The following is a 136,162-nucleotide window of genomic DNA, read 5'->3' on the forward strand; positions in this document are numbered from 1 at the left end:
AGGAGGAGGGGGAGGAGGAGAAATTATTGGTAAATCTTTATCCTCAACACCCCAGTTTCCCAGAATGATTGCTTATTTGGATGTGAGTGACTATATATATAATCTTTTCAATACTAATAGCTGTTCTAACAATTGGTCAGGATTAGTCATTGGATGGTAGAGGACAAGCTGCTTACTAAAAAAAAATGGTGTTAACTTGTCACAAGTAGCTTGGTTTTCACCCAGATTCCAAGCTATGATGTGAATTGCTAATAGGGAAACCTTAGGCTCCCTGCTCCTGTCTACTGAAGTGTGTGTGTGGGGGGGGTATTTCATTCAAAGGGAAATGGGAAAAGGCAATCTTTGTACCTAATAAGATCTTGAGAAGATTGTCTCCTGAATTTCGTTTTCAAAAGATTTGAAGATAACCAACCCCCTCATAATATTTGCTGGGGAACTGTAACTGATATGGGTCAAAATAGAATGCTAAGAAAGGATGTTGTTGTTATTCAGTTGCTATGGTAAGTTGTGTCTGACTCTTTGTGACCCCATGGATGACAACATGCCAGACCCCCGTCTTCCATTGTCTCCTGGTAAGAAAGCATAGAATTACCCGAAACTGCAAAACGTTGAGGAAAAAACATTTTCCAGTGACTACTGCACACATTATGGCTGAGCAGCAATTTGTAATCCAAAGAGTTCTTCATATATGTTGAGGCATGAACAAAATCTCTCTCTTGCAACTTCTTAGAACAATCTCATTTTCCCCCAAGGAACACTGAAGCTTGGTTTAAGGTAGCTTCCAATGCTGTTTCTGATAGTGAAGAAACTGACTTTGTAAAAAGTATGGATCACCCAAAGTATTGGACAATCTGATATTGAACGTCTGTGATTTCACTTGTCCAACCTTCTTCAGAGAGAACCCTTCATATGTGGTCAAGAATATTCCCATCACTAATACATATGAAACTTATCAATTTGGGGAAAGCTGTTATAAAAGATGGGGAGCGGGTCTGCCCTGCAAAACAAAATGTTCCACAGATGAAGCTTTCTGGTCATATGACTCTCATCCAAAACCTGCCAAATCATAGATATCTGAAAATATTAAATTCTGTCAGTACCTCAAATCAATGTCTATGATTTATTTATTTATTTTATTTATTTATTTTATCACATTTATATACCGCCCTATCTCCCAGGGGACTCAGGGCGGTTCACAGGCAAGTAAAAAGCACATATAAATACAGAATAAAATAACAGTTAAAAAACTTATTCTACATGGCCGAATTATTAAAAGCAATATAAATAATAAAACCCATTTAAAACCAGTATAAATTTAAAATCTAATCCAGTCCTGCGCAGATGAATAAATGTGTTTTAAGCTCGCGACGGAAGGTTCGGAGGTCCGGAAGTTGACGAAGTCCTGGGGGGAGTTCGTTCCAGAGGGTGGGAGCCCCCACAGAGAAGGCCCTTCCCCTGGGTGTCGCCAGACGGCACTGCCTAGCCGACGGCACCCTGAGGAGTCCCTCTCTATGAGAGTGCACAGGTCGGTGGGAGGTATTCGGTAGCAGTAGGCGGTCCCGTAAGTAACCCGGCCCTATGCCATGGAGCGCTTTAAAGATGGTTACCAAAACCTTGAAGCGCACCCGGAAGGCCACAGGTAGCCAGTGCAGTCTGCGCAGGATATGTGTCACACGGGAGCCACGAGGGGCTCCCTCTATCACCCGCGCAGCCGCATTCTGAACTAACACAATGCTGATCTATGCTATGCTATTAAATAGAAATTAATGACTGTGAAACGGATCTCCCCCGCTTTTCTTATGGCTAAGAGCTGAGTCCTTCAACACTGGGAAGATAAATTTATGGCCCCAATTACTCCGTGAACCTGCTGTTACTTACCATTAATGACAATGTGATGTAGATTTATAAATGGATGATTACAATGAAATATGGTTATCCTCTGCTGAAACTGTTGCAAAAAACTATATTCTCATATACCTGATGTCTGTCTGTCTGTCTCTCTGTCTCTCTGTCTCTCTCTCATCAATCTATCAATATTATCTATCTATCTATCTATCTATCTATCTATCTATCTATCTATCTATCTATCTATCTATCTATCTATCTATCTATCTATCTATCTCCCCTCTCTCTCCTCCCCCCATGTTTACTACTTGAACAAAACCACCACAAACAAACAACAAACAAACAAACAAGGCTTTAATCTTAGGTTGTGAAGCTGAAAAACCATTTCATAAGAGGACAGAGATAAACCACATTGCTACTATAACTGTGTGGATCAGTCCATGTAATGTTAAGTAATGAAAGATGATCTAAGAGTATTTTTCTTTCAGTTCCCATCAATTTGGCAATTTGAATTTCCTCAACCTCGTCTGGCAGTTCAGTTTGGAAACCCAATTAAACCAAATCAATGTTCTGAATCTAATTGATAATTGGAATCACATTAGGGCAGACTGGTATATTATTAAGGATTAGTCTTCATTCTATTCATGTGTTTTGCTGATCTTTAGCTTGGGAAATGTTTGAAAAACAGAAGGTTTTCAATTGGGTCAAAAGACTGTCTGGACTTCAGGCTCTGCTTAGGTTTCTCAGATCTAAGTTATTGACGTGGGTACCATCATCATCAGCTCAAAGCACAAATCATACAGTTCCTTCCTTTCTTACCTGCAGGAATTTTATCCTCTCATGCTGAGCTGGATGTCTGCAGTGTGACATTTATTTCAGGAAAAAAGTAGGGACCCTTTGCCAATTCTGATACTAACAATGGCATCAAAGATGATTTGACATTCAGGATAGCATTCTCTGTCACTCTAGTGCTTGAAGGCAAAGAGATTAATATGGAAAATAGGACAACAAGTAATTCATTAGATAGAATATTCTCCTTTTAGGGCTTTTTCAGTTTCTCAGGACGGTAACTGAGTCGGGTTCATTTTGGGGATCTCTACATTTACTGTTCAATATGCAGGGGTGATCTTCACTTATAAGGAGGTAACACATCTCTGTCTATAGATGCAAATGGCCTTTTACTCAGTGGTGAAATCCAATTTTTTTTACTGCTGGATCTGTGGCCGTGGCTTGGTGGGCGTGGCTTGGTGGGCATGGCAGGGGAAGGATATTGCAAAACCTCCATTCCCACCCCATTCCAGGGGAAGGATATTGCAAAATCTCCATTCCCACCCCACTCCTGGGGAAAGGATATTGCAAAATCTCCATTCCCATCCCACTCCTGGGGAAGGATATTGCAAAATCTCCATTCCCACCCCACTCTGGGGCCAGCCAGAGGTGGTATTTGCTGGTTCTCTGAACTTCTCTGAACTACTCAAAATTTCCCCTACCGGTTCTCCAAACTGCTCAAAATTTCCACTACAGGTTCTTAATCTATGACGATTAAGACGATTTTGGAAAGAGACTTAAGGCTTAAGTCCGTACTTGGAATACTGCATCTATCACCACCATATAAAAAGATATTGAGACACTTGAAAAAGTGCAGAGAAAAGCAACACAGATGATTTGAGGACTGGAGAATAAAACATATGATGAATGGTTATAGCAATTGGGTATGTCTAATCTAATGAAGAGAAGGACTAGGGGTGACATGATTTTCAATATTTGAGGGGCTGCCCCAAAGAAGAGAGGGTCAACCTATTTTCCAAAGCACATGAAGGTAGGATAAGAAACAATGGATGGAAACTAACCAAGGAGAGATCCAACCTAGAAATATGGAGATATTTCTTGACAGTGAGAACAATTAACCAGTGGAACAGCTTGCATTCAGCAATTGTGGATGCTTCATCACTAGAGGCTTTTAGGAAGAGATTAGACAGCTATTTGCCCAGAATGGTATAGAGTCTCCTGTTTGAGCAGGGGTAGGGCTAGAAAACCTCCAAGCTGCCTGCCAACTGTGTTATGATGTTACTGTTTCTTAAAGATGCTGATATGATGTTGAATAATATATAGAAAACGACTTACTGAGCCTGGAGTGTAACAAAAAGGATACTTTTGCATGGTTGGAAGAAAACAGCCATTCCAGGAGGTGTGCCAAGTGAGAGAGAAGATAGAAAGCTCAGATAAAAATCATGGAAAATTGCCTCCTCCTGCATTACAGATTCTGTTATGCAAAAGGGCTTGAAAACTTTCTGTCTTTGAAGATGAGCAAAAACAAAAATCGGATCCTTGAAATATACAGGAATAGAGCATTCTTTGTTGAAATGAGAAATTGGGAGCAGCTAGTCCGCTGATTAAAATCATATGATTTGATAAACATGTATCAAGTCTTGAATGTATTTTTGCCAGGTTCTGTTGCTTCTGCTGTTGGGGATAAAAATGGCTTTAGGAACTGGGGAGATGAGAAATTGTAGTAGAGTAAGGCTGCCCCTGTGTGGCCACATATAATATTATATATCCCAAAGGTGCTTTTTCAAGAGGCAACTGGACTTTTTTTGTTTTTTCATGAAAACATTTTGCTTCTCACCCAAGAAGCTTCTTGTATGAGAAGCAATACGTCTTCAAGAAAAAACAAAGGAAGTTTAGTTGCCTCTTGAAAAAGCACCTTTGGGACAACCATGACCTGGAGGACTGAGAATCTCCGTAGACAAATATTTAGATTGGGATCATGGAAAAGAAAGTTCAGCATGCTGATTTAGTGGATTTGCTCTAAAATCCATTAAATGTAAGAATATATCCCCCCAAAAAAACTCAAACTCAAGTTTTATTCTTTAGTTTGCTCATTTACACGCATGTAAATCCATAGTGCTAAAACAACCAAGTACAGGTAGTCCCCAATTTACGAATGTAATTGAGTAAGAAATTGCAATCCTAACTCATTGGTCAAGGCATCACATGACCAAACCTGATGATAGATAGATGATAGATAGATGATAGATAGATAGATAGATAGATAGAAAGATAGATACAGTAGATATATAGATGATATAGATACAGATATATATTTATTTGCAGCAGCTCTTAAGTGTATACCATAGTCAATAAATAAATCCATTTTTCCAATGGGTGTTTTCTGCTAGAAACCAGAAGTAAATGCCAGAAATGGGGGTGGGGGAGGCATTGCAAACTGTGGTAACATGATTGTATCATTCACACAGGGATTGCTCCAGATCAGTGCCAACGACTACAGCACAAGTAGCGTTCAGCTCTGGTGGAGAAACCATTAATATGAATACAAAGAAGCAAGAATAGGTGGTCTTCTAGTCCAATCCTCTATACTATTTTAGACAAATGGCTGTCTACGCTCTTCTTAAAAGCCTCCAGTGATGGAGCACTCATAACTTGTAAAGGCAAGCCTTTCCATCAGTTAATTGTTCTCACTGTCACGAAATTTCTCCTTAGTTCTAGGTTGCTTGGTTAACCAATTCTTGCAACCATTCTTCATATGTCTTCAGCCCCCTAATCATTTTGGTAGCTCTTCTCTGCACTCTCTCTAGAGTCTCAACATCTTTTTTATAATGTGGTGACCAAAACTGGATGCAATATTCCAAATGTTGTCTTACCAAGACTTTATAGAGCAATACTAACACTTCATATGATCCCTCTGTTAATGCAGCCTAGGACTGCATTGACTTTTTTGGCAACTGCAGCACATTGCTGGCTCATATTTTCCTACTAGGAGAATACAAATCAATTCAGATTAGCCCTTGCATCCAGTCAGGAAAGAACTAAATCTGTCAGCTCTGAGCCTTGCAAATAAGATAAGAGATTTGGTTTTTCATGCCCACCAATGAATGAGAAACTGAATGCAAATATTTATATGGGCATCCTGACTTCGTTGGATTGATGCTGATTCTGAAGTGACAGAGGACTCACCCACTCAGAGGTTAGAAGAGATCATTGGTCAATTGGCTATGGAAAATCTCTAAGAAAATTTGGTCCTAGGCCAAACAAACAAACAAAATTCTGGGAATGAGATGTTTATAGCAGAATGGTGGAAAACCACCTTCATTCCTTGTTTAACTTTAAATATACTATATTAGTGGAATGTAGAGCTGAGACGCCCACTAGTTGAATGTGCTAGAATCAGAAATCCCAGGCTATAGCACTTAGATAGGCAGGAAAACAAAGTAGCAAAAGTTAACAAAGATACCTTACAGATATTGTGAATATGATGCTACCCCTCTCTTAGGAAAAGATACATTCCTAAATTTATTTGACCAACAATGTTTTATAAATTAGATATCAAATCAGCTTAGCCCAGATGTTCTTAAATATCTGTCAAACATTAACTATGAACAATTGAGGAAGTAGTAGGAGACTCTTTGAAGCAGACTGTACGGATTCCTGCCACCTGGAGATAATTCAGATTAACCTGGGAAGCAAATAGAAATATGCTAGTTTTTAGGATTGCAATGCTTTGGATTCAGTTCCAAAAGAGTGCTTTGTAGTATATGGGCATGGAAAAATCAGTCTGGTTGCCAGCTCATGAGTGATCAGAAGCTGAGTGATCAGAAGAGAAGATGCAGCTACTTTAAAAGATACGGACAGAAATTAATTTTGCACTTCTGTACATTCTACGGCACCTTTTTACAAATTCTTTCCATGATAGTGCACACTCTAATAAGTCCCTTGTATGAATACTGTGCCATGCTAAATAGTGCAAGGTTTTGATACCATTTGCCTGCTTTAACCTGTAATGGACTTTTTGTAGGAGATGACCAGGCTGAGCCCAAGGGAGGGGTCAAGCACATCATCAGTCATGAGTCCCTTCGCACCCACAAGAGACCTAAATCCAGCCCATCTTAAATTCCATTGACTCCACCAATTCACTTTGACCATTAGTATTTCAGATTCTTGTAGAGAGTGTTAGCTTACAATAAACCTATATTCATTTGAACAACCTGGGCTTCCTGCACTTGACACTTTAGTTTTAGTTAGAGACTTTTTGTATCAGAAAATTAAAAGTCATTACTGTGTAATAAGATCCCAGGAGAATCAACTCAAGGGAAGTTTTTGACACTGTATTTCAAAACATTCCAAGTATGTTGGTAGCTTATTCAAAACAGAGAATACCAGGAAGTGTATTTAATACTTTTAAATACTCCCAGTGAAGTTATAAAAGGGGAGCCCTGAAGGAGGCAAATACCAACAAAAATTGTAAGAAAAATTGGAATCCTATCATAGCATCCTTTGTTCAGATGCCCCGCTAGTTAAAATCTAAGCCAAAATGCCACCATCAATTACATAGGAAGGGATCAGCACTGAATTCAGTTTCAAAATTTTATTGTGCGTCTGTATTAAAACAAACAGTACTTCCTTAGCAAGTAAGCTCAATCTTCCCTTTTTTCCATCTGCAGTATGGGCATAAATAATACAAAGAGAAGTACATTTGTTATACAATCTACATAAAGAATGCTTGAATAATATATGTGCTTTGTGTTTATAAAAAGTGCAACATAAATGCCTATTTTTATAACTCACCTAGAGGATGCTAATAACAGAATATATTATTCTAGATATTTAATAAGTTTATTAAAATATACTATGTGCGTTTAAATACATTCATTCTATGTAGAGACTTGCTCTGACAGGAGTGAAAAGTGCAAAGTATAGATATTATTTCTGTGCATTGACATGAATCCACCATAATGTTGGAGCAATAAGAGGACACCTTTCATTTAATGCAGACTTTGAATGGAGCAGGGGAATTCTCTCATTAGATGTGCTTGGGTCCTGTCACTTGCCACTTTATGCTTCCTTGTGCTTCACTGATATGTGGTGACAGACTGCCATGAACTGTGGGGAGGGAGAATGAAGGGGGTGGAATGCTTGGGGAAAGTAAGTGCTGTATCTCCTTAAGATGCTGCCTCAAGGTCACCCAGCTGGGAGAAAGAGGGAGCTGCATACTAAACTATGCTTTAATTGACTGTTATGAAAATACCTAACCTGAACCTGATTGGTTATATGGGGGTGGGCAATGAGAGACAGCTAAGGGAGGGGAAAGTTGAATTTAGGGATTTTGGCGTGGGATTCTCAGTTCTGGCTTTGCATTATTGCAATACACTCGACCTCTACTAAACTATACTTTCCTCAACAAATGGAGCCAATGATTATTTCTATTTAGAGGCTTAAGTTGTGGCAGGACTGACAGGTCCTTTCTCTCTACCCCCATCCTTTTCAGAATCTCCCTGAAAATATATCCCAGATGTTGAAAAACCCCTGGAATGTGAAGAGACAAGGCTTCTTTGGGACACCCCCCCCCAAAAACAGCCCTGATTTCTCCCTCTCGTCCCATCAGCAGGAATGTTTGGGGTGATTCTCTGCTTGAGGGCGATTCCCACTGTAGGTCCAATGAACTATTGTCCTACATATAAAAGTAATCTTTGACTTATGATGATTTGTTTAACGGCCATTCAAAGTTACAACAGTGTTGAAAACGTGATTTATGACCAGTCCTTTATGACCATCGCAGTGCCCCCATAATTACGTGCTTGTGATTTAGGCAACTTGGCAACTGTTGTGCATTTAGGATGGCTGTAGCATCCTGGGATCATGTGATCACCATTTGCAACCTTCCCAGCTGGCAAATGTCAACAAGGAAGCTAGCAGGGAAGGTTGCAAATTGCAATCACACAATGTTTTGCTTAGCAACTGTGGCAAAAAGGTTGTGAGATTGAGTGTGGTGCTTCACTTAATGAGTGCACCATTTAACAACGAATTTGATGCTCCCAACTAGTGTCGTAAGTTGAGGACTACCTGTTCATAAAAAAAAATGGCAACTGTTAGAGAACAGATTTCCTTTTATGTGACTATTATTATTTGGCTCAAGTACAATTAAGCCTTCCATCATGGGATGTGTCATCTCACACGTCAAATACCACATCACTTATTCAGTGGCTGCATCAATTCTGAAGATGCAGAAAGAAGAATGGGCTCTTCCTAGTTCTGGCAAGATTTGGGACAAAGCTGATATTTCATCCCAAAAGTAACTCAGCTGACCCAAACAACGATCTACTTCCACTGAGAAAATTGATGTGAAGTTATTCAGGAGTTGAATTTGGAACCTACCCTGGTTAGCTCTGTGACATCATCCTATTTTTCTAACCCAAAGCCTGAAAAGTTATAACATTAGCACCGATTACAATTTGTAAAGTAAATGCCATCTGAAGAGAGGGAAGAAGAAAAAGGAGCTCATCACATCGTGACAATCCGGTCCCACCTGTCTCTCTTTACAAAGAGAATCTCTCTCTTTGTATTGTCCATTTGCAACCCAGCGATTACAGACCAAAGAAGGGATTCTAACAGCAACATTCACATGTGTGCAAAAGGCCTTTCTCTTGGGGTCTATCAGTCTCTGCAACTCATAGCTCCACCAGGTCATTGCTGGAAAGTATCTTGATAGTGATTTGACCTGGTACTTTTGCTTCTTGCTGGCCTCTGCCATGGAGTTGGTACTTCTGAAGGTCCCGAGGGTTATCGGGTGACCCAGACAGCCGGACTTCTCCCAGGAATCGGTCAAAGAAAGCATTGTGCCAGACCTAAAGTGAAGAGAAGACAAAGAAAAATCTACCATTGCCTTAAAAGGGTATTGTCCACTGCAAAAGTCCTCATCCAGAAGAGTTCAAACTTTGCCCAAATTCGCTGGGGTTGAAAAACTGTTTTCTTAACAGTGTAATTGGATTTATTTAACTGTAATGGAATCATGATAATCATTTGCATCTTGTAGATGGGATTAATGTAGGGATGGGAGATAAGATTTGAAAGCCAGAACAAGACCCTGCAAAAAATGGCGCACCAATTCTGGATCATACCAAGGCAATTGCATGGATATGTCCAGGAACTTACTAGGGGCTGCAGTTGACTTGGTGGAGTCTTGCTGACCACTGTTTTACTACTATTAATAATTTTGGAATCTAGCATTTTAAGGCAGTTCTCTATTTACAACCATTCACTCAGTGACCATTCAAAATTACAACAGCACTGAAAAAAGTGACTTATGATTGTTTCTCACACTTATGACTGCTGCAGCATTGCCATAGCTGTGAGATCAAAATTTTGATGCTTGGCAACTGGTATGTATTTAGGACAGTTGCAATGTCCCAGATGTGATCACCATTTGTAACCTTCCCAGCTGGCTTTGGATAAGCAAAGTCCATAAGGGAAGTTAAATTTGCTTAATGACTGCACAATTCACTTAACAGCTGCAGTGATTTGCCTAACAACGGTGGCAAAAAAGGTCATAAAAGGAGGCACAATTCATTTAACTGCCTTGCTTAACAACCAAAATGTTGGACTCAATTGTGGTTGTAAATCGAGGACTACCTGCATTACCCTAAGGAGTGAAACTTAAATGAATCACTGTAGTTGTTAAGTTAGTATCATGGTTGTACAGCGAATCTGGTTTCCCCATTGACTTTGCTTGTCAAAAGGTCACAAAAGCAGATCACTTGACTCCAGGACACTGCAACGGTCATAAATATGAGTCAGTTGCCAAGTTTCTGAATTTTGATCACGTGACCATGGAGATGTTGCAGCAATCAAACTTTGCGAAAGTTTGTTGTGTGAAAAACAACCCAAAGTCACTTTTGGGTTGGTCACTAAATGAACTGTTCTAAGTTGAGGACTACCTGTATTCTTTCTGGATGTCAGCAGATTGGAGAGATTTTCTGGTGGGAATGCAACATATAGGCAAAGGATTTAGAAGCCTTCCTGCATTTTTCAGGATTAAAAAGTAAAAAAAAAAAATTCTGAACGACCATCTCGCAACTGCATGCAGTGACTATTCCAACTCAAAGGGCATCCAGGGTGTCAGTACTCATAGAAAAAAAAAAACACATCTCTGTGGAGAAACCTGGCAACATTCTACTCTCTCTTCCTCTTGTCAGCACTGAGGCTGCTGCCAGATAGCTCCTGGCAGATTTCCCTGTATAAAAATACAACTCAGTTGCCTTTCGCTTTGTAAAAATCCAGCAGTGTTTAAATTTTAAATACCAGTGAGGGATGCTAGGAAGCGTTGAATTAACAGAATAACAGAGTTGGAAGGGACCTTGAAGGTCCTCTAGTCCAACTCCCTGCTCAAGCAAGAGACCTTACACCATTCCTGACAAATGACCATCCAATCTCTTCTTAAAAACCTCCAGTGTTGGAGCATCCACAACCTCTGAAGGCAAGTTGTTCTGCTGGTTAATTGTTCTAACTATCAGGAAATTTCTCCTCAGTTCTACAGCATAGGTTGCTTTTCTCTTTGTTCAGTTTCCATCCATTTCTTTTTGCCCTGCCTTCAGGTGCTCTGGAGAATAAGTTGACCCCTCTTCCTTTGGGGCAGCCCCTCAAATATTGGAACGCTACTATCATGTCACCTTTTTTTCATTAAACTAGACATACCCAGTTCCTGAAATTTGGCTTGTTGGACAGATTGGGTTGAGAAAAACTGACTGATTCTATTTTTTACATTACAATACAAACGAAACTGATCAAATTAAACATTAGTATTACATTCAATCAACTTGTGAAATTCCCATAACAATACACATCTATAGTAGGTTACAGTTTATCATTATTCAATTATTCCACCTATTTCTCATTATTACTTTCATTTTATCAAATAAAAATGTAATACATTAATATTCCTTTTATTTCTATCTCTTACTATAGCTTTTAATCATATAACCCTGTATTAAAAAGCTTTTTCTTTCTTTCCTGTCTAATTTCTAATCTAAAATTTTTACCGAGGTCCCTGCTTCCGTTTGAGACATATTTTCCAACTCTTTTAATATGTTTTCCCTCGGTTTAATTCATGAATCATTATTATTTTTGTTATAATCTCCTCCTTGTCTTTTTCCTTCTTTATTTCTTCTTCTGGCTCGACCCTTTCATGGGTTTCTCGATCCGTAATCATCATCTCTTGTATAGTGTTTTCCATTTTTTTTCATAATATCCTTAAATCCTTTGTCCATAATATCTTCTATATTTTGATAAAGTAATTCCATCTCCTAGACAATTCCACTCATTTCTCCTTCTTCAGTATCTTATTTTATTTTTTAAGAGGGTTGATTTTTATCCAACAGTCCAAGAATTATTTATTTAGTCTTTAAACTACCCTTCAAGGAGTACACTAGTCCCAATTCTTTATATCTCATTAGTTAACACTCACTTCCATTCAAATAGTCCCCAGAGGTTATCAAAAAACTTTATATATCCTCTTTGCAAATTCAATACTCTAATATAGTGTTCAATGTCTTTTTACTTAAATCACTTCCTTGTAGTTTTTGTCAGCAGGTGGTACTCTCCATTTAAATTTCAGTTTACTGGTTTACTAGTCCATTCTTGTTTGGGTTGTATGGCAAATATCAAAGCAGAGTAAGTTTTATATAGATAGATAGATAGATAGATAGATAGATAGATAGATAGATAGATAGATAGATAGATAGATAAGATAGATAGATAAATCCAATGTTTAAAAGTATCTTCCCAGTAACACTTCTTCCCAGTTTAAGAGTCTGTTTATTTCATAATCTGTTGTTTATTCTCCTACAGCTTTCATTTCCGGTTAGGTACTTTTTTTTTTTTTCCAAAATGTCCCAAAATGCTTAGGCACCGCTTTAATTTTGGGCAAAATTAAATTCTGCTCAATTTTGGGCAAATAGTTCTGGTTATTTCTTGGGGTTAAATTTAAGATGAAAGAAAAATCCTCTCCCCCAGTTCCACCATAGCTCACCTTCTTCTCTCCAGCACCAGTCTTAGCTTTTATTCTTCAGTTGTTCCAGCTTTGAAGCGGCCATCTATAGGCTGCTGCTTCTTCTTTCCGTGGCTGAGTGGGAAGAAAAACCCTAGGCTGGACAGGAGAGCTGTGACTCTCCCTGACTTCACCAGGTACTCCTTTTTGCTTCACTGCCCCTTCAGGGTGGCTTAGGCTCCCTCCGGAACCCACAAACATGAAGAATTCAGCACAGGGAACATGGAGACCCATTCCTCTGTGTCTGTATCACCACGATGTCAACCGGAAGCCAAACACCCAGATTTAAATGCAGGACAAGGGCTGGATTTAAATCTGGGTTCCCCCTCCTGCCCAATCCTGATCCAAGTTCTTGTTCTCACCACCATATTGGTATAAAATGGTGTTAAAATCTCATGGTAAGATGGATGGCAAACAAATTTAATAAATAAATGAAATAAACATATATTATTAAGCACAAAAGTAGTGCAAATATAGATCACATTGATTCTCTTACCTGGACAATAATGGGGCTATCAACCTTCCTTTTGTAGAAAACAGCCTGGGTGTTGAAAACAGCAGTCCCAGTGCCTTTCTGAGAGTGAGACCGAATCTTGCTGTTCTCACACTTAATAATTATATACGGGTTGGTTTCTGAAAAGGTACATTATCATAAAAAAGTATTTATAAAACTATTACAGGTAGTCCTCAACTTATGACCACAATTGAGCCCAAAATTTATGGTGCTGAGTAAAACATTTGTTAAGTGAGTTTTGCCCCATTTTATGACTTTTCTTGTCGTGTTTGTTAAGTGAATCACTGCAGCAGTTAAATGGCTTGTCAGAAGGTCACAAAAGGGGATCACATGACCCCGGGACCTTGCAATCATTATTAATGTGAGTCAGTAGTCAAGCATCTGAATGTAAATCAGGTGACCCTGGGGATGCTGCAACGGTCATAAGTGGGGGAAATGGTCCCGTCGCTTTTTTCAATGTTATTGTAACTTTGAACTGTCATTAAATGACAGTTCTACACTCCATCTTCCTACTTTTTTTTCTGGACAAAAGATTTGCCTGCAACTAACCTCTCCCTTACTTTATACATGAAAGAGGCAATGTGGCAAGGAAATACAGACTTGCTGTCACACAAAAAGGACCCTATTTTCACAATCAAATCATAGGAGACTCTCCAATTGATTTCCTGGGCATATTAATTGACCCATTGTCATTAGTTTGCACCAGAAGATTAACATGAGATGGGCTGGATTTGTTAAAGCTAAAGCTTAAAGCTAAAGACATAGCACCCACAGGTAAATATACAAAAGTGTTGCTTCAGCACGTGCAAATATTGGAGGGACTGCAAAACATATGGATTCAGTTTGAAGAAAAGGCTCGGTTGGGGCTTTTTCCAACACAAAATAGACTTTGTGTATTATCAATGGCTCGCTTGTCCTAAACCCTTCTTATGATTAAAACACTTTGATTAATCGTGTTGAGAGACTCAGCCCATGGTAATTGACTTATGTGATTAATATATGGAGAGTTGCTGACAACAATAACTAATTGCCTACTTAAATAGTAACAGGAACTTGTGTTAATCATAATCTGGAAGAGGATGCCGAAGAAATTATTATGAAAGCTGAAAACAACAACAAAATAACAGAATAATAGAATTTGAAGGGATTTTGTAGATCTTCTAGTCCAACCCCCTGCTTAAGAAGCTGACCCCATACCATTCTAGAGAAATGGCTCTGCAAAACCTTCAGTGATGGAGCACTCACAATTTCTGGAGGTAACCCATTCCATGGATTGATTGTTCTCACTGCCAGAAAATTTCTCTTTAGAGTGGATCACTCTTTAATATGTTTCCATCCGTTGCTTCTTATCCTGACTTTAGGTGCCAAGTTAAAACTTGTGCTTTTTATTATGGAGATGGGTGTGGTCCAAAAAAAAGGGACTATTTTCATTCAGTAAATTAGTTTTGTAAATCTATACAATCAACACAAAATTGCTGTGCACCATAAATATTGAGATAAGCCTTAACAGATACAGCATAGAAGGACCTATAGGGGCTAACAGCAACTCTCCCCTGATATTCATTAGGTATATTCAGATTCTGCATTTCACCATGTCAAGCTAGCATTGTCAAATGTTGGATATTATGGGAATTGTAGTCCAATATCCCCATTTGGACTTTTGGTTCCTTGCATGAAAATCCTCATACACCACTCTATGAAAGGGACCATTGTAACACTTACTTTTATTTATATATCAGCCACTTTTCCTATTTTTATGTGTTTTTATGACTTTCCTACCTAAATGTATGGTCTCAAAAAAGCACAGATATGAACATATACTCAAAATGCCCATATTAATTCATGTCTATTTTTATATTGTCAATAAATGTGAATTCCCCTCTTGATCTCAAGGAACAAATCTTGTAATGGATTTTGGAGCATGACACCTTGAAGTGAAAGGCTGAAATTACCAATAAAGTCCATCGGAACATTTTCCTTCATGGGTTCCTTCTGATATTTCTCTTACAGCAATCTAGATTTATTCCCCTAACTATACATTATGGTAATTTTCAGCCAGCTATTTCTAAGACAGCCTGTCAATCATTATAAAGAACTGTTGTCTTGGCAACATATAGCAGACTCTGCATTTAGCCATTCACTTAATATGATTCTTAATAGAAGCAAAAGGAGTATTTTTCTATCCAAGAAAATGTTGGTTTCATCCAGGTAACCAGAGGTTCAACATATGTCCCAAGAAGACCAAATTGGCCATCAAACATACTCTTTCAATCCATCAATCAATCATAATAGAACTGGAAGGGATCTCTGAGGTCTTCTAGTCCAACCCCCTGCTCAGTCAGGAAACCATATTCAGAAAAGTGGCTGTCCAATCTCTTCTTAAAGACCTCCAGGGATGGCGCACCCACAACTTCTGAAGGCAAGCCCTTCCACTGATTAATTGTTCACATTGTCAGGAAATTCCTCCTTATTTCTAGGTTGCTTCTCTCTTTGATTAGTTTCCATCCATTGTTTCTTCTCTTGCCTTCTGGTGCTTTGAAGAATAGGTTGACTCCCTTCTCTGACATGACTGCTGTCATGTTCCTCCTAGTCCTTTGTTTCTGTAGACTAGCCATACCTAATTCCTGCAACTGTTCTTCATATGTTTTAAGAATGGTTTCAGGAATTGGATATTGCTAGTCTAGAAAAAAGACTAACTTTGGAATGCAGAAAAAAACTGGTTTTCTCGGTGGGCTGGACTGGCAAAAAATGGGAGTATGTAAAGGAAAGCATTTCTCAATATCGGAAATATTGTCCCAATTAGCAGACAGGCTGTGAAAAGCACATATTTTTCAAGGACTGAGTGATGAAATTGGCACACATTCTCATCTGTAATGAACATGATCCAATTTCCTTTATCTAACAGATTAGAATCAAGTTGTGTTTGGCAGTCTCTGTTTCCTCAACAGTGAGTCATGAAGCAACATTGTTCCTTGGATATTTTGAGACAGAAATAATGTTAGGAATGTGTAGAGTGGAATGAAAGCAATTTGTTTTATTCTCTGTGCAAGTAGCTGAGTATATGTCACCTGGGAGGACATTCTTCCTTTGGGATTTAATTCAAGTATAAGGAACTCAAGACAACGAAACTGCTGAAGAAAGAATTTGGGGTATATAGCTTGAACTCGATCCCAAGTTTTGTTGGAAACTGAGGAAAAAATCCTTTGATATGGTTCAGATTGTATTTTTTTGTTGTTATGGGTTTTCACCTAGGAAGGAAGAAATAGCAAACAACTTCTGAGAAATCTGGTCAAGAAAACTGCTAGGACATGTCCAAGCAATGACCAGGAGTCAACATTGACTTGAAGGCAGAAGACCAAAACAAGTAATGCCCTTGTCTGCATTAAATACTTTCTGAAATATATCATAATATGTTGAATTCAACATGTCTAAATGTATAAAAACAATTTCAGTAGATGTAACTCAATGGCTGAAACTTCCATTAAGTCTCTGGAGTAAACTGAATATTATTATGATATTTAAATATAAATGAATAAGAATGATTTTATGGCTGGCTAAACTGTTGGCTGAACAGAGGTTACTTCAACTTGACAGACTTTCAATTATATTGTTGAGCTTTTATTCTATATTTTGTGGAATCAGACCTTTTATTAATACTACCCTCTTTAGGGCTATTTGGAGAGCTAATATGCAACATACACCTGAAATCTTTGCTAGTTTTAGGGCCCTGGTATATTAAACAAGTTTATAAGCTTCTAAATGTATTTGGTTATTAGCAGGCAAGTGGTTATGTTTTAATCCCAAATCACAAGATAATTTAGCATTATGGAATAACTTGGATTTGAAAATAGTGGTGAAGATATTTTTATTTATTTATTTATTTATTTATTTATTTATTTATTTATTTATTTATTTATTTATTTATTTATTTATTTATTTATTTATACCGCCCTTCTCCCGAAGGACTCAGGGCGGTGTACAGCCTACATTAAAACAATTAATATACACACTAAAATAACAATTAAAAAACTTATTCAATAAAGGCCGAAATTAAAACCGTCCAATTGACCATATAAAATACCCAATAAAATATTAAAATTTAAAAATTTAAAATTTAAAAATCAGGCCAGTCCGGCTTGGATAAATAAATAAGTTTTCAGTTCCCGGCGAAAGGTCCGAAGGTCGGGCAATTGGCGTAAATCGGGGGGAAGTTCGTTCCAGAGAGTAGGTGCTCCCACAGAGAAGGCCCTTCCCCTGGGGGCCTCCAGCCGACACTGCTTGGCAGACGGCACCCTGAGAAGACCCTCTCTGTGAGAGCGCACGGGTCGGTGGGAGGCATGTGGTAACAGCAGGCGGTCCCGTAAGTACCCGGGCCCTAAGCCATTTTATTGAAGTGACGGGAGCCCATAGTATAAATTGTAGGAGAACAGTGGGCAGAACAGTGGGCAGAACTGGGGAGATTAAGTCCATCATCAGCTTTGAGTCATTAAAGGGCCATAAATGGTCTAAGTCCAACCCTTCTTGAACTCCACTGACCCTTATTAATTGAGTACTGAACTTTAGTTGACAAGATTAATGTCAGGTGCAAAGAATCAGAACCAGGCTGTTCTCCTACAATCATTGCTCAAGCCTATATGCAAGAATCTAGTCAACCAAAGTTCAATATTAAAATCACCCCAGATAATGGCCAGCAGAATTCAAGAGGACTTAGACCATTTGTGGAAACCTAATGACTCTAGGTTAAATGATTTGTTTAAGTCTGCCTCCCAGCTCTGCGTGCATTTCTCCTACATCAATACTTTGAATTGGTTGGTTTCCAATTGTTGTTTAAAAGAGAGGTTGTGTTCTGCATATGAGTTATCCATAACACTTACTTGGCAAGAGATACAGCTGAAACATGTATTGACTAAACGGTATGGCCCAGATGCTTCAGCACTTAGAATGTTTACTTTTGACGAATCAATGTATCTGTTTGGTAAGAAATGTAAAGTATACTGTTTCTGATTTTAAAATGAAGCTGATTAATCAAAAAGGGTTATTTCACCTTTATAGAATAGAATAGAATAGAATAGAATAGAATAGAATAGAATAGAATAGAATAGAATAGAATAGAATAGAATAGAATAGAATTTTATTGGCCAAGTGTGATTGGACACACAAGGAATTTGTTTTGGTGCATATGCTCTCAGTGTACATAAAAGAAAAAGAAAAAAGAATACATCAAAAGTACAATATTTACAACACAAATGATGGTCATAGGTTGCAATTATTTGAAGAGTATTTAAAAAGGGCTGGATTTTGGATGTTTTGTGGAGTATTGGATATTGGAACACAACTGAAAGCTTTTTAGCATATACGATTTGGTCTTGTCCAACTATGGTCATGTTTTGGTTTCAAAATATTACATATAATATGTCAATACAATCTGGGAAAGAAACAGTTAAGAATGTTAATGCAGTGCTGAATTATAGAGAGTTCCCCATTGTATGAGAGGCTCTGGATTGATTAGGCCTGGCAAGGAAGACAAATTGCATAACTGGAAATAAAACTGTTCTCTTGATTTTGAGGCATTGATCTAGGTTATGAATTTGTTATCTATTCTTGAAAAAGTCATTGAGTTCTAAAATTGAGAAAATAAAACAACCAGTTTCTGAATGGTCTAAAAATAAAACCTGCCAGGGGAAAAAATATAAAGAACAGGTCTATAAGAACATGTTTAGAAGTGTTGATTCAAACAATTTGATTATAATATTTCCCCTTAATTCAGTAGTGATCCTGCATGGAGCTATGTCTTAAACCAGCTAAGTCGCTTCTTTGAGATATCCACCGCCAGACCACAGATTGTCCAATTAGTTGCCAGGTTTAATTTAATAGGCTGCAATTTTGTTGAATGCCATAGGACAGTAAAAATAAATCATCATCTTGCTGTTGTCAGGGTCCCAAATAAGCAAAATAAGCAAACCACAAAACGGTTTAGAAACTGAGCTGCTTTTCTGCTTAACCTGCTATTTTTAAAGGTTCTCTGCAGAATGCTTTTAGCATCTGACATCCCCTGAGGAAGCTAGGAAGAGAAGTGAGGTGCTTTCTCAGCTTTTCAGGGCACCACCAACAGATCAATAAAACAAATGTTTGTGGCTGCCAAATGCCAAGGGGTGGGCTGTGTTATTGTGAAGCTCTATGGAACACACTGATAACTTAAACATCTGTTTTCTAGATTTGGAGCATCCATGGAGAAGGGGGCCAAGAGTCAAGCTGAGAGTGACAATCAAGGTCCTGCCTCTTTTTTCTATAGTTTTTAAGCTCTGAGCAATTGAGAAGAAGGCAACTTCACTGGCTTATCTACTAAAAAGCATATTTTATTACTGTCATCATTGTCAGCCATTCTGTCGTGTCTGACCTTGGGCACTCTCCATCCCCCTCTGTTTCACACCATCTCCTTCAGATCTGCCATGGTCATTCCAGTGTCATCCTTTCCAGCAAGGGTCCCCAACTCCTGGGCCACAGTCTGGCACCAGTCCTGGCATGTCAGAAACCAGGCCATACAAATGAATGAAGCCCATCCACACAGGTGTGGGATGTAGGCAACCTGTGTAAGCACGCCTCCTCCGGTCCGCAGAAAAACATTTCTCCATGGAGCTGATCACTAGTGCCCAAAATGTTGGGGGCAGCTGCTTTATAGTGTCCAGCCAATGGGGACTAGGGCAGCCCCTTCTCCTTTTTCCATTGATCACTCCCAGCATGATTGACTTTTCGAGTGAGTCAGCTTGCATGACATGACTAAAGGAGGACAGCCTCTGTTTGGTGAACTTGACTTCAAGTGATATTTTTGGTGAGGTTTGGTTTAGGACTTCTTTGTTTATTATTTTTGGAATCCATGGGATGCATAATAGTCACCTCCAGTCACTTTTGTGACTAACCACACATTTATGTTGTAAATAGAAACTCCTTTATCATTTTTATGGAAGCATCCATGACATGGTGTCATAACATAACATAACATAACATAACATAACATAACATAACATAACATAACATCAGAGTTGGAAGGGACCTTGGAGGCCTTCTAGTCCAACCCCCTGCCCAGGCAGGAAACCCTACACCATCTCAGTCAGATGGTTATCCAACATTTTCTTAAAAATTTCCAGTGTTGGAGCATTCACAACTTCTGAAGGCAAGTCGTTCCACTTATTAATTGTTCTAACTGTCAGGAAATTTCTCCTTAGTTCTAAGTTGCTTCTTTCTTTGATCAGTTTCCACCCATTGCTTCTTGTTCTACCCTCAGGTGCTTTGGAGAACAGCCCGACTCCCTCTTCTTTGTGGCAGCCCCTGAGATATTGGAACACAGCTATCATGTCTCCCCTAGTCCTTCTTTTCGTTAAACTAGACATGCCCAGTTCCTGCAACCGTTCTTCATATGTTTTATCCTCCAGTCCCCTAATCGTCTTTGTTGCTCTTCTCTGCACTCTTTCTAGAGTCTCAACATCTTTTTTACATCGTGGCGACCAAAACTGGATGCAATATTCCAAGTGTGGCCTTACCAAGGCATTATAAAGTGGTACTAGCACTTCACTACTTTTAAGTATGATAGTTAGATGTTGCCCTCAGGACTACTCAATTAACATTTAGGATTTGCTGAATAAGGTGAAATAAGATGGGGCCTGTGAATAACAGGCCCCATCTGAGATACTCAGACAACTGGTGCTGGGAAACGTCCCATGAGTGTAACATAGAAGAGGGCTCAGATCTTTCTGTTCTTTGTAGAATTTACTATCTAGGAATAAAATAGCCCAGAGTCCCAGAACTGCAACCAATTATTAGAAATCTTGACTGTGAGGTTCCCCAAGACTCTGCCAAATGTTCATTTTTGATGCAACAGATTGGGAAGATGATTAAATATGTGGGGAGTTATGATTAACTGTGTTCAGTTGCTTGAGCTACAATTTAGTTACATTTATATTTCAGTGAAATGACACTAGATTCCTTTAGCTCTGCTAACTCCTCTGTCTTCATCTGTGAAGAGGATTGCTGTCCACCTGATTCAGGCACATGAAAGGTGCACACAGTTCATAAGGCCTTTTTTGTGGTGGAATATAGTTTGGATTCCCAGGAAGGAAGGTCTGCCTCTCAGAGGGCAAAGAGACAATGAAGCTTGCAATGTCTGGTAGGCAGGAAGAGAGCAAAGGCAGCCCCTTCCCAGCAATTAACAGAATATATCTGTAGTTATATTCAAATAGTTGCTTTAGTCTGACAAGATTCTACCTACAGGTAAACAACAATACAGAAACTACTCAAAACTAACTGTCATTCTTGGTTCTTGGGGCCTGACATCTTTCAACATCCCATACCTTTTGCCTTTTGTTATCACTCTTATACTCTTTCAGTTCCTTCCTTTATCTTTCCCCTTGTGATCACTCAAACTCTAACAGTGCATTCAGGTACAGACAGAAAGCAAGAATCTTGTTGCTCAACTAAGAATAAAAGAGATCCCAGGGGAAGATCTAATCCCTCCAGAGGCCATTAAAAACAGCCTAAACTTGTGGGCCCCAACTCTGGTCTTGCTCTTCACCTTCACAGACACCTATTGCCAAGCCCCCAAGGATTGGGGGCTTGCAGTCATTATCCCCATATATAAAAAAGGAGAAAAGGATGATTCTGCCAACTATAGACCTCCTCAACACAATCAGCAAAACACATACAACAGAAATTTCAGGTCTGGCTGAAACAAGAAAACATACTTGCAAAGGGAACAAGCTGGTTTTAGGGCAGGCTGGTCTATCATTAGTTAATGCATTCAGAAAGTCACCCAGTCTTCACTTGGATCCGGTTTTCTTTTTCTCCTTTTAAAAGGATCCAGAGCAAGATAATGGAGAAAAAAATCCATTTGCCATTTGCTAACCCAAGATCTAATTCTGGTTGAGAGGCAAACAATTTAATTTCATTTATAGGTTTTTCCTGCTGTTAAGGAAAGTAGTAGAAAAGCATCTGAAAGCAGTATTTAGACAGCAGAGGGCACTGGTTGACTTTCAAGTAAATTGGCTTTTGCATTGCCCATGTGTTAGTAGGCCATTCTGATATTGATTAAGGCTGGAGGAAGGTAGAAATCAATTACTATTTTATCAGCAAAAGCACATATTTAGCAAAACCAGCGGTGGATGCTTGATATGTACAACAGCGTGGACAAATGCTCAATACATCCTGTTCTGGTCATCACAATACAAAAAGATGTTGAGACTCTAGAAAGAATGCAGAGAAGGCCAACCAAGATGATTAGGGGGGTCTGGAGACTAAACCATATGATGAATGATTGAGGGAGCTAGGTATGTCTGGTCTAACAAAGAGAAAGACTAAGGGTAATATAATAGAAATATTCCAGTACTTGAGGGGCTGTCATAGAGAAGAGGAGGTTGACCTATTCTTCAAAGCCCCTGAGGGCAGGACAAGACGTAATGGGGTGGAAGATTATTAAAGAGAGAGCCAAACTGGACCTAAGGCAGAATTTCCTGACAATGAGGACAATTAATCAGTGGAACAGGTTGCCTCCAGAAGTTATGGGTTCATGAAGTTTTCCAGAAGACTCATTTGTCCAGAATGGCACAGGATTTCCTACCAATGGCAGGGGGATGGACTAGAAAACTTCACGATCCTTTCCAATCTTATTTTTCTATGCTCTATTTTGAACCATTGAAATAGCCACATGATTCTTCTGCGTTACATCGAAAATTGTAAATGTGAATCCAAGCATGGACATTTCTAAATGGTTAGTCTTTTGACAATTTTGCACTGGTTGGATCTAAGCAATAACTCCTTCAGTGAACCACAGATGGGCACTAGTAGCAAACAAATGATTTTTTAAATTTTGGCTTCACTCGACTTTTCATTGCTTGGATAACATTTTGGCAGGACTTACCCCCATGATTGTTTTGACTCTGGAGTCCTTCCACCCTGTAGACTTTAACGAGGGACATCCTCTTAGGGACACCTAGAAGGATATCCAGGCAAGACAGTCTGGGCTTGTTCAGTTTCAGCTCCCTGAAATATCAAAGTGAAATAGGTATGTAGGTTGGAGAGAAAGATTAGTAGATATAATACATTCCATCAGAACGTTATAGCCTAGTAGTTCATACAATATGTACAAGCCAAGGATTAGCCAGGATTGTTAGCATAATTAATATATACTGGGCTAAAAATAAAATCTGCTAAATGATACACATTAATGGTGGTTTTATTTTAGTTCATTGTTTTGAGTGACTACAGATATTAGGGGGTCTTTGGTGCTCATTGAACTTGCGGTAGAATTCATGATGTTACCTAGTTAGGTGATGAAACATCTGCAAGAAAACAACCAAGATCAGAGAGCACTAAGGACCCCTCATTTCCACCCTGAGCTACAAATATTTGCCTTTATCAGTCACTCCAGATATTGTCTATAAGTCATTAGACAGTTATTTATGATGATAAAAATTACAACCAAAATAACATATGGATGATTAATTTCAATGCATTTCGAACAATAGTTGTCATTCCATGGTATCATCTAGTGATACCTAATTGCCACTGATGCAGTGAGGAGCAGTGCCCTTATGTGAATGAAAACTCAATGAGGAACTGAATGAATAGTGTTTTCATTACACAGACACAAAACATAATCACCACCAAATGGTCTGGAGTGTTCCTCTTGTTCACCATAATTCCATGAATATCTTGCTTCCTTCTTGCCTTGGGTCAGTCTTCCTTTATCAAATGTTTGGAAGTTTCAGCGAAGGCTAGCAAAAGTGGGGAAGAGAAAACAAAAAGCCCTATTGCCAGAAGTACTACCTGAGTGCTGATGGAACATCTGTGAAGAGCCTCAGAATAAATTCCCCTTCAGTGTTTGGAGAAAAAGTGGTTGGGATCAAAAGGTATCGGCCTTGCTTGAGAAGCACTTTTAAATACACAGTGCGATTGTTCAGGTAGGTAAAGTTAGTTATCCTCTCTTGTATATTCAATTGGTGCAAGCGATATTCTCGGTTATCCTCCACCTAAGGTTGGAAAACAAATGTAGTATGGCATGTTCTTATTCACAGAGGGCTTGGCTTGTTAAAGGCTATTTTCATATGCTGGATTCCAACAATTAAGCTCGACTGCATTAAACAACTGCTGTTCAAGAAATAACAGAAGCATAATTTCGAGTTGGAAGGCACTTTAGATATTTTTTAGTCCAACTTCCTGCTCAAGCAGGAGACCCTATACCCATGATGGCGGACCTATGGCGCACGTGCTGGAAGTGGCACATAGAGCATCTCTCCGGGCATGCAAGCAATCGCCTGTTGCTCTTCTCAGTTCCAGAGCACTGGCCAGCTAGTCGTCGGAAACTGGAAGAGCAGCCATCCGGTGTGCCTGCACATGCCAGGAAGATGATCTTCTGGTTTCCAACACACGTATGTGCACCGCCCACCTGGTCTTCCAGTTTCTGGTGCATATGCCCATGCGAAGACCAGCTGGCCGGTGTGCATGCATGCGCCAGAAACCGGAAGATCATCTTCCTGGTGTGCACATGTGCACCAGGCAGCTGCTGTTCTGGTTCCTGGCACGCGCACGTGCGTGTACTCATTTCAGCACTCAATGCCGAAAAGGTTCACTAACACTGCCCTATACCATTTCAGACAAACATTTTTCCAATCTCTTAAAAATTACCAGTGTTGGAGCCCCCACAATTTCTGGAGGCAAGCCCTTCCACTAGTTAATTATTCTCACTGTCAGAAACGTTATCCTTAGTTCCAGGTTGCTTCTCTCCTTGATTAGTTTCCACCCATTGCTTCTTGTCCTGCCTTCGGGTGCTTTGGAGAATAGGTTGACCCCCTCTTCTTTGTGGTAAAAAGGTAAAGGTTCCCCTCGCACATACATGGTAGTCGTTCCTGACTCTAGGGGGCGGTGATCATCTCCGTTTCAAAGCTGAAGAGCCAGCACTGTCCAACGACATCTCCGTGGTCATGTGGCTGGCATGACTCAACGCCAAAGGCACAAGGAACGCAGTTACTTTCCCATCAAAGGTGGTCCCTATTTTTTCTACTTGCATTTTTACGTGCTTTCGAAACTGCTAGGTTGGCAGAAGCTGGGACAAGTAACGGGAGCTCACCCCGTTACACGGCAGCACCAGGGATTAGAACCACTGAGCTGCCGACCTTTCGATCAACAAGCTCAACGTCCTAGCCCCTGAGCCACCACGTCCCTTCTTCTTTGTGGTAGCCCCTCAAATATTGGAACATTGCTATCATGTCATCCATAGTCCTTCTTTTCACTAGACTAGACATAGCTAATTCCGGCAACTGTTTTTGATATGTTTTAGCTTTGATCCCCCTAATCATTTATGTTGCTCTTCTTTGCTCTCTTTCTAAAGTCTCAACAGCTTTTTTATATTGTAGTAACCAAAACTGGATGCAAATATATGTGAAAAAAACCTTATAGGTCACCCTTGCTTACCTATGGTAATTGGAACTGGCAACTCTGTCACATATGAGCAGAAAATCATATGATTTATAATGACAGTTCTGGTTGCTTTGTTAAGCAAATCCTGTATGGTCATAAAACATGAAATCCCATGACCACAACTTATAACTTCCTGCCAATTTCCCATTGACTTTGCCTGCTGGAAGCCAGCAATGGAGGTTACAACTGGTAATCATATGCAATAACCATTATAATTGCGCACTGGTTGCCAAGAGCACCAAGTCACAAACATGTGACTATAGAGACACTGCAACAGCTGCAATTTCAAGGACCACTTGTAAATCCCATTTGTTCAATACTGTTGTAACTTCAGTTACTGAACAGGTGCTAGTTAAGTGAGGTCTATCTGTACATGAAGAACAAAAATACAAGATAGATGATACATCAATTCTTCAGAGCAATTGTCTCGAGTACCGGTGGATGGAGACCTACCTTGAAAATTTCAAAGCCAATAACAAGATTATCTCCTGCCCCTTCTTTCCGGTGAATCCGTTGGTCCTTCTGCTGTAGAGAGATCAAGACCTTGTCTTCCACCTTCTTTACAACAAAAATATACTGAAAAAAACAAATACAGACAAAACTGCTATGAAAGTGTAGCTTATGAAAACAGACAATCGAAGAGTTGGGAAGCAGCTGTTACTAAGGCCTTGTGTAGGCTGATAGACAGATCTTTCCAGTGCTATACATGTGTCTGCATATAGTAACCTCAAACAGCAGTTAATTCAACTTTCCCCAACAGGCCAGATGTTTTGAAGATCAATGCCATTAATATCCCAACTTGAAGAATCTTTGGATGTTGAAATAGACACTTGGAAAATACTAAACCTCCTGGAGATTAATTCTTATCAGCCTTATTGATGGAACCTCTGAAGATATCTGATTGGCCAATGTTGTAAGCTGAAATGCCAAACATGTAACTAGCCTAGCTCCAAGCTTGTTATGTAAAAAAATGTAGTGACATAGGGCAATGAATAGGAGGTGGATCAAAGTTCAACCTGTAGAATGAAACTCAAGGATTAGTTTTCTGTACCACTTTTATTCTTTTTAAACCTTAAGGAGCTGAAGTGATTATGTTTATTTTGGGATAGTTGAGGGATAAAAACGGTGTATGCCTACTTTCAAATAGACAATTGGATGTGAAATCTGATATTTCGGAACTTTGATACCAAAACGTCTGATGAAATTTAGTCACCAGAGGGTATAATTTCTCAAAATGTCATAATGCAGATTATCACAGAAAATAAAATACTGAAATAGTTTTAGAAGTGTATACAGTATCTGGAGAGAGAATTGGTTTAAATGTTGCCTTCTGAGGTTTTGGCTGCTCCATCCCTGGAGGTTTTCAAGAGTAGATTGGGCAACCATTTGTCCAAGATAGTATAAGGACTTCTGCCTTGAGCAAGTGATTAGAAGACCAACAGAGATAGAAGACCAACAGAGAAAAGATTAAAAAAAGAGAGAGAAAAAAGAGAAAAGGAGGACTAAGTGTGATATGATAGCAGTATTCCAGTATTTGAGGGGCTGCCACAAAGAAGAGGGGGGTCAATATATTTTCCAAAGCACCAGAAGGCAGGAAAAGAAACAATGGATGGAAACTAATCAAGGAAAGAAGCAACCTGCAATTAAGGAGAAAATTCCTAACTGTGAGAACAATTAACTAGTGGAACAGCTTGCCTTCAGAAGTTGTAGGTGCTTCATCACTGGATGTTTTTAAGAAGAAACTGGACAGCCTCTTATCTGAAATGGGATAGGCTATCCTGCTTGAGTAGGGGGTTGGAGTAGAAGACCTCCAAGGTCCCTTCCATCTTGGTTCTATTCTATTCTACCTCCATGGTCTCTTCCAGTTCTAGAATTCTATGATTCTACAATCCTTTGAATATGTGTTTAGTCCAATATTTTTTGCAGAATTTTTAAACTATGCAATGCATAAAAGTAGTGTGCTGATATAAAAACCCGTGGAACATAACATGGACCAGTATTAAACTCTCTCATGTGCAGAAGAATGTAGATAATGCCAAACTGAGGATGAGCAAGAAAGTGATTTCAGGAGATAAATGCTTATATCCTTCTCATGATTTCAAAAGTGAACTTCTAGCTTATGCATATGCAAACAATTCCCTCCATCAATCCCACCTCCCAAAAAATTTCCAAGATTTATTGCTAAATTTGAATGCACATTAGTCATGGAGCCACCTCTAACACTAAGACATCGATGTTTGAAATGGTAAAGGTTCTCCTGCTTGATGTAAATACAAGCAAAAAGAAACCCAAAGATGGTTTTATCCTGTCTTGTCCTGTGTCAGGTCAGGCCCTAGACAGGTAGTCCTCAACTTCCGAGCAAAATTGAGCCGAAATTTTCTGTTGTTAACTGAGACTGTTAAGTGAGTTTTGGCCCATTTTACAACCTTTCTAGCCACACTTGTTAAGTGAATCATTGAAGTTGATAAGTTATTAACTTGGTTGTGAAGTGAATCTGTTTCCCCATTGCCTTTGCTTGTCAGAAGGTCAAAAAAGGGGATCACATGATCTTGGAACAAAGCAATGGTCATAAATACAGGGCAGTTGCCAAGCATTTGAATTTTGTTTACATGGTTAAGGGGATGCTACAAATGTCATAACTGTGAAAAACAGTCATAAGTCACATTTTTCAGCACTGTTGTAACTTTGAACAGTCACTAAATGAACTGTTGTAAGTTGAGGTCTACCTGTGACCATTTTTAATATGCAGTTCTGGAACATCATTAAAAAGTCAACTGTAACCTTTGGGACTGAGTGGTTGGGGCACCTGTGCATTGCTACTCTAGAAGAAATCTTTTCAACTGAAGTCGATATACAGGTAATCTGTCAAGGAAGAAACTTTGCAGCTACGTGCCTCTTCGTTTCAACTTGCATTAGGGGTGTTGCTTTAGAATGGGTTAGATGGAGAAACAAAAACTGCATGATTCTGCTGAAGACTGTGAGAGCCTGAAACCTTTTCAAGGACATCGTAGCAAGTGTAGAGTTGAAGCAGATGGTTCAACTCTAGATGATTACCATATTTTTTGGAGTATAAGACACACCAGAGTATAAGAGGCACCTTAGTTTTTGGGGAAGAAAATAGGGGGGGGGAAATTTCTGCCTACCAGGTATTCATCTGGCTAGCGACCTTAGCCTGGTCAGCTTCAACACATTAGTTCGCTGGTTTTGAGCGGATGCTTCACTCACACACTCCTCGTTGAGGCTAAAAAACAGCTTCAAAAGCACAGCTGATCGTTGAAAGGCGCTCCAGTGATTAAAGGAGGTGAAGCATGGAAGGGGTAAGAGAAGGCAGGAGCTGTTCCGGTGAGCCATTTTGGGCATCGTGCGTCCCATTTTCAGTCTCCAAACGTGTCACATTTTTGGGTGGTGATCAGCGGTGATGTGTTTTGGTGATCCCCGCAGCCTAGAAAGGCTCTCAAACAGAAGCATTTGGAGGCTGAAAATGCAATGTGTGGTATCCAAAATTGCTAAGCCATTGTCTGTGACAATCTCTGCAGCAAGGAAGATGACATGCGGAGGCCGAAGGGTGGCACCCGGTGGGTGGGGTGGGCTACATTTGGCATATAAGACACATCCAAATTTTCAGTCTCTTTTTGGGGGGGGGGGCGGGGGGCGGAAAGTGCTTCTTATATTCCGAAAAAATATGGTAAATCCACCCTCTTCCCCCTCCCCCCCCAATTTTGCTTGGGGGTGGGGGGAGGAAACCAGCCAGAAAGATTGCAAGTGGAGATCATATGATCCTGGGATGCTGCAACTGTCATTAATGGATGCCGGTTATCAATTGTTTGAATTTTTATTCATGGCCGTGGGGATCCTGCAACAGTGGTTACGTGCAGGGACTGGCTGCCAATCACTTTTTTCAGTGTCATTGTAACTTTAAACTATCTCTAAACATATAAGCTACCTGTAATTCTTTCAGCTGGAGAGATGCTGAAGATCAAAATGCAAGATAAAGGAGGTCACAGAACGTAGAATAGAGTGGAAGGGAACTCGGAACTCCTGCCAAATGGTTGTCCAGTCTCATTTTTGAAAGCCTCCAGTGATGAAGCCCCCAAAACTTCTAGAGGCAAGCTGTTCAACTGGTTAATTACTCTCACTGTTAGGAAATTTTTCCTTAGTTCTACAGGTAAGCTGCTTCTCTCCTTGGTTAGTTTCCAAAAATTGTTTCTTCTATTGCCTTTTGGTGCTTTAGAAAATAGTTTGACTCCTTTGTCTTTGTAGGAGCCCCTCAAATACTGGAACAATAAATATTTTTAGGTTTAGGTTTATGCCCACAGAAGACCCAAATTATGTATGCATCAAATGTAAATTATATGAAAACCTGAGGGTTTTGGAGAAAGGTGGCTTCGTTGTTTAAACTCCCTCCAGAGCGATTTAACATGGCATTTGGATTCTTTGTCCACTGTCCACGGATCATTTTCTTTTCCCAGGTCTTATGGATACTGAAGAAAGAGGTATTCACAATCCGACAAATGTCCACATCAGTGAAGTTTTTGCACCAGTCTTCAAATGTCATCCTGATTCGTAGTGCATTAAAAAAGAAAAAAACTTAAGCACATTATTTAATTAATGGTGGGTGGGTGAGCAGAGATGTGAGTTTCTTTTTCATATAAAAATAACACCTCCCCCACAATGGAGATCTAAGTCTGCTTCTTAGATCTGATATCAGCTGAGGCTGGGAAAACAAACCTAAAATTGTTTTTCACCCTTTTCCCATCAATCTTTTCAATTCTTTTTCTGAAGGGTTTGGAGGAATAAAGAGTAAATTCTTTGGAATCCCTGCAGATGGACATATGAATTATTAAAGAGCAACCAAAGATCCACCACCAGATTTGCTGAATGTTACTTCCCACAACAGTTAGTGGTCATAGTTTAATAGTCACTAGTGCTATTATACCATAATATTTGGTTTTATTTTAGGTAGCAAGTTTTAACCTTTACACCTTTCTAAATGAAATATTGGTCATTGACTAAAGTTAAAGAATAGACCAACTTGGGTTTATACATCTGACTGGATTAAAGTTTTGCAGGTAGTCCTCGATTTACGAACACAATTGAGTCAAAATTACTATTGTTAAGTGAGACATTTGTTAAGTGAGTTTTGTCCCATTCTACGACTTTTCTTATCACAGTTGTTAAGTGAATCAGACAAGTTAGTAACCTAGTTGTTAAATGAATCTGGCTTCCCCACTGACTTTGCTTGTCAGAAGGTTGCAAAAGAGGATCACATGATCTTGGGACACAGCAGGGGTCATAAATATGAACCAGTTACCAAGCATCTGAATTTTGATCACATGTTCATGGGGATGCTGCAAAGGTTGTAACTATGAAAAACAGTCATAAGTCACTTTTTTCAGTGCTGTTGTAACTTTGAATGGTCACTAAATGAACTTTGAAAGTCAAGGACTACCTATAGTTGTATGTTAGATTGATCGACCACTACAGGGCAAACTAAACACCAAAGGGTCATCTGTTTGCTACTCAAAAGCTAAGATTCTCTGCCAGGAGTGGTCTTTTTATTTTTTCCTACATAACTGAATACTAAAACCCTACATGGCTCAAAGTCTAGCTATCTTTGAGGCTGCCTATTCTCCACCAAATCTCTCCATCTGGTAAGATCTGGGAGAGATCTTGATGAAGATGCTATCTCCAAAGGAGTCCCATAGCAGATTCTTCTCAAGAATGGTGTCCCACTTTTATGAAACAGCTTCCGCTTATATATTGAATTAGCTCCTCCTAGATGTGTTTCTGTAACAAAATTAAAAGATGGATTTGGGAAGAGAACATTCAAGGGATGTTATGAGTGAGAACCTATTCAAGTTAGTTAGTATCATTATAAGGCATGCTATTGAGTGTTTTTGAATTTTCTGTTTCTTTATTATTTCCTATGTTCACTGCTCTGTGCAATTAGAAGTTGAATGGCATAGAAGAGAGAACGAACAAACAAACAAACGAATGAATGAATGAATGAATGAATGATGGGAATTTGTACCAGGAAAAAATAGTTTTTTGTGCAGAGAAGACACCACCACTAAGGATTATTGGAAGCAAAACTAAATATGACATGGACATTGATTAACTGAGCTCACCAAAATTCTCCATTATTTTCAAGGGTGAGACCTAATCTTGTGCGCTCTGTTTTGGTCACTTTCTTCCATTCCTCAGATCTAAAAAAAGAAAGGGGAAAAATGTTAACCGCCTATTTTATCCATTTTTTAAAATACAAGAGCATCTAGTGTTCAGCTACACTAGTGGTGTGTTGTGGACAACCCAGCCTACAACCCAGCCTACTTTGACTCCTTCTCAAAGGTCTTTGAGAAAGATAACCTTCTAACTGGTATTCTTTTGTTTCCTTTAGCCAGAAATGCTATTCCAAAACTTTGGGGGAATTTCCTCAACTTTTTTCCCCTCCTTTGAAAGCAACTTTTTAAAAATTTCATTCTCATGGTGATGGACTTAAGTTTTCTCTTAGTAATGTTTTTGAGCTTTTTCTTCCCTGAGGTTCTGCACAGGGGGCACCAGCTTGGTGTTTCCTTGGCACATCTTCCCATCATTCTAAGCCAGTTGCTTATTTGTCATTACCCACAAAGGCCCTCACATGAAGAATCAGGATCACGTATAAGTTGCAGTTCAGAAAATTGCTCATGCCTATACACAAGAATCTAGTCAATAGTCAATAACCATCAGCACTAAACTGACACTAGATAAGAGTTAAGAGAATTCAAGGGAGGTTGGATTTGTAGTATTTGTAATGATTCTAGGCTGAATCCTCTCTTGACACAACCCCCAGGTTGTCTATTCTTCTCCTATATCTTGTAATTTAATGGCAGGGCATAAAGTCAAAGAAATTCTAGATCACAGGAGAGAGGATTGTCCAATGAGACACTGTCCAGTGATTACCCATTCATCTCAACAACCTTATTGATAAAAAGGAAGAACATCACCTTGGAATTTTTTTTCCAAACTGGTTTGCTTTGAAATACTTTTGAAAGCAAATTCTTCCCATAGTATGTTTATATCTTAGCCACCTGGACATTTCTGTTACTAGGGAAGAGAGCAGTTTCCTCACCAGTTCACATAATTCACCAGTTCAAATTTACTAAAAGGATGAGAGGCTTTTAGATGGTGTGGGAGGATTGCTGCCTTAACTAGCTGAAGGATAAATTGGGCTCTAAAAGTGAAAGTAATGCATTTGCTGAAATTTCTGTAACTTGAGCACAGTATCCCCAATAAACTTTCTAAAAACTTGCTTTCATTTCAGTGGGCTATCAAAAGCCTGACCCTGAAGGAGAGCTGACAGGAAAAAATAAATTTAAAAACTTGGATAAACTTGGATAAGTTGAAAAAAATATATCTGCAGTTTGAACCGGCACAAATCCTTCCACCTTCTCATAAGATGTAATTTTCAGCCTTTCTTTGTACCTGATGTTCAAAGGTAGCTGAGATGAGTTTAAATTAAATTCTATCAAATTCTCCATTGCTTAACACTAACTCAAGTACTTGTCTTCAGACCTGAGTATGTCATTTTAAGAAAATTCAGAAAAACTGAACATCAGAATTTTTGTTAAAATGCCATACCCAGGTCTGGACACAACTATTTCAGTTGGTATTAAGTGGAGAATTTAGACTTCCGGGTGGTGTCACGTTGGTGCAGTGTAGAAAAACGGGACTCCACTCTTTTTGCCCGATTTTTCGCGTCTGGTAATGGTAAAGTTGGACCTTGAAGAGGACAGCGATAGAACGGGGACAACTCAGAGGCGATGGGGAGAAAGGTGATTCCCCGCCGTGGAGGGTGGAAACCCTAAAATCTGGCATGAAAGAGACCAGCTGTTTTTTGGCTAGGTCTGGAGACGTGATGGCCAGAGCAAATGGCGAGGAAGTGAAATAGTGGAAAACGGCAAAAAGTATTAGTGGTAAGATTCCAAATAAAAAGAAATTCCGAACTACTTCTCTAAGTGGATGGGATCTGCATATGAGCAATAGAGTGAGTCTCCAAAGTGTGAAAAGTAAAATCTATAGAAAAACGAGAGATCAATTAATTTATAAAGGAAAGGAAATCATCAAACAATTACCAAGAAGAATCAGAGACAAATGTAGGATTTATCAATTTCTCTCCCTACAACTGATAAAACAAAAAATTATGTTCCGTTGGTTAGTTCCTGAAGCTATGTTAATATCCTGGCAGGACAAGAAAGTAAGAGTGGACACAGTCAACAAAGCCCAGGAATTTTACGAACAGTGTTTAGGAGAAGAATCAGATAGTAGAGAGGAACTGGAATCAATGAGTCAAGAAGAACGCTAGACAGAGGAAAATGAAACAGATCAAGAACTGAGTGAGCCGACAGAACAAGGAAAACAAGAAAGAGAAGAAGTAAAGACAAGATACCAAAAGGAGATAAAACCAAGAAGAGAAACAAGAGCAATCAACAAGTAAGACGATGGAGAGAGGTAAATCTATTCTCAGTTAATATAAATGGACTGAATTCACCTATACAAAGAAGACAGACAATTACTAAATTGCAAAAATTAAACATGGATATCATATGCCTACAAGAGGTGCATAAACAAAAAGAAAAAAGTTATATTCTGGAAGTCCCCAAATTAGGGAAATTATTTACAACATTAGCTGAATCTAAAAAACGGGGAATTGCAGTATATATAAAGGAATGACTAAGGGCCGTGATAGGTCAGGCTGGTAAGAAGCCTGTTATTAGAACACAGCAGCCTGCAATTACTGCAGGTTCAAACCCGGCCCAAGGTTGACTCAGCCTTCCATCCTTTATAAGGTAGGTAAAATGAGGACCCAGATTGTTGGGGGGGCAATAAGTTGACTTTGTAAATATACAAATAGAATGAGACTATTGCCTTATACACTGTAAGCCGCCCTGAGTCTTCGGAGAAGGGCGGGATATAAATGTAAATAAATAAAAAAATGACTAAAGCCCTAACAACTATTTGCAGACAAAGAGGGAAGGACATTATTGATAGAAATCTACATAAAACAAAAAAGAGTAGTAATTGTGAATATATATGCACCAAATATAAGGCAGAAAGAGTATTATAGCAAACTTCATGAACAATTAGTAAAATTAGAACCAGACAATATTTGTATACTAGGAGATTTTAATGGAGTGGCAGACCCAAAGAAAGATTATAAAACTGGAATGAAAAAAAATTATGATAAAAAAACACTACCAGCCATATTTTTTGACATGGTCTATGAACTAAATTTAAAAGATATATGGAGAGAAATGAATCTGCAAAAAAATCAGTATACCTTTTTCTCCAACCCTCACCAATCCTGGTCCAGGATAGATATGGCGTGGATGGACCCAGAAACAGCAAAAGGAATATCAGAAATAGAAATTATAATGAATACTTGGGCAGACCACAACCCAATGACAATTAAATGGAAAGGAGAAGTTAGGAAGAAAGGAAGATGGACCATGAACGAGAGGGTGGTAAAGAAAAAAATTATATCCAATATGTTAAAAAAGAACTAGAATTCTTCCTAAAAGAATTCTTTCCTAAAAGAAAACTGGAATAAACAAATGACCACTCAAAACGTATGGGACACACTGAAAGCCTATGTGAGGGTTATATCTATTGCGTATATAGCATGAAAAAATAGAAACAAAAAGAAACAATACATAGAACTCCAGGGGAAACTGGAAAAATTAGAATTAAAATTACAAAAAAGAACCTCTAAACCAGGAAATCAAAGAAGAGAAAGAAATAACTAAACACAAATTAAACTTAATCACGCAGGAAGAAGTAGCTCAAAAAATCAGAGTAGCTAGATAAAATTATTTCAAAAATGCCAATAAACTGGGAAGATGGCTAGCTTATAAATTGAAAAAAGAAATGGAAAAGAAATTAATACCAAATTTATAAGATGAAGAAGGAATAGTACATTTCCAGAATGAGAAAATAAAATCCATAGCAATAAACTATTTTCAATCTTTGTAAAGGCAAGAAAAAATAGAAAAAAAAGATATTAAGAGATATTTGCAAGAGAGGAGCCATCCAACTATACCAGATTTCACTAAAGAAGCATTAAATGGGAGGATAATAACCTTCAAATTGAAAAGCGCAATACAAAAACAAATTAATAATAGAACTCCAGGCCTGAATAGAATCCCAGCTGAATTTTATAAGGAATTTCAAGAATCATTAGAAAATATATTATTGGAAATATATAATAAAGTATTAGAGAATGTGAAGATACCAAAATCCTGGATGGAGGCCTTAATAACACTCATCCCCAAAAGTAATACTGAAAAAAAAAGGCCAATCTCGCTGTTAAATGCTGAGTACAAGATATTTATGGCTATAATACCAGAAAGAATTAAAATTATATTAAATGAAATTATTCAATTAGATCAAAATGTTTTTTTGCCCAACAGAGACATAAAAAACAATATAAGAACCATTATAAATGCACTCAAATATTATGAGGCTCACCTGGAGAAGCAGGCAGCTTTGATTTTTTTGGATGCACAGAAAGCTTTCGATAACTTAATTTGGAACTTTATGATTAATCAATTAATAGAAATGAATTTTGGAAAAAACTTTATTGAAATGCTAAGAGCGATCTATTCTACCCAGAGAGCAAAAATAATCATAAATGGTGAACCCACAGAAAGTTTTAATATAGAGAAAAGAGTACGACAGGGATGCCCTCTATCTCCTCTGTTATTCATCCTTTCAACAGAAATATTAATGTCACAAATTAGAGATAATTCGGAAATAAAGGGATTAAAAATTAAATCACAGGAATATAAAATGCAAGCATTTGCTGATGATTTGGTATTTATTATTGAGGAACCCTTAGAATCCAAACAATTATTATTCAAAGATATAAACCAATTTGGTAAAGTGGTGGGGCTTAAAATAAACAAAGATAATGTCAGCCTCTGATTGCTACCTTTATTGTTTTATTGTTAGCTAATTGTTTTATTGCTATCTTTAGTGCTAGGCATTGAGAAGGGGAAATGTGTCTTTAATTAAGGGCTAGCTGCTTCGGCTGCCATGAGATGGAGGGAGGGGGTTAATACAAAAATGAAACTTAACTTGCTGCAGATAAATAGACTGAATTCAAAGCCTAAGAAGCAGACTGATAACACTCACAGCCAACAGTCCGTGCATACCAGAGAAATAAAATCATCTGAAGATGACCCTCACATGACACCTGAGGGAGAGGTGGATTGGACACAACAACCTGACTTTGGGGGGAGGAGGGATTTATGTGGGAACTTGTACATGTAAGACATACCTATTATTCAGAACTTGCTTTACTTTCATTGCAATCAGTTCATTCTCAGTAAAAGATACCTTTCCCTACAAAAAATGGAGTTGGGGTTTTTCTTTGAGTTTTGAAAGGAGGCACACTTGATAGATAAAACTAAAATGTTGACCACAAATTTAACAAATAAACAGAACGAAGTATTAGAGGAGAAACTGGGGATCTCAAGAGTTAAAAAAATCAAATATCTAGGAATACAATTATTGGCAAAGTGTATTATGATAAAAAAAGACAATTATGATACACTCTTACAACAAATTCAAAAGGATTTGGAAAACTGGTCTAAATTATAAATATTGTTAACTGGCAGAGTTTCAACTATAAAGATGAATATATTACCCAAATTATTATATCTATTCCAAACTGTACCGATTAAATTAGAGAAAAGCTAAAAGCTAAAAACTAAACAAAATTACACTGAAATTTATTTGGTCAGGGAAGAAACCGTGCATGAAATGTAAACTATTGCAAGATAGTAGCAAGAGAGGCAGTTTTGGTCTCCCAAACTGGGAGCTCTACTGTCAAGCTGCATCTCTTACATGGCTCAAAGACTGGATCCAGCTACGAAACAAACGTATACTATTGATAGAAGGCCATGAACTTCAGAGAGGTTGGCATAGCTTCCTCTGGGGCGGGAAAAATAAATATCACACATATTTCCAAAGACATATATTAAGAAATGCTCTTCTACAAGTCTGGGAGAAAATCAAAAAGAAGTATTATACAAAAGTCCCAATTTGGTTATCCACTATGGAAGCAATATTGCATCCAAACACCACAGATCTGAGCAAAATGATATGATATGCAGAACTACTTGATGATAAAGGAGAATTAAAATCAGTTCAAGACCTAAAAAAGCAAAGATTTTGGAATGGTGGAATGGTGGCCCTATTTACAAATAAAAAGTAGACTTTAAAAAGATCAGGAACAATATGGCATTTATAGGGAACAATTGGACATAGATAAAGTTTTATTAGGACCTGAAAAAAATGATTACAAAAATTTACAACCTCCTATTAAGATATGAAATGGAAGAAGAGACAGTAAAAGAAACGATGATCAGTTGGGCAAAAAACTTTGGCCACAATGTAGGATTAGAAAAGTGGGATAAATTATGGGATAGAAATTATAAATTCACAATGGTGGTAGCCTATAAAATGTTCTATAGGTAGCATTTGGTACCACCGAGATTGGCCAAGATGTTTTTCAAATTTATCATCCAAATGTTGGAGATGTGGCCATAAAACATACTACCACATGTGGTAATTGCGTCCCAAAATTTTAAAAAAATGGTATAAAATTAAGACTTGGCTAGAGGAAATCACACTACAAAAAATAGAATTCAGACTGGAACATTTGTACTAGGAATAACTGACCCCAAAATAGAGAAATCTTCACAATACCTAATACTATATATCTTAACAGCATCAAGGATTACTATTGCACACGGATGGAAACAAAACAATGTACCAGTAGAGAAATAGTGATTCAAATTTTTTTACAATGTGCAGAAATGAATAAAATGACAAAGAAAATCAAAGAAAGAGGCGATTCGGAGTATTATAGAGTGTGGAACAAATTATATGAATGGCTAGAAAAAAAGAGATCAAAATAAGAATTGGGGAATTTAAGTTAATAGTGTTAAAATAATGAATTGCAAATTACAAAGTATCATAAATCCTATAGTAATGCACGTGTAAATAAATACAATCTAAAAATATGTAAATATATGCATTTAGTTGAAAAATTGAACAAAAATAGAGAATATGCATGTCAATACAGAAAGCTGTAAAATGACATATAATGTATTGTTATGTTTGTCATGTTTTTTAATGTGATTTTGTCTTTGTTGTACTTTTTTTCCTGTTTTTTAAAAGTTAAAAATTTAATAAAAACTATTTTTTTTTAAAAAAAGTGGAGAATTTGACAGGACAATTAATTTAATTTAAATTACTTTTGTTGAGAGTTTCTGAAATTGCATGTACAACTGGTTTAGTTTGGAGTCTACCTACTTTCCAAAAAATTTTCATAAACTCTTTTAGCAAACAAACCATCTCTCGTCCTCTACATTACCTTATTTTTGTTTCCTAAATGGAGAATGTTCACATATATATATATATATATATTATTTATTTACATTTATATCCCGCCCTTCTCCGAAGACTCAGGGCGGCTTACAGTGTGTAAGGCAATAGTCTCATTCTATTTGTATATTTACAAAGTCAACTTATTGCCTCCCCAACAATCTGGGTCCTCATTTTACCTACCTTATAAAGGATGGAAGGCTGAGTCAACCTTGGACCTGGTGGGACTAGAACCTGCAGTAATTGCAGGCAGCTGTGTTTTAATAACAGGCTTCTTACAGCCTGAACCACACCGCGGCCCAGAATTGAGTTTCATTCTGCTTTTTCCAAGCTCCTTCTTAACTCATTAAGGACATTTAGACTTTTTCCCATTTTCTACCATATGTAATGTCTACCTAAGTTTGTGTCTTATATAAATATCTAAGTATTCTTTCATCCCTTCATCATAGTCATTAAGGAAAATAGACTTGTATTTCCCCCCCCTCTTTTTTGATATCTTAAACTGACAGGTTTTTCATTTTGTTTACACATCTAAATATTTGCATTCATGTTGGCAAGTAACTTTACAAGGACCTTGTAATTCATTCAAAGCTAGAAACTAATAGCAGAATAACAGAGTTGGAAGGGACCTTGAGGTTTCTAATCCAACCCTCTTCTCAAGCAGGAAACCTTATACCATTCTGGACAAATGGCTAACTAATCTCTTCCTAAAAACTTGGAGCATCCACAACTTCTGAAGGCAAGTCATTCCAGTGTTTAATTGTTCTAACTTCCAGGAAATTTCTCCTCAGTTCTAGGTTGGTTCTCTCCTTGATTAGTTTCCATCCATTGTTTCTTGTCTTCCCTTCAGGTGTTTTGGGTGATAGGTTGACACACACACACCCCCACTCTTCTTTGTGGCAACCCCTGAAATATTGGAACACTGCTATCATGTCACCTTCTAGTGCTTCTTTTCACTAGACCAGACAGCCCCAATTCCTGCAAACCGTTCTTCATATGTTTTAGCCTCTGGCTCCCTTCTCATCTTTGTTGCACTTCTCTGTATTCTTTCTATAAAGTCTCAATATCTTTTTTATATCATGGCGACTAAAACTGGATGCAGTATTCCAAGTGTGGTCTTACCAAGGCATTAGAAAGTGGTATTAACACTTCACATGATCTAATGTTTCTTCTCATTCTTAAAGTATGGATTACTTACTCATCACTCCATGCTCCATTCCATTCCTTGTTTCCCCAAGGATTCCTTAATCGGATCATGAAGAGTTTCTCAGACTTTCTACTGCACAGGCTCTTCTGTCCAACAGACATTTTCAGGATAGACGTCACTGAATAGGCATGACCTTTGATTAAACCCATGTCCGTCTCTACTTCAAAATCACTGAAGGATGAAGGCTAGGTATAAGATAAACACAAATTAATGCAAACTTTCATTATGGTTATTGGTTTCTCCCATCAATAGCAGCCACTTCTAAATGTTGCTCCATCTGACTGTATATTATTATTTACTATTGGGCTAAATGGGATATTATTGTTCTTACCTACCTCTTAAGATATGATAAGAACCTCCAGAACTTGCTAATGACATATGTCAGTCAAACTTGAGAAGCTCTGTTCAGGCGTACACTCAAGATGTGTTTCAGCAGTAGAAACACAAACACTCCCAGATGTACCAACTCCACTGTGTTCTTTTGTGTATGTCTTGAATGCATGTTGATGCATGATTAGAATGAAAACTTAAAGGTGTAGCATTGCTATTTTGGTATATTGTATCACATTTGGTATATTGTATCACAGCTGTCTTATGGGAGTTCTTTCTGTTATCTTAATATTTTATTTGGGAATTAAAGTAGATGTCTCCTTCAGGTATGAAGGAGTTCATTGAACTATGCCTCATGAATATTCTGCAGCAGAGATAATGAATAACCTCCCTACTGAAACAAGCAGGAAACACTTAATCAGATCCCCTGGTAAACTTGTCATATGAAATAAATAGGCTAATCCACAGAATATCCTGTTCCAGAGAGAGACTAGGAGATTCTTCTAGAGATATAGAAGGCTGAAGCTGACAACATGGATTTCTTTTAGAGTAAAATGACATGATCCACTAATAGGAAGGGTTCTTACTAAAGACATTTACTCAGAGTAGGATATGCCTGAAAAAAATTACCAAAGAAACATTTCTTGTAGAACCATACAAAATTGCAGAGTAAATTGCATGTCAAAAGAAACAACAATTTTCTTATGATGAGGAAAGGGGATGGTCACATGGATAAATGAATATGAACAATGTTAAATTGAGTAATTAAAATTAAATCAAATTTTCAGAGTTAATTCATCTACGGTTCTGCTGTCTACTATGCTTGCCATCCGTGGCAGAGTTCTATTTGAGAATTAATTAGTGCAGAGTAAGAACCATGTTATTCCACCCTATCCTATTTCCACTCATGAAGTTAAGGAGGTCATGGAAAAATGTTGTGTTCTTATGACATGTTTAGAGCTTGTATTTTTTGACTCACAGAAAAAACTTTTGAGTGAAGATCCAGTGCCCATTGATTTCAGTCAGATGTCTAACTTAAGTGTACCAGTCTTAGGCATTAAACATTTGTACCTGACTTAACATTTGCTCTCAGGTGCTACATAGCGTGGCTGAATTGCAGACAACAATCAATGTTTCAGGACTGGGGTAAGAATTGGTTGATAGGGCTTCTTGAGGAATTTGGTTGGCTGTTTAGGATCTTTAGTCTGATGCAACTAAAAGGCTTTTGTGCTGGTTTTTTGTTTTGCTATAATATTGCTCTTCAAGATTTTACAAAATCACCATTAAATCCTTATTTACAAACAACCAGTGAGGGTACATAGACTGGTGTGTGTGTGTGTGTGTGTGTGTGTGTGTGTGTGTGTGTGTGTGTGTAGTTGATTATGAACATGGGAGGTAAACAAATGAATGGATGACAAAGCACACTTGGACATGTCTCATTTTAATTATCTCTAAAATCCAATCCAGGAATTACTCATATTTTGTCCCATTCCAAAGGGGTGGACATTTCTACAAAGGTCAACAGCATTTCAGGAGACATGATGGCTGCACTGATGGTTTCCAAATGTCTTTTCATCATAGATCCTTCCCACAAGGATTTGTCTCCAGAAAAAATATGTCTACAACACATCCCCTGCAGAAGATCTGGAAACACTCTGTGATGCATTCTCCATTGATTGCAGTATCATTCTAGCTTCTCGGTTGTCCCAAATTTATATTCCCATAAAATCTTTTGTTGAGAAGATAGTGGAAAAGGACAGATTGGCTACACAGAATCTCTCTTGAATTCCTTTTTCAGGGAATTTTGTGGCACTGGAAAAGGCAATTTGGATTGAGGTGAGTTGGGGGAAATTAAGTCATTTATGACTAGCAATTTTGAGTTGATTCAATTTGTGCACAGACAAATTAGATAAATTATTTGCCTGAAGAAACTCCCTAGTGATTTTTCAAGGATGGGCTTCCTTTTAATTTTGACTGTAATACTGTTTTGAAAAAGCTCAACGGGAGAAGTCATCACTGGAGAATGACTATATAAGGAAAGATGGGACACTTGTGCAAAGCCCAAGGGGCGTGCATAAGAGCACAAAAGTGCCTACCGTTCCTGTCCCATTGTTCCCTTCATTATATCAAATTAACATAGCTGTTGCATACTTTTACATATATATATATATATATATATATATATATATATATATATATATATATATATATATATATATTGCTTCTGGGAGCAATGTGTGATCGCAGCTGTTTCTTCCTTTTAACTGCTAGTGGGGGTTTGAACTGATTGGGTGGGAGCTTGGCTGTGCTCTGATTGGCTGGGGGTTTTTTTGTGCTCTGATTGGCTGGGGGTGTGTCCTGTTTGGGTGCGGGCTTGGTTGTGCTCAATTGATGAATTGTTTCTTTTAAGACGATGTTTGTATATAGGTCTTTGGTTGTTGGTTTCTCCGTGTAAAATTGGAAGTGTCTTGGCTGACGAAGTCTCATTCGTCATCTTCAGGCTTCAGCCGTGCTTCTGGGAGCAGCAGAAGCAGAAGCAGCTGAAGCCTGAAGATGACGAATGAGACTTCGTCGAAACGTCGCCAAGACACTTCCAATTTTACACGGGAGAAAACCCGAACAACCAAAGACATATATATATATATATATTGCTTCTGGGAGCAATGTGTGATCGCAGCTGTTTCTTCCTTTTAACTGCTAGTGGGGGTTTGAACTGATTGGGTGGGAGCTTGGCTGTGCTCTGATTGGCTGGGGGTTTTTTTGTGCTCTGATTGGCTGGGGGTGTGTCCTGTTTGGGTGCGGGCTTGGTTGTGCTCAATTGATGAATTGTTTCTTTTTAAGACGATGTTTGTGTATACTGTTGTGACAAAAATAAATAAATAAATAAATAAATAAATAAATAAATAAAGACCTCAGACACTTTTTCCCTAAAAGGTGCAAGATCTTCACGCTCTATCCATGAGATTTTCACAGACATTCTCTTCTCCTTGTAGATAATTGTCCAAGCCAAAATATCTCATCCAATTGAATAACAATTGGTAATATGGAGATTCTCAGTCATCCAGGTCATGATTGTCCCAAAGGTGCTTTTTCAAGAGTCAACTGGACTTTCTGGTTTTTCTTTGAAGATGTTTTGCTCATCATCCAAGAAGCTTCTTCAGCTCTGACTGGATGATGGGGAATGGAAGGATTTATACCCTTTGCAGACAGCTGGTCATTTGCATTCTTTTAGAGAGTCGTTAAGGCCACCTCTTGAAAAAGCACCTTTAGGACAATTGGTAATAAAATGATGGAGGAGCATTTCTCTGCCTAGCCCTAAAGAAAAGAGGTAGGGACATTTCTACTGAAGAGCAGAAATAGCAAAACCGTCACACTTAAGTCCTCTCCCACATCAGTCAGTGTCTTTCTTTATTGTAAAGGCAATAGCCTTGAGGAAACTGAATTATGCTTAGATTTGGGTCTTTAAATTATTAGGCCATTTTTAAGCAGATGGGCTGATACCCTCTCTCCTTCCAGCCCCACTTTCCTTCTCTCTCTCTCTGGGACCTCCAAAAGCATGGAAAGTTGCTTCATTCCTAAGGCAATTTTAACAGGAGGGATGGGGAGTTAATTTTGCTAGATGGATGATTTGATACTGGAAAAGAGGGTGAATTGGGACTAGTTTAGACATAAAGAGAGCTACTGTAGGAACATATGCATAAAGTGGTGTCCATAGGGGGAATATGGAAATGATGAAAGCAGCATGTCTATGGCGATTCTCAATCATCAGATCATGGTTGTTCTAATCTTCTTCAGTTCTCCAGACTGAAGAAGGTTCTTGGATGAGAAGTGAAACATTTTTCAACAAAAAAACCCAAGGAAGTCCAGTTGCCTTTTGGCAAAGCACCTTTGGGATGATGAAAGCAACAATGCATTGATACGCTATAAGCTTTGTTGTTCCTTTGTAATTGCACTGTGATAGTTTAATGCTTTCAACATTTGGATAGACATCTCAGACCCGAAGATGCTCCTGGATGCATGTAATGTGGCATTGGAGGCCAACAGCTTGGTGGATTTCTGGATGCTATCATAGAGATCTATTTGATAACGGCTTATTATTTGTTTACTTCACTTGGGAGTTATAGCCTTCTGGCAAATTTTTTTTAATTTTATTTTATCACAACAGTATATATAAGCATAAGCATGAAACAACTATACAACATATAAGCGTATATATAATGAAAGGAAACAATAGGACAGGAACGGTAGGCACTTTTGTGCTCTTATGCATGCCCCTTATAGTCCTCTTAGGAATGGGGTGAGGTCAATGGTAGACAGTTTTTGGTTAAAGCTTTTGGGAGTTTGAGAAGAGGCCACAGAGTCAGGTAATTCATTAATTAATTCAGAGATTAATTGGCAGAATGAACCAGGCTGTCCTCAATCATCTTGCTTCTTTTCTTGAGTTTGTGGAGAGAATGAGGAAGATCACCATGATGGAGATATGCAGGCCAAAAGGACTTGTTTAAGTCCAGAGAAATAGATAATATTCAGAAGTGGCTCAGGTAGACACCTTCCTGGTTCCCTTGAGTATAAGAAGGGGGGAGAAGTTACAGCACAAGCGGACTTGCAAGTTTTTGTATTAGAGCCAATCTCAATAAAGGGAGTTTTAGCTTTCTTTGGGAGTTGATTGCCTAGTCTGGTCTGCCTTATGGGAATGACAGTTTGATAAAGAGTCAAACAGGGCCGGTTTAGCTCAGGCTGGTAAGGCCTGTTATTAAGAACACAAAGCCTGCAATTACTGCAGGTTCGAGCCCGGCCCAAGGTTGACTCAGCCTTCCATCCTTTATAAGGTAGGTAAAATGAGGACCCAGATTGTTGGGGGGGCAATAAGTTGACTTTGTAAAAATATACAAATAGAATGAGACTATTGCCTTATACACTGTAAGCTGCCCTGAGTCTTCGGAGAAGGGCGGGGTATAAATGTAAACAAACAACAAAAAAAAAAAACACAGACCAAAGGACACATCACAGCTTGCTCTCGGTGCACTTACCATGATGTAGCAGCTGATCAATCCTCCCCTTTTATGAACTTTCAGTAATTCTCTGAAGAGTTTCACCTGCTCGATGATACTGTAGTCATAATTACCATCAATCAGGTTGATGGATTCTGCTACAGCTCCTGTGAAATCGACAATCGCCTCGGCTGTGCTGCCCCCATCCAAGGCTTCGTAACAACCTGCCATCCTAGAGAAGACATGACACAGAGTTTCAGACACACAATGAGATTTTGCTATGTATTTCCCCATAACTACACCTGACCTTCTTGAACCCTCAGGGGTTCCTGCACAACAGAGGAGACAATAAAGTGGGTGGAGCTTCAAATGAATTTTGGAAGTCTTCAGGACTAACTTCGCTGCCACCTTCTCTAACTTTGCAATGTTCTTCCAAAAGTAAATCTCTAGATCTACACAGTTATGGAAGATCTTGTAGTAATGAACTGCCATGAAAATATAACCCAATAATAGAATAGCTATTTGTTTGGTTTGCCAGCAGTATTGACCCTCTTTTAATCCAATTCTTTTCTGCCACTTCTAAAACCCTATGTTCTTTATACTGGAATGGATCTGAAATAGGGAAGGAGTAGTATGAACCCACTTCAAGGTCTTTGTAGAAGAGAACAACGGCTGATAAAACTGCACTTATACCTCGTTAATCACCACATACTTTGCATAAGCTTTCTCCAGAAGCGCACTCCAGAATTCATTGGGCTCTTTAGAAGAGCAGTAGATCAGCTTATTGTCTATGGTTGGCAACCGATCATCTATGACCACATCAATCCATTCTCCAAAACACCAGAAACGGAAGTGAAATATTCCAGCATATTTCTCTGGTCTCTTTTGGTCCCAGTCCTGTTCCTTAATATTTGGGATTACCTACAGTATGCAAAGAAACTGAAAATATACTGCAAACATAGGAGAGAAAACATTCATTGGTGAGCCAGATCAATTTGCTTATGGCTGGAATAAAATCTATACATGTAAATGGAATTTGTTTATTTATTTATTTATTTATTTTATTTTGTCACAACAATATATGTAGGAATCATACAAAAGATTATGTTGTATATAAACATATATGAGTAAATATAAGGAGGTATAAGCATATATATAGAAAGAAGAAAAGAAAAACAATAGGACAGGAACGGTAGGCACGTTTGTGCACTTATGCACGCCCCTTATGGTCCTCTTAGGAATGGGGTGAGGTCAATAGTAGAAAGTTTTTGGATAAAACTTTTAGGATTGTGGGAAGAGACAACAGAATCAGGTAAAGTATTCCAAGCACTGATGATTCCGTTACAGAAGTCATATTTTCTGCAATCTAGATTAAAGCGGTTGACATTAAGTTTAAATCTATTAGTTGCTCTAGTATTATTGCAATTAAAGCTGAAGTAGTCTTTAACAGGAAGGACATTACAATAGATGATTCTGTGAGTTAAACTTAGGTCTTGTCGAAGGCGACGGAGTTTCAAGTTTTCTAAGCCTAGGATTTCGAGTCTGGTAGGATAGGGTATTCTATTGTCTTCAGAGGAATGGAGAACTCTTCTTGTAAAATATTTCTGGACACGTTCAATTGTATTGATGTCAGAGATGTGGTGAGGGTTCCAAACAGGCGAGCTGTATTCTAGAATTGGTCTAGCAAATGTTTTATATGCTCTGGTTAGTAGTGTGGTGTTTTTGGAAAAGAAGCTACGCAAAATTAGGTTTACAACTCTTAGAGCTTTTTTTGCTATGTAGTTGCAGTGGGCTTTGGCACTTAGATCATTTGACATGAAAACTCCAAGGTCTTTAACGGGATGGGGGTCGTCTGTAAGGTAATGTCCATCTAGTATGTACTTAGTGTTTGGGTTCTTTTTTCCTATATGTAAGACTGAGCATTTGCTGGTTGAAATTTGGAGCTGCCAATTTTTAGACCAAGCGGTTAGATGATCAAGGTCGTTTTGAATGATAGAAGTATTGTCTGTGATGTTAAATAGTTTGACATCATCAGCAAAGAGAACACAATTACTTGAGATATGGTCACAAAGATCATTAATGTATAGTATAAAGAGTGTTGGTCCAAGAACGCAGCCTTGAGGAATTTGCAATTTGCAACTGACAATTGCAATTCTTAATGAAAGAAGAAAAAAATCCCTTTCAAATAAACCTACATTAAAATTATCCATTAAAGGTACAGATAGGTAATTTCTCCATATTCCTCCCTGGAATAACTACAAAATGAACCAGGTTTTTAATATAATATAATAATAACAGAGTTGGAAGGGACCTTGGAGGTCTTCTAGTCCAACCCCCTGCTGAGGCAGGAAGCCTTTTTCTGGAAAAGAAAATCATAGAAGTTGGAGTCTCCTGAATCAATTGATAAAATTTACAGGGAAGGAATTTCCTCATCACAAACTGTTTTAAACTTACTCCACCCCTAACTTATACAGCTGCACGTCCCACAGCAGGCTGGCTGGGGAATTCTATATGTCCACACATTTCAAAGTCACCAAGGTTGAGATATACAACTCTAGACCAAAACATAAACTTCTCTTTTCTTAAACCAACAACATGTATCGTTATGGTGTGAGGAGGATGCAACTTGTTTTGATGTGAAGGTTCTGGGGTGTGTTTGAGGCCACCATTCCAAGGTATGGCTTTGGAATACCATGTTTAAATTTTAACCAAAGAATGCAACATTTATGGCTCTGGAGGACTACCTTCTGCCACAGCTTCTTCCGAAGAGCTAGGCAAGAACAAGCAGCCACAAACCAACAGTTTCCTAGGCTTCCTTGATGTAAATCGTGGGAACTGATTCCGTGTATGGTCAGATGAGGATCTTCACAGAACTCCTGTGAGAATAAAGCATACAAACAAAATTGTCTCATTGGTATCTCCTAGATTAATAACTAGTAGGCTCCTTAATTTGGCTGAGACAGAAGCTTACAAGTTATGGACTTCTTTTTTGGTGAAGTTTTAAAAGAAAGAAATCCAATACCCAAAGTGATTCAGAATAAATGTCAGGTGCAGGAAAGCAGGAGCCAGGGTGGTTCAAATGAATACGGGTTTAATGCAGCCTAACACTCTTTACAAACAATCTAAGATTCAAAGCAAATTGGTGACAGATAAGAGTCAACGGAAGGTCAAGGTGTGCTTAGATCTGTTGTGGGTGCAAAGGGATTCAAGACTGATGACTTGCTTGACCCCTCCCTTGGGTTCAGCCTGATCCTCTCCTACAATAATGGAGTTAATGAACAGTCCATTATTTTACCACAACAGAATAAAGCAAAGATCCAACAAGCAGGCACTCCCAGAAGTGAGTTTGGAGTAGGGAGGTGCAGCTGATTAGAGCATGACTTTCATGGATGTCACACATATGACGTCTGATTCATGTGACCAGAGGAAATAATTCCAGTTGTAGTAAACATGCATTGAACAGTCTGCTCTGCAAAGTGAATGTACCAACACTGTAGACATACCAGAGACCACAAATTCAAATTCTCACTTAGACTGGAGGCATGCTCAGTGATCCGAAGATTCAATTTGTAGTTAACCAGCATGTAGCAATGGGAATCTAAATCGTGATTCCAATTCATTTTTTAAAAAATGGTAAAGTCAAAAACGTGATCAAAGTTGAAAATTTTGTTGAAAACTATTTTCTCCAGTATCTTTTTAGAAACATTGTTTTGAGGATTTTTGATGAATGAAAGAAAGATGGTAGTGTTCATTCTGCCGATGAGACCAAATCATCAGAATAGAAGACACATAAGTCCTCAATTTATGATCACAATTGTGCTCAGAAATTATGTTGCTAAGTGAGACATTTGTTAAGTGAGTTTTGCCCTATTTTATGATCTTACTTGCCACAACTGTTAAGTGAATCATGCAGTTGTTAACATAGTAACACGGTTGTTAACTGAATCTGGCTTCCCCATTGAATCTGCTTGTTGCGAGATCACAAAAGGTGATCACAGGACCCCGGGACACTGCAACCAACATAAATATAAATAAGTTGCCAACTGTCCAAATTTTACAGTTCATGTTGATCACGTGACATGTGCGTGCTACAATGCGCCTAAGTATGAAAAACAGTCACTTTTTTGAATGCCATTGTAACACTGAGAGGTCATTAAATGAACTGTTGTAAGTTGAGAACTACCTTTAGAGAATGCAGAAAATGCAGGGCCGGGATGGCTCAGGCAATAGAGAAGCCTGTTATTAGAACACAAAAGCCTGCAATTATTGCAGGTTCGAGCCCGGCCCAAGGTTGACTCAGCCTTCCATCCTTTATAAGGTAGGTAAAATGAGGACCCAGATTGTTGGGGGGGCAATAAGTTGACTTTGTAAATATACAAATAGAATGAGACTATTGCCTTATACATTGTAAGCCGCCCTGAGTCTTCGGAGAAGGGCGGGATATAAATGTAAATAAATTTAAAAAAAAAAAAGGAGAGCTGGAAGGGACCTTGGAAGTCTTTGAGCCAAACTTCCTGCTCGAGCAGAGACCCTATAGCATTCAGTATCAAAATAACATCAAAATCCTTGTCTGTGAACAAACAATTCATAGTCTACTTCTTTTCCACAATTCTTAGTATGTAAAAAACATCTTGTTTCCCCCAATTGTATCCTCTAGAAAAGCTCTATTTTTCAACTTTCCTTCTTTTTGAGATGGTTTTTCTTACCCGATGCCTGACATAATCAGGACACAAGTTCCAAAATATGTTTTTGCTTGTTTGGCAGTTGATACTGGAAACTCGCCCATTCATGAATCAAACATGCTCAACTTCTGACCAGCTCAGAGAAGTTATATATCTTGCTCACTGCCTCTTGCCAGAAGAACAGAGCTGAGCCATCATTTAGATGGGAAATCTTGCTGGATCCGCTCACCACTTTGAGCCAGACAGTCCCAGAGGTCATCATCATGGACAGCTCTGCATGTGGATGTGGTTTACGGCTCAATGAAGGACAGGGCCAAAGCAAATAAAAACAGGACCAAAATTACATTGCCTTTCTCTCCCTTTTGCAGTTATGTAAGATTTAATATATATTGTGAAAAGAGGATACTTGAAGCATTACAGTAAGAATTTGACTGATGTTCAAAATACTTGTAAACTTAATTTCCTGGCAGTTGTTGTATAAATAAAAGTATGACCTGGTTTCCTTTCTACTGGATTTTTAAGGAACACTAGTCTCTATTTAGATCTGAACTTTTTACCTGTAAATGTTCCAAAAATATTGGAAGGGGTAGAATTAAGGGCTTAGAATATGGCAGGATTATCAGCCTTGGACCCCCAAGATTACACTGTCAAAATTCAGTAGCATAATTATCCGTGTTTTAAACAATTACAGGTTAAATAGCTGGGTTAAGTATATTTGAGGTGAAGATCCAAAACAGTCTACACTTTCTTATCAGTTTGATCACCAGGAGCATTAGAAGGAGAAATAACAAGCAAAGAGCTCCATCTTTACCTTTCTTTGGTTCAGCTCATATTTTGATTGTGCCATCAATGCAATGTCATACATCAACATATAAAAGATATAACAGAGCAGAAGAGCAAAGTAATCAAAAGAAAAGAAAAGAAAAACAAGGAGAAGGACAAAAGAGGCTTTGCAATCAGTCTATCTTTAAGTTCCTGAATGACATAAACGTGGGAACCTTCCTTCCTTCCTTCCTTCCTTCCTTCCTTCCTTCCTCCCTCCCTCCCTCCCTCCCTCCCTCCCTCCCTCCATTCCACTTTTTATTTCTTCCCTCCCTCCCTCTCTTCCTTCCTTCTGTTCCTTCCTTCCTTCTATCCAGCTATCTTTCCCCATTAACTTGGCTTTCCTTCCTTCCTTCTTTCACTCTCTCCTGCTTTGTCTTACCTTCTTTCCTACTTTCCTACTTCCCTCTTTCATTATTCCTTCCTTCCCCTCCCTCTTTCTATTTCTTTCCTCCTTCCCTTCCTCTTTTTCCTCCTTCCCTTCTTTCTTTCTTCCTCTCTTCCTTCCCTCTCTCCTGCTTTGTCTTTCCTCCCTTTCTTCCTCCCTCCCTTCCCTTGCCAGAAACTGGCTGGGAAAGTCACAAATGGTGATTATATGACCTAGAGATGCTGCAACCATCATAAATACATGCTGATTACCAAGCATCCAAATGACGATCATGTGACTATGGAAATGCTGTGACCATCATAAGTGTGAGGAACAGCTATAAGTCACTTTTTTCACTGCCATTGTAAGGTCAAATGGTCATTAAATCAATGGTCATAAATTGATGACTATCTGTATAAACCAAAGCTGTGATTAAGTATTATTTGTTAAATCAAATCAATTGATATGTGACTTGAGCCAACATATGTTATTAGGACATCTTTCAAGAAAATATGACTTTTCAATTCTTAGTTCTAGAATCGGAAGCCACATAAGATAGTAGAAACAGGAAAAAATTGAATTAGATTCACTAAGAACATAAGAAGAATGTCAGGTTCTAACTGGATCAATCCCTATGGCTGGAAGTAGAGTTTGGAGTGTGGAAAAAAACTTTGCTTATTTGGTTTTAAAGGGCAGACCCACAAAAGTCTGTAATATTTAAAAGCTTCCAGCTGTCTTGGCATGTTTCCAATTTATTCTTCCAGGCTGTTTTTTCAAGGCAACAGAAACCATGTCAAATTTTTACAGGGCCAAATTTTAGGAGCTTTAGGAGCTTTGTGGTTGCAAAAGCAGCCTCAAGAATCAAGTCAATGCTAGATTCTTTGGGAACATAAGGTTGTAAATAGTTTGAATCACAGCATTGTTCTCTTCTTCCTCTTCTTAAAATTAAATCCTTTAATTGACTGTTCTCAGAAAAGCAAACAGCATAATTTGGCATCGAAAGATTATTCTCTGTTCACTGGTTCTACATAAAAGACTGATTAACACAAATACTCTCTCCCCTTCCCAGTTTTTCAGCTCATATATATCAACTTTACTGAAGAACATTTTAATAATTTGCTAAGGTGCATTCATTATTTATTTAAGGGAGATTGCAATGATCAAGCACAGAAAAATAAACATTAAACACATGTCCATAAACTAGGATGCATCTCTTCTGCAGCAGCATGTATTTGCATCTTTTTATGAGAATACCGTGCAATTTTTTTAGTCCCTCTACTTTATGTAGGAAGACGGAGGGAGGGAGAGATAGAATATACACAAATGCACAGTATGTGGAAAGGTAGTCCTTGACTTACAACCACAATTGAGCCCAAAATTTCTTTTAAGTGAGTTTTGCCCCATTTTACAATCTTTCTTGCCACAGTTGTTAAATGAATCACTGTAGTTAAGTTAGTAACAGGTTTGTTAAATGAATCTGGCTTCTCCACTGATTTTGCTTGTCAGAGGGTTGAAAAACATGATCACATGGCCCTGGGACACTGCGACCGTCATAAGAGTCAGTTGCTAAGCTTCAGAGTTTTGATCATATGACCATGGGGATGTTGCAATGGGTGCAAGTGTGAAAAAACGGTTGTAAGTCACTTTTTTGAACGCCATTGTAACTTTGAACAGTCACTAAACAAACTGTTGTAAGTTGAGGACTACCTGTATACAGGTAATCCTCATTTAGCAATTTCCTAATTTAATGACTTTTTGCAGTTATGACAGGATTGATAAACTAACTTTAACAGAGGCTCAGACTGTGGCTCAGACTGCTAATGCAGTCTGTTATTAACAGCAGCTGCCTACAATTACTGCAGGTTCAAGCCCCACCAGGCCCAAGGTTGACTCAGCCTTCCATCCTTTATAAGGTAGGTAAAATGAGGACCCAGATTGTTGGGGGCAATAAGCTGACTTTGTATATAAATATACAAATAGAATGAAGACTATTGCTAACATAGTGTAAGCCGCCCTAAGTCTTCGGAGAAGGGCGGGATATAAATGCAAAAAAAAAAAAAACCACCTTTACAACCAATGCATTTATGGCCTTCTCAGATCTATTAAAAACTGAAGTAAGATCAATACAGTTGTGCTTTCATTTAATGATTACTTCACTTACTAAGTTGCCAGTTTCAATTGTGGTCACTAAATAGGAATACCTGTAGAATAAATTTGTGATTGATTGCAATCAAAATTATCAATGTGCTAAATTTTGGAGTAGAGTTTTCTTTAAAAGTAAACGCTTAACTATTTGTAATGGTTGATGGTATAAATATTATGTTGTTTTTAAAGTTATACACAGGATGGTTGGAACTTGTGCATGGAGATTTTTCAAACTTCCCTTCCCCAATCACAATCAGAGTTAACAGTCGCAAAAATGACAAATAAGACTTGGGTGAAAATAACTCATGAGCCTAGATGTGAGTTTGATCTAAAAAGTTATGAATTCTTTCATGTTGGCTAGTTTGGTGTGTTGAAACTGGCTTCTGGACTCATATCACAGGGTTTGCCATCTGTCATCTTGGAGACCACACTGTGTTCCTCACTAATAGTTCGGCATGGAAGTCTTCCTAATTTGCTTGCAGAAAATAAATTTACAAAGGAGAAGATATAGAAATGAGACTCACAGTATTTTTGCAAGACTTTCTCAGATGCTCTTGGATCTAAGCCCTTGTTAAAAAAAAAAAATAGAAAAGGAGGATTTTGAAAATCTGTTTGGTTTTATGTTGGTATTTATTTCACGTTTATGACTCTAGCAGGACTTGAGGCAAGCTCTGTTGTAGTGGGGTTTTTTTTTTTGGAGTTTATTGTAAGCTTTCAAAGTAAACACCATTGCCTGGTTTTTTTCTTACTCTCTTCCTTAGACCATCTCACACCTCCTTTACTAATCCACATGGAAAGTACCCAAGAGCAAAAAAGCAGCGAATGGTGAAATTAGAACACTTGCTTTGATTTATCCATGACTTCTGTATCCTAGGAGGGCTGGCAGTCATGAGGCTGTCTAGTTGGATCAGAGGGCAATGCTTTCTCATCACAAGAACCAGTGTTTGAATACAGGAAGTAGAGTGGAATGGAATGGAAGGGAAGGGAAGGGAAGGGAAGGGAAGGGAAGGGAAGAGAAGAGAAGAGAAGAGAAGAGAAGAGAAGGGAAGGGAAGGGAAGGGAAGGGAAGGGAAGAGAAGAGAATAGTAGGGAAGGGAAGGGAAGGGAAGGGAAGGGAAGAGAAGAGAAGAGAAGAGAAGAGAAGAGAAGAGAAGAGTATTTATTTATTTATTTATTTATTTATTTATCACATTTGTATACTGCCCTATCTCCCTAGGGACTCAGGGCGGTTCACAGGCAAGTAAAAAAGTACATATAAATACAGAATAAAATAACAGTTAAAAAACTTATTCTACATGGCCGAATTTTTAAAAGAACAATATAAATAATAAAACCCATTAAAACCAATATAAATTTAAAATCTAATCCAGTCCTGCGCAGATGAATAGATGTGTTTTAAGCTCGCGACGGAAGGTTCGGAGGTCCGGAAGTTGACGAAGTCCTGGGGGGAGTTCATTCCAGAGGGTGGGAGCCCCCACAGAGAAGGCCCTTCCCCTGGGTGTCGCCAGACGGCACTGCCTAGCTGACGGCACCCTGAGGAGTCCCTCTCTGTGAGAGCGCACGGGTCGGTGAGAGGTATTCGGTAGCAGCAGGCGGTCCCGTAAATAGCCCAGCCCTATGCCATGGAGCGCTTTAAAGATCGTCACCAAGACCTTGAAGCGCACCCGGAGTAGGGAAGGGAAGGGAAGGGAAGGGAAGGGAAGGGAAGGGAAGGGAAGAGAAGAGAAGAGAAGAGTAGGGAAGGGAAGGGAAGGGAAGGGAAGGGAAGAGAAGAGAAGAGAAGAGCAGGGAAGGGAAGGGAAGGGAAGGGAAGGGAAGAGAAGAGAAGAGAAGAGAAGAGCAGGGAAGGGAAGGGAAGGGAAGAGAAGAGAAGGGAAGAGAAGAGAAGAGTAGGGAAGGGAAGGGAAGGGAAGGAAGGAAGGAAGAAGAGAAGGGAAGGAAGGAAGGAAGGAAGGGAAGGGAAGAGAAGAGAAGAGAAGAGCAGGGAAGGGAAGGGAAGGGAAGAGAAGAGAAGAACAGGGAAGGGAAGGGAAGGGAAGAGAAGAGAAGGGAAGAGAAGAGTAGGGAAGGGAAGGGAAGGGACTTTGTAGGTCAACCCCTAGCTCAAGCAGGTGACATTATATCATTTCTGATAGATGGCTGTCCAGTCTCTTCTTGAAGGCTTCCAGTGATGAAACACTCATAACTTCTGAAGGCAAGCTGTTCCATTGGTTGGTTGTTCTCACTGTCAGAAAAATTCTCCTAATTTCTAGGTGAATGTCTCCTTTTCATTCATTATTCCTTTTCTGGCCTTCCGGTGCTTCGGAAAATATGTTGACCCCCTCCTCGACTTACCACAATGAAGCCCAATATTTCCATTGCTAAGCGAAACAGTTGTTAAGTGATTTTTGTCTCATTTTTCTACCTTCCTTGCCACAGGTGTTAAGGGAATCACTCCAAGTTGTCAAGTTAGCAACATGGTTCTGAAGTGAATCTGGCTTCCTATTGACTTTGCTTGTCAGAAGATGATCACAAAAGATGATCACATGACCCCAGGATGTTGCAACAGTCATAAATATGAGCCGGTTGCCAAGCGTCTGAATTTTAATCATGGGATCATCAGGATGCTGCAATGCTTGTAAATATGAAAAATGGTCAAAAATCCCTTTTTCAAAGTTGTAACTTCAAACGGTCACTAAATGAATTGTTCTAAATCGAGGACTACCTATAATATGGTGGGTGCCACATTCAAAGTTTTAAAAAGCAGATCTTTTAAAAAAAAATGCATGAATGGACCTGGAACCTGCTGAGCTGACTGACGAATCACTGGACCTGACTTCCAGCCTCTGGACCCAGCGTCCCTCACGGTTGCAGTCCCTTCCAACGGCAGTCCTGAGCTCTGGTCCAATGCCCTCACCTGCAGGACATCCTGGGTGTAACGAGGCACAGCATCCAACCACAGCTTTGGACTAGTGAAACGCAATCAGGTCTGTGGCACCGGACCTGGCTGAGACCGCGTTTGCTGACCCCGCCAACCTCCAGCTGCCTCAGGAGCCACATCCCAGGAAGGAACAGACCAGAGAGGAACATCCCGGAAGCTGGCCTCTCCAAACCGCTCCCATAGTACCTCCACGGTGTAGCTTCCTGGAGCCATCAAATAACTCCACTCTCCCTTGTCATCATCCATCAGCTTTCTCTCCCACCACTCAAGACTAGTGGACACCATGGACTCCTGGGGTAGGTGGCCTACAGGAGGTTCTCCCAGCCACAGCCAAGCTGTGCCACCACTCTCCTGAGCAGCTGGGCTCCTTTATCACTTCTGGACCCCAACCAGCCTTCGATAGGCTGCACTGTGGCTTGTATGTCACATGCCCTCGGCTGCACTGCGGGCTGACCACCGTCCCCCCTGCATCTGGCACAAGCTCCATCAGCACCAATTCCCTAGTGGCTCCCACGTCCATCACAGGCTCCAGCCCCTCTGCCATCCCCTATCACATATGTTTCCTTTGGGAGACCAGCCAGTCCACAATTGGTGTGAAGATATGGGGAGCGCTGACTTCCTCTCACTTGTCCAAATCCCCAGGCCTTGTGAACACAGAAACAAACATGCTCTGGAACCATTAGATATAGGTTTATTCAAGCCTGAGGCCTGGCACAAATGAGTACGTAGCAGTCCGTTGCAAAGTCAGCACTGGAAGCTACCGCCTCCCAGTGCTCTATATAGGTGGAGCCACGCCCCTCAGTCCCACCCACACAAACAGCATCCGCTGTCGGCATCCAGTTCTGCATTAGCTGTCCACCATCCGGTTCTTAGGCCACCGGCCTCCTTCCAGCCTCCAACCGCTTCTGCCCCACACGCCGTTGCCTCTGGCACTAGCCAGTTGGTTCCTGGAAGGCCACAGTCAGCTGTGCAAGCAAAAATGCCACCATTGCCTCCCTCAATACTGTGTCTGTTGTAGCAGGAGCCGATGCTGTCCCAGCTGGGCGCCTCATCACTGCCTGGGCTACCCCCCACCCCAGCATACCGCTGCACCGCACAGCTGTTCCTGCCACCACGGCTATTCCTGCTTTCCTCCTTCCTTCCAGGTATGGCAAGCCGGTCAGGGCTTGACAGTCATCACGTGACTTATCACAACTTTTTCCCCTTTGCTAAAATGGGGGTGGGCATGTCCAGCGCATAATGCATCTGGCCCATGGGTCGTGAGTTTGACACCCCTGTATCTAGTCCAACTCACCGCTCAAGGCAGGAGACTTTATAATATCCAAGACAAATGGCTGTCCAAACTTTTCTTGAAAACCTGGAGCAATGGAGCACCCACAACTCCAAAAGCTGTTCTATTGGTCAGTTATTCTCACTGTCAAGAAATTTCTCTTTGGTTTCAGATTGGATCTCCCTTTAACAAGATTCTAATCATTTTTATTTGGCACTTTAATTCAGTGTTTTGAATTCAAAATAGGGCTTTAATTTTAATTTGCATTTAACATTTTTCAGTGTAACAATACCATCCAAAGAAAATTCTGTCCACTACACCAACAGAAATATAGTTTAATTAGGAACAGAAGCAGACTGCAGGGCTCAGATCTGACAAACAGGCACTGCTGAAGGACTTGAACTAAGAAAGGGTAAAGAGGTAAAATATATAAGATACAGTCTGGAATTTCTGCAATGGGAACAGGCTAAATATGAAGTGTTGCAACATCTTTCTGGATGTTTCAGAAAGATGTTCTTTATCACTGAACTGATAACGTGGATTAAGTATCCTCTGATAAATAGAAATGTTTACACTCCATCCTTCAGTGCAGGAAAATTCCTGGTACATTTCATACACACACACAAATAGACAAATTAGGTTGGATAAAAATTGTGCCTGTGCATCTGGATGTTTTAATTGGCCACTCTGTTCTGTGTGAGGTTGTTGAGTGACCAAAGTCAGTATTATTTGCACTGACTAATAAAGGTGTAAAAAAGAGTTTTTCCTAGTCCTACCCGGCCATGCTAGATCCCAAATTATGAGAGTTTTCATTCATGAAGGAGTAAGCTATGGACTTTCCTTTCTGGGTAGGAATTCAGATCCAGTTATAAGGAAAATAATGTTGTTAGTTTTAGGAGAATGACCTTATGGTTACAAACCCAGTCACAGATTTTTCCTGTAACATCTAAGGATTTATAACATCTTGAAAGGTTTAAATGTCCTAATAGACTACCACTTAAGTGTGAGCCATCAATGTGCTTCAGCTGCCAAAAACTTAATGCAATCCTAAATTGCATCAACACAGCGATAATTTCAAGATCACATGAATTTACACTGTGCTGGTGAGACCACACTTGGAATTCTGTGTCCAGTTCTGGTCACCTTGAACCGTAGAAAGAATGCGGAGAAGAGCAACAAATGTGATAAAGGGACTGAAGGCTAAACCAGACGATGAACAATTGAGTGAGCTAGGTATGTCTGGTCTAATGAAGAAAAGGACTGAGGGATGATATGACAGCATCCTGCCAGTAGTTGAGGGGCCATGTCAGAGTATATTCATGAACTGGAATAGGACATGGCAACTGAGTCAGCCAATGAGGTGGTCAATGGGTTAGACTTCGTGCGTATTCCCCAAGGACCCGCAGAAATCACCCTCCCCTTGCCAGCCCAATGGGTGGATGGGTACCATATAAGGCATATGGAGTGCCATAAAAAAAGCACTAACAAAAGCAGCTGAGTCATACAAAGCCCAAGCAGACAAAAAAACGAGCCCCTCACAAACTGTTCCAGGTGGGAGGGAAAGTGTATCTCTCAACCAAATACCTTCAGTTGAAAGTACTCTGCAGGAAATTGGGCCCTAAGTTTCTTGGTCCGATTCCCATAGTAAGGCTGATAAATCCAGTCATGGTGGAGTTGAAACTGCCTCACTTTTTGGGACGCATCCACCCAGTGTTCCATAGCAGTTTGCTAAAGCCAGTACAGGACTCCCACATCAGGACCTCGCCACAGCCACCTGAACTCATTGGCAATGATCAATATGAAATTGATCAAGTACTAGATTCCCGAGTCCATAGGGGCAGAATACCAAGGATGTATTCAATGATGCTGAAGGAGATGGACAAGTTGTAGAAGTACACAGACAAAAACTTGGCCAGGGGATTCATACAGCCAGCACGGTAGAGAAGCATGGCTCCTGTACTCTTCAAAGAGAAGAAGGACGGCAGCTTGCATTTATGCATGGATTTCAACAGCATTAATGGGGTTCACATGGAAAGCATGTACCCCACTGCTGCTGCTGAAGGACATATTGGCCTATTTAGTGAGGTCGCAAACCCCAGGAAACAGGCTGCGGGATTGGTTCCAGGCCATCATTGACCTAGGTGCATGAGTTCTGTCATGAGTGTGTGTGGGGGGGGACCAGGCCTCTGGGGTTTGTGGACAAATCAGCTGGATCATTAAGCAGCCGAGGCCTGGCCCCTGCTTCACAGGTGAAAGCAGGAATCCCTGGGAAATATAACTGAGTGGGCATTCTGAGTTTCAAAGAATTGGCATTAGTGAGAGAACAATATCTTGTGGGTCTCACAGGAATCATTCATTGGGCTTGTTTTATTTGTCAATCTGACAAAGCCAGGAAATGTCCAGGGTGCTGTGTCAGGTGGGATCTCCAGACTGAGGAGGTGCTGAGGAGGGTGAGGTAGTGGCGGCAAAATATCTGTTGGTGGTCTCTGATAGCAGGGACAATGCGCCAGAAGTTCTGATGGTAAATGGGCCCATCCATCCCTTCATCATTCCCATAACTGTGACAGGTATGGGGCCTTGATAGATACAGGGTGCACACCGAGCTTAATCAGCTGGGCTGTGGCCATCGAGCTCGGGTTACAGGTAAGGGAGTTGCCCAAACCCATGAAGTGCAAGCAGGTTGACAGTTCCATATTGGGGGGGCTCCTGCCACCCACATCCCTCCCTCCAGTAATGCATTCTCATAGTAGAAAGATGACTGAAAAATTCCACCCTGTATTTCAAACTGTATTTCAAATTACCACCCCATTAGAGAAATGCCTGGCTGCAGATGGTAGAGGATTGCAACGGACTGCTACGTACTCATTTGTGCCAGGCCTCAGGCTTGAATAAACCTATGTCCAATGGTTCCAGAGCATGTTTGTTTCCTGCTGGGGAATTGGACAAGTGAGAGGGGGATATCATTCACCATCAGCAACAGGATTCGCAGAAGAGCAAGGGGAGCAACAACATGGCGCTGATCAGTTTTTTTATCAGCACCAACCGAATTGTCTCAGGACCAACTGGAATTAGAGGACAGACTCAAAGAGTGAGACAGACTGCATTGGTGTCATCATGAAGGGAACCTTCTCCTTATAGTTATTGGAATGTTGGAGGATTTTAGAGATGGAAGTGCTTTCCTAGAAATCCGTGTTGCCCAATATCGCATAAAATTGGTCAGATGTTGTGTTCAGAATCTTTTTGCAGATATGATGCACATTTGTGTTTTTAGCAATTTCACCCAACCATTTCTTTTTCTTAAAAACAAAGATCTGCATTTCTAAAAAGTTAACGTTTGAGGGATGATAAGTAGATAACTGACTGGGCATTCTGAGTTTCAAAGAATTGGCATTAGTGAGAGAACAATATCTTGTGGGTCTCACAGGAATCATGCATTGGGCTTGTTTTATTCAACATTTTTATTAATGAACTTGATGATGGAACTGATGGCTGATAATCAAATGTATGAGGGTCACAAAACGGAGATGTCAAAACAACACAATGAGATGATAGTCTAATCTAGACATGTTGATATATAGTGCTGAGATGAAGCAGATGTTAAGTTTCACATTTAGGGGAAAATATTGAATACACATAGAAGACGAGAAACAGTTTGGTATAGTGGTTAAGACCAAACTAGAAATTAAGAGAGACTGTGACTTCTAGTCCAGTTTTAGGCACAAAGTCAGCTGGATGACTTTGGGCCAGTCCCTTTCTCTCAGCCCTAGGAAGGAGACAATGGCAAACCATTTTCAAAAATGTTGGCAAAAAAACTACAGAGGCAGTCACCAGGAGTCAACACTGACTTAAAGGCACAAAAAACAACCTCCAAAACAAACAAGCAAAAAAAAAAAAAAAAGCAAACCACAACCACATAAAAGATGATGGATTCACAAACACTACATCAGGGAAGAAATTGGGTGAGAGCATTGACAATACGTTGAACATGAGTCAGCAGTGTGAGACAAGTGCTAGAAGTCTAATGCATCCTTTGCATTGCATTGCTTCAAAGACACATGAAATCATTATTTCTCTCTCCTCAGCACTAGTAAGGCAATACCCAGAATATTTTTTTTATGATTCTGGGCGCTCTATTTCCAGAAACATATGAACAGATTGGAGAGTGTTAAGAGAACAGAATAGAACATAGAATCAAAAGGCTGGAAGGGATTTTGGAGGTCTTCTAGTCCAAACCCTTGCATGAGCAGGAGTTCTTACACCATTCCGGTCAAGAGTTTGTCTAGTCTATTCTTGAAAACCTCCAGTGATGGAACACTGATTAATTGTTCTCACTGTCAGGAAGTTTCTCCTTACTTCTAAGTTGGATTTTTCTTTATCAAACTTCCACTCATTACTTGTTGTCCTGCCTTCAGATACTTTGGAGAATAAGTCCCCTGTTCTCTGTTATTGGGGCTGAATAGGGACTTGTGAACATGAAGGAACTGAAGGGTGTTTTAAGCTGAAGGAGAGAAGGGGAGACATGATAGCATGTTTATGTAAATTAAAAAAAACCTGCACCTACATAGATTTCATTTAAATAGAAAAAATAACTTGCTGATGGTAACACCTTCACAACAGTAAACCAATCTATCTCCAATTGTTGCAGGTTCTTGATTTCTGAGGGTTTTTAAGGAGAGGCTGGACAGCCACCTTTCAGGGATGGGACAATCTGCTTTACTGCACCTTTCAGAAGCCTAGTCTAGATCATCAATTCAGAGTGCTCCTGGGGCTGGGGGAGGGCAAAAAGAAAGGTTTAATGCGCAGGTTCAGTGGCAAGCATAAGCAATGGCAACACCGAACAACGATGAGTTCTGACGCACTTTCTTTTATACTTCAAAAGTACAGGAAACAGGAAAAACAGGAAAAAATATTTTTCTGTATATGGTTACACATACACTTATCAAGTCATGATTGGTTATAATATTGACAACCCCCTCATCTCAGCTCCTTATCCCAGCTGCCCTCCCTTGTTGCTATGCTCTAAAAAGCTAAATAACTTGCTCCCTATTTCTAACTAGGGCACAGGTTTCTTGCGAAGTTATCTAAGTTTCCATCTAAGTAAGTTTCCTGCAGTGCTGTCTGCGGTTAGGCCATGTGTGACTTTTGCTTCATGATGGTTCCTTTCACAAATACGCACATTTGTCTGTCTAATATGAGTCCTGTATTAATAGGAATAGTGCTTATCTGGCTTTTGTACCTTTTTCAGCTTATTCCCATCTTATTCCATCTTACACAGAGGGTTGGGAGGTCTGCAGAGTGCTCCTGTTTTTTGCAAAAAAACAGGTGAAAATGAGCCCATTTTTTGAAAAAATATGACAAGCAGGGTGGGGCTCCAGGATGCCAAAAATGGCTGTATTCGGTGTATAAGATGCACCAACATTTCCACTCTCTTTTAGGGGGGCGGAGTATGTCTTATATTCCGAAAAATATGATGTAGTGTAGTGAAATACCACTCATGCATCATCACAAAATCTCCAGAAACATAAAGCCTACAAACTTGAAATTTGCCATGTATGTTCCTCTTGGCTTCTAGGTGCTCACTAAGAAAGGATTTTTCAAAATGACCATCAGAACCATTAGTATTTCCTATACTATGATCAACACACTCTGATGCAAAGGAGTTCTACTCCCCCTCCCCACCTGAAAAGAAATCTATTCCAAATGCAAAATACACACAGAGGAGTTCCAGTTCCAGTTTTACTTTCACAGCAGCAAGCAGGACATAGGATAGGGGAGGCTTCTGTGGGGCAAGGCTGAGGGAGAGAAGGGGAGAAGAGAGGCCAATCGTAAGTACTCATTCATTTTCAAGCTGTAAGTGTCGATTTATCAAGCCTGATCACATAGTTTCATAGCGGAGCATGGGTATTCAGCTAGTGTGTGTGTGTGTGTGTGTGTGTGTGTGTGTGTCTGTGTGTGTCTGTGTCTGTGTGTGTCTGTGTGTACTGTATATATATAAAATGTTTGTATAGTGTATAATATAATATTATACAGTATAATCAAGCTATATAATCAGGGAAAAATTTCTTGACAGTGAGAACAAAGCCAGTGGAATGACTTGCCTTCAGAAACTGTGAGTGCTCCACCCCTGGAGGTTTTCAAGAAGAGACTGGGCAGCCATTTGTCCAGAATGGATAGGGTCTCCTACTTGAGCAGAGGGTTGGAGTAGAAGATCTCCAATGTTCCTTCCAACTCTGTTATTCTATTAAGTGACTGTATGGGAGGGATGGACATCCTCTGGCTTATTGGATACTGGAGCGTTGTCTGGTCTAAGAATTCTAGCTAGCATGACCCACGGTAAGAGTTGATGGGGACCAAAAAAATCCTGGAAGGTTGCAGATGCCTTCCTTTGGCTATACAGAGTCTTGTTTAGGCTTGGAGAACTTTCGTGAGTCGTTTATTTTTTTTCATAAAAGAAAGAAAAAGGTCATTTGAAATTGAGACAGATGAATTTTGCACACAGTGGAATGAAGTTTATTGCTCAATAGCAAGCTGACCTTGATGGTGGTCTGCTAAAGGAAGCCAACACATTAATTTTTTAAAAAAACATCTTCTTCTTTAGGGAGATAAGAACTGTATGAGTTATGAACATCCTCCAGACATTAAGACTCTTGGAAGAGGCTGACTGTCAAAAATAGTTGGGAATTAACATGTTTTCCTTTGGTGATTTGGGTAACTCTCTTCATAGGTCATAAAACTGGCTGGCTAAACCTTGCTTAGCGGGGTCCAAGAGGAACAAATGCAGACAAAATATCCCCAGGATAAACCGAAGTCAGCAAACATTCCTCAGAGAATTACAGCTTTCAATTTGTAATCAAACCAGATCTTTACATATGACTGAACTTAGAAAATGTAGCCCAACAATAACCAAGGGTGTAGTTGTTTCTAAAGAAGTTGAGGGATCATTTGGAAATCTGTAACATACTTGTAGAGTATTTTGCCATTTTCCAGAGATAATCACTGCATGTATTTTTTTGCATCATCCTTAATAATGAGGAGGAGAAGGTTGGGGCAAGAACCCTCCACCCATTCCATATTAATCTATTGTGTAAGTCAAAATTATGTAACTTTTTCCAAACCCAATGAAACCAAAATTTAGTGGATGGGCCTGAAACAAAAAAAAAAGTGATTTTATTTACATTTATTTGGCATTTATTTAATTACAGGTAGTCCTTGGGTTATGATCACTGTTGAGCCCAAAATTTCTGTTGCTGAGCAAGACAGTTCAATGAGTTTTGCCCCATTTTACAACCTTTCTTCTTACAGTTACTAAGTGAATCACTGCAGTTGTTAAATTAGTAACACAGTTAAGTGAACCTGACTTCCCCATTGACTTTGTTTGTCAAAAGATTGCAAAAGGGAATCACATGACCCAGAGACACTGTAGAGACACTGTCATAAACACATGCCAAGTGGCCAATTTTTGATCATATGACCATGAGGATGTTGCAAAGGTCATAAATGTGAAAAATGGTCATAAGACATTTTTTACAGTGCTGTTGTAACTCTAAATGGTCACTAAATGAATGGTTATAAGGACTATGTATATAAGCAGTGTCATGAATGAGTTGTCAGAATTAGTAATTGGAAACTAGAGGTTTGGATTGGAATGTAGTAAAAACTACCAAGACTCCCAAGTTGAGAAAGTTTTGGAAAATGAGCAGCTTAAGATCTTATGGGGTTTTAAGATCCAAACAGGCAGGCATCTTGTTGACAACATGCCTGATATAACAATTATTGGAAAGAGAGAAAGTCTGGTTCACTGGCGTTGCTCTTTTGCTTGATGCAAGGATTGAGGAAAAATAATTGGAAAAAATACAGAATGTCAGGACTTGCAGATCTAAGTTGTTAACCACTTTTGAAAAAAGAAATTTGTATACAATTGTGATTGGAGCCCTCAGAGTAATACCAAAAGGACTACTATACCATCCATCCATCCATCCATCCATCCATCTATCTATCTATCTACCTACCTACCTACCTACTTACCTACCTTTGTATTATTGATATAAATTGTATTGAATTTATCAGACCTGAACACTCTAATTTTACAAGTACAGAAGTGGTTTGCTATACATGTAATGTATTTGAAATTTAGGAGGGAAATTTGGGTGGGAAAATACACGTTGCTGATTGGCTGGTGCCTCAGCCAAATACTATATAAAGAGAGGTGTTGCCTGTTGTCTTTGGCTGGGTATCACAATAAACTAAAGAGCTGTTCTCACTTGCATCGTCTCCTGCCTCTTCATTGCCCAAACTTAACATTGGCGACGAGGATGGGATTTTGAAGGCAGTGAGACTAAGGAAAGAACTGAAGGAGCAACTTAGTTTCAAACCCAGCCGGTTATCAGGGACGGATACATAGCAATGTCTAGCTATACGCCGCCAGCACCATTCGACCCAGCTAAAGAAAAATGGGGGTCATACGTGGCTCGCTTCGAGTGTTTCCTCGAAGCCAACGAACTGCAAGGAGTGTCGGATAATTGAAAGCGTGCGTACTTCCTGAGCCACTGCGGACCAGAAGTCTTCGATACCGCCGAATCGCTGTCGGAACCAACACCGGTTCAGTCGGTACCGTGGCCAGTGCTCCAGACAATGCTACGAGCACACTATGCGCCGGTGCCGTCGAAATTCGTGCAATGTTTCGAACTGAGGCAAAGAGTTCAGCAAGAGGGTGAAACGATCAGCGTATACATGGCCGCATTAAGGAAAGCCACAACCCACTGTGAGTACAGGGACTTGGAGGACACTCTATTAGAACAATTCATTTGTGGGGTCAGGGACATCCGACTACAGAGGCGGCTGCTTTCGAAAAGCAACCTAACCCTATCGATAGCCCTAGATGAGGCCAGGGCGCACGAGATGTCCACCAAAGTGGCGGAAACCTTACAGAAGCCGAACACGCCTAATTCCTCAGTGAAAGCGATGCCAATTCACAGCGAGGAAATCCAGGCAGAGTGGGCAGAGGATGAAGAGAAAGAGGTTTTCCACACTGGGGGGCTGGAAAGAGGTGACCGTGATGAGTGTGTGAGTTGCGGAGGCCAACACCAACGACAGAATTGCAGGTTCAAAGAAGCAATTTGTCGGCGGTGTGAAAAGAAAGGACACATAGCTCAGGAGTGCCGAGCCTCCCAACCTTGCCGCCAAAAATTCAAACCGGCCAATCAGCAGGGCACCGGTCTCGTGAGGCGACCAGGGATTGGCCAATTCAAAAAAGGCGCGAAGTCGAATCACACCACTGTGCAAGTGGGTCACGCATCGACATGACTGGAAAAGAAAATATTCACCAAGACCTACATCGAAGGAGTGCAGTGTAAAATGGAGGTGGATACCGGCTCATCAATCACGATTATGTCCTGGGACACAATCGCAAGGGACCTGCCAGAAGTCGCGAAACGCAAGCTGCAACCCCAAAAGCTGAGAGTGCAAGACTACCAGGAAAACCGAATCCCTGTTCGAGGAGTCACGTCGGTCAGAGTGAGATACAGACAATTCAAGAAAACCCTGCCGATCACCATCGTCGATGGAAACCTGCCCAGTTTGCTGGGTCTCGACTGGTTCCGAGCTTTGGGAATGGGTATCACCGGGGTGCACAGTGTCGGCGACAACCTGAAGGACGAATTGTTGAGGGAATTCGAGGATGTTTTTCAAGACAGCCTGGGCAAGTATGTGGGGACCCCCATTTCATTCAATTTAGACCCCCAGATAGCTCTGATTAGGCTAAAAGCAAGAAGGGTTCCGTTCGCGCTCAAACCCAAAATAGATAGGGAATTAGACAAACTAGTAAACCAGGGAATCCTAGTCCCAGTTGACCATGCAAAATGGGAGACGCCAATAGTGACCCCAGTTAATCTGTCCGTATTTGTGCTGACTATAAGGCAACGCTGAACAAAGCATTGCAAAAGAGTGCTTACCCTGTCCCCATCGTACAATATTTGTTGCACTCATTAGGGACAGGTTTTTGCCAAACTCGACCTGGCACAGGCCTACCAACAGTTACCAGTTGATAACGAAATGGCCAAAGCACAGACAATTGTCACACACAGGGGCGCTTTTAAATGCACTCGACTTCAGTTCGGAGTGAGTGTAGCCCCTGGGTTATTCCAAAACCTCATGGAACGGCTCCTACAGGGTCTACCTAGAGTAGTCCCCTATTTTGACGATGTGTTAATATCAGCTGCAAATTTGGGAGAGTTAAGGGTCAAATTGCAGAAAGTTTTGGAAATTTTCAGGACTGCGGGACTTAAGGTTAAACTTAACAAATGCCATATCGGAGTTGAATCAGTAGAATTTTTGGGTTATCGGATAGATAAGGAAGGCATCCATCCCACGGAGAGCAAGGTGCGAGCCATTAGGAAGGCTCCACCCCCAAAAAACAAAACAGAATTGCAAGCATTTTGGGGGCTTGTTAACTTCTATGCTGTATTTTTAAAAAATAAGGCAATGGTAGCAGAACCACTACATAAGCTGCTAGCAAAAAATGCTGTATGGACTTGGGGCAGGGCTGAGGCTATTTATTTATTTATTTATTTATTTATTTATTTATTTATTCATTTATTTATACCGCCCTATCTCCCTAGGGACTCAGGGCGGTGTACAGCCATCTAAAAACAACATAAATATACACAGTAAAACATTAATCTAAAAAACTTATTAAATAGGCCAAATATTTAAAATAGACATAAATAATAAAACCCCAAGTTAAAACCAAATCTAAAATTTAAACAATTAAAATTTAAGAATCTAGTCCAGTCCTGCGCAAATAAATAGATAAATAAATGCTAAGGCATTTGAAGGTGTTAAAAGACTTTTGTCCAGCGACAGTCTTTTAATTCAGTATAATGGGACATTGCCATTAGTATTGGTTTGTGATGCATCACCCTATGGGGTAGGAGCTGTCCTCAGCCACAAGTTACCAAATGGTTCAGAAGCCCCCAACACATATTTTTCCCGCACGATGTCGGCAACAGAAAGGAATTATAGCCAACTAGACCGGGAAGCGCTTGCCATAGTCTCTGGGATAAAGAAATTCCACGAGTATCTGTTTGGGCGGCGATTTGAAATTGTCACAGACCACAGACCATTACTGGGACTCTTGGCGGGGGACTGTCCAACACCGGTTGCATTATCGCCCAGCCTGACCCGTTGGACTATTTTCGTGGCAGCGTACTCATACCAACTGTCTCACCAACCGGGCAAGGATTTGGGACATGCAGACGCTTTAAGTAGATGCCCATTGCCAGAGACTATTGAAGACCCAACCCCAGGGACACCTGTCTTGTTAACTGACTCTCTGGACTCTGGCCCGGTCACGTCCACAGAAGTGACTAGGGCTTCCTACAAAGATATTATTGTCCGGACTGTAATCGGCTGGGTGCAGAGGGGATGGCCAACGGCATCAGGAGAACTATTTAAAGTTTACCAAAAAGCGTTCAGAACTGTTGGTACAAGGGGGGTGTCTGTTATGGGGGGACAGAGTGGTTATTCCAGAGAAATTACGAGTGCATGTCTTGGAACTATTGCATGTGAGGATGAAAAGCCTAGCAAGAAGTTATGTGTGTGGCCACAAATGGACAAAGACATTAGTGACCGGGTGGGGAAATGCCAAGCTTGCCAGGAATCAAGGCCACTACCCCCAACAGCCCCCATAAGGGAATGGGAAAAACCCCAAGGTCCTTGGTCTAGGATCCACATAGATTTTGCCGGGCCGTTTCATGGGCAAACCTTTTTGATTGTGGTAGATGCCTACTCGAAGTGGTTGGAAATTATACTCATGAAAACCGCAACAGCTGAGGCCGTAATCACAGTATTGCGGCGACTGTTTGTGACACATGGGCTGCCCGACACCATAGTGTCTGATAACGACCCACAATTCACGCCCACCCAGTTTGAGGGGTACTTGGCCAGAGAGGGCATCTGACATGCCCTCTCGGCGCCTTTCCACCCGGCGACGAATGGACTTGCAGAACGTTTCGTGCGCAGTGCCAAGGAAGCGTTATCCAGAATTAGCCCAGGAGATTGGCAAGCCAAAATCGATACCTTCCTGGCAGTCCAACATAGAACACCCTGTGTGGCCACCGGCCGCAGCCCATCGGAGTTATTAATGGGGAGAAGACTCCGGTGCCCCTTAGATCAGTTAAACCCAACATACTCCCCTGATGGGTACCAGAATACGGGGGATAAAACTAGAACAATGACCACGGGCGACCTGGTATGGGCACACAACTACAGTGAGGGTCCAGCTTGGCTAAAGGGAACCATTGTGGGAGTGACAGGCCCAAAATCATATTTAGTGGACATGGGGGATGGCCGAGTGTGGAAACGCCACATAGATCAATTACGAAAAAGAATACAAAACAATCCAGAGACCAAACAGCCAGACCCTGACTACCAAATATTTGAACCAACAGCTAGCTCAATCCCGAGGCGATCGGAGGACTTAGCTGAATCAGAGGAAGTCCAGCAACGCCAACCGGCTCCTCCAGAGGACAGCAGGGACGACTCTGCCAATAATCCAGGGCCGGAGGGCCCAGAGGAGGAGCTGGGAGGAACAAACAGTCCCTCCGACCAGCTCGACTCTCTCCCAGGGAATGATTTGCGCAGGTCAGAAAGAGTTAGGATACGCCCTGTCTATCTGCGTGACTACGTGGAGAAATAACATGCAAATTTTATGTAAATAATGGGCTAAATGCCTTCTGGGAGGGGAGGAGTGTAATGTATTTGAAATTTAGGAGGGAAATTTGGGCGGGAAAATACACGTTGCTGATTGGCTGGTGCCTCAGCCAAATACTATATAAAGAGAGGTGTTGCCTGTTGTCTTTGGCTGGGTATCACAATAAACTAAAGAGCTGTTGTCACTTGCATCGTCTCCTGCCTCTTCATTGCCCAAACTTAACAATACACCTCCATGCTGGAGGTGCCTGCCAGAGAATAGAATAGAATAGAATAGAATAGAATAGAATAGAATAGAATAGAATAGAATAGAATAGAATAGAATAGAATAGAATTTATTGGCCAAGTGTGATTGGACACACAAGGAATTTGTCTTGGTGCATATGCTCTCAGTGAACATAAAAGAAAAGAAAAAGAAAAAAAATACCTTCATCAAAGATACAAAACACAAATGATGGTCATAGGTTGCAATTTAACTCTTAATGATAGCAACAAAAAGTTACAGTCATAAGTGGAAAGAGATTGGTGATGAAAACGATGAGAAGATTAATAGTAGTGCAGATTTAGTAAATAGTTTGACATTGTTGAGGGAATTATTTGTCTAGCAGAGTGATGGTCTTCGGGAAAAAACTGTTCTTGTGTCTAGTTGTTCTGGTGTACAAAGCTCTATAGCTTCGTTTTGAGGGTAGGAGTTGAAACAGTTTATGTCCAGGATGTGAAAGATCTGTAAATATTTTCACAGCCCTCTTCTTGATTTGTGCAGTATACAGGTCTTCAGTGGAAGGCAGTTTGGTAGCAATTATTTTTTCTGCAGTTCTAATTATCGTCTGAAGTCTGTGTCTTTCTTGTTGGGTTGCAGAACCAAACCAGACAGTTATAGAGGTCCAAATGACAGACTCAATAATTCCTCTGTAGAATTGGATCAGTAGCTCCTTGGGCAGCTTGAGCTTTCTGAGTTGGCGCAGAAAGAACAGTCTTTGTTGTCCTTTTTTGATGATGTTTTTGATGTTAGCTGTCCATTTTAGATTTTGTGATATGATAGAACCTAGAAATTTGAAGTGATGACAGACTCCTCCTCCCCCTGCTTCTGCTTATCATATTGTTCTATTATTCTCATTATGTTCTTTTGTCACTGTTTATCAATCTATTATTTTATTTCGGTTCTGTTTACTCTATTTTGCTTCCTTTTTGTTATTATAAGCCATCTAGAGTAGCCCCACAGCAAGACAGGCAGCAAATAACAAATAAATAACCTTTTTTTCCTTCCCTGTTGACATAATTTCATTACTAGTTGGGTATTGTAGCAGAATCTTGAAAGTCAATCAACACCATTCTCCAGCTCAACTTACACCTAGCATAATTATTAAGGAGGAGTATCTTTCTCATGCTCCCCACCCTTCCAAGCTCTTTCGCAATAGTCCCCTTTTTGTAGACAGTCCACCATACTTGTCTCTCTGTTGGTCTGTCTGTTTATCCATCTTTATGGCCACCCATCTATCCAAGAAACTCGGGGTCACAAATGATCGAGTCATAGTAAAATAAAAAAACTGCTAATCACATGCATCTACTCCCTGCAAAAATCTAACTTACGCCATGGATCTTATGGTGCCCCAATCCTGCTTAGCTCCCCAATCCAGGGAAAGATGGCCATTTCCAGAGTCACAGTGCATTTGAATGTGTTTTAATGTTTTAATATGGGGTCATAGGACAGTTTTAATAAGATGACATGGAGCAAAGCAAAACCAGTGCAGTCCCAAGGGCAAAACTGGTGAAGGCAGAACACTAGATCCTGTAGAGGTAGGACAAGGGCTGTCTGCTAATTCTGCAATTAAATTGGTATAGCTTTTGTTTGGCTTTGCTGCCTTTATTGTGACTCCATCTCTGCGTGTCTCCCTGTATAATGTCAATCTGATTGCATTACAACGGCATATTTATGGCCCACTGCTGCCATTGGGAGATGCAGTTTCCATGGCAACCGATCCTTAACCTTCTGCCTTTGTATGCCACATGCACCTCTGAATGATGTCAGTGGGTTTTTTTATCTTCCTTTATAGTCTCCCCAGCTGAGAAGACATTTAACACTTTCCATTCAACCAGAAGAACTCCATAGATGTGTTTTAGGATAAGGAGAAAACATTGATAATAACCAATTTCTAGAGAAAAGCTGATTTGAGCTCAGCTGACAAGACCTCTGCACTGGTTCTGATCTTTCATTGTGTTCTACACCTTGGATTGATTCTTCTCCAGCCTGATTCCTCCCAAATGTGGGATCTCAACTCAAGTTATCTCCCACTGCCCCTGAATAATCTCTACTCCCTCTGGGAGAAGTTTATTCACCCACCCAAAGTGGCTTGTAAGCTTTTTCTATAGTGATGGCAGCTGGGAATGAGGCTCCTTGAGGATATCTGAAAATACATGATCTCTAAGATGGTTAGAAGAGAAGCTTGGATAGGAAAATCCCTGGTGATGTGTATGTCAAAAAATCAAGATGACATTGTGATAGAAGGCCTGCCCTTTTTTGACAGACAAAGAGATGGAATCTGAAGTTTTCAATTTGGTTTTATGTATCAATTATATTGGACAGGGAGATAGTTTTGAAAGCTTCTTTTGATTATTAAGAAAAAACAGACATCCAGTACTGTAACCAAGAAGTAATTTTCTTCTGGGAATTTAGACCTATTAAACACTTCCATTGTTTCTTTTTTGCGGGAGGAGGGAGCTTGATTTGACCAACATCTTTTTAACATACATCTTTTTAATGCATTTCCATGCATTTCTATATTATCTTAAAAAATATGTTGAGGTTTATGGTATTTTGCAAATCAGTCATGAAATAACCACAGTAATCTTTATGATGTTTATCAGTTTGCAGGATTTAGCCTAAATTCTGTAAGGAAATTCACTAAAATATACCTTTCCTCTATAGGCATGTTTCTGCCCTTCCCAAAGAAAGCAGCTGAATGAAAAGATTAAATTAGGACAAATATTCAGGTCACATCTGGATTTTGTCCTGGTATAGGGTATTTCAGTATTTTGCAATCCGTCTAATAAGGAACACATGTAAAACCTTTGAAAGAAAGAATTACATTGAGTAGAAGGTGCTAATGAACATCATTTACAACAGATGAAACTATTCATTGTTCCTGTGGGGATGATGGGTCTTACAGGGCAGGGCTGGGATGACTTGGAGCTGTGAGACACCCCCTTGCCTTATATTTTCTCAGTAATTATCCACAATGGTGCTACAATATGGTAACCATGGAGACCTTCAGGCACCTCAGATAATGAGTCCTCTCCTGATAGGGCAGGGTGAATCTATCCATCTTGTTTTTTATGTTACTCATTTTTTTAAAAATCCAAGTTTTTTTCTGTCCTCTTTAGGATAAAAATAGGCAATTATTTTATTCTCCCATTTATGCCATGCCACAGTCAGTATGTACAATTCTTCCTAATATAAAGAGGACAAAATCGGTCATGTTAGAAGATCCTATTGGAGAAAAATGGCAGCCCTTGATTAATTCCGCAAATCTGGTAAATAGGCAGAAAATCAGAATAACAGGTTAACTTAGTACTATAATTGTTCCAGCCTGCCAGCTTGAAAAAAATCCAATAGAATCAAATCAAACCAAAAGTAACTGAACCAAAATAAAACCAAATCAAGCAGAATTAATTAAGGTATCTTAACTAACTGGAATCTCCACAATGTATAAGTGAGCAGTTAAAAATGTTTCCATGGATATCAGATCAATTCACTACTGAGTATAAGGTGTTTCAGAAATGATAAATTAGCAGTATAACAATCACTGTAAATTACTGTGGAAGAAGGAATACATCAACCTTATCCCACTATTCTGCCTAATACATATATACGTATACATATACACATGCACACATATATACTGCAAGATTCTGTAATGTAACCTTGTAATAAGAAATATCTATCTCAGAATCTTCCAATTGCAATATTCTATTAATGTAATCTTGTAATATGGAATCTGTATGATGTGCATGAAGCAACCATTAGAATGAAATAAGCAGCAACTCACGTGAAATTGCTTTAAAATTGGGAAGAGTGCACCAACATCATATACTGCCACCTTATTCATTTAACTTACACATAAAATATATCATGAGAAAATCTGGAATAGAAGAAATTGGACTTAAAATTGCTAAAAGAAATAGCAACATAGCAGATAGGCTGCACTCATGGCTGGAAGAGAGGAAAACTTGAAATTTCAGTTTGCTTCCCATTATTAAAAAAAAAAATATCCATCAGATCATGTCAACAGTTAATACCAACCCAACGGCAAGAGGACTTGTAGTAGTTACAGATGTTATCCCCCTAGGCTCAAAAATACACAGAGATGGCGACTGCAGCCACATAAAGAGAAATTTGTTTGTTGGAAAAATTGGATGTGAGGAAAGCAAATGACTTTAAGAATGAAGGATTTTAAGCATCTTTCAATCAGGGAAGTATATGCGTGTGAATATTTAGCACTGGGGTTCATTAAATAAGATGCTATGCATAAGGTAGCATCTTTTACAAAATTGATCAATTTCAAAACCTCCCTTTGTATATTTGCATTCCTCTGGATGCAGGGAAGACTGGTGATCTCCTGACTGCTTTTACTTATTAAATTCCCCTTATCCAGGATTGCTGCTTGGCTCAGCTTCAACTTCATCTGGTAAATGTGTTTTGGCTGGTTCTTTTGGGCCCTATTTCAAGAGTTACTTTCTTTTCTGTTTAAGCAAAGATTCATCTAAAGAATGAATGACATTTGGCAGTGATGTAGAAGTGGTTTCTGATGCATACCAATTCAATTAGTATGTTAAATGTACACATAATGAGCATATAAACCTTATAAATAGGCAGCAATAAATTTTTAAACTTTATAAGGTACAAAACGAGGAGACTCAATAAAAGTGCCTGGAGCCGCAATCAAAAACATTGAAATGTCCAAAATTGCAGGTTCTTCAAAAAAGCAGGAGTTTTTATTTTACCCAAAACACGTACCAAAAGATATGCAGGAACAGAACAAGTAGCTGCAAGTGATTGAATAACAGAATATCACAGAATAACAGAATTGGAAGGGACCTTGGAGTTCTTCTAGTCCAACCTCCTGCTCAAGCAGGAGAGCCTATACAATTCTGGATACATGGCTGTCCAATCTCTTTTTAAAAGCCTCCAGTGATGCCCACAACTTTTGAAGGCAAGACATTCCACTAGTTATTTGTCTCACTATTAGGAAATTTCTCTTTAGTTCTAATTGCTTCTCTCCTTGGTTAGTTTCCATCCATTGCTTCTTGTCTTACCTTCTGGTGCTTTTGAGAACAACCCTTCTTTGTGGTAGCCCCTCAAATATTGGAACACTGCTATCAGGTCACCCCTAGTCTCTAGACAAGCCATATCCAGTTCCTGCAATTGTTCTTCATATGTTTTAGCTTCCAGTCCCCTAATCATCTTTGTTGCTCTTCTCTGCACTCTTTTCAGAGTTTCAACATCTTTTTTATATTGTGGCCATCAAAACTGGATGCAATATTCCAAGTGTGGTTTTACAAAGGTATTATAAATGTGGTATTAACACTTCACGAGATATTGATTCTATCCCTCTGTAATGCAGCCTAGGACTGCATTGGCATTTTTTTGGTGGCTGCAGCTCACAGCTGGCTCATATTTAAGGGAATAGCCCAGAGAGTAATGCTCCTAGTCTTGTACTCTATTTCTGGACATTATTTCATAAATTCTTCTTGTTTTCCCCAAATTGGAGGAAGTTAAACCCACAGGACAATAAATGTTTTGAGGGTTTAAGAGTCAAAATATGGGAAAAAAATCTTCTCCCTTTGTTCTGATTCCAGAGACTGCCTGGTCTACAAACAAAATCAATTATACCATATTGTTCACTGGCAGTTAACCCAAAGCATTACAATCTGAGTTGAATCAACAGTTAAATTAAGTGCAGATGAGTAAATAAGGCAGAGACTATAAGTAACTCTCCTTGATAGATTGGTCTCCAGCTATTCAGCAAAGAAAGGCAGCTTTCTGAAAACCAAAACAGACAGTCATATTCTACCTAAACAAGGTAATCCAACTTATAGTAGGCTAGAAATGAAACTGGGGAAAACTGGGAAATCCAAGTACAGCTAGTCCTCAACTTACAACAGTTTGTTTAGTGGGCATTCAAAGTTACAACGGCACTAAAAAAAGTGACTTAGGGCCATTTCCACACTTTCTCTGTTGCAGCATCCCCATGGTCATTTGATCAAAATTCAGATACTTGGCACCTGACTCATATTTATGACCGTTGCAATGTCCCTGCATCATGTGATCATATTTTGCGACCTTCTGATAAGGGGAATCCAAATTCACTTAACAACCAAGTAACTAACTTAACAAATGCAATGATTCACTTAACAACTGTGGCAAGAAAGGTCAGAAAATGGGGCAAAATTCATTTAACAACTGTCTGGTTTAGCAATGGAAATTTTGGGTTCAGTTGTGGATGTACCTGTAAATGATTAGAAAACGTGAGTTTTCCTTTGTTTTTAATAGACAAAGGTAACAGGCTTCCGAGGATGCTATAAAGTGAAAATATGTGAACCTGTTCTGTATGACGAAATTTGGAATTGATGGCTCTAATGAAAAGTTACAGAGACACTTAGAATCAGATCATACTTCATGTAACAATCACACTGCTTAGTGACAGAATTGCTAATCCCAATTGTCAACAGTCAGTGAGGACAATCTTTATATGTATTTTCCCAACACTTCACTTTAATATATTCATACATGTTTTTCAGGGGTGAAATGCTCCCAGTTCAGACAGGATCGTGCGATCTGATAGCAATCGTGGCTGGTGGTTCGGCAATCCGGTAGTGATAGCAGGACCAAGCTCCGCCCACCCATCCGGGTGTCATTACTTCCTGGTTTTAACCAGGAAGGAATGTGTTTTTTACCTTCTGCGCATGCACATAAGATTTTGCACGTGCACAGGTCTGCGCGTGTTTCTGTGACGCATGTACTTCCGAACCAGTAAAGGAAGGTAAGTAGATTTCACCCCCGATGTTTTTTTTAAAAAAGCAAAATGTTGCAGATTTTAAAAACCATAGTTTTAAGTCAAGCCAAACATTCATTTTTTTCCTGTAGGTCTAGGAGGTGCAAACTGGACAACTACATAGAACTGATTTTTTTATCCCTCCCTAGTTAGCTGAGGGTGAAGAATACATTATCAAGGTGAGAAGCATTTTTAAAACATGGGCTGATCAGAAATGTAAAAGAATTATGCCTGCCGATAACAGATATAGCTGTTTGATTCCCAGTGAATTCTTGGGAGGATGAATGCTAGCAAAGATCAAAGTCCAGTCGGTATTTGTCTTTCCCATTGCAAATATTTTGGCTTGGCTTTTTTTTTTAAATGAATTCTTGGCTCTTTCTTTCTTTTAACCCCCAACTGGTTCCATTTATTTCGAATTCTCTGTAGATACTGCTTCTGTTTTTTCAGCACTTCTTGGGCTGAGCATGCAAGCACAAATCATGTGATCATTCCAGTAAGCATTTCAAAAAGAACCAGTGTTAAGAGTTGCTGTAAGCAAACCAGGCAGTTTTGCTATTAAAGAAAAATCTCAAAGTTGCACGCACATTTTCCTGAATAAGGCCAATCCCACTTCCTTGGCTCTAGAAGAGCAACACATTTCTTTTTTTAAAAAAATAAGAAAATTGCCAAAAAACCTGCTCTGGAAAGATTGCATAAAATGAGTTGGCTGTACAGGTAGTCCTCAAGTTAGGACCGCAATCGAGCACCAAATTTATGTTGCTAAGTAAAACATTTGTTAAGTTAGTTTGCCCCATTTTACAACTTTTCTTGCCACAGTTGCTAAAGGAATCATTGCATTTGTTAAGTTAGTAACATGGTTAAGTGAATCTGGATTCCACATAGACTTTGCTTGTCGCAAAAGCTGATCACATGACCCCAGGACACTGCAATCGGTATAAATATGAACCACTTGCCAAGCATCTGAATTCTGATCATGTGATCATGGCAATGCTGCAGAGGTTGTAAGTGTGAAAAACAATCATAAGACACTTTTTTTTTTTTGTTTACATTTATACCCCGCCCTTCTCCGAAGACTCAGGGCGGCTTACAGTGTATAAGGCAATAGTCTCATTCTATTTTGTATATTTTTACAAAGTCAACTTATTGCCCCCCCAACAATCTGGGTCCTCATTTTACCTACCTTATAAAGGATGGAAGGCTGAGTCAACCTTGGGCCGGGCTCGAACCTGCAGTAATTGCAGGCTTTGTGTTCTTAATAACAGGCTTTTACCAGCCTGCGCTATTCACCGGCCCTTTTTAGTGCTATTGTCACTTTGAATTATTACTAAATGAACTACTGTAAGTCGAGGACTACCTATATACCAAACTGTATATCCCATAGAAATGACTTGTATTTTGATGTTTTATTTCCCCCCCAAATATCAGTAGTGATGTCAAAAGACAAACCTTCAAAAATGACATTCAGGTAGACTAAAGCATAATCAGATGTGGAGTTTCTAAACAGCGGTCTAAGAGACAATCCGGGGAAGAAAAATAATTGGTGGAGATGGATAACACATGCCATCTAAAAAAAAATCTGTTCTTACTGCATTTCTGTTTTTGATCTGAACCAGACATTAGCTCTTGCATTCAGCTTTATGTCTTTATGGTTAGAGTGCAGTACTGCAGGCTACTTCTGCTGATCCCTGGCTGCCAGCAGTTTGGCAGATTGAATCTCACCAGGCTCAAGGTTGACTCAGCCTTCCATCCTTCCGAGGTTGGTAAAATGAGGACCCAGATTGTGGGGGCAATATGCTTGCTCTGTAAACCATTTAGAGAGGGCTGTAAAGCACTATGAAGTGGTATGTAAATCTAAGTGCTATTGCCACTGCCGTTAATTGGAAAAGCAAAGCACGCAGAAGGTAATTTTCCATCTGAATTGCTAAAATCTCAGTATGTGTTTCTGCTTTTGGTCTGGAGAAAGCAGAGAGGAATAAGCGAGCATAACCTCTCATCTTTGTACCTGTGAACTATTAAAATACTACAGTGGGATTGGAATCCTGAAATGGGATCAAGGAGACCCATCTGATCATCGAACTCATTGAGTGAACAGTGGAGATATGCATAAATAGTAAGGTAGCTCAGAGATTGTCATGATCACTCATTAGGTGCTTTACTGAGAGAAGATAAGTCCTTGGTTCCAGCTAAATCAGATTGTAGCATGGGATTTAAGTCACAATTAGTATCCACTAATCTAGGAAAGCAAAGGACTCACTGGCTCAGCCCAGCCCACATAACCAACACCAGCATATTTAAATTTCAGCGAGGTGACAAAATATTTGTACCAAAGCTACAGCTACAGTTAAAGACTCTTTCGAATCCATCTTGGCTCCCGGACCACTGTTTTTGCTTGTCTTTAGCCCATGGAACCTCAGTACTTGTTATTAATTGGTTTGAGGAGCCATGACGAGTACTAAAAATGAAAAGTATCAAACAAACCACGTGACTAACGTGTGACCCCCTTGTTTCGGCCAGAAACCAGAGTTACAAAGCAGCTGACACTAACAAGTTTTAGCTTGCGCATCGAGCACCAAACAAATGATGAATACTGAGACAAAATTTTCATGTCCAAATGTGTTAGTCGAATTAGTCAGTCAAATTAATCAAGTTTTAAAGCAATTGAGTACTGAGGTACCACTGTAAGAAACTTGGACTTGTTTGGGTTTTGAATTCTGGATACTGGATACTTTTCTGCAACTGTCCGGACAACTGTAAGTAATCCTTTTTGGAATTTTAATTTGGACTGGTACAGCTACGGTTAGCACCTCCTAAATTTGTCCTACCACAGAATAAACCATTCACCTGGTTCAGACTTGATAGGAAGGGTTTAAAGATGGTGAGGTATGAAAAGGACAGCACAAAGCTTGGGCACATAGCAGAGTTAAGCGAGAACAAGGTTCTTTAAAAAAATAGATTTAGAAATAATGGGGCAACTAGACTGATATTTCACATACCTTTGGGCGTTTCCACTCCACATTTGCTACTGGTGGATTCAGATAGAAGAGAGAAACATTAGAAGCAGGAAAATCAGGGTCTTCAAAGAGCTTCTCCTCTTCAAGGCACTTTCGCTTGAGGTCTTCATACTTCTGATTTTTAAAGGGCTTGGCTGAGGTAGAACCCATGGACTCTGGAGAAAATGGATATTGTTTTGTAGAAATGGCTTGTCATAAAATCACTTTGACTCAACTAGCGGCACATATACTGGGGCAAAGAACAATCATTTCACAATCAAACTCAGATGATGGATGGTATCAGACAACTATTAGTTTGGTACAGATGATGGCCACACACTAAGGAAGAGCTGTGCATCTAATGCTATTTCCTCCTCTCTCCTACAATATCCATCCATCCCTCCCTCCCTCTCATGTCTGTCTGTCTGTCTGTCTATCTCTCTCATTTATTTCATATTTCTTAATTGCCCGTCTCCCCCCGCCCATCTCCTTTAAAGCTTCAACCTCTCTGGTAGATAATAGGTGGTTGTTGTTTTTTTGATAAAAGAAAGTATTTGGACAATCAACCTTGACTCCCAATTCCAAAATGGATTAGCAGGAGAGGCCAAAACTATCTTGCTATCTAAGGCAAGATCATGGCAACAGGTCCCATCACTTCCTGGGAAATACAAAGGGAAGAAATGGAAGCAGTGACAGATTTTATTTTCTTGAGCTCCAAGATCACTGAGGATGGCAACTGTAACCATGAAATGATCCTTGGGAGGAAAGCTATGGCAAACCTAGACAAAAAAACAGAGACATCACCTTGTCAACAAAGATCCGTATAGTCACAGCTCTGGTTTTCCCAGTAATAATGTATGGCTGTGAAAGTTGGACCATAAGGGAGGCTGAGCACCAAAGAATTGATGCTTTCAAATTATGGTGCTGGAGAAGACTCTTAAGAGTCCCTTGGACTGCAAGGAGATCAAATAAGTCGATCGTAAAAGAAATCAACCCAGATTGTTTTTTTGAAGGACAGATCCTGAAGCTGAAGCTCAAATACTTTGGCCATCTAAGGAAAAGAGAGAACTCCTTGAAGAAGAAAATGATGCTGGGAAAGACTGACAGCAAAAGGGGAAGGGGACGGCAGAAGATGGGATGGTTTAGATAGTGTCACTGATGCAATGAACATGAATTTGGGCAAACTCTGGGAGACGATGGACGAGGGGGGAATGGCATGGGGTTGCAAAGAATTGGACATGACTTAGCAACTGAACAAAAGGCAAAGGATAAAATGACACACACACACCCATGATACATACAAAAACTAGAAATTAACACCAGTTTATTTCCACAATAATGAAAGAAAAGCACTTTCTATTTCATCACAAAACAGCAGACTAACCTACGTAGTAATTAGTTTGCTGGAGTGGAATGGAATGGAACAGAAGCTGGAAGGGACCTGGGAGGGCTTCTAGTCCAACCCCCTGCTCAAGCAGGAGACCCTATCCCATTCCAGACAAATGGCTGTCCAGTCTCTTCTTAAAAACCTCCAGTGATGGAGCACCCACAACTTCTGATGGCAAGCTGTTCCACTGGTTAATTGTTCTCACTGTTAGGAAGTTTCTCCTTAATTCCAGATTGCTTTTCTCCCTGATTAGTTTCCAACCATTGTTTCTTGTCTTGCTCTCTGGTGCTTTGGAGAATAATTTGACCCCTGCTTCTTTGTTTTAGTCCCTCAAATATTGGCTCACTCTCAGTTTTGTTCTCCATCACTTTATTCATAGCCGCTCCCAATACTGACCAACGAGTTTTCATTTGAAATCTTGTATATAGCAATAGGTGACTGCCGATATGATTGGATTGCTGCTATGCAACACACACAGCTTTATGAAACTGCAACCACAGGATATGATTTCCATAGTGTGCAACTCCTTATGAAGCTGAGTACAACAAAGTGTGATTTATACAAAACTCCTTTGCAGAAAAGATTTTCACGGAAAGTCTGTTTAAAAGAAGAATATTAGAAAAATCCACCAGCCAGCTCGCTAGAAATACAAAATGTGTATAACAATAGTTACAATAGAGAAGTTGGATTAAAAATGGATTTTGATTTATGCTGTGCATAAATTAGTATTACACCAGGGGAACATTTGAGCTGGCCATTTGTCAGGGCCTCTCAGATGTTGATCAGTTGCAGAGTGGGTTGGTCGTAAGGGTATAAATAGCTGAAATGAGTTTGGACATACTGGCTCAATCAAATTTTGCAATGCCAGAAAGGCTAGTTTCAGACAAAGGGTGCTAAGGTTTCTCCACAAAAATTGTTTAGGAAAGGAATTGCTATCACTGAAAATTGCATGTAAATAGTGAGAATTTAAAAAGAATTCTATCAATGGAATATGGATTTTAAAAATAAGCCATGAACAATGAAAGCAAGACTATCTTTCGTTGTTCGATAGGCTTTGGGATAATTTATGTTAAAAGATATGTAAATTAGGAGCAGATGCATATTAATGCACCTGGAGACTTTGCAAACATAAGTGGATACAAAATCCTGCATGATTTAAGCCCATAGGGAAAGTGTCATGTAGAATTCAAAGGTTATTTTTCTGTTATTAATCAGATAAAATTGTTAGTGATTCGCACATCTCCAGATGGGGAGAGAATAAAATCAGGCACAAACCAAATCAATATTTTAAAAAATGGAACATGAAATTGTTCTCTTGAGTATTTTGGAGCTTATTATCTGGCAATAAAACTCATTGGCATATTATTAAAAATCCTTCCTTGGCCAAACTACCAATCTATTTTATACATACAGTACTAGAGACTATTTAAAAGGTTCCAGGGGAATTTCTCTTCAGTCTACCAAGATAGAATTTTAAGGGTAGGTACAATAATACTACAGCCAGTTTGGTGGAGTGGTTAAGGCACCAGGTTAGAAACCAGGAGACTGTGAGTTCTAGTTCTGCATTAGGTACAAAGCCAGCAGGTAATCTTAGGCCAGTCACTTTCTCTCAACCCTAGGAGGGAGGCAATGGCAAACCACTTTTTAAAAACCTTGCCAAGAAAATTGCAGGGATTTGTCTTGGCAGTCTCCAAGAATCAGACACAGCTAAATGGAAGTAAAAATATATATTCTAACTTAATTCATTTGACACAAAGTTTTCACTAGTCGAATTTTCTGAAGCTTTAAGAAAATATAAAGGGACCTGGAAGCTAAAACCTATGAAGACTGGTTTCAGGAATTGGATATGTCTAGTTTAATGAAAAAAGGACGAGGGGTGACATGTGTTTCAGTGTTTCAGTATCTAAGGGACTGTCACAAAGAAGAAAGGGTCAACCTGTTTGCCAAAGCACCTGAAGGCAAGACAAGGAGCAATGGATGGAAACTAATCAAAGATATATCCAATCTAGAACTAAGGAGAAATTTCCCATCAGTGAGAACAATTAACCAATGGAATAACTTCCCTGCAGCAGTTGTGGGTGCTTCATTACTGGAGACTTTTAAGAAGAGACCGGATAGCTACTTCTCTGGAATGGTATGGGTTGAGCAGGGGATTGGACTAGACCTCCAAGATCCCTTCCAACTCTGTTATTCTGTTATATAAGTGTCTAACAGCTTGACTCCCTCTATATTTGGAAGAGTTACAGAATGAATTTTGCAATAATTGTTGAGAAGTTATTTCCCTTTCTTACTTTCTAAAACCCCATCTGTTTTATCCTGAAAATGTCTCTTCTCCTCTTAAAAGTATGTATCTTCACCACCACCATCCTGAAAGTTAGGAAGGTCCTGATTCTATAGGACTTCTCTAATTTTTCTACCTTTAAATGAATAGCAATGGAAGGAGCAGATCCATAAAATATTTCAGATTGAGAAGATGAGCAGATACAGGAAGAGCTATGGAGTGATGGAAGGAGGTATTAGGCATTTGCATTTTTGGGGGGAATCGAAAACTAAACTCCAAAAGAAAGAAATTTTAGAAAAAGTCTCAAGCATCCCAAAAATAACATACAGTAAAAAGGAAGTACCGTATATACTCGAGTATAAGCCGAGTTTTTCAGCACGTTTTTTGTGCTGAAAAACGTCCCCTCGGCTTATACTCGAGTATATGACTTATCTCAGTTTTTTTTAAAGCCCCTCGGCTTATACTCGAGTATATACGGCTTATACTCGAGTTTTGTTTTTTTTTCTTTTTTTCACATTTTACCGGACGGCGCGAGGAAGCCCTGCCGGTGCAGTGAGAGGGCGGGGCGGGGGAGCCGCCAGCCTTCTCAGCTGAGGGAGGGAGGGTTTCCCCAACCGGTAGGTGCCTCATTTCCCACCCTCGGCTTATACTCGAGTCCCCAGTTTACCCCCGTTTTTGGGGTAAAATTGGGGACCTCGGCTTATACTCGGATCGGCTTATATTCGAGTATATACGGTAACCTTCATAGGGGAAGGAAATGTTTGACAAATGGCATAGTAGAGTCTTAACATAGAATACTTTTGGTCTATATGGTGGCCAACAAGTCCAAATCTAGTTTGAAGATCAAGAATTATAGTGGGTAGAGACTGTTTCATTTGGAAAGAAATTTACATTTCTGAGATTAAAGAATGTGTTCAAGATATTGTGTGCATTCTTAATCAATTTGTGAAATGTCTTTTGTGAAAATAAGATGGACTCTTAATAGCATTTTTTCTTTCCTTTGTTTCCTTCTCCTCCCCTTATTTAGCTTATTTTAACCGTGTGTCTGTCTTGAAGAGTTTAACACAGGATGCAGTAAGATTTTACACTTAGGCAAGAAAAACCAAACGCACAGGTACAGGTTAGGTGAAACCTGGCTCAATATCAGTAACTGTGAAAGGGATCCTAGTAGACAATGACTTAAATATGAGCCAGCAGTGTGCGGCAGCCACCAAAAAAGCCAATGCAATCCTAGGCTGCATTAATAGAGGGATAGAATCAAGATCACGTGAAGTAGTACCACTTTATAAAGTCTTAGTAAGATTGCACCTGGAATACTACATCCAGTTTTAGTCACCACAATACAATAAGATGTTGAGACTTTAGAAAGAGAACCAAGAATAACAACAAAGATGATGTTTTTAGCCTGGAGGCTAAAAGATATGAAGAACGGTTGGTTTCTGGAACCGTTCCTGTCCTATTGTTCCCTTCATTATATCAAATTAATATAGTTGATGCATATTTTTTTTACATATATATATATATATATATATTTTCAAGATATGTTGTTTTATCTATGACAATTGTTTGTGTATACTGTTGTGACAAAAAGAAATAAAAAAAAAGAAGGACTAGGGGTGACATGAAAGCAGTTAAGTTACGTTTACTTTATTGTCATTGCATCTTGTATAATAAAATTAAATGTCACCTTCAGTGTACATTATAACTATAAAATAAATCAGAAACACACATTCTTCATATTCTATACAATTGAATTAAAACCCAACATTGCATTATCTACTGCACTATACAGTAGAATTCAGTATAGTTATTGCCCAGTCTGATTAAAGTCCCCTGCTATAATATGCACAGCATCAGGATACTTATTCTGCTGATTACTAACAGTGTCATACAAGAATCCCAAAGCTATGGTTGTATTGGCATCAGGTGGGAGTAATCAAAACCACTCTGAACTCTCATGGAAGACATTTAAGAGTCATATACTCCAGACCCATGGAGCAGTGGCTATCTAGAGTCTTTATATTGATACACCAGCTTTTGTTCACATAAAGGCTTAAACCTTTGCTCTTGCCAGATTTTCTACTCCTGTCCTGCCGGTGAGCTATGTTCCAATATTTGAGGGGCTGCAACTAATCAAAGGAGAGAATCAACCTAGAATTAAGGAGAAATTTCCTGCCAGTGAGAACAATTAATCAGTTGGAATGAGTTGCCTCCAGAAGTTGTGGGTGCTCCACCACTGGAGGTTTTTAGATCATTTTTTGATTTCCATCCTAAAGAAGCACTGAATCGGAAGAAGTGGATTTCTACAGCTGCAGAACTGATTCTACCATAAGAATCTTCTTTCGAGTTGACCATGATGTGACAATCACCCTTTTTATGAACACAACAATCACATTCACTACTAGATTGTCATGTTGCACTAATCCATGCTTTCATTAACTGCACTTCTATCAACAAATCATCATTAGCCGGAACTGTACAACATTCTAACCCTAACCCTAATTGTAACTTGTTCCACTCCTCATCCTTCAAGAACCTAAATTGTCCCATTAACATTCATTTGTCTCTAATTTAAGACTCAGTGATGAATTTGTGCTGAATTCATTTCTTTGCGCCCAGCAAACTCTACTTCTAGGGGCAATGGGTCGCCTAACCCTGCCATAAACTACAATTTGCAAATCATAGAAGCTGTTTTTCAAGAATATGCTGATTTAAACCAAAAGAATATTATGACTTAGAGCGATGCATGGACCTAGATATTTCCTAACTGCAGAGATCAACTTCCATTTATTAATTCTTATTTATAGATCACTTTTCATTATAAAAGGGGGAGCAAGCAGATAATTTACAATATGAAACCAATACATCTGAAAACAAAACAGTATCTGGAGACTGTAGTATACAATTGCACAAAGCAAGCTACTGTTTATTGCAGTTTCTGGTGCACGAAATTCCTCTCAATAATTATGAGATTTACTTATGAGAAAACACAGATGAAACTGCAAATCTGTCCTCCCATACTTTCTGTCTTTCAAAGATTGTTGTTGTTTCATTTGAAGAGGTATGAAGAAAATATGAAATTGTCCTTTGAAACTTTTAGGGTGCAAATCTCCTTATGTAAGTAAGGTAGGTTTTTTTTAGAGTAGCAAACAAAGGTTATATCTCTGCTTGTAGCTTGAACACAGATGACATTCTGCAAACACTTCCCAGCTTCACTGCATTGTTTTCTCTATCCTTAGAGGCAAACAGAGTTTTGTGTAAACAGTTCCCTAGTAAAATCAACAATCTTTTCACAGCCAGTCTCTTAATTCTACAAAAATGTGGTTTTGCTCAAAAGCTGAATTTCAAGTTCAGCTCCACTTCTGAACTTTTAAAAAATCCAAATAACCATTTGGGGTAGCAAACTTAGTTTTTTTTTTTAAAGTTATAATTGCAACCAACTCTTGTTCATCTAGATTTTTGTCCTTCAGTGCTGGTAGCTCCTACGGTATGTTAGAAGATACAATTTAATAAATGTTGCATTTTCAAGGAAGAAATGCTACAAAGTTAACGGGATGCAAATCAATACTATTAACTCACCTGAATTAAAATGACTTTAAGCCATCGAGTTCCTGTTCCGCCAGGCAAATATGCACAGATTCCTGGAGCAAACAAACTTAACCTGAAATCTTTTTGGACTGTACCAAAGATGTCTTCATCACAGGGGGAGATCAAAATAACTTCTGTCCACTTCTGTTTCTTTCTCTCTCTCTCCCTCTTGAACTTCAGTCTGCAAAATGTAATTATGAGTCATGTGGGGAATATTTTTAAAAAAAGTAGCTAGAAAGGAATTCAATTGGTTCATTCCTAGGGTACATCTGTTTAAAAAATTATCACCAGCATACTGTTGTCAAAAACAAGTACAAATAAATAAATTAAATAAACAGACTGGAAAGGAGAGCATCTTGAGATATCTTGTAATCATGTGTTGATGAGAGCTGAAGGAGTCAGAAGAATTTTGTTTTTATGAAGAAATATGAGTGAAAATGGGACTGGCTGTTCTTTTCTGCTTCTTTTTATTTAATAGCTGCTTTTATGGCTACATCACCCAATGTTTATTTATTTATTTATTTATTTACATTTTTATACCGCCCTTCTCCTGAAGGACTCAGGGCGGTGTACAGCCAAAGTTAAAACAATTTAAATATACAAAATTAAAATATCAATTTAAAATACATATTCAATAATGGCCAAATTAAAACCGTCAATTGACCCAACCTAAAATACCCCATATAAAATTACAAAAAATTAAAATTTGGAAATTTAAAAATCAAGCCAGTCCCGCTTGGATAAATAAATAAGTTTTAAATTCCCGGCGAAAGGTCCGAAGGTCAGATAATTGGCGCAAACCGGGGGGAAGTTCGTTCCACAGGGTAGGTGCTCCAACAGAGAAGGCCCTTCCCCTGGGGGCCACCAGCCGGCATTGCTTGGCGGACGGCACCCTGAGAAGACCTTCTCTGTGAGAGCGTACGGGTCGGTGGGAGGCATAAGGTAACAGCAGGCGGTCCCGTAAGTACCCGGGCCCTAAGCCATGGAGCGCTTTAAAGGTGGTAACCAAAACCTTGAAGCGCACCCGAAAGACCACAGGTAGCCAGTGCAGACTGCGCAGGAGTGGTGTTACCCGGGAGCAACGTGGAGCTCCCTCAATCACTCGCGCAGCTGCATTCTGGACTAACTGGAGTCTCCGAGTGCACCTCAAGGGGTAGCCCCATGTAGAGAGCATTGCAATAATCCAGACGAGAAGTGACGAGAGCATGAGTGACCGTGCATAAGGCATCCCGGTCCAGAAAGGGGCGCAACTGGCGAACCAGGCGAACCTGGTAAAAGGCTTTCCTGGTGACGGCCGCCAGATGGTCTTCAAATGACAGCCGTCCATCCAGGAGAACGCCCAAGTTGCGTACCCTCTCTGTTGGGGCCAGTGACTCGCCCCCAACAGACAGCCGCGGTTGCAGCTGACTATACCGGGGTGCCGGCATCCACAGCCACTCCGTCTTGGATGGATTGAGTCTGAGTCTGTTTCTCCCCATCCAGACCCGTACGGCCTCCAGGCAATGGGACAACACTTCGACAGCTTCGTTGGGGTGGCCCGGGGTGGAAAAGTACAGCTGAGTGTCATCAGCGTACAGCTGATAACTCACCCCAAAGCCACTGATGACCTCGCACAACGGCTTCATATAGATGTTGAACAGGAGAGGCGAGAGAATTGACCCCTGAGGCACCCCACAAGTAAGGCGCCTCGCGGTCGATCTCTGCCCTCCTGTCAACACCGTCTGCGACCGGTCAGAGAGATAGGAGGAGAACCACCGATAAATGGTGCCTCCCACTCCCAAACTCTCCAACCGGCGCAGCAGGATACCATGGTCGATGGTATCAAAAGCCGATGAAAGATCTAACAGGACCAGGGCAGAGGAACAACCCCTATCCCTGGCCCTCCAGAGGTCATCCACCAACGCGACCAAAGCTGTCTCCGTGCTATACCCGGACCGGAAGCCGGACTGGAACGGGTCTAGATAGACAGCTTCATCCAGGTACTGGGGAAGCTGCCATGCCACCACACTCTCTACAACCTTCGCCACAAAGCGAAGGTTGGAGACTGGACGGTAATTACCCAAAATAGCTGGGTCCAGGGAAGGCTTCTTAAGGAGGGGTCTCACCACCGCCTCTTTCAAGGCGGCGGGAAAGACCCCCTCCAACAAAGAAGCATTTATAATTCCCCGGAGCCAGCCTCGTGTCACCTCCTGAGTGGCCAGCACCAGCCAAGAGGGACACGGGTCCAGTAAACATGTAGTGGAATGTAACCTCCACAGCAGCCTGTCCATGTCCTCGGGAGCCACAGAACCAAACTCATCCCAAACAACATCAACAAGATGTGTCTCAGTCATCTCATCCGGATCATCACAATCTTGGTCCAAACTATCCCGAAGCTGAGCAATTTTATCGTATAGATAACCACTAAACTCCTCAGCATGTCCCTGCAAGGGGTCATCCCGTCCCCCCTGGTGTAGAAGGGAACGGGTCACCCGAAACAGGGCAGCCGGCGGTTATCTGCCGACGCAATGAGGGTGGAAACGTAGGAACGTTTCGCAACCCTCAGTGCCACTAGGTAGGCTTTCGAAAAAGACCTAACTAGTGTCCGATTGGCTTCGGAACGGCTGGACCTCCAGATACTCTCCGGCGTTTCATCTCTCTCAGCTCCTCAGAGAACCAAGGAGCCAATTGAGATCTACGCCGGGTCAGAGGCCGCAAAGGCACGACACAGTCCAAAGCCCCAGCCGCGGCTTGTTCCCAGGCCGCAAGTAGTTCTTCAGTCGTGCCGTGGGCCAGATCCTCAGGAAACGGCCCAAGCTCCATCAGGAACCTCTCGGGAACCTTTCTTCATCTGGCAAGACACAACCAGTGATAGATCAGAGGTGACACTATTCAGAGAAGGCTTGGTAATGCTGATCTTTTTCTCTGATCTTTTAAGCAGGTTTTTTTTTATTACTTCTTTTTGTCACAACAGTATACACAAACAATTGTCATAGATAAAACAACATATTTTGAAGAAAATATATACATATATGTAAAAAAATATGCATCAACTATATCAATTTGATATGATGAAGGGAACGATAGAACAGGAACGGTAGGCACTTTTGTGCTCTTATGCATGCTCCTTATAGTCCTCTTAGGAATGGGGTGAGGTCAATAGTAGACAGTTTTTGGTTGAAGATTTTGGGATTTTGAGTAGAGACTATGGAGTCAGGTAATGAGTTCCAAGCATTAACAACTCTGTTACAGAAATCATATTTTCTGCAATCAAGTTTGAAGCGGTTGACATTTAGCTTGAATCTATTTTTTGCTCTTGTAATATTGCGATTGAAGCTGACGTAGTCTTTTATAGGAAGGATATTGCAATAGATGATTTTGTGTGTTAAACACAGGTCATGTTGAAGTCGACGGAGTTGTAAGTTTTCTAATCCCAGGATTTCAAGTCTGTTGGTATAAGGTATTTTGTTGTTTTCGGAGGAGTGAAGAACTCTTCTAGTAAAATATTTCTGGACTCTTTCTATTGTATTTATGTCAGAGATGTGGTATGGGTTCCAGACGGATGAGCTGTATTCAAGAATAGGTCTGGCAAATGTTTTGTATGCTGTTAGTAGTGTAGAGTTTTTAGAAAAGAAGCTGCATAAAATTAGGTTTACAACTGTTGTGTCTCGTCCAATCTCACCTCAGCCGGGGTCTTCTTATCTGCTTCCAAACACGGAAGAAGAAATACTTCCAGCCCCCAGCCCTGGCTCCATGCCCAGACAGGCTGAAGAAGAAATACCTCCAGCCCCCAGCTCTGGCTCCATGCCCAGGCAAACGGAGCAACTAGACCCCTCCCCCTCCTCCACAGCATGTGAGCCTGAGGAAGGTTTATTACCAACAGCTGCCGACTGGAGTGACCCTCGCGTCAGAAGACTTGATAGGCGGAGGCAACAGAAGGAAGGGAGGGGCAGGCCTGGATAAGTGCTGAGTCATGGAGCCACACCCCATGGCCTATATAAAGGATCTGCTTTCTGGCATTCTCTGGGTCAGGCAAAGTCTAAACATATCTTGCTGAAGTCACTTTCTGGTCTCCTGCCTGCCTTGAGGACTTTGCTAGGACTTTGGCAGAGCTGCAGAGGCACACCTGATTCGGATTTCCCTGACCCGGCCGTCAGCGGAGGAGTGGGACACGACAACAACTCTTAGGGCTTTTTTCGCTACGTAGTTGCAGTGGGCTTTGGCATTAAGGTCATTTGATATGAGAACTCCAAGATCTTTGACAGGGTGGGGGTCATCAGTTAGGTAATGTCCATCAAGTTTGTACTTGATGTTAGGGTTCTTTTTTCCAATATGTAAGACTGAGCATTTGCTGGTTGAGATTTGGAGTTGCCAAGTTTTAGACCAATCGGAAATTAAGTCGAGGTCTTCTTGAAGGGTAGAAGTATTATTAGTGGTATTAAATAGTTTGACGTCATCAGCAAAGAGAACACAATAACTTGAGATGAGGTCACAGAGATCATTTATGTATAGTATGGAGAGTGTTGGTCCAAGAACACTACCTTGGGGAACACCACTTTTGACAGGAACAGGATTAGATATAGCGTTGCCAATTTTGACCACTTGTTGTCTGTTTGACAGGAAGGCATTTATCCAATTGTGAAGAGGTCCCGAAATGCCGTAGGATTTTAGTTTGAGGAGTAGTTTATCATGTACTACTGAATCAAAAGCTTTGCAGAAGTCTATGTAGATTGCATCTATTGCTCTGCCCTGGTCAAGATTTGTTGTCCATATGTTTTTGCAGTGGAGAAGTTGTAGATTACAAGACTTTTTTTTCTGAAACCAAATTGTTTATTAGAGAGAAGGTTGTTTGTTTCGAGATGGAGTGTAATGGATTGGTTTATGATGGATTCCATTACTTTGCATGAGACACAACATAGAGAGATAGGTCTGTAATTTTCAACAAGGCATGGATCTCCTTTTTTGAAGATAGGGATGACAGTGGCTAGAGACCAGAGTTTTGGAAGGGAACTAGTTTTGAAGGCTTTATTAAAGATAATGCTTAGGAGTTCAGCTATATTAATTGAAAGTTTTTTTTAAAAGTATGCACATAGTCCATCTGGTCCAATAGATAATGATGGTTTCAGGTTGCGAAGGGCTTTTTCAACATTATCTTCTGTAAAGTCTACGTGTGTTAGGTCATTGTTTTCTTCTGTGGAGTCTATATGTGTTGAGTCATTGTTAAAATTTTTGATACGATTGAGGAATGTTGGATATGAGCCATCACTGTTTACAAAGACTGAGCTGAAGAATGTGTTAAAGAGGTTTGCTTTAATTGTTTCATCAGTACATTCTTTACCGTTAGATTCTTTTAGTGGTGGAATGGTTCTTGTTTCTTTTAGTTTATTGTTTACAAAATTATAAAAATCACGACTGGAATTGGTGCGTAGAAGGTTTTCTTCTTGTTTAGTGTGGTAAGTGTTACATTCTGTTTTTATTTGGTTGCAAATATTTTTGTAGCGGTTTTTGAAGTTTGCTATATAACCTTTTTTGTTTTTTTTCCTGAGGGATTTTTTTTGGATAGCAGCTTTTTTATTGATATGGGAAATTTGCTTTTTCTATTGATTTTGGTGATGATTTGTGGTACATATAGTTTGATGATTTTATTAATTTCAAGTAGGAATACTTTATAGTGGTCTTCTGTAGTGATACAGGTTGAGAATAGATTATGCCAGTCAAGAAATGAGAGATCATTGTTTATAAGGTCATAGTTGGCTTTTTTAAAATTGTAGTTTGGAGTACTATTGTTGAGACGATTTATGCGAGGGCGTATGTTTAAATAAAAGTCTATCACACAGTGGTCGCTGTTGGAAAAGGGTTCTTTTACTTGTAGACCATAAATAGAGTTTGTGTTATTACAAAAGATGAGGTCAAGGCAGTTATTGAGTCTAGTATTGTTAGTTACTAATTGTTCAAGGCCTAGGTTTGTAACTGCATTGTATAGAGTAGTATGGATTGGTTCGGTTGTACATTCATTTGTTATCCAGTTTATAGAAGGTAGATTTAGGTCTCCCAGAAAGATGAGAGGATATGGGCAAGAGGTAGCCCATGTTAGTAGTGAGGTTAACATATTTGCATGAGCGATGTCGTAGTCAGGAGCTCTGTAGCACAGTATGAATCTTAGTATGGTATTGGTGGACAGGTCACATACAATAGTTTCAGGTAGAGAGAGTTTATGTGCAACTTGAATATTTTTTAAGTTCAGTGATTTTTTGTAAAAAATAGCTACTCCACCACCTCTGCGGTGATCACGATCTGATCGAAGGACTTGGTATTCTTTGTTTGAAATAATGGAGTCAGTGAAGGACGAGTTTAGCCATGTTTCACAAACAAATATGATGTCAAATGTACCATAGTTTAATAAGAGGATAAATTCAGGTAATTTGTTCTTGCATTTAATAATTTACATTTGAGACCTGCAGAATTAAGTGTAGGAGAGGTAAGGGGCGTGCATACCTAGTTTTGATTGAATGTTTTGATTGGAGTGAGATAGGGTGATGGGTTGGGTGATGGGTTTGGTGGTGATGGGGTTTTGATTGAAGGATTTTCTTTTTATGCAGTCTGCACGGTAGTCAATATATAGGTTGGTTTCTCCTTCTTCTAGTCGTCGTTTGAGTTCTGAACGAAGTTCACGGGATCTAATACGTTGTAGGAATTTTCATTTCCTTCTCAAGGTCTCCATAGGAATGATTCAAATTTCTGGGAAATGGATGTAGTGTAGGCAGTCCATAGCACAAATTCTTCAAGCTACTTTCTGGGTAGTAGGTCAACATTTTAGAGAAATAAAAGGTGATAGCAGCATCTCTGGCCATTCCTTCTTTCACAAATCCCTGTCTCCTAAAGTCATTCCCACATTTTTGTTGTTTTCAAGCACCAAGTTGCGCCTTTGCAATTCCATGGACCAGGCTTCCCTGTCCTCCACTCTCTCCTCCACATGCCAAAATCCATGTTCATTGCATTGATGGCACTATCTAAGCATCTCATCCTCTGCCGTCCCCTTCCCCTTTTGCCTTCAATCTTTCCCAACACCAGGGTCTTTTCCAAGGAGTCCTCTCTTCTCATTAGGTGGCCAAAGCATTTGAGCTTCAGCTTACTATCTGTCCTTCCAAACAGTCAGGGTTGATTTTCTTTGGGATTGATTGCCTATCTCTGGCATTTTTTAAAATGTGTGCTAGGGGAAAAAAAGCCCATAGGAAAATTACTATGAAAGGCAGAATTGTTAGGATGCAATGTTGCAGGCTAATTCTGCTGACTGCCAAGAGTTTGATCCTCACCAACTCAAGATTGACTCAGCCTTCTATACTTCTGAGGTTGGTAAAATGAGAACCCAGATTGTTAGGGGCAAAATGCTGACTCTAAACCGCTTAGAGAGGACTGTAAAAGCACTGTGAAGCATTATAGAAGTCTATTGCTAGTGCTACAATAAATAAGGATCCCAAACCATCTTCAACCAATTCCCAAACACCTAAAATGGATGTCCTAGATTCCTAGAAAGTCCTTTTAATCCCCACCCCCGTTGAATATTAATAAGGGAATGAAGCCAAGGCACGAAGGCTTCACTCAGGTCTGCCTTTATAGTGGGAAAAATAATTGAATCTCATTGGTTGAGCAGTCTGACAGCTCCCTATAAAAGCGGGAGCTGTCAGGCAGGTAAATTGCTGTTGCAGAATCAGCATCCTGCCTCTTCTATCGCCCAATCTAACACTGGTAATGAAGGTGGGACAAGAAGAGGACTAAAACAAAAAGAGCTGGTTGTGATTGTGATCCTAGTCAGAGCTAAGCAGAAGTCGGGCATCCGCAAAGTCATCGGCGGCCATCATCACAGATAATCAGAATCTGCATCAGTTTATCGAGATGACCACACATGCCCCACCAACTCCATTCAACCTAGCCATGGAGCACTGGGACTCCTACATAATTTGGTTTCAATGCTTCATGGAGGCAAATGACCTCCTTGGACTCTCAGATAATAGGAAGAGGGCACTCTTCCTCAGTTACTGCAGCTCAGAGGTGTTTGAAACAGCCAAAGCTCTTATAGCACCAGCGTCCATGCAAACAATGCCCTGGACTACACTCCAGAGTACTCTTTGAATACATTATGCACCCATGCCATCTATGGTCGTGAGGCAGCATGAAATCCATTGCAGAGCCCAGGAGGAAGCCGAGATGATAAATCAATATATCATGGCATTAAGAAAGCCTGTGGCATACTGCGACTTCAGAGAGCTGGATGAGGTCCTGTTAGATAAGCTTGTCTGCAGAGTGAGGGATATAAACCTGCCAAGGCGCTTGTTAGCAAAGCCTAACCTCACTCTGCAGACAGCGCTAGATGAGGCCAGAGCAACTGAGTCATCGAACAGATTAGCAGTGGCCCTTCAGAAAACTGGCAGCCCGTCAGCTTCATGCTGAACTGCCACAGTGCATCAGGAGAGCACCGAGTGTAATGAGTCAACCAATGAAGAAGACGTTTGCCACCTCCAGTCAGGAAAAAAAGGGCCACTCCAAGGCAGTTGACAGGCAGCCCATATGTGCCACCTGTGGGAGCAATCACCCCAGAGTGGCTTGCAAATATAAGGAGATTATCTGTCAAAGATACAACTGGAAGGAGCATCTAGCAAGGGTCTGCCACCCCAGCCAGCCAGCCTCATACTGAACACGGCAGCCTGCCACCCAGACAGGACAATGAAGGACACCACCCAGAGAGCCCTGGAGACCCCGCCGGAAAGAAGATCATCTCACAGAGTCAAAAGACGCTGTCGTGTCCCACTCCTCCGCTGACGGCCGGGTCAGGGAAATCCGAATCAGGCTTGCCTCTGCAGCTCTGCCCAAAGTCCTAGCAAAGTCCTCAGAGCAGGCAGGAGACCAGAAAGTGACTTCAGCAAGATAAGTTCGACTTTGCCTGACTCAGAGACTGCCAGAAAGCAGATCCTTTATATAGGCCATGGGGTGTGGCTCCATGACTCAGCACTCATTAAGGCCTGCCCCTCCCTTCCTTCTGTTGCCTCTGCCTATCCAGTCTTCTGATGCGAGGGTCACTCCAATCAGCAGCTGTTGGAAATAAACAGGCTCAGGCTCACATGCTGTGGAGGAGGGGGAGGGGTCTAGCTGCTCCGTTTGCCTGGGCATGGAGCCAGGGCTGGGGCCGGGGGGTGCTCCCTCCTCTGCAGCCTGCTTGGGCATGGAGCCAGGGCTGGGGCCGGGAGATGCCCCCTCCTCAGCCTGTCTGGGCATGGAGCCAGGGCTGGGGCCGGGAGGACATTCTTCAGCGTTCGGAAGCAAATAAGCAGACCCCGGCTGCGGTGAGAGCGGGCAAGACACAACAGACGCGCACCAAACGACCATTGGACAGGCAAGCACCCCCAAAGCCAAAAAAATCCATGTCCCACTCCACATCGAGGGGTCACCGTGTGATATGGAGGTGGACACTGGGTCATCGATGACCATAGTCTCCTGGGTGACCATCAAGAAGACAGTGCTAGGGATTGTGAAAAAATATCTGAAACCCCAAAGCATACAGCTTAAGGACTATCAAGGGAACTGCACCCCGGTCATAGGAAGCGGGAGCTTCCAAATCAAATTTAAACATTTTGTCGGACCACTGAAGCTGACCGTGGTAGGCAGCACCTTGCCAAGCCTGCTCGGCTTGGACTGGTTTGCATCCCTGGGCATGGGGTTTACCAGCATCCACACTGTCCAGGAGGACAGCAGTGACAAGCTGATCAAAGAGTTTGTGGACATGTTCAACGGCAACCTGGGCAAGTACGCGGGGATGCCCATTTCTTTCAGCCTAGACCCCAAAATCGCCCCAATTTGGATGAAACCACAAAGGGTCCCTTTTGCTCTCTGGCCCAAAATTGACAATGAATTAGACAAGCTAATTGGCCAGGGGTTTTTGGAATCAGTAGACCACGCTAGGTGGGAGACCCCTATAGTGATGCTGATAAAACCTGATGGTTCCATCCACATCTGTGCGGACTACAAATGTACGATTAACAAAGCGCTTCAGCAAAGTGCTGGTTGTACAGAGGCAGAGGCACAGACTATTGTTACCCACTGAGGGGCCTTCAGATGCTGCCATTTGCAATTTGGAATAAGCATAGCAACAGGACTTTTTCAAAGTATAATGGAATGCTTGTTACAGGGCATTCCTGGGGTAGTGCCGGTTTTGAGAGACCGGTAAAGGTAAAAAAGGAAAAGTGCCAAATTGCAGTGCCAAGGGTTGAGTTCCTGGGGTATTTAATTGACGTCTCAGGGATACACCCCATAAAGAGTAAGGTCAAGGCAGTGGTGAAATCTGAACTGGTTTGCCACCAGTTCGCTGGCTGCGCATGTGCACTACGTGCCAAGAGTGTGCTTTGCACACATGCACAGTGCACACCAATCACGTGCTGTGCACATGCACTTTATGCACCAAAAGGAGGCTTGGGAAGGTAAGTAAAGCAGCAAGAGGAGATCAGCTGTGCCACACGATTTAGATTCACTAGAAAGCAGAATTTCCTGCTTTCTAGTTATTTTAAATCACGTGGCACAGCTGATCATTGGAAAGACTGGTTCAGAGGAACCAGTAGCTTTTTTTTACTACCGCCTGAACTGGTGCGAACCAGTAGAATTTCACCACTGGGTCAAGGCCATCAAGGAAGCTCCCACTCCCAAAAATCAGGCAGAGCTCCAAGCATTCCTGGGCCTGTTAAATTTTGGTAGTATTTTTCTGCCACAGAAGGCGACAGTAGCTGAGCCACTACATTGGCTGCTCGATAAAAATGTGAAATGGACCTGGGGCCAGACTGAAACCGCCGCATTTGCTGAAGTACAAAAAACTTCTGTTGTCCGATAGCATTTTAGTGCAATATAGAGAGACTCTGCCCCTCATCCTGACTTGTGACGGTTCCCCGTTTGGTGTCAGGGCTGTCCTCAGCCACTGAATGCCTAACAGGACAAAGGTGCCTATTGTCTTCTACTCCAGAACTTTGTCCGGGGCCAAGTGGAACTACAGCCAGCTGGATAGAGAAGCGCTGGCTGCAATGGTCAGAGTCACCATCATGCGGCTCAGCTGTGATCATGAAAGCCTTTTTTTTTAACCTTTAAAAAGCATTTTTTAAAAGAAGCGGCAAGCAGGGAAGTGGGAGATAGGGTATTGGGTGGGCATGGGTGCGGGGCAGGGATTTTTGCTACTGGTTCTCTGAACCATCTGCCGCCATCACTACCGGATTGGCCAACCTGGTCCAAAGCGGGAACATTTCACCCCTGCCTCAGTTCTAAGGCAACCAGAAATAGCTTAAACCTAGAAAAGCCAAATCCCTAAAGACACTAGCCAACAAACACCGCCTGCAGTAGATTCAAACCCGAATAGTCAAAGGAGTCACACATCTGAAGAACCAGGAATCCAGCGAAGGGCTCTCAGAGAACCAGTTCCAAGTAGGCCAGCCATGCCCCGAAATTAGTTCCAGGAGATTCCATCAGAGGACTCCTTACCGCCTTACCAGGCTGCCACCGCCACTCAAACTGAGTTGCTCAGGTAAACTATAAAAGGGGGAGCTGTCAGACAGGCAAGTTGCTGGGTTATATTGTTCTATTGAATAAAGAGCTGTTGTTGTTGAAAAATCAGCGTCCTGCCTCTTCTATCACCCAATCTAAACCCCCCCCATTTTCTCAAGGTAAGCAGGGGATAGAGACTCACAAACACCATTTTGGGGGTTATTGTGCCCACTTTATGGAATATTTCCTCCACCCTTCATAAGAACAGCTACAATTTAATGACATTTTATTTATTTATTTATTTATTTATTTATTTATTTATTTATTTATTAATCATATTTATATACCGCCCTATCTCCCGAAGGACTCAGGGCGGTTTACAGGCACTTAAAAAACACATAAATACATAAATACACTATAAAAACAATTAGAAAACTTATTCTATAAGCCCGTATTTTAAAATATAAAAAATAAAACCCAGTTAAAACCCATAAATTTAAAATCTAGCTCAGTCCTGCACAATTAAATAGGTATGTTTTGAGCCCATGGAAGGTCGAAGGTCCGAAAGCTGACGAGGCGGGGGGGTAGTTCGTTCCAGAGGGTGGGAGCCCCCACAGAGAAGGCCCTTCCCCTGGGCGTCGCCAGGCGACATTGCCTCGCTGACGGCACCCTGAGGAGACCCTCTCTATGAGAGCGCACGGGTCGGTGAGAGGCATTCGGTAGCAGTAGGCGGTCCCGTAAATAACCCGGCCCAATGCCATGAAGCGCTTTAAAGGTGGTCACCAAAACCTTGAAGCGCACCGGAAGGCCACAGGTAGCCAGTGCAGTCTCGCAGGATGGGTGTCATGCGGGAGCCACGAGGGCTCCATCTATCACCCGCAGACGCATTCTGGACCAACTGCAGCCTCCGGATGCCCTTCAAGGGGAGCCCCATGTAGAGAGCATTGCAGTAATCCAGGCGAGACGTCACGAGTGCGTGGGTGACCGTGCATAGGGCATCCCGGTCCAGAAAGGGGCGCAACTGGCGTACCAGGCGAACCTGGTAGAACGCTCTCCTGGAGACGGCCGTCAAATGATCTTCTAAAGACAGCCATTCATCCAGGAGGACGCCTAAGTTGCGAACCCTCTCCATCGGGGCCACTGCCTCGCCACCGATGGTCAGCCGCTGATTTAGCTGACTGTACCGGGATGCCGGCATCCACAGCCACTCTGTCTTGGCGGGATTGAGCTTGAGCCTGTTTTTCCCCATCCAGACCCGTACGGCCTCCAGACACCGGGACAGCACTGATAACCGTTGGGGTGGTCTGGTGTAGAAAATACAGCTGGGTGTCATCCGCGTACAGCTGGTACTTCACACGAAACCACTGATGATCTCACCCAGCGGCTTCATGTAGATGTTAAACAGTAGGCGAGAGGATCGACCCTCGCGGCACCCACAAGTGAGGCGCCCGGGCCGACCTCTGCCCCTGTCAACACCGACTGCGACCGATCGGAGAGATAGGAGGAGAACCACCGATAAACGGTGCCTCCCACTCCCAATCCCTCCAACCGGCGCAGCAGGATACCATGGTCGATGGTATCGAAAGCCGCTGAGAGGTCTAATAGGACCAGGGCAGAGGAACAACCCCTATCCCTGGCCCTCCAGAGATCATCCACCAACGCGACCAAAGCCGTCTCCGTGCTGTAACCGGGCCGGAAACCGGACTGGAACGGGTCTAGATAGACAGTTTCATCCAGGTGTAAGGGAAACTGATATGCCACCATACTCTCTACAACCTTCGCCGCGAAGCGAAGGTTGGAGACCGGACGATAATTACCTAAAACAGCCGGGTCCAGGGAAGGCTTCTTTTTTGTTCCAAAATCTTTTTTTTATTGAAAGAGTTTTAAAAAAAAACAAAAACATTTTTCCCCCTTTTTCCCCCCTCCCTCCCAAAAAAAAACAAAACACCCCTCCTCCCCACCCCGGCTTCCCGGGTCAATCACAAGGTAAAGTCCAATCCAAATAACCACATCCAAAGCTTTTCGCCTCCCAGCCCCTCCCATTACATAAAATAACTTTCTAATTATTCAAAGGCAATCTGATATTTCTTAATCTGATATCTGTTTTGTAGATAATCAATCCATTTTTCCATTCAATTAAATATCTTTCCTCGTATTGTCTTTTAAAACGCTGAGATTTTAGCCATCTCAGCCAAATTAATAACTTTCAATATCCATTCTTCTATTGTAGGTATCTCTTCTTTCTTCCAGTATTGTCCAATCAACAGTCTTGCTGCTGTTATTAAATTCAAAATCAATTTAGTCTCAATCCCTGTACAATCCATTATAATTCCCAAAAGGAAAAATTGTGGCAGGAACTTTATCTTCTTCTTCAGTACATTTTGAATAATCCACCAAATTCTTATCCAAAAGACCTTAATTTTCTTGCAAGTCCACCAAATATGAAAATATGTAGCATCATCACAATCACACCTCCAACATTTCGCTTGGATATTAGGATACATACATGATAATTTTTTGGGATCTAAATGCCATCTATAAAACATCTTATAAAAATTTTCCCTTAAATTCTGTGCTTGTGTAAACTTAACATTTCTAACCCAGATTTTCTCCCATGTTTCCAACATTGTTGGTTCCTGAATATTATATGCCCATTTTATCATACAATCCTTTACCAAATCCTTTTCGAATCTATTTCAAGCAACACATTATACAATCTCTTTATATGCTCCTGGGTCTGATTTCTAATTTGCTTTATTAAATTTTCCTCCTTTGCATTATACCAATTTTTGATCTTCTTTCCATCTAGCACTTATTTGCCCATATTGAAACCAAGTATAATTCCTCCTTCTTCATTTAATACCTGTAATGATTTTAATTGCAATCTACCTCCTTCAGCATACAAAAGTTCTTTATATGTAATCATTTCCTGTTTCTGTTCTATATTTATATTCTCTATTGCATGTCTAGGGCTCGCCCATATAGGAATCTTGTAATCTAATTTATAGGAATATTTATTCCAGACCATAAAGAGCACTTCTCAACACATGATTCTTAAAAGCCCTATCCACTTTTTTCCCATAAAATAAGTACGCATGCCATCCATATAACAAGTCATAACCTTCTATATTCAAAATTCTTTCCTCTGTTAAGTTAAACCAGTCACTTATTACTGAAAGGGTTACTGCTTCATAATATAGTTTAAAGTTAGGCATTCTTAAACCACCTCTTTCCCGTGAATCCTGTATTATTTTCATTTTAACCTCGCCTTTTTACCCTGCCATATAAATTTATTAATCCCACTCTGCCAATCTTCCAAATTTTTATCCTTTTTAATTATAGGTATCATCTGGAACAGAAACAAAATCTAGGTAACACATTCATTTTAATAGCCGCAATCCTTCCCAATAGGGATAACTGCAATTTCTTCCAGCAACTCATATCATTCTGATCTTTTTGCCATAGCAAGTCATAATTATTCTTATAAAGTTTCTTGTTCGATGAGCTAATATAGACCCCTAAATATTTAACCTTTTTTACTACCTCAAATCCTGTCATTTCCTCTAGTTTTTGTTTCTGTTGTATAGACATATTTTTAATTATCACTTTTGTTTTATTCTGATTTATTTTAAATCCTGATACCTTTCCATATTTATCAATTACTTCCAACAAAATCTACTTGAATTTATAGGATTCGTTAACGTAACCACTACATCATCTGCAAAAGCTCTAACTTTGTACTCATATTGTCTAATCTTAATTCCTCTATTTTCATTAATTCTCGTATTTTATCTAATAATGGTTCCAGAGTCAAAACAAACAATAATGGTGATAAGGGACATCCCTGTCTTGTTCCTTTCGCAATCTTAATAACTTCTGTCAAACTACCATTTACTATAATCTGTGCTGTTTGCTCTCCATAAATCGCTTTAATTATTCTAATAAAACAGTCTCCAAATTGCATTTTCTCTATTAATTTAAATAAAAAATCCCAATGCAATCGATCAAAGGCTTTCTCTGCATCCAAAAAAATAAGTGCCGCTGAAGTATACTTCTTTCCAAATATTCCAATATATTAATAATCTGTCTAACATTATTCCTCATCTGCCTCCCTTTTATAAAACCAGATTGATCAGTATGAATTCTTTGTTGTAAAACTAACATTAATCTATTTGCTATTATTTTTACAAAAATCTTATAATCATTATTTAAAAGTGAAATCGGCCTATAGTTACCAGGTTTAGAGCAGTCTTGCTCCTCTTTGGTATCAGTGAAATAAAAGATGTTTTCCATGACGGGGTATTCCACTCCTAATTGTATCTGATTAAATAATTCTTTAAGTGGGCCTAATATTTCATCCTGTGTTTTTTATAATAAGTTGCTGTAAGACCATCTGTACCAGGGTTTTCCCATTTTAATTGTTTAATTGCCTCCACTATTTCTCCAGTAGCTATCGGCCGGTTCAGCTCCTCCTCTGTTCTAATGTTAGAATATTCACCTTATAATCTTTCAAATAATCATAAATGTCCCTATCCAATATTTTGTCTTTTGCATATAGTGCAGTATAAAATTCTGAGAATGCCTTTTAATTTTATCCTGTTGGTATATCTCTTTACCTTTATATTCTATTTTTGTATGACACGTGCTTTCTGTTTCTTCCTTAAATTATATGCCAACCATCTCCCAGGTTTATTTGCATTACAAAAGGTATTATGTTTAGCATATTGTATATTCGTTGCCACCTGGTCTGCCATTAACATATTAAATTGACTCTGTAATATTTTTATAGCCTCTTTAAGTTTATGATCTTGTGGGTTTTGAATTAATAACTGTTGCTTCCTTTGAATTTCTTCTTCCAAATATCTACGCTGCCTTTGTTTATTATTCCTTTGCCTGTTGTCCAAATAAATCAATATCCTCTAATAAACGCTTTGCTCGCTTCCCACACAGTTCCTATAGGTGTCCCTTTGTACATATTAAAATCAAAAAATTCTTTTAACTGTTTCTTACAATAAGTTACATTATCCTCATATCTAAACAGATTTTCATTCAACCTCCATGTTCTACCACCTTTTTTCCCTTGTAATAATTCCATCCATACTGGGCTATGGTCAGTTAAACACCTCGGAAATATCTTCGTTTTCTTCACCCTAGAAAGCAAGTCATTAGAAATTAAAATAAAATCAATGCGTGAAAAAGATTGATGCCTATCAGAAAAAAAAGTAAAATCTCTCTCATCTGGATTCCGTAACCTCCATATATCTCTAAACTCAAAGTCTTCCATCATTTCAAAAAAGGATTTTGGTAATTTTGCATGTATAGGTATCTTCTTGGAGGAGGTTCTCTTATCCCTTCTTGTATCAATTACTCCATTCCAGTCTCCTAATAAAATAAACGAACTATAATCCCAGAGGGTCAACCTCTCATGTAACATTTTGTAAAACTTTTCTTGTTGCTGATTAGGTGCATAAATACCTATCAACAAAGTCTTTTGCATCTATCACCAGTTCAATAGCAATAAATCTTCCTTGAATATCTGCCTCAATTAGCTTAGCTGGTATATCCTTCCTGATATATACAACAATTCCATGCTTCTTTTCCAAAGCTGATGCAACAAAATGGTTACCCAATTTTGAATTAATTAAATATTTTTGGTCTGATAATTTTATATGTGTCTCTTGCAAACAAATCACATCATTTTTAAATTGTTTCAAGTAGTGAAATATTTTCCTTCTTTTCTGAGCTGAATTCAAGCCATTAACATTCCATGACAAGATTCTATTTGCCATTACTGGCCTCCTGAAGCTTTGAAGCAGACAACGGAAGCTCCTCCTCCGGTATCTTCCGTCTAGCTCCTCCCACAGCTTCCATAATGGGATCCTGACTTTTACTTTGAGACTGTTGCTCTTCTTTACGCTTAAGAGCTCCTCTTGTCACCCTTTGCTCTTGTGGTTCCTCTAATACTGGCAGCAATAAAGGCTCTTGGGTCACCACGCCTTCTTGAGTCTCTTGAAGTTTTTCTATCACTTCTATTTCGACTTTCAAAACTGTAGAAAGAAAATCCTTTGCCTTTAAAACAGTGTCAATTCTATATCTCCTTCCTTGATAGAATAGTGTCAGTCCAACTGGCACCTCCCATCTGAATTGAATCTGATGTTTTTTAAGTTCTTGTGTAAAAAAAGCAAATTCCTTCCTGTCTCTTAACATCTTTGAAGGAATCTCTTTCAACACCTTCAACTCCTGTTCTCCAATTTTTAAAGTTGTCTGATATGAAACTTGCAGAATTTGATTTCTCATAGTCCTTTTCACAAAATAAACCACAATGTCCCGAGGAAGCTTTCTCTGTCTTGCAATCCAAGAATTAACTCTATATATTTTATCAATTTGGTAAGCTACCTCTTGGGGTCCGCTTCAATAAATTCAGCCAATGCTTCTGATATAATTTTTCTTAAGTCTTCTCCACGCTCTTCTCGCATACCACGAATTCTAAGAGCTCCTTCCATAAGTTTATATTGTAATATCACAACCTGATCTTCATTTTGATCCACTTTTTTCTGAACACCTTTCATTTCGTCTTCTAAATACTTATTTGACTGAGAGATCTGTTGCATTTCCACTTCCAATCCTTCAATTTTTTTACTCAGTCCTTGAACTGCCATAAGAATATCTTCTCTTATTTTTGCATTAAAATTCTCCATCATCTCTTTTTGCCTATCTTCAGAAAGTTTTAATTGTTCTTTCAATATTTCCTCAAGACTTGGTTCAGATACCCTTCTTCCAGAAGGCTTTAAAGGTTTAGCTGCCATTCTGTCTTCAAAAGAATCAGGAATTCAAACTTAATAACTCTCCTTCCCTCCTTTCAGTATAAAAACTCCGTTTGTAACAATCCACAAGTAACGCTGCTTCATCGTACTAAAAATTTTACTTTCACTTTTAGACGCCATTTTAAAAGTCAATTAATCAAAGACAAAGAAAGGTTTCAAATTTCAAAAAGGGAGTCGGTACTTGCCGTGCTGATTCTGCATCAAAGTTCGAACGCCAGAAATTCCGTCTGCTTGGAATATCAATCAATTTAATAAGTTCTCTAGAGCAGAAGCAACATTCCTCTCCTTTTCCCTGATAAAAACAGGGGCGTGCTGAAGTTGGAAGGAGTGGAATTCGGTGGGGTCATAAATCCAGGAAAATTCGCTCTTGAGAGCAAACCCCCTGTCAGACCTGCCACTCTTCCACAATTCTGATAACCTCTTTCACCCAGAGATTATGCTAAGCTCAGTGAACAGTGATTTATTTTCTGTTTCACTGACTTTTACAATCTTCTAACACGGAGTGCTCTGTTTGAGCACCCAGCAGAAGGGTGACGTCACTGGAGCCTCCAGGGAAGGCTTCTTAAGGAGGGGCCTCACCACCGCCTCTTTCAAGGCGGCCGGGAAGACGCCCTCCACCAAAGAGGCAATCATAATCGCCTGGAGCCAGCCTCGTGTCACCTCCCGAGTGGCCAGCACCAGCCAGGAGGGGCACGGGTCCAGTAAACACGTGGTGGCATTCAGCCTACCCAACAACCTGTCCATGTCCTCGGGAGCCACAGGGTCAAACTCATCCCAAACAATATCGCCAAGACCACCCTCGAGCATCTCACCCGTGTCACCGCAATCTTGGTCCAGACCATCCCGAAGCTGAACGATTTTATCGTATAGATAACCGTTAAACTCCTCAGCACGTCCCTGCAACGGGTCATCCCGCTCCCCCTGGTGTAGGAGGGAGCGAGTCACCCGGAACAGGGCGGCTGGGCGGTTATCTGCCGATGCAATGAGGGAGGAGGCGATACGCCGCTTCCTCAATGCCACTAGGTAAGTCCTAGTATAGGACTTCACTAGTGTCCGATCAGCTTCGAACGGCCAGACCTCCAGGAACTCTCTAGGCGTCTTCTCCGCGCTTCATCCTCTCAGCTCCTCGGAGAACCAAGGAGCCGGTTGGGACCTGCGCCGGGTCAGAGGTCGCAAAGGCACGACACGGTCTAAGGCCCCGCCGCAGCCCGTTCCCAGGCCGCAACAAGTTCCTCAGCCGAGCCGTGAGCCAGACCTCAGGAAATGGCCCAAGCTCCGTCCGGAACCCATCCGGTCCATCAGGCGCCTGGGACGGAACCAACGTGTCGGCTCCGTCTCCCTGCGGTGGTGAATGGCGGTCAGAAAGTCCAGGCGAAGAAGAGTGATCTGACCATGACAAAGGTTCAGTGACTATTTCCTTTAAGTCCAGATCTCTCAACCACTGACCAGAGAGAAAAATCAGGTCCAGAGTGCCACCCCCAATGTGAGTAGGGCCATCAACTACTTGGGTCAGGTCCAAGGCCGTCATGGAAGCCATGAACTCCCGAGCTGCCGTCGATGACGAGCCGGAAGATGGCAAGTTAAAGTCCCCCATGACTAAAAGTCTGGGGGTCTCAACTGCCACCCCAGCCAGCACCTCCAGGAGCTCGGGCAGGGCGGCTGTCACGCAGCAAGGAGCCAGGTACGTGACCAGCAAGCCCATCTGACACCTATGACCCCACCTCACAAAGAGGGATTCACACCCAGCAATCTGAGGTACAGTGGTCTCCCTCGGCTCTAGACTCTCTTTAATAACAACCGCCACCCCGCCACCCCTACCCTGGGCCCTCGGCTGATGGAATGCACGGAAACCGGTGGGCACATCTCGACCAGGGCACGCCTTCAGTGCCCAACCAGGTCTCCGTAACACCCATAATATCCGGCACCCCTGAATCAGATCATGTATTAGGGGGCCTTATTGGCCACGGACCGTGCGTTGCATAACATCAGGCGAAGGCCCAGGCTCTGAGGGTCTTGACCATCCGGGAACGGGAGAGGGGATCGAGCGCGATCGCCTGCAGACATCGGCCGCGCCCCAAAACGCGATCGGTCCCCCTTCCGCCATATCTGCCCCTCCCACTTACCGTGCAAATGGAACCACCTCACCAAAAGGAACGAACCCCCTATAACCTCCGAACCCATTACTGAACCGCCACGAGCAGCGCAAGGACTGGCTCCCACCCGCGGGCTACTCCCAATACCCGCCTAACCCTCCCACCCCCTCCCCGACGGGTTCTCTCCCCACCCGTCAATCCTCCCCTCCAAACCCTTAAAATCCCCATTAAAACTCCCTTAAAAATCTCTTAAAACAACTAATTAAAAGCCCTAAGCCTCCTATTTTTAGCATGCCACCTCTCGGGCTCCAAAGCCCGTCCTCAAGGTGGGCCCTCGATAGTATGGAGGCCAAACCCGCGAGAGGGCATCTCGCAGGGCAAGAAGGTCAGTCAGAAACGTCGCATCACCAAGAAAGTCCGCAGGAGGCCCATCCTGGGCCGGTCAAGATGGTAACAGATGATACAGTGACCACAACCGTCTGTCAGTCAGTCCTGATGGGAAGCAGTCAATAGTGTTCCTCGTGGGGTAGAAAACAAAACCACTCATTCAGTCAGTTCACCACCCCCTATAAATAGTCAGGGGTGGGCTAAGGAAGAAGGAAGGGGGGGGACGGACCGATGGTTGAGATGTTAAACAGGCCGTCCGCCGCCTTGAAGGGCGGAGGTAGCCCGCCCCCCCCGCCCCCCTCCGCCCGGCCGTCGCCACCAAAAGCGCCCCATCGCGGCCGCATGAGGCCACCGACCTCCCCCCCATCTAGGAAGGGACGCCAGTCACTCCACCGACGCCAGCGCCAGACGAAGAAGCCAGGCCGCCACCGCCAAGAAGCCAACAAGGCCGACGGGGCCCGGTAGGCCCTCCAGATCTCCACTGGGCGCAACTCCTCCGGGGCTCCGGGGCTCCTCCCCTCGCCCCCGAAGTCGCCCGTCATCCATCTTCCTCCACGACTGAAGCCTCCTCCATCAGGGCGGGGATCTAAGGGGGCCCTAGGTGTCAGAGGCCCCCGCCGCCGCCGCCGCCGCCGCCGCCAGAATGCCAAAAAGGGCCGGCGGCAGCCCGGCAAGCCGCAGGCCGCCCTGCAAGCCGCCCGGCTAGCTGCCAGGGCCGCCACTGCTTCCTCCCACGGGCGGGGTCCGAGGGGGCCCTGAACATCAGAGACCCCCTGCCGCCGCCGCCGCCACCGGCACCGCCAAACCGACAAAAAGGCCGGCGACAAGCCGTGGCCACCCGGCAAGCCGGTAAGCCGCCCGGCAAGCCTCCATGATCACCGCTGCAGCAGGACGCTCCGGGGCTCCTCCCAACACCCCCCGAAGTCGTCCTGCGCCAAGTCACCCCTTCTCCGGGTGACTGGATGTTCGTCCATCAGGGCGGGGGCCCAAGATGTCACCAAGGCCCCCCCCAGAACCGGACAGGGCCCGAAAAGGCCCACCGCCACTCCCCCGATCAGCAGGGCGGCGCCATCTTGGACATGCTCAGTAAGCTGAAAAAACTTATAAATATCATAAAACATAATTGCTTAGAAGATTGTTTCTGTTGTTATTATATCATTTATTTTTGTTTTCTCTTCTTGATTTATATTTGTAATGTCTGCTATATCTTTGGCTCTATGCGTGTTTTAAAGTATTATTTCATTTTAGTAACATTACTGTGTTCATTCAAATGTAGTGTTCTGAAAGATGTTACAAGCCACCAGTACTTGTTTTTGGTGGTGATTCACAATAGGTTTTTTTCTAATCAGTCAATCAAATGACTTGGGTGCATAATTTGGAAAAATATGTTTCTCCATTGTGCCTCCTAGCATTTAAAAAAGTGTACATAAATCCACCGGCTCTAATTTATTGCCACAATTCTTTGAGAGGTGTTAAGGTTGAAGATACGCTGATCTTGAGTCACTTAGTAAGCCTCACACCCAAGCTGAAATGCTTAATTGGATCTCATTTATTTAACAACGAGCAATCAGAACTTGTGAAATGATCTGGAATGGTCTAATCACTTGTGATCATTATTCATTTGAGTTTTAAGTCAATAACTCCAGAGGACAAGTTGCAAACTTGCTAAATTAACACTTATTATACCTACCACTCTGGTATTTATCTTAAGTGGGTAGGGAGACCAGCCTTGACAATTAGAGAGGAGGGAAATGGGCCAGACTTGGAGCAAAGTATCATTTGTTCCATGCTAAATTTAACTTCCTCCCTGGGAATGACATTTTTGAACAATTTCTGAGCATTCTTTCAATGACAAGTATTTTAATGTTGATAGACAGGGGTGTTCATCTCTCTCTCTCTCTCTCTCTCTCTCTCTCTCTGTGTGTGTGTGTGTGTGTGTGTGTGGTGTTTGTCAAAAAGAATCTAGATTGGGATGGGGAAATAATTTTCCCAAGGGGCCACATGAGAAATTGGGACTGTTGTGGAGGGACACCATCCAGGAGGATGAAGGATGGAGCTTCCACCATCTTGCCTCCTGCCACTGCCCCCTGCCTCCCCATACCTCCACCCCTGCTGCCCCTCACGCCTCCCACCCCCTATCCCCACCACGTTCATGTCCCCCCCATTGATGTTGCTGCACGCCCCCGATGCTGAGGCTCCTGACACCACGGGATGGACAGGGACAGCTGAGAGGCATATGTACCCTGAGGGCCATAAAATGCCCAGGTCTGGTCTAGATGTAAATCAATCCCCAATGCAGAAGAATGGATGGAAAAAGTGATGGAGCCAGAAAAAGAATAATTCTTGACATTGAGTTTTGCTGACTAGTTTGTTGTTATAGAAATGGCTAGTAATTGCTAAATATCTAAAAGTAAATAATTGAGGCTGTAATTTTATTTTGGATTTTACCGTGCTGAAAACAGTTGGGAATCAATGCTTTTTCCCCTCTCCCTTTTTTTAAAAAAAAAGTTTTTAATTTTTTTTAAACAAAGATATAAACAAACAATACATCCTTAATCATTCAGTGTTTCATCTGAGTACATATTTTGTATCTTCTACTCCCTCCTCCATCATTTTCATTTCTATCATACCTTTATATTTTCATTTAGATCATTACATCATTCTTCCCAAATTTAATTAATCAATTACGTAAAGTTTTATATATATCTCTTTTCTAACCATTGATATAATTTCCCTCATACTTTAAAAAACTCCGATTCTTCCTTTTCTTTAATTACCAATGTTATCTATTCATTTCTGCATATTCCAATATTTTCTTAATTACTTCTCCCTCTAAAGGGATTTTCTCTGCTTTCCAATTTTGCGCAAATACAATTGTCACTGCAGTTACAATATGTATAATCAATTAAGTATTCTCTTTACTATATTTCTCTGGTAAGATACCCAATAGGAACAGTTCAGGTTTTAAATCAATACGTTGTATCATTTCTTCTAGCCATTTTCTAATTTTAATCTAGTAGTTCCTCACTTCTGGACACGTCCACCACATATGATAATACGATCCTGGTATCTGATGGCATTTCCAGCATTTAGCTGATTTAAACATTTTTGCCAATTTTTCAGGTGCCATGTGCCATCTCTAGAACATTTTGTATTGATTTTCTTTATATGCTGTGAACATGGTTAATTTATAATTTCTTTCCCATATTTGCTGTCATTTGTCTAACTCATATCTGCACTCTGCAGCCTTCCCAAACTCTCTGTGTGCCCTGTTTTTTGCAAAAATGGCCCCATTTTTCACCCATATTTGCGAAAAACGGGGCACACTACTATTAATCTTCTCATCATTCCCATCACCCATCTCCTTCCACTTATGACTGTAACTTTGTTGCTTGTATCCTTATGATTTATACTGATTGCTTATTTGTAGTCTATGATTATCATTAAGTGTTGTATCATTAAGTGTTAAATTTGTACCCTATGACTATCATTAAGTGTTGTAAGTGTTGTACCTTGATGAAAACAACGTTTTAAATCTATTCGCCGTTATTGATGCAAATATTTTATAGTCAGCATTCAACAATGAAATCGGTCTGTAATTTTTAATTTGTTGTAAATCTGTATTTCCTTTAGGTATGAGAGTAATATATGCCTCCATCCATGAGTTTGGTATCTTTGCATTTACTAAGAGTTAATTAAATACTTCCAACATTACATTGCTTAATACATCTTGCAGTATCTTACATCATTCTGCTGTAAAGAATGTGTTTTCCCATTCTTTTGTTTTTTGATTGCATCTGTTAATTCCATTATCGTTATTCTTTCTTCTAGTGCTTTTTTATGATTTTCAGGTATTTTAGGTAGGTTGATTTTCTTAAATATTGTTCTGTCTTTTCTCTAGCTATTGTCTCTTGTTTATATAGTCTCTCATAATACTTTTGAACTATTTTATTTTTTTCTTTTCTTCATTTCTATAACATACCATTCCTTTTCATCTGTTAATTGGTTGATTAGTTTTTTCTCCTTCTCTTTTTTCATTTTATATGCCAACCATCTGCCTGGCTTATTTGCATATCCAAAATATTTTGTTTAGAAGCTCTTAATTTGCCAAATCCTCTTGTTCAATTAAATTCATTTTATGTTTTTTCAAGTCCATTTGTTTTTTAATTTCTTGTTTTGTTTATCTTTTTGCAATTCCTTCTCCAGCTTTTTATATTCCTCTTCTGACTTTTTCTGTTTTTGTCTTTTCTTTTTATTCTTTTTTTCCCAAGTATGTCATTGTCAGCCCTCTAATGTATACTTCCACTGTATCCTATACATTTTGGACTGATGTATCCTCTGTTTTGTTTATTTTAAAGAAAAAAACACAACTCCTTTTCCAGAAATGGTTGAAATTCATTTTCCTGTGAAATTATCAAATTCAAAGTCCATCCCGGCCTTTTCTTCTGGCCTTTCCATATAATTATAATTGGATTGTGATCTGTCTATGTATTTGTTTCAATATTCTCTTCTTGTATATTAACTCCCTTTATCCTATATTTCTCTCCCTTTTTTATCTTTTCTCATTTTTCTTCTATCTCTACTTTTGTTTGTATTTTACTGTTACACTTGGGTTGTTGTTTTTTACATGCATGACACATGCTTTCTCCACCTGGTCATCATCACCACCATCTCAACATTTTGGACCTTCTTGGAGGGTGTCCCTGTCACGTACACTCTTGACCAGAGGCCACCAACCTTTTGGACCTCAGGGACCACTAAATTCATAATTTTAAATCCCACGGACCACTAATATGCATTTTTTAAAAAGATAAATAGTATTTAATGCAATATAAAAATGCAAATAATTTTTCTGCAGACCACCAAAATTTTCTCACGGACCACCAGTTGGTGATCGCTGCTCTTGGCCAAGTGTCATTCTCTCTTATCCCTTCTGCTCTTCTTTCTCTCTACCCCCTTCCCCACTTCCCTCCTGTTCTTAATTTATTTATGACTGCTGACATTTGCAAATGCTTTTGCTGAAGGCTGTTTGCTGCCTCTTTCTCCAGAGTACCTGTGCCGATCATTCTTTATTAACTGCACCGCCTGCCCTCTGTGGATTGCTGAAACACACATGAACTTGTCATCCAGCAGGGAGCCTCCGATAGAAAGATGTTCATTTTGTTTTTCTCCCATTCTTTTAAAGTGCTTTTGTCTGGGGAAGGACCCAAGGGAGGAGGAGTTTGATCTGCAAAAGATTGTGCTACCTGTTCAGATGTCAAGATCGCAGATGAGACGATTGTGTGAACCCAGGAAATCAGAATTCAGCAAAAGCATTTGTTAAATTCAGAGCTAATTCAACAAGAGAGCATTTTTAAATTTCCTTCCTTCCTTCCTTCCTGTCAGGGGCTGACTCCAGATTGTGAGGCTAGCCAAGGCAGGAAGCACATAGATGAACTATTCCTCCCCTTTTGTAAGATTACATTAATACTAGCAGCATGTGGAAGAACACGCAAACACATTCTTACAAGTCTGAAAGAGCATATCTCGTCCCTCCTCCCACTTGCCTTTAAATCTAAGAAACTAGATTCTGATGACAGATGTCTGAGATGCCAGATGTCTGAGACATTTGCCATGTTCCCATTCTTTCTGTGGGCTCACCTGCCTTTTGTCTAGTCTGCATCTCTTCCAGACTCTTCCAAGTCTGGTTGTGCTTATCCAGTTTCTGAATATTTGCCTCAGGTCTGGTCTCCCTGGTTCTCTACAAGAACATCATTTCCTCCAGAGATCTAAATGGCTCCCAACTTGTTGACATTTAAAAAGTCTTTTTTGATCCTAGTGTCCTCCCAAGCTTGGGGCGAGGATGAGTGTTGAGCTCCTGTTCAGGATTTGGCAACCTTAGCAACTTTTAAGATGTGTGGACTTCAACTCTTAGAATTCTGAAAGTTTAAGTCCACACATCTTAAAGTTGCCAAAGAGAACTTTAAGAAATGCTGAGTTATATTGTTTTATTTTTTTCTCTCTCTTTCCTTGTGTGCATGGTTCTTTTTGCTTGGTTTTCTTTGCTTTTCTTGTTCGAATGCAAACTGCCTCTAAATTTAATATAAACTAATCAACAAAATCTTTCCAGATGTTATACTGAAATCAAAACAGTATTTTCAAAACAGCAGGGCATTGGCTTAGGAAAAGCATGATCCATTTGCCCCAATCCTATGTATGAAATGACAAATGCTTTCCTAGCCTATTCAATATCTCCACCATTCCCATTTTTGTAAGCTTCCATAGAGAATTATAATATTCCCCTGCAAAGCTTTATTGCAATTAACAAATTAATAGGGATCTATCTGTACTGGTCATTATTCAGTCTGTGATGTGTGACAGTGGTGGTGATGTTGCATTAATCTGCCATGTTAAAAAAACAACAACAGAGGAGGTTTTCATTCAAAGAGGAAATTGAATGGATTTTCTATTATGAGCTCTATTTGAGCAGGTGGGAAATGTGCCATAGAGGCCTCTGGTTTTTTGCTACAGCCATTTAATAATAAGCCCAGTCCTCTGAAAAACCGCAGTTACATTATTTTCCAAGGCCGAATATAGCCAGTTCCATTGCATCTTAATATTTTCATCATTCAAACCAGGATAGGTTATGAGTTTATTGATATCTTTGATAGGTATGTGTTCTGTAGCTAAGCAACCAGGTCCTACCATTTGGGGGCTTGGCCAGACCTGCCTTTGTGTGCATAGCAATAGCATTAAACACACACACAGAGGGGTGGAGAGGGAGAGTAAGAAAGAGAGGGAGGGAAGGAGGGAGAGAGAGGGTGGGGGAGAGGGTTTCCTGTCTTCATTCATCCACAATGCTGTCCAGAATGAAGGAATTCAAGCAGAAGCTATCATCTTTTGGGAATACGCAAGGTGTGAATTGTAAGACGACTTATAACCCTCTGCAGGCTTGTGGTTACAAGAATTAAATTGATGGTATCCACCAATTACAGCTGAACCAGCCTGATTGGTTATTCCCAGAACTATTGGCTGTTTCTGAAACATGAAAAGATGCCAGCAATTAACTAGGAAGAAATGGAACATAGATACATGTTTTTATTTATTTATTTATTTATTTATTTATTTATTTTGTCAAAACAGTATATATAAGCATTGACATGTAACAACTTATAATATATAAGCATATATATGAGCATAAGTATGTAATAACTATATTAATTAAATATAATGAAAGGAAACAATAGGACAGGAACAGTAGGCACGTTTGTGCTCTTATGCATGCCCCTTACAGATCTCTTAGGAATGGGGTGAGGTTAATGGTAGACAGTTTTTGGATAAAGCTTTTGGGATTTTGAGAAGAGACCACAGAGTCAGGTAGTGAGTTCCAAGTGTTAATAACTCTGTTACAGAAGTCATATTTTCTGCAATCAAGATTGAAGCGGTTTACATTAAGTTTAAATTAAATCTATTGTTTGCTCTTGTATTGTTGCGATTGAAGCTGAAGAAGTCTTCAACAGGAAGGACATTGCAATAGATGATTCTATGAGTTAAATACAGGTCCTGTCGAAGGCGGCAGAGTTAGGGTTAAGTTATAGGTTATAGGTTAGTTAGGTTAGGTTATATGTGTGCCCAACTCTGGGCTATTTCTCTCTAATAAGTTTTTTTATTTCTGTTTTTATCTGTAAATTGTCATTGTTTTATAGTGGCTGTGAACCGCCCTGAGTCCTTCGGGAGAAGAGCGGTATAAAAATCTTATAAAAATCTAATAAATACTAATACTAATACTAATACCCTTTTCTCCACTATGATTTTCTTTGTTACAATTTTCATTTATAACTATATGACATCTCAGCATAATGTCTGACACAAAATATTATGGCTTTCTGTTGCTTAGCTCTGCAGGCACCAGAAAGAGTATTTGCATGAGGAATAGTGAAAGCTGAGTTGTAAATGGCTCACTAGGTGGCAGTACGCTTCAACATTAATCTATGTGAGTTTCCTTCCTTCTTCCCTCCTTGTGAAACATCCATGTAGTCATTTAACAGGCTCACTGCTCTGCCCTCTTCACTATTTTCTTTCAAAACTTCCCTGTGCAAAAAGAGCCAAAGACAAGTGACTAAATAATCACATTTATTTATATGTATAAAGTCAAAAGGTCCCATCCTTGTACATGTCTTGGTCTACTATGTACAATTCTTCTCATTTCTATGGATCCTTCTAGTGCCACACCCAACTCACCACAGCCAACTTGCCTTGGGAGAATTCGACATGGCCAACTCGCTGCAGGACAACTTGCCATGGACAAAAGCTACATGATATTGAAGAAATGTTGAAATGTTGAATCATTAAAGAAAGGATGCAAAAGGAGGAACAAATTGAAATATGAATGACAATTTTTTTTTAAAAAAATAATTATTTTAAGTAATTAAATAAAATTGTTGAATTGTCCCATGGCAAGTTGTCCTGTGGAAAAATTGGCCACAGTGAGTTGCCCTGTGGTGAGTTGGCTGCAGCGAGTTGTCCCATTCTGGACACAAGACCCTTTTATTCCATCTTCTGTCTTGGAGATATCATTTCAATTCCATTCTCCAGTTGACCAGTTACTTTTCCATTTCTATTTTGTAGGTCTGGTCAAGATATTTGTCTTCCATACCTGAATGTGTACATGGGGGAAAATCTAACCCCCTTTTCTGTCATAGATTCCTAGTATCTAAGCAGGTTTGAATTATTTGGCACCTGATGGTAACTGCATAGAGGTAACACATTGGCATGCCCCTTTGTGAAATCCAGCTTGAGTGATCCAATTAGTAACATGAGCTCTGCTATTTTCATACTAGGAAGGAACTTCCAGTCCAGAATGGGCTACAGTGTATGTTCCTGTCTCATAAAATGCAATGATGATTGCATTATGCTTCCCTTTTCTTAGGTCATTTGCCAGGAGTTAGCCTCCAATTCTATGGCTGAATTATATGGTATTTCATCCTTCTTTGGGGCTCATACCTCCAGCATCTCTCTCTTTTCCCAGAAGTGTTGTAATCCCAAAGATGCTTTTTCAAGAGGGACAGTCATGACCTGGATGACTGAGAATCTCCATAGACAGTGCTGTTGTAACTTTGAACAGTCACTGAATGAACTGTTGTAAGTTGAGGACTACCTGTATAATGATGAACACATGACTGAGAGACACTACGAGGGTCATAAGGGCATACTTTAATGGTAAATTTGTTTTTTCAGCACTGTGGTAACTTCAAACAGTTGCTGAATGAGGTAGTTGGTAAACAAAGAGTATCTGCATTGTTTTCTGCATTGAAGCCATTGGTTTTGTATTCCTTGAACACCTTAGATAATCATAAATTTGCTAATCTTTAAGTAATCCAGAAGTGCTGTTCTTGCTTTTTTCCCTCCGGAAAATTTTAGCTTGGTCACCAGCCACAGGCTGTCACCAGTCATGGTGCTTCTCCTCGTCTGGAGGTTACAGAAAACCAGTTTCCCTGAATGTGATTCCAGAGGATTTATTTACTAGGCTTTTGTTCGCTGGAAACAGTAGATAAGCTAAGGAAGGCATTTCTTGCCCTCTTCTATGTATAAATGAATAATCATAATAAAATGCTTTTATAAAATGATATTTACAAAATAGTTTATAACATGCCAGGGAATTGTGTCCAAGCGGAGTCAGAGACACTGACAAAAACTTGTGGTTTTACATAAATAAATATATTTACAGTAAGTAAGAGAGGCAAACAGGAGCATCAGGTAAATCAACACAGCAGGAACAAGTAAATCACGAAGGGCACACAGGGTAAAAATGGTGGGAAACTCTCCCTTTACTCTCACAGCAACCAATTACAGCTCAGATTCCCTCATGAAGGCCAATTAGCTATAACAGTGTGTTCTTATTCATTGTCCAACCCTTCACTGCTCCAACTATTAAATTTAAAATAACATAACAATAATTTATAAAATAATAAAATGAATTTATTCTCCATATAAATAGGGCATAGTATCCTCCCTTCAGTGTAACTGCGGAGTCCCATGACAAACTGTAGATCACATTGTGAGCGGCTGTAAGCTGAGGGCATATACCAATCCAATATCTGATCTTTTAAATATATAAACGAAGATGCACTTCAGTGATTAGATGGCCTAGGCGTTAGTATTTGAACACCGATCTTTTTAACATTTATATTTTATTGTGTTATATTAATCTAAATGAAATGTCAATATGTATTGCTACACTATGTGTATGCTATGCCATACACTAAAGATATAATAATCTTGCCCTCTTATCTCATGAACTCTGCAGCCTTTCCTAAACCACAGCTAAAAGAGTTTTTTCCCAAAGGCCATCACTCTGCTAAACAAATACAACACTGTCTATTTACTGAACTATTTACTGAATCTGCACTACTATTAATCTTCTCATAGTTCCCATCACCAATCTCTTTCCACTTATGACTGTATCACTGTAACTTTGTTGCTGGCAATCCTTATGATTTATATTGATATATTGACCATCAATTGTGTTGTAAATGTTGTACCTGATGAACGTATCTTTTCTTTTACGTACACTGAGAGCATATGCACCAAGATAAATTCCTTGTGTGTCCAATCACACTTGGCCAATAAAAAATTATATTCTATTCTATTCTAAGAGGTTCAATTTGTCTGAATTTTGGAATCAGAGATGTAATAACTCTGAGCACCAGCGAGAGGCGAGGAGATCTCCCCCTCTGGAATTTCCTTCTGGAATTTCATTTTAGGGAAACACCTTCTAGTCATCAATCCTATCTAAGCATCTCTCAGAATGTCTGTGGAATTGAAGACATGAGGCTGGCTTTGTGTTGAATAAGCAGACAAATTGCATTCATTTTTTTCAGTTGTTATGACTTTGGTGATCCTCCTGAGAGTTTGAATTTCACATCTGGCTTGTATTCAATACATAGTTCACCTTGAAAATGTTGCCATATAAGGACTTTTGGGTTTCATCATTGAAAAAGCACACTGAGTATATCTCTACCACAGCGTTAAATTTTTGCTACAGGCTTTAAACACGGTCTTGATTTCTTTGGACCAGAAGATTAGAAATTATGTTTGCAGGCTTCAGTGTTTCCTTCATACCGGAGGAGGAGGAGGAGGAGGAGGAGGAGGAGGAGGAGGAGGAGGAGATTCTCAGTCACATGTTAACAGATTACTGTCCATGTTAACAGAATATTATCCCAGTCAATGATTTTAATAGATTATAAAAAGATTTGCAAAAATCTATTCGTTTTATTTTTTCCTTCCTTCATTTGATTCTACATTTTAAACAGCCCTTCTGTTGGAATTTTCACCTAGTAAAAGCAAGAATTTGTAAATTAAGTCTTAGATATCATGTGATATATGACCAGTTATGTTTATGCATTATGCTTGCTCAATTTAGGCTTCCTGCCTTCAATCCACCTTGGTCTTTATGAGGGCATTCTGAAGCATTCAAGAGAAATGGAACTTCCTCCTTTTTATAATACGGCTGCAGTCATACAACACAGTTTGATTTTAAAAACTTAACTGATGCATTGGCAACACATGAAAAAATTGTTTAGGGATAACCTTGGGTTGTTTGCTTGGATTTTTGCTGTTTTTATTCATTTGTGTCTGAATATATAGGGTGAACCCAGGAGAGAGAGTTAATTTAATAACCAGGTTACTCACCTTGCATGAACGTCTTGATGGCTCGCTCTCTATCTGATGCAGTATTCTATTCCATCTTGGTGATTTTCTCCTCCTAAGAAGGGAGAATGTGGGGTGGGGGTATGTCCCCAAATTTCTTATTTCAGGAAAGATAAATTAAACTCAAAGCTGAGGTGTAAAATGGAAGAGTCGCTACGAAGGCAGTGGTTATATTATATGTAAAGAGCACTGGTTTCTCTGAGATTAGTTAGATGCACAGACTGCCCCCCTCCCAAAAAAGAGGGGGAGAGTTATGGGGCTAGAGAATTCCCAGCAGCTGTATTATGTGGAAATGACTGGATCAGCAGTTTTGCTCTATCTTGTCAGTAGCTGGCTCCAGTTACTGATTTGCAAATCAGCTGAAGCTTTGGAAGAATGATTAGAAACAGCCTTGCCTCCAGATCCTTGAAGTGGCTGCTGCCATGTGCTTAATCCCATTGACCTACTGGAGATGCATTAGAAGGACAGAACAAGTCAGGGAATTGCTGCAATTCCTTTTCTTTGTCATTGCCTGCTTGGAGAAAGCAGATAAGTGCTCAATGACGGAAATATGGAGGAGGGTTCCAAAAGGTCAACACTGGAACACGGTCTGGGGATTATAGACCTTTGCAAGTCTTCAACAGGGTCTCCGTTGCTCCATTTCAGACATTTTTTATATGTAAGGGTTGCACTGATACACGATTAGTGCCATGCTCTTGCATCCATACAGTGCCATGGGGTAAGCGGGTTCTTTAGGTGCCTGAAAACTGAACCAGTTAATGTAACTTTGAAAGTGATTTTTTTTTTCAAAATTATAAATTATTTTCCTTGAAAAGGCCACATTGCAAAGATATTTTTGCACCAATCAAAGATAATATTTGTAAATCAGGACTGAATTGTGTTGTCCTTGGTGCTCTCTGGGCATGGTTATTTTCTTGAAGATGTTTTATTTCCAAACTAGGTAGTATCGTCAGTGCTAGGAGGAGGAGGAGGAGGAGGAGGAAGACTGTGGGATCCTTGATGCTCTCTGAGTTTGGTTGTTTTCTGCAGATGTTTCATGATCCAACTAGGCAACATCAGTACTGGAAGGGAGTGGGATTTGTTCTCCGTATATATACAAGTGGCTGGTTCTGTCAGTATTGGTGGGAGTGGTGTTGGTAATTTCTTGATTAGGCAGATGATTACAGTTTGTTTGAGTTGGTAGTTTACTCAAGGAATTACCACTTGTATATAAACAGAGAGCAAACTCCACTCCCTTTTAGCATTGATGATGTTACCTAGATTTATGAGATGTCTGCAAGAAAACAACCAAGCCCAGAAAGAACAAAGGACCTACATATTTTGCAGTATTCCTTCTACAGCTTATTGGTACATGCTTTCGCTAAATACCTTATGCTGTCTTATGGCTCCTAGGATTTCCAAGGACATAGTCTCCTATCTCCAGAATCCATTCCCCCTTGTTTATATGTGTGTGTGTTTTCTTGCTCACTGGCAGAAAAATATAACAAGGCAGCAAACAGAACACTAGATAGAGGGTCAGTTTTTGCATTTTGCAATCGACCAGCTGATAATGAGGAAAGGAGCACTGCTCATCTTCAAAAGCCAGAAAGAAAGGACATTTGTTAGATGGTACAAGTTCAGTTATGATAATCTGAAGCTGAGAATGCGGCTGGGTAGAAGTATACTCAAACGGGGCATCTTTTCCAGTTTAAAATTTTTATTGAGTTATAACATATTGTAAAATACAAAATACAAAAGTAAATAGAAAAGCAGTGGGGAGGAAAAGGGGGAAGAGAAGTGTGGAAGGATAAGAAAAGAAAAAGAAACAGAAACATTGACTTCCGACTCTCTCTGTTGCAGTAAAACCAGGCATCCTTCAGATATAAGGAATTGAATTTTCAAATTTCTCAGCAAGGGCTATGATGGTTGGAGAATTCTGGAGTTGAAATCACCCTGGTAGGTTGGAAAAGATGGTGCTATCTCATCCATGTGCAGCTAACTTGTGTGGTGCTGTTTTAATCTTTTTATCACTTATTTACTCATCACTTATTTATTCATCACTTCCAGGGGAGAAAGGAATAAGGTTTTCGAGAATAGAAAGAACACAGATAAGACTGGTGTCAGGTGGAGATGTAGAATAGAGTACAATAGAGTTGGAAGGGACTTCTAACTCTGCTTTCTAGTTCAACCCCCTGCATAAGTAGGAGACTCATTCCAGACAAATGGCTGCCCAGTCCCTTCATAAAAACCTCCAGGGTTGGAGCACCCACTACTTCAGGAGGGAAGCTGTTCCACTGATTAATTGTTCTTACTGTCAGGAAATTTCTCCTTTGTTCTAGGTTGCTTCTCTCCTTGGTTAAGTTTCCATCCATAGTTTCTTGTCTTGCCCTCAGTTGCTTTGGAGAATAGCTTGGTCCTCTCTTCTCTGTGACAGCCCTTCAAATATTGGAACAGTGCTATCATGACACCCCTAGTCCTTTTCTTTGTTAGACCAGAACTGCCCAGTTCCCTCAATCATTCATTGTAGGGTTTAGCTTTCATTCTTTTTATTCTTTCAGCTCTGGGAGAATCCCCATTGACTCTTAATTCTTGTCAGTGTCGCTCTGTCTCTCTTTGTCTCTCTGTGTGCAAGCTGATTTTCCCTGCTATTTTCCCCTCATCTATAGCCTTTACTTATTTCTTTATTTTGGTTCAGTATTCCTCAGTCCTGTCCTATACTCTGCATAATGTTGCTTGTCCAGAAAGGATGGATATGTATGGAGGCACATGGTGTACAAATCTACATGCAATTTCTATTTGAAATGAAAAGAAAATAGATTTCTGTAATGATTTGGAAGTGCCAAGGCAAACAGAGATGGAAGTAGGAGAGGAAGAGAGGCTTCTTTCATTTGGACTTTCAGAATGGAATAGCTGGACAGCAGGAAGCGGTTATGAAATTAAATATTGCGTGAAGTGGTTTCCAATGTAAGCAAACATTGCATTTCTATTCATTCAGACTGCAGGGAGTCCTCGGCTTACAACCACAACTGGAACAGGAATTTCCATTGTTTAGCAAAGTGGTTGCCGAATAGGTCATGCCCAATTTTATGACCATAACATTTCTACCATTGGAGTCTTGATTTTGTTACATGTGTAAGTGCTGACTGTTATGTGGTGAGCATCTACCTTCTCTGTCTAAACCAGGGGTCACCATCCTTTCGGACATCAGGGACCACTACATTAATAATTTTAAATCCCGTGGACCACTAATATGATCTGCCTAATGACCGGCTGGGTGGGCGTGGCTATATAGTCATGTGACAGGGTGGGCATGGCCAACTCGATGTCACTCACATCAAGGGACACCTCGCCAGCCTCTACTCACCCCTCCCCTCCCAGCCACTCACTTCCCCTCCTGGGCTCCTTAGGGACCAAACAGGAAGCAGTTGTTGAAGCTAAGTAGCCACCACGAGAAAGAGTTGGCAAAACAGCTCAGTTCAAATTGGATCTGACTGAGAAGAAGGCTCAGCAGAAGCACCTCACTGAGGACTATGAGCATAGGCTTCCAAGCAGAGGGAAGACCTGTGGGAGTGCAAGGCACCTGGAGGCTCAGTGGGCTGAGATGGTCAGCCAATTCCAGGCCATGATGCAGTCCCACTGGAACAAGGCCCTCCGGCTCTTCGCCACCAGCATCACTTCCTTCCAGCCTTTGCCCAGAGCCCTGCACCAGGAAGCCAAAGCAGACCCCAAGTCAGAATTTCTGTCCCACTCTGACCCACACAAAAAGACCCCAAAGGGGGAGACTGTCTGCAGCAACACAAACATTCATTGCATGTATCTGTCCCAGGGGCCATAGTTTGAGGACCCCTAATTTAGTGCAATATAAAAAATGCAAATAATTTTTCTGCAGACCACCAAAATTTTCTCATGGACCACCAGTTGGTGACCGCTGGTCTAAACAATACAGAGGGTTGAAAACACGGTAAGAAGGTACAGGTAGTTTTCTACCTGTAAGGTGAGTTTTCTGCAGACAAATGTTTATGCTTTGGATTCAAGAGTAAAGAAGAAATACAAACTAGATTCCACATGTTTAATGTTTGAGAAATAAGCTAATCCAAGAATAGAGGGGGGAAAATAAAGACACAAATGAAGAAAAACCATATGTAGTGCACGAAAACACCAATGATTTTGTGATGAGCAGAGCTAATTAATGCCATTCATTCCTAAGAGACTGCAACATTTATTATGGTTTAAGGGGTTAAACTAAGGCTAGATGGCAGATGGAATTTGAAATAGATGGGAAAAATTATGCAGTGCAAAGAGAATTGATGAAAATTAATGCATTAATAATGCCAACAAGGAAATGTATTAAACCATAGGAATATTCAAATATCCAAAGGAGATTCTTGTTTTTGATGAAAAGTAAAAAACCTTCATGGGAATGGAATCATAGACTACGTTGGTTTAACAATTTATGCCAAAATGGACCATATGCATTTCAAACTAATACGTAGTGAGAATACAGGTAGTCCTCAACATACAACTGTTTGTTTAGTGGCCATTCGAAGTTACAACTGCACTGAAAAAAGTAACTTACGACTATTTTTCACACCTGTGACCATTGCAGCATCCCCATGGTGACATGGTCAAAATTCAGACGCTTCGCAGATGACTTGTATTTATGACAGCTGCAATGTCTCAGGGTCTTGTGATCACCTTTTGTGACCTTCTGACCAGCAAAGTCAATGGGGAAGCTAGATTGACCTTACAACCATGTTATTAACAACTGCAGAGATTTGCTTAAGAACAGTGGCAAGAAAGGTAGCAAAATGGGGCAAACTTCCATCTCGCTTAGCAACAGAATTTTTGGGCTCACGTGTGGTTGTAAATTGAGGACTACCCGTATAATCCGTGGCAACTGATGATTCAAAGTCTGATATGATCCTTGAAAACTAAGTTTATATGGGAATGTATAGCTTGCAAACTCAGCTTTATTTTATTATTTATAACATAACATAACATAACATCAGAGTTGGAAGGGACCTTGGAGGCCTTCTAGTCCAACCCCCTGCCTAGGCAGGAAACCCTACACCATCTCAGTCAGATGGTTATCCAACATTTTCTTAAAAATTTCCAGTGTTGGAGCATTCACAACTTCTGCAGGCAAGTCGTTCCACTTATTAATTGTTCTCACTGTCAGGAAATTTCTCCTTAGTTCTAAGTTGCTTCTTTCTTTGATCAGTTTCCACCCATTGCTTCTTGTTCTACCCTCAGGTGCTTTGGAGAACAGCCCGACTCCCTCTTCTTTGTGGCAGCCCCTGAGATATTGGAACACAGCTATTCCTTAAGAACAGTGGCAAGAAAGGTAGCAAAATGGGGCAAACTTCCATCTCGCTTAGCAACAGAATTTTTGGGCTCACTTGTGGTCGTAAATTGAGGACTACCTGTATAATCCGTGGCAACTGATGATTCAAAGTCTGATATGATCCTTGAAAACTAAGTTTATATGGGAATGTATAGCTTGCAAACTCAGCTTTATTTTATTATTTATAACATAACATAACATAACATCAGAGTTGGAAGGGACCTTGGAGGCCTTCTAGTCCAACCCCCTGCCTAGGCAGGAACCCTACACCATCTCAGTCAGATGGTTATCCAACATTTTCTTAAAAATTTCCAGTGTTGGAGCATTCACAACTTCTGCAGGCAAGTCGTTCCACTTATTAATTGTTCTAACTGTCAGGAAATTTCTCCTTAGTTCTAAGTTGCTTCTTTCTTTGATCAGTTTCCATCCATTGCTTCTTGTTCTACCCTCTGGTGCTTTGGAGAACAGCCCGACCCCCTCTTCTTTGTGGCAGCCCCTGAGATATTGGAACACAGCTATTCCTTAAGAACAGTGGCAAGAAAGGTAGCAAAATGGGGCAAACTTCCATCTCGCTTAGCAACAGAATTTTTGGGCTCACTTGTGGTCGTAAATTGAGGACTACCTGTATAATCCGTGGCAACTGATGATTCAAAGTCTGATATGATCCTTGAAAACTAAGTTTATATGGGAATGTATAGCTTGCAAACTCAGCTTTATTTTATTATTTATAACATAACATAACATAACATTAGAGCTGGAAGGGAGGCCTTCTAGTCCAACCCCCTGCCTAGGCAGGAAACCCTACACCATCTCAGTCAGATGGTTATCCAACATTTTCTTAAAAATTTCCAGTGTTGGAGCATTCACAACTTCTGCAGGCAAGTCGTTCCACTTATTAATTGTTCTCACTGTCAGGAAATTTCTCCTTAGTTCTAAGTTGCTTCTTTCTTTGATCAGTTTCCACCCATTGCTTCTTGTTCTACCCTCAGGTGCTTTGGAGAACAGCCCGACTCCCTCTTCTTTGTGGCAGCCCCTGAGATATTGGAACACAGCTATTCCTTAAGAACAGTGGCAAGAAAGGTAGCAAAATGGGGCAAACTTCCATCTCGCTTAGCAACAGAATTTTTGGGCTCACTTGTGGTCGTAAATTGAGGACTACCTGTATAATCCGTGGCAACTGATGATTCAAAGTCTGATATGATCCTTGAAAACTAAGTTTATATGGGAATGTATAGCTTGCAAACTCAGCTTTATTTTATTATTTGTTTGTATGTATGTATGTACTTAACAAATTTTATGCCAGCCATCTTGCCAAAGATGACTCTAGGTGGCTTACAGAAATTGAATAAAATATACTAAAACATTACAACGATAAATATGGATCTTAAATTTAAATATATATTTTAAATTCTTCTCCTTGTGGTTGTGGTATTGTCTTAGTAAAAAGTAAACATTTTTTTTTTGTCACTGAGGTTTTTTGCCAATTGGGAAAAAAGCATAATTTAGGGGAAGGGCCTTCTCTGTGGGGGCTCCCACACTCTGGAACGAACTTCCCCCGGGTTTACGCCAAATACCCGACCTTCGGACATTTCGTCGCGAACTCAAGACTCATCTTTTTATCCGCGCAGGGCTGGCTTAAATTGGGATTTTAATGTTTAAATTTATTAATTTTAAACGGGGTTTTCTTAGTATGGTAAATTTTAATCATTGGGCTAATTTAAAATAAGTTTTTTAAATCGTATTTTAAACTTGTATATTGTATTGTCGGTTTTATTATGCCTGTACACCGCCCTGAGTCCTTCGGGAGAAGGGCGGTATAAAAATCAAATAAAATAATAATAATAATAATAATAGATGTAGGCTAGGAAAAAGATTTGCTAGCTGACATTTTCTTCAGTTGAAGACTTTATCTTTCCTCTTATTTTTCTCACAAAAAAGCTTTAATGTACTTTCCCAATACAACTCTGAAATTTTAGCATAGTTTGAAATAGTATTTGGTCATTGTTTAGGCAGCTGCAAGGTTATTTTCCTCTCCTTATGTATTTAGCTTGATCATCTATCAAGGGGTACAATCATAAAGGTTTTTAACTAGGAATAAGGAACATGCAAGTGGTATATTTCATCAAAAACGTTGTCTCTATGTCTTCAAACAAGACGAGTGTTTGGGTATTCTAAGAGACAGAACCAGACATAAAAAGCATCAAGGGATGAGCTAAAACTCAGGGCCAGAATAGCTCAGGCTGTAAGGAGCCTGTTATTAGAACACAATAGCCTGCAATTACTGCAGGTTCAAGCCCGGCCCAAGGTTGACTCAGCCTTCCATCCTTTATAAGGTAGGTAAAATGAGGACCCAGATTGTTGGGGGGCAATAAGTTGACTTTTTAAATATACAAATAGAATGAGACTATTGCCTTATACACTGTAAGCCGCCCTGAGTCTTCGGAAAAGGGCGGGATATAAATGTAAAAAAAAAACCAAAAAACTTTTGAGGAACAGGGAAAATTGAGTTAGTAGCAGATGATGTATTTGGAAGAGCCAAGATCTTGAAATGAGATGTGCTGGGAGATAAGACTGAATGTGCAATAAAGGAAGCCATGAAGGTCTTTAAAGAAATTGTCAAAGAGGTAAGCTGGTTCATAGATATAAAGGCACGAGGGGTAACATGATAACAGTGACAGGTGAAGTGAACTAGTTTGGTAGTACAGGTAATCCTCAACCAATGACCACAATTGAATCCAAAATTTATGTAGCTAAGTGACAAATTTATTAAGTGAATTTTGCCCCATTTTACAACTTTTCTTGCCATATTTGTTAAGTGAATCAATGCAGTTGTTAAATTAGTAATATGGCTGTTAAGTGAATCTGGTTTCCTCATTGACGTTGCTCGTCAGAAGGTCGCAAAAGGGGATCACATGATCCCAGGACACTGCAACCGTCATGTGAGTCAGTTGTCAAGCATCCAAGTGTAAATTACATTTGGCCTGCAATGGTCATAAATGTGAAAAATGGACATAAGTGTCTTTTTTCAGTGCCATTGTAACTTTGAATGGTTGCTAAACAAATTGCCCTGTCGAGGACTACCTGTACAATTGGAGAGATGGATAAATTGAGGGCAGAAAATGAGGCACAGGAAGATTAAGATTAGAAAACACAGATGAGAATTAACAAGAGGAAAGATTGCATCTGTTTGAAGTTTAAAAGGAGGCAAATAAATTACAAAGATAAATAGGGGAGAAGAATCAAGGTTGTTGTCTTGGTTTTTGTTGGTTTGTGTGTTTTATTAAAATAAAATGCAGTTTTCTCCTCTCAGGCGTTTACCTCCTATGAGATCTTAAATATTTCTGAGGTAGCAGCAAAGATGAAAGTCTTGTCTTCTGGCTATGAGAGTTGCTCACATGATTTATGACCCAAAGTCCTTGACAAATAAAATGCTACTTCATTCAGAAGTAGAATCTCACCTATATTATATAAACTCTATTATCAAGTGTTCAGCTAATAATGCAGTAATGTAACCAGCCAGATTACACACATGTGGATCAATAAATAGAGAATAAAGAGCACAATTCACAGAGTTTCTCTGTCTTCCCAGCAATTACAACACACCTACAAAGGGTCTTCTAAAATCCTTTAACTCTGAAGGTTCTACTAAATCTTCATAGCTAAAACTGTGGACCAATTTATCTTCCATAAATGAGTTAAAAATCCAATTTTAAAATTGCTTAGCTGTGTGGTCATTATTATATCGTGCAGTGAAAATCAATTAACTGGAGTGAAATTAATTAATTTAAAAACAGCTGAGACTAGCACTTTAGAAAACCCAATGAGAATCTGGAAATACCCTATAATTTGCTTTCCTACCTGTAAGGTGCTGCATTCCTATTTTATTGTTGTTAAAATGATGGCACTCGATGTGGGAAGGGAGTAAGCTGTATAATCATGACTCCATGAAAAATCAAGAACTCCATGAAGGCTCAACAGCACCTCCATTTATTTTCTTCTACGTTTGTCTGAAATGTTATTGTAAACCCAATAGATTATGATCAGTCACTTCTTGATTCTCCTTAGGTGAAAGCTCTGTTTCACAATCTAAGCAGGAGAAACAACAGAGCCAGACAGGTAGACATTTCCAGGCTTCTCTGCACCTGGACAATTGTTCATTTCCTTTCTGGCCAAAAGCTCACCTGAGTGAAACCATCCCAGAGAATCCTCCCTGCAGATTTTGGCTGACCTCAAATTGATCTCTCTTTACTTCTCAATCTTTCTGGCCAGATAGTCTTGGAGAGGAGAAGTAAACACATCTGGAAAACAGACTGGAAATTTTGACCTAATTCAAACAGGTGGGTATTTCCTAAGAGGAAGTCAGCCCGTTTTCTGCAAAAGTTTTAAATGGTCCAGAAGTTGCTATCTCTGATGGGGCTTTATGTAAAGCAAAATTGTGGTTAAGTATTGAGGAAGACATGCCTCATTACAAGACCCACCACAAGATGCTCACCTGATGTCATAAAACCTATTGACCACACAAAGCCCTTATAAACAGAGGAACACTGACATCTCCTAAACTCCTCTGAAGATGTTACCTAGCCTGATAATGAAATGTTGGGAAACCAACCCACAAGCTCTGAGAGAGAGAGAGAGAGAGAGAGAGAGAGAGAGATATTCTGAGATTCCTATCTTCATTCATCCACTATGCCTTCCAGAGTCTAAGAATCCAAGCTACTTAGATGAGAAGTGAAACATTTTCAAAGGAAAAAAACCAAGAAAGTCCAACTGACTTTTGAAAAAAGCACCTTTGAGACTTGCAAGAAAATTGTGGAGACTTGTGCAGATGTTTGCCAGGAATCAAAGAAGGAAGGAAGGAAGGAAGGAAGGAAGGAAGGAAGGAAGGAAGGAAGGAAGGAAGGAAGGAAGGAAGGAAGGAAGGAAATGAGAGGAAGGAAGGAAAGAATGTAGAGGAAGTCAAAGATACAGGTAGTCCTTGATTTATGACCAGTTGCTTGGTGATTGTTTGAAGTTATGACAGACCCACTCAAAAACAGCTCAGATTTGAAGTTCCAGTGTCTGCCTTCCCACAGTCATGTGACTGTATTTCAAGCCCTCGTCAACCAGCCTGCATTTATAGACATTTGCACCATCTGGCTGCCACATGACCATAATTTATGATGCTTATAGCAAACAATGGGTTCACTTAACAACCCTGGCATTTGCTTAAGGACCACTGCAAAAAAAGGTAATAAAATTGAGTATGATCACTTGGTGACTTACTTAACAACAATTACAAGTTACAACCTAAATTGTGGGCTCAATTACTGTTGTAAATTGAGGACTCCTTGTAACTACAACCAGTATGCAACAATTGGAAGAGCTAGATTCAGATCCATACGTAGCCATGCGGCTCTTGATGCAGCTCTGGATGAATATTTCAGCTACGAGTACATGCCTTCTTGATAATGCCAGACTAACAAAAATCATGATTACTTGAGCTAGATTAGGTAATAAATGATGAAAAAGATCTCTGAATGAATCTGCGGTTAATTATAATTGTGAATTCTCTATGCTTCAGAGCAGAGCTTATTAGGTAATGGTCTGATAATGCATAAAACAATGATGGTGAATCTTTTGCACTTCATGTTTGAAAAATTCAGAAAATGTCTAACTTGAATTGCTGGTACGTCACACATGAACATCCTTGAACAAAAGAGAAACAATGCTTTACACATTCATTTATTTTTTTAGAAGATTACAAATTGAAGCAGCTCTGGTAGCACAAGGCCTCCATTCGTGAAGTGGCTTCAGAGAATGCTCTTCTGTAGTCTCTACTGCCCCTGAAAACTGTGAAAGCATGCCACATTCATGCACGATTTTCAGAGGCTCCAGAGACTCGAGAACATGGCCCTCGTGCATGACTTCTGGAGGATCTTGAGGCTGCTTCGCCCCATTCTCCTTGGCCTTGTGGATTCTAAAAATCATATAAGAATGGAGTATGCTTTCAAAAATGGATGCTAGGTGTTGGTGAACACTGGAATGTCATCAAAAACATTTGTGGTGTGTTACCTTTGATACACATGTCATAGGCATAAAGTATTTAATTTTTAATTACTCAGCTTAACATCCTTTGGCAGCTGACTATTTAGCAGCAAATTTAGTAAAAGGTGAAAGTTTTATGCGAATTAAAGAAAATTCAGAGAATGTAAAATGGGAATTATATGTGACTCTTTTAGCTTCTTGGACAAATGTCAAATCTAAATGAATTATATTTGTTTGCAAATATTTCCCACTTGTGAGACTGAATTTTTACTTACCTTAATCCAGTTTCATTTTACAAATCATGTCATCCACTTCTGGGGATGATCAACCTCTCTACTGTATCCCCTTATACTCTTGGAACTCCAATTACAAAAAACAAGCTGCCCCCACCCAAAAGTTTTGACCACTGCTTTCTGAAAGCACCACCAAAGGAACAGAAAAGACACACTCTTTCAGTCCACCACATCTTTCTTCACCTAAGTATTGAAACCAAATTTTATTTTGGAAGATGACATTACACACACGTTGCCAATGTACATTGAGATGGAGGGGGGGGGGAAACAATGCATAACAAATATTGAGAGCAAAGCTATCGCGTATACAAATTCTTCTTGCTGCATGTTACAGACCTCATCTGGTCAGGATTGGGTGGAGAGGACGACGGGCGATAAAAACAGTTCACAATATTTCACCATTGGAAAACCAAGAGCTTGAAAACATTAGGCCTTTAAACAGGGCCTTTCCAGTGGAGAGAAAAAGAGACTCAGAAAAGTAAGTCCGGGGTACGTCCATCCAGTTTGCTTTCTTTTCATTCAAAGTCACTGATTCGCAAGTTCTTAGTCTCTGCAGACTCTGTTTGGAGTCAACCCAGGAACTATGCTTCCTTCAAATGTAAACGATCACACTTTTTTGATTGTGGTCATCATCAGAAGAGGGAACCATTAGGATAGAACGCAACATTTCTCCATTGGATCCTGGTACCATCAGGTGCCCTCTCTACCCCATTTCAAATATTCAGAGGGAAAAAGGGAAGTTCTTGACATTATATACATTTTCTCCTTAAAAAAAGTACAAAAAACCCTGAATGGCATTGGGCATAATGCTCCGGATACACATTTGTGAGATCTGTTGCCGTAAACAGACAAAAATCAAGGCAAGTTATTCTTAGGAGCAAGACATTGAATTGTACAATACAACTGTAATGAAACACCTTCCCACAATCAGTGCTTATTCAGGTTTTGTCCTCTTGCTATATTCCATGTATATACCAATAACTGAAAAAAACCCCACAAGAATGCAAAACACAGAAGGACAGAGAGAAGCCAAGAGTGGGCAAAAGAAATGATTTAAGGCATGAGATGTCAATACCATGCGTTTACTCTCAAACTCTTCTTTGCTAGCAATCTAAAATGTCTAAAAACTACCACAACTATTTTGACGTCTGTCAGCTAAGTAGCCTAATTCTACCTTTAGCCATGGAACTGAAGCTTTAAAAAAAATAATCCCCCCTCCCCCAAAGATCTCAATAAAAATGCTTTCTGTACAAGTTGAATGGCCGAAAAAATGGTGGACGGACTGCTAACTGACTTGCCATGAATTTAGAATGCAGAATGGGTTCAGAACATGCACCTTGAGAAGAGAGTGGGTTCATTGGTTTAAAGCTGCAATATTTTACAAGGCAATAACAGCCGAGAATAGTTTGGGATGGAAACTCTAATTATTGTTCCTCGTGTAGAAAATGTCAGCATCCCCAAGCAGAACATCATCAATAAAAGTGAAATTATCTGATTGACATCAAAGAGACTTTAAAAGACAGACTTTAAAAGAATTCCCTTTTGCTTAGATATTCATCAGACAGGAGTCGGGTTAAGGACATACAGGAGTTCATGAAAGCAATCTCATAGTCAAAGGAATGAGGAGGAAATAACACATAGTCAATGGCACCATGTAATTTCCCTGAGCCCAGCTAATTAAGAAAAAAAATCATATTGCTATGCTTGCTCAAAGAGTTTTCTGGAAGGTTCTTCCTCCATGTACCTAGAATTATGGAGCAGTGTTATCAATGGGAACAAGTTGGGACAGGAAGAACATTTGTAATCTGAATTGCACAGCAGATCATAGGGTAATCATAAGCCTTCTAAAAATGCTGTTCCGTCTCTTCTGTTACTGTTTGTTCAGGTGAGCCAAAAGTACAGATGGTGCTACAACCAGACAAATGTAGCCACCATCCTGACTTTCTTTGAATTCCTGCTTCCTATGGACAACCTAATGGTGGAGATGTCATGGAACAACACACTAAACGCTCATGCTTGTGAGCAGGAAACGCTGCAGAGCAAGTTGGCTCAGCAGGTTGAAATGTGGGCTGTAGCAACTATCTGAAATATCGGCCATGATCAACTTCCTGGCCCCTCCATTTTGTAGTTTGATTGCCACATGGCCAATCCATGTTAATGTCCTTAACCACACGTTTTCCAGGGCACCAAAAATGGTGCTGCCTATTTTACAATCATTGTAAATCATTGTATCTCTATAGCAATACTATAATGAGCTATTTTGGTTGGAGAAGGGGTTGTTGGAAGCTTGGGGAACATCTCAAAAGGAGCATCTGCCATGGGAGGCTGGGTTTCAAAAAAGTAAAGATGGCTTTCACAATCATGTGATGGAAACTGCCCCCTTTATGTGTGCCTGCAACACACATTCGCTCAGATGATTGAGTCTGCCATCTTGATTTTTTTTTACTCCTCTGCAGATGCTCCTGATATGTGTCAGCCTTGTTTCATGGTGCAGCTTCACTTTAATTTCACCCAGTGCTGATGGCTAGAAGAGGGAATTGTTGCAAAGATGTAAAACATTTTGAAATTTACTGAAAAACAGATTATTTCTGTTGGATGTGGGTGAAAAAAAGTTTCCAGCTTTTTATAAAATCCTTCAACTGTACTGATAGAGGGTTATGAAAATATTAGATGGATCTGTTAGAGAAAGATAAAGAAAACCCCTTAATTTAATTAATTCATCCTCTTTACAATGACTCATTCTTTAAATATGTCATTCAAAACAAAACAAAAACTAAAGTATCAACCCTGTAAAATTCAACAGTTCATACAAAGGACCTGTTTTTAAAGATTCTGTACAGAAAGTTTAAAGTATGCCAGCTAAACTTTAAACCTTACCTTGCTTCTTCTTTTACTTTTTAAAATTGTTGTTTTTCCCCACTTCATTCCCACTCAACACAGAAAGATTATAGAAGAAAACACATTTTGACATCCTGGTTATATTATATTGCAGCTTTCTTTCACAAATGAAGCAAATCATACATAATCAGCTCAGAAAACTCAAGATATTAAATTACCGTCTGGTTTTAGTTCCTGACAGTCTTCAGGCCACAGTGTATTTTGTAAAAGAGCAGTAAAGAAAAATATGCATCTCCAAAAAAGTAATGAACGTTTATGTAGATGCCATTAAGAGAGTTTTATAATTCAATGTTTTTTTGCTCTGTCACTTGCTACAGATTAAGAAAATTGGATGGTGGCATTCACACATCTGAAGTCTCTACACAATTCAACTTTTTATAAGGAATAGGTTATAGACAAAGAGCAGAGGTCAGGGTTCAGACCCGGGTTTAGGACAGATATGGCATTGATCAGGCTTTGGATGAAGGTACTGCAGTTCTCAGTGGCTGTCAATAGCATTGACCATGGCATCCTTCTGGACAAGCTGCAGGACTGGAGGTTGAAGACACTGTTTCATATGATTCCAGTCCTTCCTCAACAGACAATTCCAGAAGGAAGAGATCAGTTTAGTGGCTGTTTATATACCACTGTGGGGATATATAAGGTTGAGTTATGTCCTCCCATTATTAACACTTATAGAAGCTGTTAGGGAGGTCATTTGGCAGTTTAAGGTCTGGAATCATCAAGAGACTGATGATACTTAACAGTACATTGTGACCTTGGCCTGTATTGAAAATGCTGTTGAAGTGTTGTCCTAATGTCTAGGGGTTGCGAAGATCTGGATATAAGAGATGAGCTTTAACTTGAACTCTAGCAAGACAGACAATGTTGCTTGAACACTGGAGTTCCTCTATGACCTCTTGTCTTAGCTCTGGGAAAGTTGCGCAGCTCCTGAGGGACCAGATCCACAACTTGAGAACCTTCAGACTTCTCTTTCTGGATTAGCAAATGAAGGTCCTGGCCAGGGAGAACTTTGTTCAGTTTCAGCTGGTGGACCAATTGCAGCCTCACTTCAGATAGGAGGATCTCACCATGTCCCCTCATCAGTATCCATCGCACTAGACTACTGCAATAGATTCTACATGGGGCTGCCTGGAAAGACTATCTAGAAGCTTCCATTGGTGCATACGGGGGCTACATCTGCTTTTCAAGTGTTCACTGTCTTCCTATCAATTTCTGGGTTCTATTTAAATGCTGGTATTCATCTATAAAAGCCCTTTATAGCTTGGCACATTGATAATGCTGGGAGAAATAGCTGGTCGGCCCCAGTT

General features: G+C 40.3%; 1 protein-coding gene across 2 annotated transcripts; it reads right to left on the reverse strand.

Moving 5' to 3' along the window:
• Positions 1 to 7,213: 7,213 nt before the first annotated feature.
• Positions 7,214 to 87,980, reverse strand: CAPN6 (calpain 6). 2 transcript variants are annotated; one of them, XM_058197003.1, is made up of 13 exons: positions 87,821 to 87,980; positions 80,577 to 80,749; positions 48,362 to 48,493; positions 46,330 to 46,538; positions 45,657 to 45,849; positions 40,288 to 40,481; positions 31,790 to 31,867; positions 30,022 to 30,217; positions 26,115 to 26,237; positions 24,012 to 24,214; positions 23,104 to 23,225; positions 13,179 to 13,315; positions 7,214 to 9,485 (listed from the first exon to the last, which is right to left on the reverse strand). In XM_058197003.1, exons 2-13 carry the CDS (start codon positions 80,742 to 80,744, stop codon positions 9,309 to 9,311), a joined length of 1,932 nt encoding a protein of 643 aa, XP_058052986.1. In that variant the 5' UTR covers positions 80,745 to 80,749; positions 87,821 to 87,980; the 3' UTR covers positions 7,214 to 9,308. The 2 variants fall into 2 exon arrangements, with proteins under 2 accessions (XP_058052986.1, XP_058052987.1); XM_058197004.1 differs by lacking the exon at positions 7,214 to 9,485 and adding an exon at positions 12,423 to 12,757.
• Positions 87,981 to 136,162: the final 48,182 nt, after the last annotated feature.

The sequence above is a fragment of the Ahaetulla prasina genome, chromosome 11, assembly GCF_028640845.1.
Source record: "Ahaetulla prasina isolate Xishuangbanna chromosome 11, ASM2864084v1, whole genome shotgun sequence".
Lineage (NCBI taxonomy): Eukaryota > Metazoa > Chordata > Lepidosauria > Squamata > Colubridae > Ahaetulla > Ahaetulla prasina.

Bases quoted from the DNA above. Each gene is read 5' to 3' on its own strand.
- CAPN6 (XM_058197003.1), bottom strand. From the start codon at position 80,744: ATGGGTTCTACCTCAGCCAAGCCCTTTAAAAATCAGAAGTATGAAGAC. The intron at 46,539-48,361 runs GTAGTCCTCCAG...TGCATACTGTAG, and splicing joins GGAAGAAGCTGTGGCAGAAG to GTAATCCCAAATATTAAGGA. The intron at 31,868-40,287 runs GTAAGTAATCCA...TTCTTTTTTTAG, and splicing joins AATGGAGCATGGAGTGATGA to ATCTGAGGAATGGAAGAAAG.